We start from the raw sequence: 104,301 nt of genomic DNA, 5'->3' as shown, positions 1-104,301 counted from the left end.
CTTCTTTTCACTGATAACTGTCTCTGGATCTGTGCCCGGCTCAGTGCTTTGGGACTAGTTTTTATGATCTCTGTGTGCTGAGAGATGTCTGCAGGACCTTGACAGTTCATGGTTTCATTTATTCACGTGTATGTGAGGATGCTATTTTTGCTCTAAAACATGCATACCAGCCATAAACAGGTTATGCACATGCCTGTTCAATATGAAGGAACATTCAGAGGTCTATCCAGCACGACCTGACCTCTACCTGCTTTAATTTTCTGAGAAAAAATTCAGTTGAACCGTGCTGAAGTTAATTTCCACAGATTTAGATCTCTACTCATAAGATGCAGTAACATTTCTAGCCATGTCAGCAGCAGGACACTGTATAAAATAGAGTCAGTTAGTTCACTGCTTTGTGACATACTGAAATATATATATATAAAGACAGATGACACAAAAAAAAAAATCACAAAATATTCCATAAAGTTAGAGTTAAATGTGACTGGCATGCCTTCATACCGAAAATATAAAGAAGCTTTGCAGATGTCGACTTTTATTCTCTTACACTGCTCTGTTTAAAAACTGGAGAAAGGTAAAAATAATTTTCCTTTTTCTATTGATCATTTTGCTGACAGATACAGCAGCGGGGGAAGGCCCCAGCCCTAAGCTTCTATTTCTGCCATCTATCCCGGAAGCCGGCTCGATGGACCGTCAGATGGCGTGTGAATGGAGCTCTGAGACAGCCTTGAGAGCCGAGAGAGTCCTCAGCGCTGTGCCCCTCAACGCAAAGAGACAGCTCTTGTATGGGGATGCCTGTTGATGTTATTGCACAGCTCAGGAAGGCAGGAGTGAGTTCCCGACCTTGAATTCATCTAGAGGAGCTGGTTGCTCACACAAAGTAATGAAGACTGACTCACTCTGTTGCCATTCAGCCGCTGACAACACGTACATTGTACTGTGCAACCTGGGTGAGAACTTGCATCATATTTGTGTTGCTTGTGCTTTGATGGACGGCCATAAATAACAGATTGTTACAGTGCTGGTAGTAAAATCTGGTGAATGTTTAATTTGTTTATCAAACAACGCCGGGGTGAGCCATCATAGAGATGTTTCCCCTCCTGGTGACTGTAAAACATCTCTCAGGAGCAGCATTTCCGTATTCCAGAGAGAGGCCATCTCGTTAGTACTGTGTATCAGAGGGCGTTAAATCAACCGGTCAAGTCATGTGGCCGGAGAATGTCCTGTTGCCTGAGCAGGGAGTGTGTGTGTGTGTGTGTTTATACTGTGTGTGTATGTGTGTCTAAAGGGTGGTTGGGTGGAGGGTGGAGTCTTGCCGTTACCATGGCAACAGCCTCAGTTATGTAACATCATATGGTGCGGTGTAAACAAAGCATCCAGCAATGTGTACACCCTGCCTTTTATCAGTGCTGTGGAGAATATGAGGAAACAGATATTTTTCTTAAACCGGTGCATAGCAGTTAAATTTAAAACTGCAGTCTATCTCTGCACCCGTGTTGCACTGATAATAAAAAAAAAAAACATCCTTTATAGATACAAATTACACTGAAAGCAGGAGACATTATAGCCTCATAATTTACCTTTTACAACCGTGCGTGGCACCTCTAATTGAAAATCCTGAAATATAGTTTGTTAGGGAGGCAAGTGGCTGTTTGTGCTCTGCCCCTGGTTTCTGTGATGGTGTTCAAATGGAAAACTGTCTTGTGTGATATGTGTATAAGGTAGAGCTTATCTGCACAGGACAGCTTGTGTGCCAAGACCATTGTAACGTATTTATATATGGTTTTTTTCATGGCTGGTTCCTTGCATATCAGCAGCAAGAGGAAGTGAATGGCAAAACAAACAAACAAACAAAAAAGGGATGAAAGGACGCCACCCTATAAATACTTCAGCAACATCAGTCTTTATCCAAACGCCTCACTGTGTGCCAAGAGAAATAGGACACTCAAGGCATTCCCTTATGAATACTCTCTTTCTTTGCAAGGTCGCGTTCAATAAATATCTATTTTTGATATGAAGGGAAACAAATATAGAAAAACAGCACAAGAACCCCCATGAACATCGGTTACAGAGAGACACAAACAGCCGTGCCTTCCCTTCACATAAGAGGCCATTGTTCAGGAGGACAGTTCTGCTGGGCAGCTGTGGTTATTTTCTCTATCCACTCCAGGATATTAATAGCCCTGCTGCCTTTTACTAACACTGCTATGGGGGCAGTTGAGGAAGTCCCCTTCTTTTAATATGACCAAACTGTGATTATTATTGCTGCACTGACAAAGGTTTCACTGACATGGCAGAGTGCGGGAATGTCAGGGGATCTAAACGGTGGCTTTTTTTTTTGGCTCAAAAAAAAAAATCCCTCAAGATACTCAGAGAGACAAGAATTAGACAGAAAAGGAGAACATTTGACCTTCAGACCACTCCTGAGGCGGAAAGCTAATATGTTAGAGCATGAGGGGCCAAGTCACGTCCTGTAGCTTTTATTTATACGGCCCAAAATCAGCAATCACCTTGAGAAGTTTTACAATCTGTTCAAAATGAGACACTCACAAAGAGGAAGAAACCTCAGGAGGAGCAACAGAAGAAGGATCCTGCTTCATGAAACAGATGGAATATGTTCAGAAGTAATGATGGTAAAAACAAACTATGGAGAAACAGAATAACACAGAGTGAAAACATGGAGGAACACAAGATTTACTGTCACTTTATCAAATGGTGTCTATGTAGAACAGACACTATGACCAGCACCTGTTTTTTTCAGAGTTAAACCATGACTCCAAACGGCGATTGTCCAATCAGAGTAACTAAAGCTGCAACTCGGTCAATTAGGAAGCAGGAAGCTATGTGACGCCCAGTTTTTCCCAGCGACCAAGGAACCCTCTAATTTATTAGTATGGGTGTGATCATCTGCCTTTATGAGGTATACAGCTGAGCATCATCAAGGCAGCAGTGGAAATTAATTCAATGACTGAACACAATTTATCCAAGAGGTGAATTATTCAGAGAGAAAGCAGCGGCTGAATAACAGAGAACTGAGGGCCCCTAAATTTCATTACTCCAAATCTACAAACACGTCTAGAGCAATGCCACATTTGTGCTGAACCTTGAAGACACAGATGGCTCCAGTCCAGCTCCAACCACAGAAAACTCTGATTTGATCTGCACTCACATTGACTTCGGCTAACGGGGTTGGCAGCTGAGGGCTCAATTAATAAACAATTGTTCTGCTCTTGGCATTGCATTAGCTCAAACCAAACAAGCTGTCTTCTCAGGAAAAATGTGGTTATGTAAAAAGGTTTTCACCACACACACACACACACACACTTCCTCTCCTTTTTCTTCCTGCACTGAAAAACCAAAAAACATCAAAATTTTATGTGGGTGTACAGACAGTAGTGAAAAAGTGAGCAAAATGTGAAGTATCAGTGACAACGGTTGCCGTTTTAGAGGATGTTAATTGCCAAAAAAACAAACACCTTGTTGTACATGAAAGAGAGGAACTGAATCAGCCTTAGATGCATCAAGTCTTCTGACACCCCCCAAAATAAAAGCCCCAATCAATGTTCAGATCTCTGGCTGTGAAAAGACAACATCTCGTTCTTGTTCATGCAGAGGAAAAAAAATCTTCCGCTATTCAAATGTGCCATTTAAAGTTTTTGCAGTTGAAACAGGTGAGTCATAAAGCTCGACTGAGCCAGGAGTCCCACTCTGCAGACTGCAGGAAGCCTGTGATATGATGGTGGGCGGCTGTCACACAATCACTTATTAATGGGTAGATTTGCCTCACTGCAGTAAAGTTTCTTTGGATGACAGTGTTTCTCAGAGCTAGTTTTTTTTTTTTGCGCAGCAGCTGCAGCTACTGACTTGATGTGAAAAATCAGAAACTGTTCAGGCTGCAGGCTAGTTTTAAAATCTGGGTAATCTTACACTTAAGATTAAATCCAATACAACTGAGCCTTTTTTTTTTGAAATTGAAAAAGCTTGTCGATCGTGTGCTAATTATACTGTGATTCTTTCTCATGCTTGTTAACATTTATTCATTGCATGTTGCTTTGCTAACACATTTCTCACCAAACAGCTGGTTACTGGATGAAAACTTTAAATTAATTTACACATTTACTGTATCTCAAACTTCTTATTGAGTATATGGCAAAAAATAGGACAACCTTTTTCATTTGTTGATGTGTCATAGGTGAACCAACTCACACTGAAGGTGGCCACAGTTCAAGCAATGCAGGATATAAATAACAACACAGTGTCTCAGCACTCGACACAGCAGTGTACCCAGGCATCCTCCACTGTTTCTTCGGCTGCAGTTAATACAAACATGGCCACAAACAAAAAAACTAAATACAATCAAATAACAATAGGCTATTTCAAAGTAAATTATTTTGCAGTGCAGACTTTTCTTTTTAATTGAGTGGGCTGTGAGGGCACGCTGCAGTATGGGGTGGCCTTGCCTTGTCACATGTTCTTTGAAAGAAAAGGAGAAACTGAGCAAGAAATAAAATTTCCCTTCGTGTTCATAGGTTTCTTGTCTTTAGCTTTAAGGCTCAACAGCTTTTTGACAACAGCTACTGTGGAAAATATGAGTTAAAGCTGGGGAAACACAAGTGAAAAAAAAAAGCGAGTGTGAGTTCACAACGTTACCTAACACATTACCAAACGTTTCACTCTGTACTGTCTTTTCAAACATAGATTTTGACTTGAGTGTGTAGATTTGTGTATTTTGTGTGGTTTCAACTTATTAACAGACAAAAGTACATAGATTCATTTTACAAATATTGTTCATGTCAGCCTTAAGGTGCAAACAAAGGTGTAGTGAGGGGGATGGTGGAACTGCAGCAGAGAGTTTGCTTTTATCTCATGAAATTGTGTATATATATAAATTATATATTATATAGTGAACTCTGAAGCATTCATGTCATTTTAAAATGTAAAATCAGGCAACCAAAAGAGAAAAGACAGGAAGGAGAAAGAAAACAAGCACAAAGAAAGCTACTGCGGAAAATTTATTTCATGACAAAGGTCAGAGAGCTCAACGAGCTCGCAACTGAATCAACATAAGTTAACAGACTGTAATATTGTAACCTGGGAAGCCGAAACCCACCTGAGCATATCCGGGTATGTGCAAGTCCCTCACATGTATTACAGAGACTTAAATTTCATTTCCAAAGGTCTTAAATACATGTTCTATCCTGCAGTTGGCAGTAATGTTAGTGATAAAATGTTTTTCCTATGTGCTTCTAAAAAAAAATACTGGTTGGAAAATCCCCAGTATTATTGTTTTTAGACCTATGACCTTACCCATGATTCATATTTGACCTTTTAATTAATACCTTCCTTTTTAATTTGTTAATGTATTTTGCCCATTCGTCCATTTTCTGCTGCTTACCCAGGTCCAGGTCGTGTTTAGTGATCAACCGATGATCTTATTATTTATTATTGTCACGTCCTGCAGGAAGCGCTGGCTCAAAAGTGAAATATACACCAGTAAACACATGCATTTGGTAAATAGTCCTGGGTTATACCACACCCCTGAAAGCTTTAGCCGGTATTACTGGGCAACAGGTATTGAATTGCATTTGTATGTGGCGCTGAAAATGTCTTTAAAATTCTTCACTTTAACTCGGTGAAACCCTGGAAATTTACAGGTCGAGCACGTGGTTATTTGGGAAGACAAATCCCATTAAAAAAAAAAAATTAACCGTGCTTTGGGAGAACTATTGAGTTGCAGTTATACGAGTGGTTATTTGACACCAGCGGAGGCCACAGTTCACCCGTCTTTGTTATTAACAATCGCGGGCCGCGGTCCCGGCGCAGAAAGACCTACTGTTACGTCCCCGCTGCGGGTTTGTGCATGGGAAAGCCCGGTCGGTAGTGGCGGAGGGGCACAACGTGACCTGACAACAAGGAACCTCCGGGAAAACCGTCAGTCCTAAACTATGTGCAGAGGAGAGGGGGGGGGGGGGTCCGGCCGGAGGGGGGTCACGACAAACGACACGAACTACGGCTCCTCATTAGCGGACTAGAAACGGCTCTCAGAGGTGGCGGCGGAGGAGGACGTGTAGTCGGACTAATACGACGGAAGACGAAGGGTGAAATTTTCGGCTCCGGTGTCAGGACGAGGAGTCATTGGGGGCCGGTGGCGGCGGAGCGGCCGTCGGGAATCCCCCGCTGGCCGCAGAGGACACCCCATGGCTGGGAGGCGGAGACGGGACCCCCGTTGACGTCAGTGGGCCTGTCTGTTTCCTGCAATAGAAAGTGAGCGACAAGGTGAAGGGAGAAAATATAGAGCTGAACCCCCCCCCCCCCCTCCATTACACTCAAAGGTGTGTTACAACCCTGACAATAGCCAAAACTACACCTGTGAGTATGAATAAATTCAGTTCGGCTGCGCTTGTTTCGCTTTTTTCCTGCGTGTGTTTCAGGCTGGAGCCGCTGCCGGAGCGGGTTTCTGTCACTGTGATATAGGTCGCTGTCGGTAGCTGCAGCCTCACAGAGTCGGACATGCTTTTTATCGCTGTCCGCCGTGTGCCTCTCTCGTCCGGTTTCGGCTCGCCGTGAACTTTGAGAGGGTATCTTAAGTCAACTTTGAAAGCAGTAGGGGAGAGGCGGGGGGTGAGGGGAGCCGGCCGTTTTTGTTTTTTTTTTTTTTTTTGGCGCAGTGTTTTTTTTTTTTTTCGTTTTTTTTTTGGGAGCTGTGAGGACTTCTGCAGCAAACCGTGCTCTTTGGGAGCCAACTTGAGCTCTCCCCGGTGCGCTCTTTGTTGCTCTTTTGCTCCGTAGGTAAGCCCCACGCCGTTTGTGTCACCTCGACTGTGTTCGCCGTCGCTGCTTGTGTTGTGATAAATTGTGCATGTGTGCAGGCTGGAGCTTTGGGTTTTGTTTTTTTTTTTTTTTGCTGGATCCGGGGAAGCGTCCCAGTCGAGCGCTGTTGCAGAGACAGCGAAGGGGTTTTCCCTGGCTCCTCCCTCACTTACAGGGCGTTCACGTGTTGCAATGGGCACAAAATACGCTATTCCCACGCATTGTTTTTGCTGACTTCATTGCATGCAGTTAAATCCCAATTAAATCTGTCAATCTGCTGCGTTTATCATAATCGCCAGCGATGATCTTGGCGCTAACCTCCCGTGCAGCGTGGGCAGAAATATGTTTTAAAAAACCTGTTCTGCACCGCTGTATATTTATATTTTCTGGTATTTAAACAGTCTTATTAATTATGTCACACACTCTCAGACACCGTCCGTGCGTGACTGTGCGTGCACTGACCGCCGCCGCCGCTGCTCTGCTTTTACATAATGCTTTAAGGCTGATCCTCAGGTGTAAGCGGAAATCATTAGTCACCTGCAAGTGCATTCCAGCCCGACGGGGCTGAACACATAGCGTTACAGCGCAGAATCACCGCTCTCCTGTCAGTATCAGGGTGTTTCCTCAAATATCTGTGCACACACGTAGACAAGCAGACGGGCTGGCACAGACTGACTGACTGACAGACAGACGGACGGACGGACGCACGCACGCACGCCGGAGAAAATGTGCACGTCTCCATCGCCAGCCTCACCCGCGCCGTCGAACCTGTGCTGAGACAAAACGCCGCGCGCCGCTGCAGGAGCCAGGTGAGGGTCTCTTCGTGTTTCTGTCGCGTGACTTCAGGTCGACCTGGATGTGTTTTGATGCGACCTGGTGCAGGCGCCGCGCGCCGTGAGTCTAATACCGAAATCCACCGTGAGATGATGTCATTGCTCTAGCGCCACATGTACCAAGTGTTTGGAGAGAGAGAGAGAGGGAAAAAAAACCCATCATCATCCAGTTGTAGTAAGTGTTATGTAATATTGGTGAGGGGAAACAAAGGCTGATTCCTGAAGCACTGCTGCTCACTGCAGCGGGCATTGCTCCAGCAGGGTTAGAGGTGTTGTGGGGACATGGTGGAGATGATGCAAGGGCGGGAAAACCTAAAAAAATATGATTTAGAAGAGATATTTATTCATGATTTCCTGTCTGTGCAGAGGTGAGCTTTTTCTTCTGTGGTTCTCGGCCCGTATCAGGCATCTCACAAAAGCTCCTGCAGCTCTGTGGGTTTGACATCTTGGTAACATTTAACTTGCAGCACCCACCTTTTTGCCTCATGTTGCCGCTGCCAAACCAGAATTTGCATGAAACCTGTATTAAGCTTCCAGGCTTTCATTTCTAATGAAAGGTCATCAAAATACCTCAGGCTGAAAACAATTCCCCTGTGAAGGTGGGTTCAGTCACGGCTCTCCTTTTATGTTTTGACTTTCTGCAGTGATCTAACTTCAGCTGGGAGGTTTCTCTGTTCGCAGCTTCTGCGTGGTCGCCCTGCAGCCCCCGGGCGTTCATCACGGGCACACACAGGACCTCCCTGTTTGCATCATTCGTCATCTGCGCTGACGTTTGTCACAGCGAAGAGAAGGCGTTCTGTATCAGCCGCTGACATGTCAGTCAGTCGTTTCCCATAAACAACAGCCGAGCCTCCACCTCTCTGTCTTTTGTTTGAGATCAGAGTGGCAGATAGCAGCTGCTGCAGAGGTTATATTGATAGGGGGGAGAACATATTTTCACCTCCTCCCACTGACAGCAGACAGGAGCCTGAGTCCGCACTGCACATTATTACAGAGCAGCTCAGAGAGGAGAGGGCCTGAAATGAAAAGTCTGGCCGGGGCACCTGTTTGAGGAATAAACTCAATCAGCGGCTCTGTCCTGGACTCCCAGACAGCTGCCAAGTGAGAGCAGAGGGAGACTACACACTGCAAGGCCGACATAGTGCCTTATTGATCTGTGGAGTTCATGTTTAGCTGGTTCTCACTCCATATGTGTGTGCCTTTTTTTTTCTCCCCTGCAGATGTACCCAGACTGTGGTTCAGGAGTCGGCTCATCTCAAGGTCCAGCGTTTGAATCCACTTTCTCCAAGATGCACCTGTGAACCGAGGCGGAAAGATGCCGCGCACCAAGCAGAACAACCCGAAAAATTTAAAAGGTGAGTTTGCAACGCCGGAACTTTCTCTGCAGTGCTTTCTGAAACTGTACTTCTTGTCAGCTGATGAACTTGTTGGTTTGGATGTTGGTCTCAGCTGCCTCTTTTGACCACAAAGCAGTTAGATCACTGCATATATTTGTCTTAAAACAGTGTCATTATTTCCTTCTGGTGTGTCATGAAATGCTGTCACAGAAAGATTTAAGGTAGACTGAGACAGACAGTGTTTTGGATGAGAGGAGCAGGTGGTCTCCTGTGGCTACGCTGTGGTACATTCTCATGGTTTCTCTAGCTCCTGATACTAATTTAGGTGCTTCGGCATCAAGATTGGTTGTGTTGCGCCCATTTGCTGTTGCCGTCTTTTCACACAGGCCTTTTTCGGCCTATTGTATCAGCTGTGTGTTCAAAGAAAGCTTCACTCTGAACGTCACGTAGCTCTGTGAAAACAGGTTGTGCCAAACAAGCTGAGATAGAACTTTGAGCGGGTGAATGTAATGCTGCTGCTGAGGTGCTGAGTTTGGCAAAATCTTTTGACCGAGATGTGAGTTTTCCACACAGTTTTGTTGTTGTTGATCTAATGTGAACATATTAGATTGCGATACGTCATCCTCACCTTGGTACAAATTATATTTTTCTCTGTAAATTAGGTTTTTAAAAGTTGTTGTCATCTTATACTTAAGATCTAAACAATGTGTTTAGATCTTAAGACATCAGATATTTCAGGTCCGTTTATGGTGAGTCTTTCAGAGTTAGTCCACCTTAAAAGTGGCTGGTTATCACAGTTTAACCTGCAGGATTTTCTGAAGCATCGTGTAACGTGTTTTGCTGCCACAGAGGAAGTGAATTCATGTCGACTGAAAACGTGCCCCCGCCATCTTTGCTGCAGAAACGAGTGAGGCATCGATCGCCATCATCTCAGTTAAGTTAAAGCGTGGAGATGGTGCAGCTGAACAGAGTGTGGAGTTCGGCGTGAAGCTAGCTAGCTACAGCGCGGCAGTTAGTGATGATTTTACTCTCAAACTTAGGATCAAACTTACATTCAGCTGGTTGCTACAGGCCCCTGACCTGCTACAACCAAAGCACTTTGACACCATCATAGTTGACCCTCCCCCACCTGTTCAACATGGAGTTAGCAGTGATGTAACTTTCACTTTCATCCACGCGTCATGCTGCTGTTTATTTACTGAAGAAAATGCATGAACACTGCACAAAAACTTCTAACACTTTAAAACTTTTATCATGAACAATAACACGCCACAGATCCCATCATATCCCAGCATCTTTCTGGTTTCTGGTTCAATGATTTAGCTTTTCTCCTGAGATCACGGATGAACACAGGCTGTTCTAGTTTTTATTTGTCTTTGTAAATGCATCTGTTAGCGCACAGCAGGGGCTGTGGCCGAATGGTTTGTCACTGATCTCCCTCGGCGGCTATAATGTGGCCATACAGTGGCTGTGGTCTCCCATCTGATAAGGCCAAGGTTTCGAGTGCAGACGCTGATTTCGAGCAATATTTGGTGTTAACACCAGTAAGAAAACAGGCTAATCTGAGACAAAAGAGGCGAATCTTAAATGAACCTCCTGCGGCAGCAAACGCAGGGAACTGATCGGCTATAACAGCACATTGAAGCATATTGAAGTTACAGCATCTTTCCATGCTAATACAGAACACCAATTGGCTTGAGGGATTTCGTGTTATGTTGAAAATTGACAGATTTACGTGTCAACAGACGTTTGCAGTTCACAGATCTCTGAATTTGCAGCGTTACATGCTGGGTGTGAAAATGTGCATCACTGCCATTCCCCAGCAGTCGATCCACAGAGCAGATTTCCTCATGTCTGCGAGCAGCAAGCCAGAGTCCCTCTGTTTATTTATCATATAAACACTTCCTGTGCGCTGTTTTTTTTTTTCATTCAGCTTACTTGGCCAAACAACATAAATAATTAAGTTTTAGAACAGTACATTACATCACCCAACGGAGGACGAGAGAAACCGCGGCCAAATGATCCTTGATTCTATTTTTGATGGTGACTGTTCCCTTGTTTCTCGAGGTGCAGACAGCCCTGCAGCTGCTGCAGCAGTGTTCTGGGACTTCTTTTATTTGAGGGCAAAAGAAATGGATTTGAGAAGAGTGTTTTGATTGCAGTAATTTGATTGGGATGGACGATTCTTAAGTCAGGAGGAGAGACTTTTGAATGTACTCGTTTTGTGTCTCTTTTGTCGTTGTTTTGCATCTTTTTGCAGTTGTTTTGCGTCACTTTGTAATCGATTTGTGGCTTTTGCTGCTCTTTGTCATGCTTCTGCATCTCTTTGTGTTTGTTTTGCAGCACTCTGTACCTATGCTTGATGCTGTTTTGCGTCTCTTTGTGGTCGTTTTGCATCTGTCTGTCATTTTCAAGTCTCTTTCTACTTGACGTTAGATCGACTTGAACTTGATGCGACTTGCCATCCCCAGTTCTGGTGAAATTTCTCAATATGTTTTGAGGAGTGCTCACCCCGCTTCATGGTCTTCTGATACACTGTTGAGACATTTGTTTGGCATCTTGTTGTGCCTTTTGACCCAGTTTAGCACCTCTCCTCCCGGGCACGCACTCAAGGCGTTTCCTTCATCAGACAGGAAATGCTAATTGCATGGCATGATATCACATGCTTAAACTCAGCTCTGCTGTGGAGAATGTCTTTTCCTGGAAACTCAAAGAACCCTCCTCACACTGCACTAAAGCTATCACATGATGATGCTTAATGCCCAAGACTAGCTTTAAAAACACTCTGCTTGAAGCTAAACAAGCCTTTAACACAGTATTTTATCTGCTTAATAACACAGAAATAATTAATCTTAGCACAGACTCAAAGGGGATATTTGATTTAATTTACAGTCTTCTGAGTTTTTGCTGGATGATGGGAAGCTTCTTCTCTGCCTCGGAGGTTTGGCAGTGGTCTGACTCTGGTATAAAAAAGAAGCCACACAAACATTTTCCCTCCCGTTCGTCTGAAATGGGACTTGACACACTCGGTCCTGTCGGGGGACACAAAGAATGAATTGTTTTACAGACACCAGCCCGACCTGGCAGCACTGCTGACAACTATCAGATGAATTTAATGCAGCACGTTGTTGTTGCTGGTGACTGTGTGAGAGGGGAAAGGGAGCGTGGAGGAGGGTACGAGTACAAACTTGCAGCAGGAGTTCTACATCAAACCTTCAGTGAGCGACGATAAGAAATGATCTTTACTTATATTAAATATTTCATATGCAATTATGCATTTTTTCCAAGAGAAACCCCACTGTGAACTTTACTGAAAACAAAAAGTAATTATAATCTACTTCTATTTTACACAACAGCCCTGCAATGTATCTTTACTTTATGAGGCTGATATTGAGCAACTGTAAAAGAAAAGTAATAATCGCTCCTTCATAGATATATATATTTTTTTAAATGGTTAAATTGTGTTTTAAATGCTGGTCTTTCGTTGAGTTTAGGCCCATTGCACAACATGGACCATCACCCAGCCCCAATGAGAAAAACATCTAGAAACACCTGGATGGTTGTAGATTGCACAAGTGTGTCTAAATAAACCGGTAATTCAGTGTGTAACTGAAGGAATGAGAAACAAGTGAGCAGATCAAAACAAACGGCCGAGAGGAAAGAACTGCGAGTCTGTTTTGTTTTTGATGAATCCTTTGGTCTACTGCTGGATTGCATTCCTGGTTGTGTTTTAATCTGAATCATAATAAACCGTCACATACTGTAAACAGAACAACAGAGGAATCGTCCACTGTTTTAAGCCGCATACTTTGTTATTTTCTGATCCTCTTTTTTGTTTCTTTTCTTTTTTTTCCTCCTGAGACTTAAGGAAAGAAAACCCTGCTCTCAGGTGCTCAATGAATCATTTACCCTCGAGGGACAGTTGTGAGATTCATTCACGAAACTTGACAGCTCATTAAAATAAAGGTGAACGGGGTAAAAAGCTTCAGTCAAGCCTTGATTTCACAAACATTTTATCAACGTTTAAGGCCGTTTTTTGCAGCAGGCTCCAGATACTTTCTAACCCAGCTTCGTCAGTGTATAGTTAAAGTGCTGCAGTATGTATCTATGTGTGTGTGTCTGTGTGTGTCTGTGTTTGTGTGCACCATGAGGAATGATCTGATGACGCAGGTTGTGGGTAACAATGCAGGAAGTTAGGAACTCCTGTCCCCTTCCTCTGAGTCTTTATTTACTTTTCTCAAACAGCTGGTCTCTAAGCAGCTCTGGAGGGACACACAGTGTTTTTCCCCTTCACACACACACTCTCAGTCTCTGTGGACATCAGCAGAAACACATAATAAGATAATGCTCACGGCAAAGGCCCTGTCACCAAGGGGAGGCAGTGGGGTGCCATGAGGGCGCTGCAGCAACCCCACGTCCACGTGGCTGAGTTGTATAACTATTGTTATTATTATTATTTCTTTTCTCTCCTGGTCCATGTCCTCCACAATATCTGTATCCTTTTCCCAGGTGGTTTCCTTTACCCTGTGCAGCGTCCTGTAGTTATTTGTCTGTGGGCCGATCGATCTGTTGTGTCAGAGGGTCTGGATCAGGTTCAGACAGCTCTCGACCAACAGCAGCGCTTAAAAAGTCTGGTTTTGTCACGAACTTCGACGCCGTGCCGCCCTCTCGATTTTGTCCTAACTGTGCCGTGTTTATTCTGTCTTATATTGTTTCGCTGATATAACGTCACAGTGCTGTCGAGATGTGGTTTACTGTTGTAGGGGCATCGTGAAAGGTTTTTTTGTTTGCATAAAAATATAACTGTAACTGTAATGCTGTGGTTTCATTGCAAATACACCGTAAGTGTGGGTTTAGCAAGAAAGTCATCTCAGATAAATATAATGAATCTTACTAGGATCATAATGCAGCAGCCTCTCACATAAATTGAATGAAAAAAAAAATCTTCAAACTATCCCTGAATTCTTTTGTTGTGAACTCCAGTATTTCCAGTATTTCACATCATCATTTTTTAAATGATCTGAACACTCAAAAAATGAATAAATAAATAAATAAATAAATAAATAAATAAATAAATAAATAAATAAATAAATAAATAGGATAAATGCCCCTCCTAATATGTACAGCAGGAAAAGGTAGTTTCACTCAAATTAAACAGTATAATCTCACCAACTTTGTTTTCTGTGTCATGAAAGTTTCTCAGTGATTAAAAGTGAGATTAACTGTGTGATGCATTCAGGGACCCATGCATTCAAACCAACCAACTTACCAGACATACATTACACCTATGCAAACCCACACAGCTTTTCACCAACTTGTTTTTTTTTTTTACCCCAGGGGGGTTTCCATCGAAGCAGAAAAAAAGACCTGTGGTTCATGTACCTTTAAAACATTTAACATTTTGTTCCACATATAAATTACACCTGCTTCTATATCAGCTTTAAAACCTAAGTTTTCAGACTGTACAGTTTTAACTTGTTAAGGAAGCCATCACTGTTGGACTACCTAAGTCCTGCTATAAAAGTGTAAAAAAAAAAAAAAAAAAGCACCTTTTAAATACAGCGATTTACTCCAGAAATGAAAGTTCACCTCCGATTTTGATGTATTTAATATTATTATTATTTTTAAGTCTGTAGCTGTAAGATCTTTAGAGCATTTGTTTCCATTGACGCGGAAAAAGGCGAAAGAAAAGTGTGAAATCACCTTTTGAAAATTCCATCTTTCCGTGCCACCGAAGACCCTGAGCGACAAAAAGGTAAGAGATATTTATCTTTTTGTTTTTTTTGGCTTTTTTTGACATCTGCATCTAGAACATCTACAATAATATAGAAAAAAAAACCACACGATAGAGAAGAGGGACCCTCATGCTCTAACATTAATAAGCAGAACACAGGAGGTTAAAACATCAATATTCACCGACTGTGACTAGAAAAACAAAACAAACTCTTTTTTAATGCTTTTTTCTTTGATAAATTCCTTCTTAACCAAAAAACTGCATGTACACCTCCATTAAAATCCACATCACATTACATTATGCAAGTTATTTGGACTTTGAAATACATCAAGTTTAACTTCACTTTTCTGATTTCCTTCAGAATAAAATAACCACAAGTCGTCCACATCCAGAGTGCGGTACAGACAATGTGGACCAACGTCAGTGTGGACACCAGCATGATGTAGTTCACCCTGGGTGCAATGGCGTCACAGCGATGAAGGACGACCTCCTCTCTGATCTTCAGCATCTTCAACACAATCGTTTTCTTAGCTGCCTTCACTCCAACACAGGTGAAGGCAGGTGTAAATCAGTCAGATAGTCCAGGCAGACAAGGATCTGGTCTATCTCTGGACTTTGTTTTAGGTCTTATCTGTTTATCTGTCAGCATGATTTCTTAAAAAACCTGATTTCAGTTACAATTTGTTGTTAGTTTTTGGGGTGGATAAATAAATGTCTTTTCTCTTTGTAAGATTTTTTAAAAGCTTTGGTATTTTCTCATAAACTCCTGTACTTACTGAAATAAAAACAAACTGACTGGTGTATCTCGTGATTTTTTGTCTCTGCGTTTATTCTGACACTGATCTGCGTTCAGGAAACTGATTATAAATATCGAAGCTTTTTCTTTTGTAAGACGAGATAAACTTTGTTCAAAAAGCGTCACAGCCGCATAAGTTCAGTAACAGGTGCACAGTATAAATTAAATCTCCTGACATAGGCTGTGTTGGACTTTTGAGGCTCATAATAATAACAGAAGTTTGAAAAGTTGAACATGTAATGATGACGCTGTGAATTACCACAAACCTAATTTTCTGCATTACAGTCTGTGTTTTCAGCCAACGCACACGCCGACACCGATACACCTGCAAAAAGCTGATACCTTTATCTCTAACACTGTAGATAATAACTTACATTATGAACTCTATAAAAGCGAAGCATGTATTATACACCAGCATAGGTGGCAATAAAATGTAGTGAGATGAGGAATTTGTGTGTTTTTATGAATAATAAATACTAAAATGTTGGTTACCATTTGTGTGGAGTTAAAACCTGCCGATTAAGAAATGATTGTAGTTTATTAAACTTTCTGAGCCGCTTTCACTCTCACTCTCTTCGTCTTGCGTTCAGTGTCTGCGGTCAGTTTTCCTCTCTCCTCCTGCTGGAGGCGACTTCATCCAGACAATGCCTTTGCTGGCGTCCGTCTGTGTGGCGTTTGGTTTTTCTCTCCCGCTCCTCAAAGTGCCCCTGAAAATGCCCAGACTTGTTAGCGACACCAGTGTTTATAGAACTGACTCTGCATTCCTCTTGTCTTATAAAAGGCTCCTTGCACCGGAGCCCAACAGGTCTGGTTAGCAGAGAACATGCTGCGTGATAAATGGTGAACAACTGCAGTGAAAGGGGTAGGGGGAGGTGGGGGTGGGCATTTAACAAGGTGGAAAATGTTTACCCTATAAAGCCGATGCAGGGAGACTGAGACGGAGTTTCCCATCCCTCCAACATCCCTCACTGTGCTGACACGGATGTTTACGCACAGAAACAAAGTTTGCGTTTCTTATTACGTTAACCTGATGGCTGATTAATGTTCAGAAGTCTAATGTGCCTCTTACGCTTTAAGCAGGTGCAGAATTGTTTTTTTTTTTTAGGAGCCAAAATCTGGTAGCATGAAGACAGTCGAGGTCTTGTGTTGTTTCTCGCCGCCTCAGTGATTTGCAACAAACCGACAGCAGTTTCCTGCTAATGATCAACCGTGCATATTTAACCACAGTGCTGACTGTGGATAAACATGCACTAACCTCAGAAACGGCCCCACACTGGACACACAGTGGTTTGCTTTGCTTTAATGCTGCAGACAAGCTTTTATGGCCTTGAGTGGATTTGTTTTGAAGAGAACTGAGGCCTCAGAAGTGTCTCATAATGAAGGTCAGAGAGGTTTCAGAGGCCTCTTCTGTCAGCTCTTTGCCTTGTGAGTCATGTCGGAGCTGCTGTGAAGCTCCTCTCCAAATCCCTTTCAATGCCACAGTCAGACCATGGTTGGGGTCTCCTGTACCACACCACTGCCTCAGCGTCTGTTTGCGTTGCACAGATCTGAGTGTAAATGATGAAAATCTGTCGAGAAGCTTCGGGGCTTTTGCTGTGTGCCGTTTGCATGTTCTCCCCGTGCTTGCGTGGGTTCCCTCCGGCGACTCTAAATTGTCCATAGGTGTGAATATGAGCGTGAATGGTTGCTTGTTTCTATGTGTGAGCCCTGTGATAGACTGGCGACCTGTTCCGGGTGTAACCTGCCTCTTGCCCAAAGTCGGCTGTGATTGGCTCTAGCCCCGCCCGTGACCCTTAAGATGGTAAGCGCTATAGGAAATAGATGGATGGGTGGGAAATTAGTGTTTCAGTCTCAGTGGGTGGGAGTGTTTGGTTCTGACGATGGCTGTGCTGTTCATACTGCACATAATGTGCATACTGGATTATAATTATTTAAATGGTGCAGCTGGTAAAGTTTGGGCTGGTTTAACTTCTCAACCTCAACTTGGTTCTTTTGTCGTGCTGTGACATTTTGACCTGCAAAGGTTTGAGACGCGTTAAATAAACAATGACATTTCAACATTTTTTTCAGTGAACTCCTTTATCTAAACATCTAACCATGTGAAGCGAGTGGCTGGTTAGAACGGCTTTAAAGTTTGAAGGCTGCAGTTTTAGTCGTTAGCATAGTTAAAAATGTCAAAGTGATTTTGAATGAAGTTTCGAGTTCCAGTTTCACTTTGGCTGTCGATGCAAATTTAACAGCACAGCAGGTCTTCCCAAATGTTGAATGTTATGAACAGACAGATGTCATGAAAACACTGCATACAGTAACGAATGCTTTGAGAAAAAGAGAACTAAATGTCATTTGTAGGTTTTTTCCTCTTTTGAAAAATGGAGTGTATACAGATTATACTTTATATTTCCATACACAGAAAGTAGGAAGAATTTACATTTCAGTTCGATTTTAAATGTGCTGTAAGGTGATGAGCGAGCACTGCTGTGATTTAGACTGTTAATTAAAAAAACATTTTGCTTATGTAAATGCCTTGAGAGGTGCAGAGAAAGAGTTAACATCCTTGCCTCAGCGAATGGATTTTTACATGTTGTGTCATGCTTAGGCGGCCAGACCAGTGTTTCCGTACAGTCCCTTCAAATTACAGTGTGTGAATGCAGCAAGATTCACACAAAGGGAACTTCTCTCCCAGAGGCAGGAATAAACCGGGGTTTTAGCAACAGTAACTACAACAGACAGGCTGAAACTAGTTCAGGGATGTCTGTTTAACTTGGTGGTAACCTCAGAGAAGCTTTCACTTTGACAGAGAGGCAGAGCTGGGACAGGGAGGGACCGGGGACGGAGGGAGGGAGGAATTTTTATGGCCATATTTTGTGTGAATGAAATTGAATATGGTGCAAAAAAAAGGCTCACTTTGCCATCCTGAAATGTGGGTTAATGTCTATTCCTTCTTTTTAACGGAGGAATAAAAGCATATACTTCAGTGCTTTTTCACTGTGTGCTGGCTTTAATGGCAGGCACATCAGCTCATAGTTCAGACACGGCTAAATAAATTTTTGACGATGGAAAATGTGATTATCAGAGCCAGGAACTTGCACCCTTTTTCCATTTTCCGTGAACTCTGATTGTGAGGAGAATCTCACAGATGGCAATGTTTTTAAATCACCTTGGCCTTTGGCTAAGTGGAGGGCGGTCACTCCCTTCACGAGTCAGCCCTCAGGGTAGCTACATCATGGTGGCGAAGACGGGAACCTCCCTAACACCTGGTAACATCTGGTTCTGGGGAAACCAATTTGTCAGTGGGCTAATTTGTCAGGATTTCAAATGGATGTAATTATTATTTTATTATTATTTTTTTTTATGTCAACTCTTTTAGTAATCGATTGATTGTTCAAAGTCTATTTTTACGCAGAAATAGAAAAAAAACATTTGATTGTTCCATTGTCTCAAATTGGCTGCTACTAACCACTCATCGATTATTAAAATAATTTCTAATTATGTTTCAGCTCTGTTCAAAACTGCTCACAAAGACGGTGTTATATCAGGTCCGTGTTTTAACTTTAGCTTTTCTTTCTCCCACCTCACCTAAAACCATTTTCTGTTCACACTCTCAGTTTGAATGTCTGTCAAACTCTGTCTCTGTTTATGAGACACTGGTGACTAATACCGCAGCTAACACCACCCGCCTGCTTGTGCAGCAAAGGTCTTGCGTGTGCACGTACGTCTGTGCTTGTGTGTGTCTTCATTCGTTAAGTCGTGCACCTTCTCGTCTGTGCTGCGAGCGTCGCTCTGTGGAGGCAGCGATGTACTTTCTTGTGAGACAAAATGTTCTACAAATGATCAAGGCATCATTCATTTTTTTTTTTTATACCTCAGGCAGATGTGTGCGTGTGTGTGTCTGTTACCGTCATCCCACCACCCACTCTGCCATTTACGTACAACCCCCCTGAGGAGCAGATGACCTGCCTGTTTGCAGCCTCGTGTGTTTGTGTCCTGGGGTCAGTAACGAGGGCTTCTGCCCAATCAGTCAAATTATTGGGCTTAAACTTTTCAAACGGAGGCAGTAATGAAGGGCTCAGGCGGGCCGAGTTAAATTGGAGCTAACGAACGGTGACCAACTCGCACACACAAACACCTTTCTCCTCCACAGGTGCGCTTTTGCAGCCTGCAGAGCCACTTCCTGGAAACTTGGTTGAGCAGCATTGATGTTGGCAACTCAGAGAGGTGAGCGTTGGCGTTGGAGCGGGAATGATGAGTGGTCGTGGTGGTGGTGGTGGTGGGGGGACAGGGCGGGGGGCCGGCAGGATTTGCCTCTGCTCACGTCAGCACAGGGACCCAGAATAGTGGAAGAAATTCTCCCCGCGGTGGAGAAACAGGACCGATGCTGGAGCTGGATGTCACATTATTCGAAGATGTGCTCATGACACATCGAGGGGGCGGAGAGCTCCTATGTACAGTGACTGAGGATATATGTCATCTGCAGAGAAATGCCCCAACAAAACCTGCCTCTGTTAGACGGGGGCTGCTCGTTCCCAGGGGGTCCTTTTTTTTTTATGATTGTGGGGAAAATGTGACGCCAGTTAAGCTGCTGCAGTTAGAGGTTAAAATAAATAAATAAATAAACCTTTGGAAAAACTGCTCAAATTAAAAAAAAAAAGAAGAAGCTAACGTTGGCCAGCCGGAAACACTTAAAAGGGTGGTTGTGTGGGGGCGCTTTGCTGTGTGTGTAAGTATGTGTGCAGCTGCGTGTGTGTGTCTATGCAGAGCTGGCATTGCTTAATGGTTTGCACAAGCAAAGCCCAATGTAGGGGTTGCCAGGGAAACAGAGCAGCATGAGTCTCGGTCTGCAGGTGCTGTGCCTTGTGTCCTACTGCTGGAACCTCCTACGAATGTGGAGGGAGGGGAGAGAGGGGTAACAAGACGATGGAGGGCAGAAAAGGATTCTGGGGGGGGGAAAGAAAGCTCAGGGAAAACTGGTAAAAGCGGAGTAACAATCGAGGAAAGTTAGGATTATTACAGATAGGAATGTGAGTCTCACTTTGGTCTCTTTCCTTATTGAGCTGCAGTGAAGAGGAAATGGTATACTAATAAACCTCTGACACACACCCACTCGATTAAACTAATCTGGATGTATAAAGCCTTGCATTAGCTTCATATAAACTTTTGAATATAGTTTGGTTTAAAATAAACAGCTGGTAGTGCTAATTCTCCAGTCAGGTGCCATTAAACCACAGCAGAAGAAGAGTATGTCAAACCTCAAACGAAGGAAAACAGTGTAGAAAGCTTGGAAGTATAACGTTTATGTTTGTTCCACGTATTTAGCTCCACACAGATCTGATGTTTATGTGTCTTCAGCCGACAGTCAGTCGAGTTATAGATACACACGTTTTTCCACCGCAGTCAAGTGTAGAAACTTTTCTGCAATATTTTTATGCAATTTATTTCAATTTCCAGTGTTTTTGATCTGGTTTGTTTTAAGCTCAGATTGTAAATGCACCAAAAAAAAAAACAGGTGGATGGAAACACACTTTGTGAAGCCATAGAAAAGACACCTGTTTCTGAGTGACAAAACGCCGTCACTTCAGCAGCTTGCTGAAGCAATGCTACGTGTTCCCACGTCTGAAAAGGACTGAAGTGGAGGACCTCGCCAGCCTCGCAGCAGGTGACCTTAACCAGAGTCACACTCGTGCTGTCAGAGGAGGGTGGAGGGGAAAAAAAGACGAAACAGCTCTGAGAGCAGGGGGGAAAGCAACAATACTGTCAATTCAACCCCGAGTATCTGGCAGGGTGCGGAGCAGTGAGGTTTGACTGAGAAACGGGCGGAGGTGGCTGCATAACATCGCCGATTGTGTGGATGTCAGTTTAGATCTGGTGGGGAAAGCCGCTGTTTCCCCTTCTGTCCCATGAGTGACAAGCCCGGAGGTACATTCAGACATTTGTAGCTGGTTAAAAAGAAGAAGAGGAAAAAAAAAAAAACACTGCACTGCGATTCCCTCGCTCTCCTCATCATCATTTCTCAGAGAGTCAGAGTTCGTCTGGTCCAGTCGGGCTGTGCTCAGATCATGCATTGATTCATAAGGCTGTTTGAAGAGCTGCTGACTCTGACTCCTCTTTCTACATGTTCATGGACACACCCACTCTGCTGTTAGTATTAATGGGAGCAGTTTGCTGCAGCGACATAGTAGCTCTGTGTGTAATTAATTCATTGTCAGCGTCTTCATTCTGCAGGCTCAGACGTGCATGCATCTGGGACAGCGCTGCGTTTTCTTCAGCGATTATGCGCATTATGGTGAATTTAAGATCATGAATTGCATTAAAGTCTCTGCTCAGCCTTCAGGAGACCTTGTCCTTGACTCAAAGCGACAGGCCCTCTGCTGCTGTGCCCACCAGATGTTGAGGTGGAGGAGAGAGCAGGTGGGCAGACGGATGAGAAGGCAGAGGTTGCCTGTGTGGCTTCCTTAAGGTCAGGCCGTGGGCTGTATTTATCAACACTGACACTTGCTGTTTCTCTGCTGCGTGGGACGTCTGCCATCATCACTGCTGCACACCGGCCAATCAGAGCGCAGCTGTGTGGTTGTGCTTCTTGAGATTCACATGCATCAGGCAGGGGAATGACTAACTCCCAGGCCCCGTGGGAACGGTGGTTTGCTTACAGGCGACACATCGAAGACCCCGTCAGAAGAAATGTCAGTTTGCTTTCTTAAAAATCTCCACACAACAATTCTCTGCTCCATTAGAGATGATCCCATCGCCTCGCCTCACTGGGCCTTTCAGGCTGCTTTTTGTCCTCCCTCCCCTGAACACTCAGCGATGTGTGGAAAGTGAAGAAGCTCAGAGGGGAAATTTTAAGGAGGCTGTGCATTTAGCAGCACAACAAGCAATTTGAAAGGATCAGAGAAAAGTGCAGCAGACCTTTTTGTGTTGTGCGGCGAAGGATATTCTGCTGTGTGTTTGTTGACACAGCACAGCTGAGACAATAGTTGCTGATGGCAGTGCTAGCAAAACATCTTGTCTGCTTCTGCTCAAATGTTACACGTTGGGCCAAAAACAAGGCATCTGAGGTTTAGAGATGTTTGTCTGTCACTGTGGGCACAACATGGCTAGCTGCCCCCTCCCCCCTTTATGCTAAGCTAAGATAACCACATCATGGCTCCAGCTCCGGACTAAACCTTCAAATTAAGTCTGCGTTTACTTAAAAAAACAAACCCAAAAAACACGTCTTTTGTCGGCTGAGGCTGCAACGGTTTCTCACATTATCATATAATCTGCCCGCTGTTTTCTCGATTAATCGCTTGGTCCTCTCAATCTGTTAAAAAAATGCCTGCAGATTAATTTTGTGATTGTTTCATCAACTAATTGTTGATAAGCTCTAATGTGCGCATTTTCAAATAGAAGCCAAAGTTTTCAAGTGTTAAATGTCGTTGAGCAGCTCTACCAGAGGTTTGCCTAAAAAAAAAAAGTCTAAATTTATCTAATTTATCTAAATTTTTTTATAATCTGTGCCAGTTTTTGCTCATTACAGGACCAGCCTTGAGCCTGGGCCGTGGCCTCGTTTTCTGGGTCTGTGAGTTATGCATACATTCATGTAAAGGTTCAGTCAGAGTCTGGGGACACGCAGGCTTCAGTAGTCAGTCAGCAGAAAGCAGGATGCTGAATAATGGAGCTGAAAGCAATATAACTCCAGACTGAGGGCGTTTTACGGGAATCAGTGGACCCTTTGCATGTCAGCAAACAAGTTCCTTCTGTAGGGCCTCTTAAAAAAAAAAAAAAAAAAAAACACACAGGGGCCCCACCTCACATCACGAAGCCCTGCCTGTTCATTCATAAACTCGGCTCTTTGTTTTGATCGTTTCCTCACTGCTTGTGCAGGCCAGTTGCCGTCGGCAGGAAATATGTTGTTTCATCTGTGCAGTTTGTGTGTGTTTGTAAGGTATTGACTGAGTGAGGAGGCGGAGGAGGAGTGGGAGGAAGTCAGTGCTGTGTGCCCTGAAGTGTCTGTCAGTATCAGGGGAGGAGGAGTGTGGGGGTGAGGAAGGCGGCGGGGGTGGGGGGAGGCTGGTGGGTGTTCTTGGCTGGCCGGACCCAGTGGATTCCAGCGGGTCGATGGTGAAAGATTGAAAGCCCCCAAACAGTGAGTGAGTCATGAGGAAGGTTGAGCAGGGTCAGCGAGGCCAGGTCAATATTTTAAAGACGTACACACTGGCTGACGGACAATGCTGTACGCACACTCGTATTTATAGCGGAGGTCAGGAGGTTGTCGGCCATACTCGGCTCTGTGCTGGAGCGAGGACAGCAGTGACAGGTGGCAGTCAGGTGTGAGAACTGGAAGCCCAGTGCAGGGTAATCTGCAGGTCTTAGAGTCAAGTTGGAAATGTCTCATATTTCTTTTATTAGTTATGAAATGTTTCCGTATCTGATCGCGATCGGTGTTACGACCGCATCGGCTAAAATAAAGCCAATCAAAATCCGACCCTGCTCGTGTTGCAGCACGACTTCCGGGCTCTACGGGTTCTGCAGTTCCGTCACCTGGGTCGATGTTGTCCCTACAACAGCCACATTGGTTTTAAAACAGGTATTAACTTTCATCCTGTGTGGTATTGAAAATGCCTCACAGAGTCTTGACCTTAGCTTCATGAACCCTGCAGAAACCAAGACTGTCTGAGTTTGCGAAACTTGTGCTCTGCTCCCCTCCGAGGGGTCAAGCGGTCACATCAGACCTCCATCATGCGATTGTGTCAAGCTGAGTATCAGGTCAGAAGAAATAGCTTGGGTTTTTCTTTTTTTTTTGTTTCTAAATGGGAAGCTGGTCAGCCGTGCAGCAGCAGCAGCAGCACAGTGTTTCTACAGGCACCGAAAATGAAAACGGGGCAAAGCTGCAGTCAAGGATGGAGAAGGAGGCAAGTGGGGATGTGGATGGCAGAGAGCCAGAGCTGAAGGTGTGAAAGAGAGCGTGAAAGAATGATTTCAGGTTAAGAGAGCGATGGGGACAAACGTAAGGAGGGTTAATAGGGAGGCTGTGAAAATATGTGCAAGAGGGAGGAGTAGGAGGAGTAGGAGGAGGAGAAGAGGGGTGCCTGCCAGTTGGCAAAGCTACATCCTCTTGCGTAACGCGGGCCATCTCTTCCTTTAGCCGCTGTTGCCATGGGGAGAGATGGGGGGTTTCTGAGCTCCCGATGCCTCACGGGTGGGAGAGACTCTGGGGGAATTCTGAGCTGCGACGATTCCCAACTACCCTCCTCTAACAGCTCAGCGCTCGCTGAGGGAGATGGGTGACTGGTTATATTTTTAAACCTCAAAGCACTGCCCCTCCCCCCCCCACCACCCCAAACACATTTTAAATAAAAATAAAGAAGCTGCTGCCATGTGAATCTGTGCGAGAGAGTCATAAGTTGTTTGTGGGAACCTGCAGGGCGTCGGTGTGTGACTCAGGCTCTGGTTCAGGTGTGCCTTGTAAAATGAAATCCAGGCATTGTTTGGAACTCTGGCTTTATTTTCCATGTGCATGGCATGACTAACAGTGAGGCTCAGCAGAGTGTGCAGGTGTTGCTGCAGTTCGGTCGCTGTGTGTCTGATGGTGCGTGTGGGTGTTATGATCAGTGAAGATGGGGAACAGCCTTGGTCGGCGAGCGAGCGATGAAAGTTTTCAGACCCCTTCAGTTTTCTCCACACTTCATGTTGTAGATTTAACTTTAAATGCATGAAACCACCATCGTTGCCCATTAATCTAGACCCAACAACTTGTAGACCACAACTTGTATTCAGACCTTTAGCTGTGGCCGAGCAGGTTGAAAATTAAATATTCGTGAATAAATATTTGTCTATGAGAGCATCAGACCATTAGAAATAATTTGCCTTGTTGTCAATAATCCTTCAGTAAACTAAACTAACAAGTTAAAACTCGTCTGGCCTCCTTCTTCTCCTCACCACACTCCTCTGGAGATAAAAAGATTTATAGGCTACTTAAGAAGAGGTCGCAGTGTTGTATTTTCCCAGCATAGGGGAAAATATATAGATTGTACTGAGGATAAGAGCATTAATTAACACGTTTAATCCGCAGCCGAACAAAAATATAAAAACAACAGCTCCATAATGTGTTTGTGTGATATCAATTTTAATCACCAAAATGTTGAACTTTTCCTTTAATTGTTTGTTACTATTAAAGTAAATTTTATTCTTCTTTCTTCCAAATGATCAATTAATCGACTAATTGTTTCAGCTCTAATTTATTTAGTCTGTTGATTATCCAAACCCGGACTTTTGCAGCTGTATCACTGAACAGTGAACGTTTTCATGATATAAATATCACAACATATATCATGACAGATATTCTCCATATCATCCACTCCTGTAAAACCATCATGGTTTGCAGTCGTACTCGGCAGCTGATGTGGAGGCGGAGCTGCGTTCAGGTCCAGGTTAACCCCGCACGTCACACACAGTCCTCTGTCTCTCTCTCTCTGTCTGACTCTACACAGCGTTTGTCTTTCAGTGTCTTCTCCTATTAGCGCCTTCATTAGTCTCACCGTTGTGTGCTGCCTGCTTGCCCTGCACAGATAGGATCAATGCACAGAACGGATAGATGAGTATTTATAGCCTCTGCGGGGGAGTGGGAGGTTGTGCGCCACAAGTAGGTTAGCGGCTAATCTGATGTTGACAGTGTGTATGTGAGGGAGTTACGCGTATGGAGGAATTAGGGACCTGAGCCTCCATCCTGCTTTGTTTTGCTTTTCTTTTTTTTTTTTTTGTGGAAAGAGAGAGCACTGCTACTCAGCTGGGGGAAGTCAGAGCTCAGGCAGGGAGGGCTTTCCCTGAATTAGAGTAGGGATTAAAAAAAAAGAGGAGGAGAGAGAAGAGAGGAGAGGAGAGGAGGGGGGAGAGAAGGAACACGAAGGCAGGGAGGAGAAAGAAGCGTGGTTGCTGCACTGACAGTGGAGAAACCCGGGAGAAGTGAGAAGTGAAAGCACAGAGACACAGCTGTGTTGAGGACAGACGGCAGCCAGACGCTCGGCTTTCCGCTCTGCATTGGCATTTCACTTTTCTCCTCTTATTTTCCTTTTTTGTTTTTTCTTTTTTTGTTTTGTTTTGTTTTGTTTTGTTTTGTGGGAGACAGAGAGAGAGAAAGAGAGAGAGAGAGAGGCAGAGGAATGTCAGCGGTTATTGGTTGGTGTCTGGGTCGGGAATGTCAGGTGTTCCCCCATAAGCGTGTCTGAATCCAGGAGGGGGAAAAGCCAGCCAGCCAGCAGCCAGCTACTCTCAGAGAAAGTGTCGACTTTCTTTGGTTCACTTCTCCCTCCTAACAGGTATTGTGCAGCGCTGCGAGAGCTCGTCTTTGTGCTGATCAGTTTGTGTTTTATTCCTCGCTGCAGGCTTGTGTGTGTGTGTGTGTGTGTGTGTGTGTGTGTGTGTGTGTGTGTGTGTGTGTGGGCTTAGTTTCATTGTCTGTTTCCCAGTTGTTGTTTTTTTTTTTCTGTGCATCTCTTCTTCCTCATTTTCTCTTATGCTACATTACATCATATCCCTTCTCTTCATTTTGCTGAAGTTTGTAATCGTTCCCCCGCCTGCCTCTTTGTTTTCACTGGAGAAATGTATTTAAATTGATTATTTTTATTATTTTCTTTAGTAGCCACTACAGATTATTTTAATTATTGATCCTTCTGTAAATTATTTTCCCAATTATCTGGTGTGTGAAGTCAGATAGTGGTAAGAAAATGTCCACCACCATCTGCAAGAGCCCAAGGTGACGTCTTCTTATTGCTTTTTTTTTTTTTCTTGTTGTTAGAACCAGAGGTGCAGAACCTAAGCTGTGCAAGGCAAGTTTATATGTTTACATGTTTCAACAGGAGCTGTAAGCATTAAGATGTAAAGGAAACACAAGCCAGTTTTACTAAGACATAAATTTGAGCTTGCAAAAGCAGAAAACATTCACACTTCAGAAGCTGCAACCATGAAGTGTTTGGCATTAACCCAAACGATTAATCGATTACGAAAATAGCCACACATTTAATTTCCTGTGGCACGACTAATCAATTAATCAACTAACTGTCTCAGCTGAACTCATTTTACATTTTGAATTCAACAGAAAAGAGGCTGAATGTCATAAAGTAAATGAGCTTCTATCGTTAAATTATAATTATTTCATTATTATATTTCACACGAGCCGACAGTTTCCCACTGCTCGTCCATCTTCATTCCCACTTCTCTGAATATCAACAATGTCGGTCAGGGGGTTAACAGCTCCGGCGACTCACTAACCCCCCCTCCTGCCCCCCAGCACAAACCCGGCTCAGCGTCTCCTGTGCTCGTCAGCGGCGGCGTGTTCGTTCCTCTTCCTCTTCGTCCAGGCGGCTGCAGCAGCTGACACACCGCATGAGCGGGAGGACAGGATAAGCCTGTGTACTGCAGCCGGGGATGAGCTGGACGTGTTACGCAACAGCTCGGTCCAGAGATAGAGCAGAGCTGAACTTAGACACTTCTGACTTCTTCTTCCACACAACATGAGCTCATCAGGCTCACTTAGCTCCACTCCCTCTCCCCTACTGGGCGGCTTCATGTAAGAATAGATGCACCTATTATGGAGGAGCAGCGTTATGAGGTCAGCAACGAGCACTGGTGCATGCACTGTCTGTTTATTTGCACCGTCCTTTAGTTAACTGCTTTCCTTTTGTCTTTTCTGATGTAGTTTCTTTACGCTCTTTTGAATGCATCGTTTTTTTTAGCTCTCCTGGAAAAATCCGCCTCATCTGTGGCCTCAGCTAATCCTCCACAGTCGCAGGATTTCCTCTTTGCCACATTTACTCATTAAGGATGTTTCCACTCACCTGTTTTTATGCACATTTTCAATCTCCACAAACAATTAGAAAAAAAAAAAAAAAAAAAAAAGCCAGAGTGGAAACACCAGTGATTAAAAACTCGGCTGAGGTGGAAAAGTTGGTGTGACAAAAAAATGAAAGTGCAGTGGAAACAGACTGAGTGAATAAGTCATGACGCACATGAAGCATGTGACTTAAACGCTGACTCTTCAGCTCCAGAGGTGAAAAACATGGCAGATGTAAACAACAATAACGAGCTCAAAGGTGTGGAGTGATGCGGAAACTGCGCATTAATACATCAATCAAACTTTAAACAGTATGTTTTCCACGTCAGCCTCACAAACTGTTAAACTACTGTTCACATTTGTGGACGGAAACGCGCATTGATTCAGTTTCCTTTTCCCCGACTTCCTGAAATTTTTCGTTTAAACTGGAATGGAAACTTGGCTGTTGACTTGGAGGAAAACAATATTGGTAGTAGAGCTGCAGCAATAACTGGATTAATTAGTTTATTAAATGGATTAAATCTTCAACTATTTTGATAATTGATTGATAATTGAGTCGTTGTGAAGTGTCATATGTCAAGATGTGGATGTTCCAACGTCCTGAAGGTGAGAGTTCGTTGGTTGTTTGTCTTAAACTAAACCAAAAATCTTTGTTATTCAGCAGACAAAGTGATGGACAGGCAGAGGGAACCTCGCTGCCATCGAATGTAACTATCTTCACAACCGTCTGTACTTTGACATTCGGCTTCTTTTTTGTTAAATTGAAAAAGTCGACTGACAGAATATTAAATCTGCAACTATTTTGACAATCGATTAGTTTTTATTGTTATTTTTTCGATCAAAAATGCCAAAAGTTTGATGGTTCCAGCTTCTCGAATGTGACAGTTTGCTGCTTTTGTTCGTCTCACATTGATGGAAATTGAATAGGTTTTATCTTGAGCTCTAGAAAGTTGTGATGGACGTTTTTCACTGTTTTCTGATGTTTTATTGGCCAAACAATGAAGTGATAAAGAAAATAATTGTTAGTTGCAGCCCTAATTGGCACTGACACCAGCGTTGTGAGCATAACAGTTTGGTTTCATAAGACTCAGACATGATGTTGGCTACCACGTCCTCGTACTGTTTTTAAACTCTGATGTGATAGAAACGGAGGAGAGAGGAGTGGGCAGTGGAGGGATGGAGGCAGGGAAGGGGGAGGGAGGGATTGAGGGTGATAGAAATGGGAAAATGGGGGAGTAGAAGAAGGTGATGAAGATGGAAGGACACGGAAAAGAGGGAGGAGAACGGGAAGACAAGGTGGGGAAATTGAGGATTGAGAAAATATAAGGACGGGGGAGGAGGAGGAAGATAAAAAGACAGTGAGGGAACGCCATGTCTCTCGCGCTCAGCGTAGTTATGTAACGTTACCTCCTGCCTACTGCTGATGGCAGAGGAAAGCATGGAGTAACAGCACTGAATGGCTTGTAGGTGGGTGGCAACAACAACACCACAGAGGAAGAAGCGGTGGTGGCAGCGTCCATCATATCAAGGGCCAAAAAAAAAGATACGTGTAATTCCCAGAATTCAGCCTGCTGCAGCGTGATGGTCGGCGTCGTTCGCCAGACTGTCGAAACCTGCAACATCTCAAGAAACAGGGACAACATACCTAAAATAAGATGTCAGGGATTAAGGAGATAAGATCAGTAGATCTATATTGAAAATAATTGCCAGTTACAGCCCTAATTTGTCATCTGGCAGCCAGTTTGCAGGGTAATGAGAGTCTATTCACTTTAGGTGGTAACTGTAATATGATAATCTTTAAATGCCTTACATACACTTTTTGGACCATGCTGGTCACCATACAGTCCCTGAGGCCTGTTTCTGTAAAAAGAAAAGTGGACGTTTAGAGCTTGTATTTTTTTTCACAGTTTAATTCGCTCAGAAGGTTAATTCCTGACACCCTTGCTCACGCTCCACTGGCTGACACACACGGGGCTGTCTGTTGTGGCCATCGTCGAGACATGTCCCTCTGTGTTTACATGCAGGACCAGTCATGTATACGCGAGAGCGTGTATGTGCTAAATGAGCTATAAAAGCAGATGGCTGTCTGGCGGCATCCACTGAGAGAGAAACCAGAGAGAGCCTCAGAGCAGCTGCAGGAAAGCCCTGTGGGAGTCTACAGAGCCGGCCACCGGTCTCTCCGGGGCGAGCCGACGGCGCGCTGTAACAACACACTGTATGACAGAAACACACAGCTATGTACGTGAAAAGCTCCCAGTGTGTATCCATGTTGGATTACATCACTGAATAACTTCCATGAAATTCAACCTGTGAAAGCTTCTTTTGTGAGGAATCTTTACGACGTCTCATTTCATGGTTTCAGTGATGCTGTTGCACAGATTGGCTCGTGCTCGGGATGTTCTTCTTCTGTCGATTTGAAACCACGCCGCCAGCAGTAGCACGAATCCTATCACTTCACAGCAGTTTCATGTAGTGAGCACAGCTCGTCTTGTGGAAACGGTTGTGTAATGTTTGTGAGTGTGTGTGAGTTTGAAAGACATGCACCATGGCTGGGTTAATGAAAAATGCTGCACAGCTGCATTATTGGAAATGTTGGAGGGAAGCACTGAATGTCAGGCTATCTCACCCCCCCCCCTCCAAAAGTTTTTCTGAATCTCAACTGTCGTACATTCAGGTGTGCAAAGACTTCTATTTTTGAGAATAATGGTTTTATTGTACAATAATACAAACATTAGCTGCTTCTAGCTTCTCAGCTGTGAGCTGCAGCTCATACTGGTGGAGCTCTTGATTAATTTCTTGATTAATTGATTTAGTTTTGTTCATAAAATGTCAGAAAATAACAAAAAAAAAAAAAATACCCGTCAAAAGTTCCCAGAACCAAATGTTCTGTTTACAGTTCTATACAACAGAGGAAAAAACAGCAAATCCTAACATTTGAAAAGTGGAACAAACAAATGTTTGACATTGTTCCTTAAAAAAAAGTGTTTACAGCTCGAAATAAGAACTGTGCCTTCACTCCTCAGTTACGATAAGAAAAAAGGATTTGTTTGAATTTAATCATCATGTGTTTCATGTCGTTAACATGCCTCACATGTTTCCATGCACAACGCCTCGCATACACTGTTCCAGCGATCACAACAGCCTTCATTAACATCTCAGCTCCTCCCCTGAGGGAGAGCAGTGGGAGGCGGCGGACGGTGGAGAGTGATGGTTGAGAGATCGGCCTTGTTTTGCAATCAACACAGCAAAAAAAAGAGGGGAGAGGAAAGGGGGGAGAGAAAAGGGGGAAGGAGAAAGAGAATAGGTGAGAGCCAGCCGAGAATCCGAGGCTGAGTCTGAGCAGGATCTGACTGCTGTTTTGTAAGATGATCAACAACCTCGTGCTCCTTCAGATCCTGGTTTCCTGTACAGACTCGCTGCCTTTTGTTTCACTTGTCCTCATAAGCTCCAGATCTACTTAAAAGTTGTCTCTTTTCCTAGAAGGCTCGGCGGTTGTCCTAGTCTCTCGTCCTCCGTAGCGAGGATGGCGCTGCGATTAGATTCAGGGATACGAAAGCAACATCTGTCAGGCGGATGAAACTTCCTGGCCGGCATCGTGTTAGATTCCTCTGATTGGGCTTCTCTGGAATTTCTGAACATTTCCCCAAAAATGGGCCTCGACAGCTGGCAGGCGGTGGAACAAATGTTCAGATCCTTTACCGAACTAAAAAGCACCAATACATTAATATAAACATGCTCCATTACTAGAAAAGTCCTACAGTAAATGTATGTAAAGTATCAAAGTAAAGATACTTCATCTGCAGTAAAATGTCCCCTGTGACTGATATATTATTAGACATGACATTAACACATGATTAATACTGATGCATCAGTTTGTAAGCAACATTTTTCTGTTTTAGTTGTTCAAAGTGGAGGGAGTTTACCTACTTTATATATAGTTCAGTCCAGTGTTTTCCAAACTTAGGGGTGAGGCCCTTACAGAGGGTCACCAGATAAATCTGAGGGGTCGTGAAGTGAATGATGGGAGAAGAAAGAGGAACAAACAAAGTTCTACGGCACAAATCTGTTTTCTTTTTTCTGGCTTCTGCTCTAGTCTTTGCCTTTTGGTGAAACATTGGATAATTTGAACTTTGAACATTTAAATGAAACCATGTGAGAAGAGACGTCTGAAAAGTGACAACCGGGCCCCGAGCAGACACAGCTTTTTTTTTTGTAAGCAGTCACAAACCAAACACTTTTAATTTTTAACAGCGTGTTATGTTCTGTGACTATCTTTTGAAGTTTAATATGATGAGTAACCAGTTACAGATACATGTAGTGGAGTAAAAATCACTATATTTACCTCTGAAGTGTTGTAGAGCAGAAGTGTAAAGTTTCATAAAATGAAAATACTCGGTGCAAGTGGCTTCAGATCGGCCGTCAGTGACAGTGCTGGTCTCAGGCCTCGGCTCGACACTTTGCTTCTGATAAAAGTCGAGCAGAATCGTTCTCATTTCAGAGGGAACAGAAGAGCGTCTGTATGTGGCCGGTGTCTGCGTCTGAACGCATTTTTCTGATCATGACCGTATGCATCATTAAGGAGGCCAAGTGAGAAGAAGGTCACGATGGGAGCCCTCTGAATAGAGAGAGGGATGCGTCTAACTCTGCGGCCGAGTTTTGTTATTCATCAGCCCTCCCCGTGCGGTTTTGGATTGGTTTCAGTTTGGTATTCAGAGTATGACGGGGTCAGCGTGGGCGGCTGCTTGTATGCAGAGAGGACAGGAAATTTTTGGCAACAAATGCAATTCAGTTCATGGCTGTTCTGTTGCTGAATGGCTGAGGACGTGTGCATGTGTGTCTGATTCCGCTCATGTGTGTGTTTGTAGACATCTTTAACCTAATGGACACCCGGCGCACCGAGGGCAGGGTATTAGAGGTTACTAGCTGGATTACTTCATTCAGGCTCTGTTGCATTATCACCAGCTCAGCTGTCATTAACTCAGATGTTCCCACAGGGATGAGGCAGTGTGTCCTCCACTGCTCTCCTCACTTTCTGCAAACACACACACTGACATGGGGCAGTGTCTGCAGAGTGATCCCTCTTCAGGTCATTTTTAAGAACAGTAGAGGTTCAGCACCAACCCGTGTGAGTGAGTCAGTGCTTATTTTTGTTTTCAGCCCACTAACACCAACTTTACGCTGTTGCTCTGGCCGGCCTAATTACAGAGTACGATGTTGATCCTGGAGTTTTTGCCTGTGAAGTATTTATCTTCTGTACCCCGGCGGTGACACTGCAGAAAGTGCCTGGTCATGGTGTTTGTTGTCCCTGGCCTACGTAAATATTATCTGATTTTCTGAACCTCTTTTTGCGGTCAAGCTGCAAAACCGTCAGAATTCCCCATAATGACCAATCTGAAAATAAACCAGAGGGAGCTTCCCCTTTTTTTTTCCCCCAGGCCTCAGCACAGTACAGTGAGTTTAAAGGAACAAGCGAGCATCACTCAGGGAGATGCTTTTGTCATTTAACACCCGGTTAGTCATGTTTATGTAACACAGCAGGCTGAGCGTTGGTTGTCTGCCCTGAGCGGGGTGAATCCCCTCCTTAAAATATCGACCCCGGTCCTTTTAAAAGCTCACAGTGAGCCCTCCCCACTGACCCTGCAGCTTTATCTCGGCCTGTCAGTGTCAACACCGTCCTGTCAGTCAGTCACCGTTTTACCAGGCGGCTCTGCTACTCTTTTAAGAGCTTCAGCTGAGAGGTACAATTTAATATTGACTTGAAAAAAAAAAAAAACCTTTCACAAGATCCTGCAGTTTTCCCAGCCACTTCCAGACTCTTGGTTTTGCGCCCACACACAGCCTTTTTTGGAGTTAAAAAGAAAAACAATATTGCTGCTGGGTGTCTCCGTTTTCCATGGATTCCCTCAGTTAAAATAAAGAACAGCAGTGGTTTGCTGTTTTTTAAGACAAAGCAAAGGAAACGTTTATTTATTTATTCTGGATATTAAAAAGGGCTTCACATTAAATCAAGTCAAATTCAGATCAAACCAAATTTAACTTTATTATCTACAGAAGGAAATCCACGTTAGAGGTCCAAAAAAAAAAGAAGAAAAAGCAAGCAACAGGAAAGAAAAGGAGAAAAAAAAAAATGCTACAATTAAAAACCCAAAAATGTGTTTTGCTTATTGTTACCACTCTTCCAGTGGTAATCCAGAGCCCAAAAATATTCAGTTTACTGTCAGTAGCAATACCAGAGCCACCTGACTGGTTGGCAATGGCAAACAACGCCTCAGCGTAATCAGTCTGTTAATTTTGAGGAAATTATGCTCATAACATGTAACGAGTAACGGCATAAATTGTAGAAATGTAGTGAAGTAGAAAGTACAGATAATTGCTGCAAAATGTAATGGAGTAAAATCAAAAGTATGCATTATTATTTTTTACTTAAAGTACAGAAGTACTTAAGTACAGTAACGAAGTACAAATACTTTGTTACATTCCACCACTGGTTATGACAAAGAAAAAGCATCAAATCCTCACATTCAGTATTTTTACTCACAAAAAACTGAAATGATTAGTCGTCAAAATGGCTGCAGATTCAGTTTTGTTCAGTGGACTAATCAGTTAATTGACTGATTGTACTTTTCAGTAAAGTGGGAACTTTTTATCCAGTAGTTAAACATCTGAAACAAAAAAATATGTGTATAGATTCGTGCGTTTTCATGCGTCTTACAACATGTCAGAAGGGGATCTGTCTTAGCAAGTGAAACTATACAACTGCCAACACGCAACCTCACTCTTGAAAAGGAACTGAAAGACGAGCTGTAGGGTCAGAGTTGGAGGTGTTTACCAGGCTTTATTTTTTAACCTCCGAGTCTTTCTCACCAGGCGAGTGAACTGTTTGGTTGCCCAACATTTAGCACGGGCACGTTAACTTCCTCCCCTTCAAGCACAAACAGAAAGGAGACTGAGAGCAGGATCCCCTTGAGGGTGCCAAAACCGGTTTAAGTGACGTCACCCGGCCCGCTCTGTTTGGGCAGGCTCCCCCCCCCCCCCCCCCCCCCCTCCACCTCCCTTCCTCCCCTCTCTTCTCTCTTTCTGGGCCTTACAGGAATTCCCCTCCTCGTCACATTATTCTGAGGAAACCGCTGGTTACGCCCCACGTCGCTGCAGAGCCACAGCTGATAGGGTAGGGTGGAAACACAGACTTGTGACTGCTTGTGTTGACACAGTAGTATGTGTGCACTTGTTGTTCTTTCTCAAGTTGCCTTTTGTTCCTGAACAAAAGGAGTCGCTGAGTGTTTGTTCCATGAAACATCAGCAGAGTCCCGGGTAAGAAGTGAACATTTTGTCCTATAGATGATTGTAAAGCATTTGCCAACAAGCACACAGAGATATGTTGCATTATTTTCTGTTGTAAAGTGACTGTTTGCCCTGAGCTGAGTGGGACTTTGAGGTCAGAGGTGTGTCTGTGTGTGTGTGTGTGTGGTTTTTTTTTTTTTTTTTTGAGTCTGGGCTGGGAAGATCCGAGCGCTTCTGAAAGCCACCGTAACGTCCACGGTAACGTCTCTGCTGTCGTCAGGCTGACTGAGACAGCTCTCGTCAGCGTGAACAACACAGACAGGAAGCAGTCAGCGTGCTGTCACTCAGCCGTGGCGCCACGGTAACCAACAACAAAGTGGGCAGTGGGACAGTTGAGTCTGAGGATCCACGCTGTGTTCTGAAAGTGTTTCTCTTCCGCTGTCGTTCGTGCAGTTCAGTAGAAAGCGGCGCTGCTTTCTGTTTTGATTTGACAGGCCCTGCGGGACGCCAGGCAGCTCTATAGAAAACAGACTGATGTGTAAGTCCTGAGTTTAATCTGTCTTCAAGTTTGACTTGTTAATTATTACCTTAAAGCTCTCTGTCTCAGTGGCTGCATGACCTACAAACTTCTCTTAAAGAAATGTTTTTCTACCAGGTGCTTAACTTTTGTGCATAGGAACAAGTAAAACCTTTACAGATTATTTGTTAATTAACATTCAGGCTGCAACTAACAGTTATTTTAATTATCGTTTAAAATGGAAAGTATTTTCTCAATTACTCAGTTATTTATTACAAATGTAGTTTTGTTGAACGAGTGTCAGTGTAATTCAGACATGAAGTTAATTCTTGATCTTAAAAACAGAAGCTGGCAACACAGTCTCACCACAGGGTCCATTGAGCAGCTTTTGATCACATTACATGATCCTCATCAGCAGGTGATAGTCGCCCAGCTGTCATAGAATTTACTTTTTCGTTAAATCTCATCAAATCTCCATTATCCTCATTGTTCATTTTATACCTGCAGTGTTTATCTTATTGTTGTTGTCCTCATTGTACAGATGATGGATTATTCAGAACAAATGACAAATCAGAATCAGAATCAGAAAAACTTTATTAATCCCCGTAAGGAAATTCTTTTGTTACTTACAAACTCCCAATTGAAAATGAAGAAAAGACGAAAATTGCTCATAGACTGTCTAGTAAGAGAAAAATGTTTCTAAAATAAATAAGTGAAGTGAAACAAAAAATAAAAGAATAGTATAATGAAAATCAATTAAAAATCAAGTAAAAATATTGCAATAAATAATGAAAATCAAGTAAAAATATTGCAATAAATAATGAAAATCAAGCAAAAATTTTGCAAAATGAACTTTAACTGTAGCTTAACAAGTCATATTAAGTATGTTCAAGTATCCAAGTCACAATTTAAAAAAAAGTAGAATCACAAAAATAAATGTGTTAACAATGTTAAACAAAAAAAATAACAAAATAAAAAACAGATTCTAATGTTTCTGAGCACTTTTACAGAGTCCTCATTCGTGTTGGCTGCAACTGAAAACTTCAGAAAAGCTACTGAATGTATGTTGTGGTGAGATATTACAAAAAATATTCAGTTTACTATCAGGTTCACATGTAAGAGGCTGAAAGCAGCTTTTCTGTCAGTGTATCGTGGATTAGTCGACTGCGTCATGATGATCACAAAACACATGAAAGGTCATTTTACAGTTTGAACTGCAGATGACAACCCCCCCTCACCACCACCGCCACCACTGACACAAATGAAACGTGCTTCCTGTCTCATGAGGCCCGTTGAAGCGTCACTTGACGACACATCGGCATCCGTGTTGTTACTTCTGTGTCAGGGCCCTCACAACCCGGGGGGGTGGTGGAGTGTGTGCATGTGGATGCAGTTTGGCGTGCAGCTTGTTGTAGTTACAGATTTTTTTTTTTTTTTTAGCCTCCGCACAGAAAGAGGTGGGTGTTTGTGTACAGTCGAGGGCTCGCTGCTGAAGTTCAATGACTGTTTCACGTCTTATCTGAAACAGTTTGGCTCAAACTCTGACACAAACCAAAAGTGAAAAGTTGCTCAGAGTTCAGTTAGACTTCTTTTTATAGAACGCTCAGTGGAGACGATTAGTCAACAACTTTTATCAAAAAAAGGCCAAACTTTCTCTAGTTCCACTTTCTTAAAAGTCAGTTCATTTACTTGGTTAGTACTCTACGTGTACTGTACTACTAATTGTTCTGTAGTAAAATTTTTTCAGGTACTTGTTCTGTACTGGAGTGTTTGCATTTCATGCCACTTTCTACTTCTGCTTCACGACATTTCAGAGGAACGTGTTACTTTTTACAGTGGTTTCTGGTTTGTTCATAAATTAAGGTTTTACAAACAAAATGTATGAAGAGTTTTTAAAATATGATGCACTGTCAGAGGTTAAACTACTCAGCTGTATATAAAATTAGAGCTGAAACCCTCAGTTGATAATTGATTAGTAAATTGCAACTCTTTTGATAACTGATTACTTGTTTTTTTCGTGAATAACTTACAAACATTTAATTTCTTCAGCTTCTCAAACGTGACTGTTATTAACTTTGAGCTCTAGGTATTTGTAATGAGTATTTCTCTCCTGCTGATCAAGGAAACAATCAGCAGATTTATCCATAATAAAAATAATCATAATAATCTAATGATCATTTATAATAGTATAACACTGACAGGGGCTATTTAATGTATACATGATATGTACATTTCGTAAAATACTTTTACTTTTGATCCCCAGATTGTGAAGTACTGAGGTAAACAATTTGTAGATTAGGCAGAAACAAAAAAAGAGTGAAGAGATTAATCAATGATGAGAATAATCATCAGCTGCAGATTTTACTCTTGTGATGTATTTAATTACATCCTACGCACACAAGACAGGCTTCTCACCTTCCATGCTTTGCCACTGTGAGGGAAGGAAATCATTACTTGCCGTTGCTTGTCTCTGCGTTTCTGTGTTGTGTTTGGAAGTCTGGCTCTGCCTCGTCTATTTTTGTGCAGGCAGATTTTAGGGGAAGGTTAAATGCGTGCCTGGTCTGAAAAAGATGGAAGAGGTAACATTCACATTCACGTTCATCTCCGCCTGCGCTATTAAGCCACCCCCCTGCACACACACAAACACACACACGCACACAGTATTCTACCCACCCAGTAGATTTCTCGTTATATCAGTTTTTTTCACAAGGGTGCCCACGCAGTCCCAATAATCAGTGGCCTCCAGTCTGCTGCTTCTTCCACCTACAGCTTCCTGCGGGGGCAGCAGTACTGTACAGATACCGCACCAAACCACTGTCTTTGTCTGTGTGTGTGTGTGTGTGTGTGTGCAGGAGGGCGAGTGTGATCAATATTTCATTTGTCGACTGGGCGTTTGCAGCTTCGTCACGAATTATTGGGAGGATGGAGTAATAACTTCTCCTCTAATTGCAGTTATTATAGAAAATGGGACAGGTAACTCGGACAGGTAAATCCTCATCTCCACATTGTTCATCTTGTATGTGTGTGTGAGTGTGGGTGCTTGTTGCTCTGTGTATAAGATCTGCATCTCTCCCCCTTTATAGCCATACATTATTAAAAGGTGCCTGCCCGAAGCTCCAGTTAATGCTGTGTTTTTTTTTTAAACTCATACCTGCCCTGGCTCTGTCATTTCCATTCAGCTGTGTCTTGCCGCATATAAACAATCCAACCACCCAGTGGAGGGTGAAGCTCAACTGCTGCCTCCCTCCATTGTGGGATGTTTAGAAGTCAGCGGCTGATCTCCAGGCTGCAGAGAGAGCAGGACTCACTTCAGTGCTTTGTTTTATGCCGAGTGTTTTTAAAACCTCCTGCTCCACCTGTCTCTCTCTATCTGCACTGAGGGCTGTGCGTCTGCTTTAAAAATTTCTCATTCTGGTGCAGAGACATGATTCCTGATTCATTAAAATACAGTCTGATATTGGCAAAATTCTGATTCAGTGATAGAAGAATAAAACGAGATAACCAATCTGACAGTCAGCGTTACAAACTTTTATTGAATGGCATATAACTAATCCTCATTTATTCTGATAATTGATTAATAGTTTCCATCATAAACAATTTGCTGTTTCCAGCCTCTTCAATATGAGGATTTGCTGCATTTTTTTGTTTTGTCTTTGTAAACTGAATATTTTTTTTTTTTTTTTTTTTTTTTAGAGTGTCAGGCAAAGTAAATCATTTGAAGACATCATCTTGGGCTTCAGGAAAATATAATGAACATTTTTAATTATTTTTAGACACTTGATAAATCAAACAATTAAATGAGAAAACTGTCAGCACATTAATAAATAGACGATGATAGTGAAAATAATTATTTTACCAAAACTCTTAAATGTTAAATGTTGTCGACACACAGGCAGGTGCACTAACACTTCAATTAAAAACTAAAATTGTCAGAAATTGATTTAAATCAGGAACTCAGTTTACAGAATAAATAAAACAGGATTACAAATCTGTCATTCAGCACCAGCTTCTGATGCTTGACAGTTGTCAATGCTTGTTACAGACTGGGTTGCCACTGATTATTTTTTTAATTAACTGAGTAGTAGTTTAGTCAATAAAATATTGAAAAACACTCATCAAGTTCCCAGAGTTCTAAGGGAACCAACACTCCAAACCCCCGAGGACATTTCATTTACAGTGATACAAAACAGTGAAAGGAGGCTAAAACCACCAAATGTTTGGATTTTTTCTTTCATCAAATTTAATTATCACAATTGTTGACGCTTTCTTTACTGTCTAATGATTAATTGTGTGAGCACTACTCGATAGCCAGCTCTATCTGTATCTCCTCTCGCTGTTTCCATCTTTCATCCCTCTATCTCTGCACCTTTATGCCGAGTAGACTTGACAGAGCGAACCACTCGGGAGAGGGAAGGGAGGGAAGTCACGTTAGCTGGCTGATGATGATGGACTGCAGGGTAATGGGGTACACTCAGTATGGCGGGGGATTCCTGTGCTCTGCATCATCATCGGTCCACGATCACTGAGGGAGAAATAAGTGTACTTCCTGTAGCACTCGCTCTCTTTTGTGGGTCCTTCGGTCTCAGCTCAGACTAGCTCATCTCCCTCGAGGCCGCTGGGTGTCTCTTTGTACGGGCATGGCCTGGAAGATAAAGAATGTGTCAGATGCTGACAGTAACCCCTATGGCCACTTATTGCATGGGTCAGCTGCTGAGGGCTGCGAAAACACCACGTCTCCTCCACAGGCTGTAGGAAGTAAGCGGAGATAAGATCAACAGCAGGGGCGGGCTGGCCATCAGGAGGTTCGGGAAGTTTCACTAACGGCCGGTCTGTTCCCGGCCTGTGGTCGGAACGTTTTTTTGCCCTATAAAATACAGCATCAGTATACCGCAGCAGCGTGTCCTCGTAGCCGCAGGTGGCACAGAGTGGAACGTAACCAAGAGGGGAGTGGGAGGTTTCAGCAGTGAGGATCACTTCCACGTTCACGTTTCACGGCTGCCGCTGGGGGCTGGCTCCAGAAGTGAACAATTCTCCACTGACCCCTATATTAAAATAGCCAACTTTACAGCCTAAAAACACATATTTACAGCGTGGTACATTTTTTTGTTTTTGGCCTCTATTGATCAGGGTTGGGCTGGGGTTGAAATTCAGCACAGGAGCTTGGTTTGGAGAGGCCTTTTAACTGATCGCACGACGGACGCACATGGAACTGTGATTTTAACATGCTTAAAATTCTTAGGAACGCTGTTGCGGTGTGTTCCGTGCTCTCAGACCCGTTTGTTGCAGGAATACTAGGCTACAATTTTATTTCGTAAATTTTTTCTGTTTCAGAAGTCCGACATTGCATAGACATAGCAGCTCCGTCAGTAAGCAGCTGCTGTTGTTTGTGTGATGCTGTAACTGTAAGTGGATAGTGGATAGAGGCAACGGTGAAAAAATTATAAATATTTTAGTAAGACCTCAAAATGTCATGAAAAGTGTCATACGACAGTAAGACGTCAAAATCGGCCAAAAAAAGTCAAAAAAATTTTTCACCTCAAAATGTCATAAAAAACGCCATACGGCCGTAAGGCATCAAAATCAGCCAAAAAATGTCAAAAAATTTTTTCACTTCAAAAAGTCAAAAAACGTCATAGTATAGTAAGGCGTTTTTTTCAGGCAAAAAAAGTCAAAATTTTTTTCGACCTCAAAATGTCATAAAAAACGTCATAGTATAGTAAGGCGTTTTTTTCGGGCAAAAAAAGTCAAAAATTTTTTGACCTCAAAATGTCATAAAAAACGTCATAGTATAGTAAGGCGTTTTTTTCGACCTCAAAATGTCATAAAAAACGTCATAGTATAGTAAGGCGTTTTTTTCGGGCAAAAAAAGTCAAAAAATTTTTTGACCTCAAAATGTCATAAAAAACGTCATAGTATAGTAAGGCGTTTTTTTCGGCCAAAAAAAGTCAAAAAATTTTTGACCTCAAAATGTCATAAAAAACGTCATAGTATAGTAAGGCGTTTTTTTCGGCCAAAAAAAGTCAAAAAAATTTTTGACCTCAAAATGTCATAAAAAACGTCATAGTATAGTAAGGCGTTTTTTTCGGGCAAAAAAAGTCAAAAATTTTTTTGACCTCAAAATGTCATAGTATAGTAAGGCGTCAAAATCGGCAAAAAAAAGTCAAATTTTTTTTTCACCTCAAAATGTCATAAAAAACGTCATAGTATAGTAAGGCATCAAAATCGGCCAAAAAAAGTCACAATTTTTTTTACCTCAAAATGTCATAAAAAACGTCATAGTATAGTAAGGCGTTTTTTTTCGGGCAAAAAAAGTCAAAAATTTTTTTGACCTCAAAATGTCATAAAAAACGTCATAGTATAGTAAGGCGTTTTTTTCGGCCAAAAAAAGTCAAAAAATTTTTTGACCTCAAAATGTCATAAAAAACATCATAGTATAGTAAGGCGTTTTTTTCGGCCAAAAAAAGTCAACATTTTTTTTCGACCTCAAAACTTCATAAAAAACGTCATAGTATAGTAAGGCGTTTTTTTCCGGCAAAAAAAGTCAAAAAATTTTTTGACCTCAAAATGTCATAAAAAATGTCATAGTATAGTAAGGCGTTTTTTTCGGACAAAAAAAGTCAAAAAAATTTTTGACCTCAAAATGTCATAAAAAACGTCATAGTATAGTAAGGCGTTTTTTTCGGCCAAAAAAAGTCAACATTTTTTTCGACCTCAAAATGTCATAAAAAACGTCATAGTATAGTAAGGCGTTTTTTTCGGCCAAAAAAAGTCAACATTTTTTTTCGACCTCAAAACTTCATAAAAAACGTCATAGTATAGTAAGGCGTTTTTTTCCGGCAAAAAAAGTCAAAAAATTTTTTGACCTCAAAATGTCATAAAAAACGTCATAGTATAGTAAGGCGTTTTTTTCGGGCAAAAAAAGTCAAAAAATTTTTTGACCTCAAAATGTCATAAAAAACGTCATAGTATAGTAAGGCGTTTTTTTCGGCCAAAAAAAGTCAAATTTTTTTTCGACCTCAAAATGTCATAAAAAAACGTCATAGTATAGTAAGGCGTCAAAATCGGCCAAAAAAAGTCAAAATTTTTTTGACCTCAAAATGTCATAAAAAACGTCATAGTATAGTAAGGCGTTTTTTTCGGCCAAAAAAAGTCAAAAATTTTTTTGACCTCAAAATGTCATAAAAAACGTCATAGTATAGTAAGGCGTCAAAATCGGCCAAAAAAAGTCAACATTTTTTTGACCTCAAAATGTCATAAAAAACGTCATAGTATAGTAAGGCGTTTTTTTCGGGCAAAAAAAGTCAAAAATTTTTTTGACCTCAAAATGTCATAAAAAACGTCATAGTATAGTAAGGCGTCAAAATCGGCCAAAAAAAGTCAAAAAAATTTTCGACCTCAAAATGTCATAAAAAACGTCATAGTATAGTAAGGCGTTTTTTTCGGCCAAAAAAAGTCAAGTTTTTTTTCACCTCAAAATGTCATAAAAAACGTCATAGTATAGTAAGGCGTCAAAATCGGCCAAAAAAAGTCAAACTTTTTTTTGACCTCAAAATGTCATAAAAAACGTCATAGTATAGTAAGGCGTCAAAATCGGCCAAAAAAAGTAAAAAAATTTTTTGACCTCAAAATGTCATAAAAAACATCATAGTATAGTAAGGCGTCAAAATCGGCCAAAAAAAGTCAAATTTTTTTTTCACCTCAAAATGTCATAAAAAACGTCATAGTATAGTAAGGCGTTTTTTTCGGCCAAAAAAAGTCAAATTTTTTTTCGACCTCAAAATGTCATAAAAAACGTCATAGTATAGTAAGGCGTTTTTTTCGGCCAAAAAAAGTCAAAAAATTTTTTCGACCTCAAAATGTCATAAAAAACGTCATAGTATAGTAAGGCGTCAAAATCGGCCAAAAAAAGTCAAAATTTTTTTTGACCTCAAAATGTCATAAAAAACGTCATAGTATAGTAAGGCGTTTTTTTCGGCCAAAAAAAGTCAAAAATTTTTTTGACCTCAAAATGTCATAAAAAACGTCATAGTATAGTAAGGCGTCAAAATCGGCCAAAAAAAGTCAACATTTTTTTGACCTCAAAATGTCATAAAAAACGTCATAGTATAGTAAGGCGTTTTTTTCGGCCAAAAAAAGTCAAGTTTTTTTTCAACTCAAAATGTCATAAAAAACGTCATAGTATAGTAAGGCGTCAAAATCGGCCAAAAAAAGTCAAACTTTTTTTTGACCTCAAAATGTCATAAAAAACGTCATAGTATAGTAAGGCGTCAAAATCGGCCAAAAAAAGTAAAAAAAATTTTTGACCTCAAAATGTCATAAAAAACATCATAGTATAGTAAGGCGTCAAAATCGGCCAAAAAAAGTCAAAAAAATTTTTGACCTCAAAATGTCATAAAAAACGTCATAGTATAGTAAGGCGTTTTTTTCGGCCAAAAAAAGTCAACATTTTTTTCGACCTCAAAATGTCATAAAAAACGTCATAGTATAGTAAGGCGTTTTTTTCGGCCAAAAAAAGTCAAAAATTTTTTGACCTCAAAATGTCATAAAAAACGTCATAGTATAGTAAGGCGTTTTTTTCGGCCAAAAAAAGTCAAAAAAAATTTTGACCTCAAAATGTCATAAAAAACGTCATAGTATAGTAAGGCGTTTTTTTCGGCCAAAAAAAGTCAAAAAATTTTTTGACCTCAAAATGTCATAAAAAACGTCATAGTATAGTAAGGCGTCTTTTTCCGGCAAAAAAAGTCAAAAAAATTTTCGACCTCAAAATGTCATAAAAAACGTCATAGTATAGTAAGGCGTTTTTTTCGGCCAAAAAAAGTCAAATTTTTTTTTTACCTCAAAATGTCATAAAAAACGTCATAGTATAGTAAGGCGTCAAAATCGGCCAAAAAAAGTCAAAAAATTTTTTGACCTCAAAATGTCATAAAAAACGTCATAGTATAGTAAGGTGTTTTTTTCGGGCAAAAAAAGTCAAATTTTTTTTCGACCTCAAAATGTCATAAAAAACGTCATAGTATAGTATGGCTTCAAAATCGGCCAAAAAAAGTCAAAATTTTTTTTGACCTCAAAATGTCATAAAAAACGTCATAGTATAGTAAGGCGTTTTTTCGGGCAAAAAATGAAAAAATTTTTCGACCTCAAAATGTCATAAAAAACGTCATAGTATAGTAAGGCGTTTTTTTCGGCCAAAAAAAGTCAAAAATTTTTTGACCTCAAAATGTCATAAAAAACGTCATAGTATAGTAAGGCGTTTTTTTCGGCCAAAAAAAGTCAAAAAATTTTTTGACCTCAAAATGTCATGAAAAACGTCATAGTATAGTAAGGCGTCAAAATCGGCCAAAAAAAGTCAACATTTTTTTTGACCTCAAAATGTCATAAAAAAAAAGTCATAGTATAGTAAGGCGTTTTTTTCCGGCAAAAAAAGTCAAAAAATTTTTTGACCTCAAAATGTCATAAAAAACGTCACAGTATAGTAAGGCGTTTTTTTCGGCCAAAAAAAGTCAAAAAAATTTTTGACCTCAAAATGTCATAAAAAACGTTATAGTATAGTAAGGCGTTTTTTTCGGCCAAAAAAAGTCAAAAAAATTTTTGACCTCAAAATGTCATAAAAAACGTCATAGTATAGTAAGGTGTCAAAATCGGCCAAAAAAAGTCAAAAAAAATTTTGACCTCAAAATGTCATAAAAAACGTCATAGTATAGTAAGGCGTCAAAATCGGCCAAAAAAAGTCAACATTTTTTTTTGACCTCAAAATGTCATAAAAAAAAGTCATAGTATAGTAAGGCGTTTTTTTCCGGGAAAAAAAGTCAAAAAATTTTTTGACCTCAAAATGTCATAAAAAACGTCACAGTATAGTAAGGCGTTTTTTTCGGCCAAAAAAAGTCAAAAAATTTTTTGACCTCAAAATGTCATAAAAAACGTCATAGTATAGTAAGGCGTTTTTTTCGGCCAAAAAAAGTCAACATTTTTTTTCGACCTCAAAACTTCATAAAAAACGTCATAGTATAGTAAGGCGTTTTTTTCCGGCAAAAAAAGTCAAAAAATTTTTTGACCTCAAAATGTCATAAAAAATGTCATAGTATAGTAAGGCGTTTTTTTCGGCCAAAAAAAGTCAAAAAATTTTTTGACCTCAAAATGTCATAAAAAACGTCATAGTATAGTAAGGCGTTTTTTTCGGCCAAAAAAAGTCAAAAATTTTTTTGACCTCAAAATGTCATAAAAAACGTCATAGTATAGTAAAGCGTCAAAATCGGCCAAAAAAAGTCAACATTTTTTTTGACCTCAAAATGTCATAAAAAAAAAGTCATAGTATAGTAAGGCGTTTTTTTCCGGCAAAAAAAGTCAAAAAATTTTTTGACCTCAAAATGTCATAAAAAACGTCACAGTATAGTAAGGCGTTTTTTTCGGCCAAAAAAAGTCAAAAAAATTTTTGACCTCAAAATGTCATAAAAAACGTCATAGTATAGTAAGGCGTTTTTTTCGGCCAAAAAAAGTCAAAAAAATTTTTGACCTCAAAATGTCATAAAAAATGTCATAGTATAGTAAGGCGTTTTTTTTGGGCAAAAAAAGTCAAAAATTTTTTTGACCTCAAAATGTCATAAAAAACGTCATAGTATAGTAAGGTGTCAAAATCGGCCAAAAAAAGTCAAAAAAATTTTTGACCTCAAAATGTCATAAAAAACGTCATAGTATAGTAAGGCGTTTTTTTCGGCCAAAAAAAGTCAAAAAAATTTTTGACCTCAAAATGTCATAAAAAACGTCATAGTATAGTAAGGCATCAAAATCGGCCAAAAAAAGTCACAATTTTTTTTGACCTCAAAATGTCATAAAAAACGTCATAGTATAGTAAGGCGTCAAAATCGGCCAAAAAGAATCAAAAAATTTTTTGACCTCAAAATGTATTAAAAAATGTCATAGTATAGTAAGGCGTTTTTTTTGGGCAAAAAAAGTCAAAAAATTTTTTGACCTCAAAATGTCATAAAAAACGTCATAGTATAGTAAGGCATTTTTTTCGGCCAAAAAAAGTCAAAAAAATTTTTGACCTCAAAATGTCATAAAAAATGTCATAGTATAGTAAGGCGTTTTTTTTGGGCAAAAAAAGTCAAAAATTTTTTTGACCTCAAAATGTCATAAAAAACGTCATAGTATAGTAAGGCGTCAAAATCGGCCAAAAAAAGTCAAAAAATTTTTGACCTCAAAATGTCATAAAAAACGTCATAGTATAGTAAGGCGTCAAAATCGGCCAAAAAAAACCAAAATTTTTTTTGACCTCAAAATGTCATAAAAAACGTCATAGTATAGTAAGGCGTCAAAATCGGCCAAAAAGAATCAAAAAATTTTTTGACCTCAAAATGTCATAAAAAACGTCATAGTATAGTAAGGCATTTTTTTCGGGCAAAAAAAGTCAAAAAATTTTTTGACCTCAAAATGTCATAAAAAACGTCATAGTATAGTAAGGCGTCAAAATCGGCCAAAAAAAGTCCAAAATTTTTTTGACCTCAAAATATCATAAAAAACGTCATAGTATAGTAAGGCGTTTTTTTCGGCCAAAAAAAGTCAAAAAATTTTTTGACCTCAAAATGTCATAAAAAACGTCATAGTATAGTAAGGCATTTTTTTCGGGCAAAAAAAGTCAAAAAATTTTTTGACCTCAAAATGTCATAAAAAACGTCATAGTATAGTAAGGCGTTTTTTTCGGGCAAAAAAAGTCAAAAATTTTTTTGACCTCAAAATGTCATAAAAAACGTCATAGTATAGTAAGGCGTCAAAATCGGCCAAAAAGAATCAAAAAATTTTTTGACCTCAAAATGTCATAAAAAACGTCCTAGTATAGTAAGGCGTTTTTTTCGGCCAAAAAAAGTCAAAAAAAATTTTGACCTCAAAATGTCATAAAAAACGTCATAGTATAGTAAGGCGTCAAAATCGGCCAAAAAAAGTCAAAAATTTTTTTGACCTCAAAATGTCATAAAAAACGTCATAGTATAGTAAGGCGTTTTTTTCGGGCAAAAAAAGTCAAACATTTTTTTGACCTCAAAATGTCATAAAAAACGTCATAGTATAGTAAGGCGTTTTTTTCGGCCAAAAAAAGTCAAAAATTTTTTTGACCTCAAAATGTCATAAAAAACGTCATAGTATAGTAAGGCGTCAAAATCGGCCAAAAAAAGTCAAAAAATTTTTTGACCTCAAAATGTCATAAAAAACGTCATAGTATAGTAAGGCGTTTTTTTCGGCCAAAAAAAGTCAAAAAATTTTTTGACCTCAAAATGTCATAAAAAACGTCATAGTATAGTAAGGCATTTTTTTCGGGCAAAAAAAGTCAAAAATTTTTTTGACCTCAAAATGTCATAAAAAACGTCATAGTATAGTAAGGCGTTTTTTTCGGGCAAAAAAAGTCAAAAATTTTTTTGACCTCAAAATGTCATAAAAAACGTCATAGTATAGTAAGGCGTCAAAATCGGCCAAAAAAAGTCAACATTTTTTTTGACCTCAAAATGTCATAAAAATCGTCATAGTAAGGCGTCAAAATCGGCCAAAAAAAGTCAAAAATTTTTTTGACCTCAAAATGTCATAAAAAACGTCATAGTATAGTAAGGCGTTTTTTTCGGGCAAAAAAAGTCAAAAAATTTTTTGACCTCAAAATGTCATAAAAAACGTCATAGTATAGTAAGGCGTTTTTTTCGGCCAAAAAAAGTCAAATTTTTTTTCGACCTCAAAATGTCATAAAAAAACGTCATAGTATAGTAAGGCGTCAAAATCGGCCAAAAAAAGTCAAAATTTTTTTGACCTCAAAATGTCATAAAAAACGTCATAGTATAGTAAGGCGTTTTTTTCGGCCAAAAAAAGTCAAAAATTTTTTTGACCTCAAAATGTCATAAAAAACGTCATAGTATAGTAAGGCGTCAAAATCGGCCAAAAAAAGTCAACATTTTTTTGACCTCAAAATGTCATAAAAAACGTCATAGTATAGTAAGGCGTTTTTTTCGGGCAAAAAAAGTCAAAAATTTTTTTGACCTCAAAATGTCATAAAAAACGTCATAGTATAGTAAGGCGTCAAAATCGGCCAAAAAAAGTCAAAAAAATTTTCGACCTCAAAATGTCATAAAAAACGTCATAGTATAGTAAGGCGTTTTTTTCGGCCAAAAAAAGTCAAGTTTTTTTTCACCTCAAAATGTCATAAAAAACGTCATAGTATAGTAAGGCGTCAAAATCGGCCAAAAAAAGTCAAACTTTTTTTTGACCTCAAAATGTCATAAAAAACGTCATAGTATAGTAAGGCGTCAAAATCGGCCAAAAAAAGTAAAAAAATTTTTTGACCTCAAAATGTCATAAAAAACATCATAGTATAGTAAGGCGTCAAAATCGGCCAAAAAAAGTCAAATTTTTTTTTCACCTCAAAATGTCATAAAAAACGTCATAGTATAGTAAGGCGTTTTTTTCGGCCAAAAAAAGTCAAATTTTTTTTCGACCTCAAAATGTCATAAAAAACGTCATAGTATAGTAAGGCGTTTTTTTCGGCCAAAAAAAGTCAAAAAATTTTTTCGACCTCAAAATGTCATAAAAAACGTCATAGTATAGTAAGGCGTCAAAATCGGCCAAAAAAAGTCAAAATTTTTTTTGACCTCAAAATGTCATAAAAAACGTCATAGTATAGTAAGGCGTTTTTTTCGGCCAAAAAAAGTCAAAAATTTTTTTGACCTCAAAATGTCATAAAAAACGTCATAGTATAGTAAGGCGTCAAAATCGGCCAAAAAAAGTCAACATTTTTTTGACCTCAAAATGTCATAAAAAACGTCATAGTATAGTAAGGCGTTTTTTTCGGCCAAAAAAAGTCAAGTTTTTTTTCAACTCAAAATGTCATAAAAAACGTCATAGTATAGTAAGGCGTCAAAATCGGCCAAAAAAAGTCAAACTTTTTTTTGACCTCAAAATGTCATAAAAAACGTCATAGTATAGTAAGGCGTCAAAATCGGCCAAAAAAAGTAAAAAAAATTTTTGACCTCAAAATGTCATAAAAAACATCATAGTATAGTAAGGCGTCAAAATCGGCCAAAAAAAGTCAAAAAAATTTTTGACCTCAAAATGTCATAAAAAACGTCATAGTATAGTAAGGCGTTTTTTTCGGCCAAAAAAAGTCAACATTTTTTTCGACCTCAAAATGTCATAAAAAACGTCATAGTATAGTAAGGCGTTTTTTTCGGCCAAAAAAAGTCAAAAATTTTTTGACCTCAAAATGTCATAAAAAACGTCATAGTATAGTAAGGCGTTTTTTTCGGCCAAAAAAAGTCAAAAAAAATTTTGACCTCAAAATGTCATAAAAAACGTCATAGTATAGTAAGGCGTTTTTTTCGGCCAAAAAAAGTCAAAAAATTTTTTGACCTCAAAATGTCATAAAAAACGTCATAGTATAGTAAGGCGTCTTTTTCCGGCAAAAAAAGTCAAAAAAATTTTCGACCTCAAAATGTCATAAAAAACGTCATAGTATAGTAAGGCGTTTTTTTCGGCCAAAAAAAGTCAAATTTTTTTTTTACCTCAAAATGTCATAAAAAACGTCATAGTATAGTAAGGCGTCAAAATCGGCCAAAAAAAGTCAAAAAATTTTTTGACCTCAAAATGTCATAAAAAACGTCATAGTATAGTAAGGTGTTTTTTTCGGGCAAAAAAAGTCAAATTTTTTTTCGACCTCAAAATGTCATAAAAAACGTCATAGTATAGTATGGCTTCAAAATCGGCCAAAAAAAGTCAAAATTTTTTTTGACCTCAAAATGTCATAAAAAACGTCATAGTATAGTAAGGCGTTTTTTCGGGCAAAAAATGAAAAAATTTTTCGACCTCAAAATGTCATAAAAAACGTCATAGTATAGTAAGGCGTTTTTTTCGGCCAAAAAAAGTCAAAAATTTTTTGACCTCAAAATGTCATAAAAAACGTCATAGTATAGTAAGGCGTTTTTTTCGGCCAAAAAAAGTCAAAAAATTTTTTGACCTCAAAATGTCATGAAAAACGTCATAGTATAGTAAGGCGTCAAAATCGGCCAAAAAAAGTCAACATTTTTTTTGACCTCAAAATGTCATAAAAAAAAAGTCATAGTATAGTAAGGCGTTTTTTTTCCGGCAAAAAAAGTCAAAAAATTTTTTGACCTCAAAATGTCATAAAAAACGTCACAGTATAGTAAGGCGTTTTTTTCGGCCAAAAAAAGTCAAAAAAATTTTTGACCTCAAAATGTCATAAAAAACGTTATAGTATAGTAAGGCGTTTTTTTCGGCCAAAAAAAGTCAAAAAAATTTTTGACCTCAAAATGTCATAAAAAACGTCATAGTATAGTAAGGTGTCAAAATCGGCCAAAAAAAGTCAAAAAAAATTTTGACCTCAAAATGTCATAAAAAACGTCATAGTATAGTAAGGCGTCAAAATCGGCCAAAAAAAGTCAACATTTTTTTTTGACCTCAAAATGTCATAAAAAAAAGTCATAGTATAGTAAGGCGTTTTTTTCCGGGAAAAAAAGTCAAAAAATTTTTTGACCTCAAAATGTCATAAAAAACGTCACAGTATAGTAAGGCGTTTTTTTCGGCCAAAAAAAGTCAAAAAATTTTTTGACCTCAAAATGTCATAAAAAACGTCATAGTATAGTAAGGCGTTTTTTTCGGCCAAAAAAAGTCAACATTTTTTTTCGACCTCAAAATGTCATAAAAAACGTCATAGTATAGTAAGGCGTCAAAATCGGCCAAAAAAAACCAAAATTTTTTTTGACCTCAAAATGTCATAAAAAACGTCATAGTATAGTAAGGCGTCAAAATCGGCCAAAAAGAATCAAAAAATTTTTTGACCTCAAAATGTCATAAAAAACGTCATAGTATAGTAAGGCATTTTTTTCGGGCAAAAAAAGTCAAAAAATTTTTTGACCTCAAAATGTCATAAAAAACGTCATAGTATAGTAAGGCGTCAAAATCGGCCAAAAAAAGTCCAAAATTTTTTTGACCTCAAAATATCATAAAAAACGTCATAGTATAGTAAGGCGTTTTTTTCGGCCAAAAAAAGTCAAAAAATTTTTTGACCTCAAAATGTCATAAAAAACGTCATAGTATAGTAAGGCATTTTTTTCGGGCAAAAAAAGTCAAAAAATTTTTTGACCTCAAAATGTCATAAAAAACGTCATAGTATAGTAAGGCGTTTTTTTCGGGCAAAAAAAGTCAAAAATTTTTTTGACCTCAAAATGTCATAAAAAACGTCATAGTATAGTAAGGCGTCAAAATCGGCCAAAAAGAATCAAAAAATTTTTTGACCTCAAAATGTCATAAAAAACGTCCTAGTATAGTAAGGCGTTTTTTTCGGCCAAAAAAAGTCAAAAAAAATTTTGACCTCAAAATGTCATAAAAAACGTCATAGTATAGTAAGGCGTCAAAATCGGCCAAAAAAAGTCAAAAATTTTTTTGACCTCAAAATGTCATAAAAAACGTCATAGTATAGTAAGGCGTTTTTTTCGGGCAAAAAAAGTCAAACATTTTTTTGACCTCAAAATGTCATAAAAAACGTCATAGTATAGTAAGGCGTTTTTTTCGGCCAAAAAAAGTCAAAAATTTTTTTGACCTCAAAATGTCATAAAAAACGTCATAGTATAGTAAGGCGTCAAAATCGGCCAAAAAAAGTCAAAAAATTTTTTGACCTCAAAATGTCATAAAAAACGTCATAGTATAGTAAGGCGTTTTTTTCGGCCAAAAAAAGTCAAAAAATTTTTTGACCTCAAAATGTCATAAAAAACGTCATAGTATAGTAAGGCATTTTTTTCGGGCAAAAAAAGTCAAAAATTTTTTTGACCTCAAAATGTCATAAAAAACGTCATAGTATAGTAAGGCGTTTTTTTCGGGCAAAAAAAGTCAAAAATTTTTTTGACCTCAAAATGTCATAAAAAACGTCATAGTATAGTAAGGCGTCAAAATCGGCCAAAAAAAGTCAACATTTTTTTTGACCTCAAAATGTCATAAAAATCGTCATAGTAAGGCGTCAAAATCGGCCAAAAAAAGTCAAAAATTTTTTTGACCTCAAAATGTCATAAAAAACGTCATAGTATAGTAAGGCGTCAAAATCGGCCAAAAAAAGTCAAAAATTTTTTTGACCTCAAAATATCATAAAAAACGTCATAGTATAGTAAGGCGTTTTTTTCGGCCAAAAAAAGTCAAAAAAATTTTTGACCTCAAAATGTCATAAAAAACGTCATAGTATAGTAAGGCATTTTTTTCGGGCAAAAAAAGTCAAAAATTTTTTTGACCTCAAAATGTCATAAAAAACGTCATAGTATAGTAAGGCGTTTTTTTCGGGCAAAAAAAGTCAAAAATTTTTTTGACCTCAAAATGTCATAAAAAACGTCATAGTATAGTAAGGCGTCAAAATCGGCCAAAAAGAATCAAAAAATTTTTTGACCTCAAAATGTCATAAAAAACGTCATAGTATAGTAAGGCGTTTTTTTCGGCCAAAAAAAGTCAAAAAAATTTTTGACCTCAAAATGTCATAAAAAACGTCATAGTATAGTAAGGCGTCAAAATCGGCCAAAAAAAGTCAACATTTTTTTTGACCTCAAAATGTCATAAAAAACGTCATAGTATAGTAAGGCGTCAAAATCGGCCAAAAAAAGTCAAAAATTTTTTTGACCTCAAAATGTCATAAAAAACGTCATAGTATAGTAAGGCGTTTTTTTCGGCCAAAAAAAGTCAAAATTTTTTTTGACCTCAAAATGTCATAAAAAACGTCATAGTATAGTAAGGCGTCAAAATTGGCCAAAAAGAATCAAAAAATTTTTTGACCTCAAAATGTCATAAAAAACGTCATAGTATAGTAAGGCATTTTTTTCGGGCAAAAAAAGTCAAAAATTTTTTTGACCTCAAAATGTCATAAAAAACGTCATAGTATAGTAAGGCGTTTTTTTCGGCCAAAAAAAGTCAAAAATTTTTTTGACCTCAAAATGTCATAAAAAACGTCATAGTATAGTAAGGCGTCAAAATCGGCCAAAAAGAATCAAAAAATTTTTTGACCTCAAAATGTCATAAAAAACGTCATAGTATAGTAAGGCGTTTTTTTCGGCCAAAAAAAGTCAAAAAAATTTTTGACCTCAAAATGTCATAAAAAACGTCATAGTATAGTAAGGCGTCAAAATCGGCCAAAAAAAGTCAACATTTTTTTTGACCTCAAAATGTCATAAAAAACGTCATAGTATAGTAAGGCGTTTTTTTCGGGCAAAAAAAGTCAAACATTTTTTTGACCTCAAAATGTCATAAAAAACGTCATAGTATAGTAAGGCGTCAAAATCGGCCAAAAAAAGTCAAAAAATTTTTGACCTCAAAATGTCATAAAAAACGTCATAGTATAGTAAGGCGTCAAAATCGGCCAAAAAAAACCAAAATTTTTTTTGACCTCAAAATGTCATAAAAAACGTCATAGTATAGTAAGGCGTCAAAATCGGCCAAAAAAAGTCCAAAATTTTTTTGACCTCAAAATATCATAAAAAACGTCATAGTATAGTAAGACGTTTTTTTCGGCCAAAAAAAGTCAAAAAATTTTTTGACCTCAAAATGTCATAAAAAACGTCATAGTATAGTAAGGCATTTTTTTCGGGCAAAAAAAGTCAAAAAATTTTTTGACCTCAAAATGTCATAAAAAACGTCATAGTATAGTAAGGCGTTTTTTTCGGCCAAAAAAAGTCAAAAATTTTTTTGACCTCAAAATGTCATAAAAAACGTCATAGTATAGTAAGGCGTCAAAATCGGCCAAAAAGAATCAAAAAATTTTTTGACCTCAAAATGTCATAAAAAACGTCCTAGTATAGTAAGGCGTTTTTTTCGGCCAAAAAAAGTCAAAAAAAATTTTGACCTCAAAATGTCATAAAAAACGTCATAGTATAGTAAGGCGTCAAAATCGGCCAAAAAAAGTCAAAAATTTTTTTGACCTCAAAATGTCATAAAAAACGTCATAGTATAGTAAGGCGTTTTTTTCGGGCAAAAAAAGTCAAACATTTTTTTGACCTCAAAATGTCATAAAAAACGTCATAGTATAGTAAGGCGTTTTTTTCGGCCAAAAAAAGTCAAAAAATTTTTTGACCTCAAAATGTCATAAAAAACGTCATAGTATAGTAAGGCGTCAAAATCGGCCAAAAAAAGTCAAAAAATTTTTTGACCTCAAAATGTCATAAAAAACGTCATAGTATAGTAAGGCGTTTTTTTCGGCCAAAAAAAGTCAAAAAATTTTTTGACCTCAAAATGTCATAAAAAACGTCATAGTATAGTAAGGCATTTTTTTCGGGCAAAAAAAGTCAAAAATTTTTTTGACCTCAAAATGTCATAAAAAACGTCATAGTATAGTAAGGCGTTTTTTTCGGGCAAAAAAAGTCAAAAATTTTTTTGACCTCAAAATGTCATAAAAAACGTCATAGTATAGTAAGGCGTCAAAATCGGCCAAAAAAAGTCAACATTTTTTTTGACCTCAAAATGTCATAAAAATCGTCATAGTAAGGCGTCAAAATCGGCCAAAAAAAGTCAAAAATTTTTTTGACCTCAAAATGTCATAAAAAACGTCATAGTATAGTAAGGCGTCAAAATCGGCCAAAAAAAGTCAAAAATTTTTTTGACCTCAAAATATCATAAAAAACGTCATAGTATAGTAAGGCGTTTTTTTCGGCCAAAAAAAGTCAAAAAATTTTTTGACCTCAAAATGTCATAAAAAACGTCATAGTATAGTAAGGCATTTTTTTCGGGCAAAAAAAGTCAAAAATTTTTTTGACCTCAAAATGTCATAAAAAACGTCATAGTATAGTAAGGCGTTTTTTTCGGGCAAAAAAAGTCAAAAATTTTTTTGACCTCAAAATGTCATAAAAAACGTCATAGTATAGTAAGGCGTCAAAATCGGCCAAAAAGAATCAAAAAATTTTTTGACCTCAAAATGTCATAAAAAACGTCATAGTATAGTAAGGCGTTTTTTTCGGCCAAAAAAAGTCAAAAAAATTTTTGACCTCAAAATGTCATAAAAAACGTCATAGTATAGTAAGGCGTCAAAATCGGCCAAAAAAAGTCAACATTTTTTTTGACCTCAAAATGTCATAAAAAACGTCATAGTATAGTAAGGCGTCAAAATCGGCCAAAAAAAGTCAAAAATTTTTTTGACCTCAAAATGTCATAAAAAACGTCATAGTATAGTAAAGCGTTTTTTTCGGCCAAAAAAAGTCAAAATTTTTTTTGACCTCAAAATGTCATAAAAAACGTCATAGTATAGTAAGGCGTCAAAATTGGCCAAAAAGAATCAAAAAATTTTTTGACCTCAAAATGTCATAAAAAACGTCATAGTATAGTAAGGCATTTTTTTCGGGCAAAAAAAGTCAAAAATTTTTTTGACCTCAAAATGTCATAAAAAACGTCATAGTATAGTAAGGCGTTTTTTTCGGCCAAAAAAAGTCAAAAATTTTTTTGACCTCAAAATGTCATAAAAAATGTCATAGTATAGTAAGGCGTCAAAATCGGCCAAAAAGAATCAAAAAATTTTTTGACCTCAAAATGTCATAAAAAACGTCATAGTATAGTAAGGCGTTTTTTTCGGCCAAAAAAAGTCAAAAAAATTTTTGACCTCAAAATGTCATAAAAAACGTCATAGTATAGTAAGGCGTCAAAATCGGCCAAAAAAAGTCAACATTTTTTTTGACCTCAAAATGTCATAAAAAACGTCATAGTATAGTAAGGCGTTTTTTTCGGGCAAAAAAAGTCAAACATTTTTTTGACCTCAAAATGTCATAAAAAACGTCATAGTATAGTAAGGCGTTTTTTTCGGCCAAAAAAAGTCAAAATTTTTTTTGACCTCAAAATGTCATAAAAAACGTCATAGTATAGTAAGGCGTCAAAATCGGCCAAAAAAAGTCAAAAAATTTTTTGACCTCAAAATGTCATAAAAAACGTCATAGTGTAGTAAGGCGTTTTTTTCGGCCAAAAAAAGTCAAAAAATTTTTTGACCTCAAAATGTCATAAAAAACGTCATAGTATAGTAAGGCGTTTTTTTCGGCCAAAAAAAGTCAAAAAAATTTTTGACCTCAAAATGTCATAAAAAACGTCATAGTATAGTAAGGCGTCAAAATCGGCCAAAAAAAGTCAACATTTTTTTTGACCTCAAAATGTCATAAAAATCGTCATAGTAAGGCGTCAAAATCGGCCAAAAAAAGTCAAAAATTTTTTTGACCTCAAAATGTCATAAAAAACGTCATAGTATAGTAAGGCGTCAAAATCGGCCAAAAAAAGTCAAAAATTTTTTTGACCTCAAAATATCATAAAAAACGTCATAGTATAGTAAGGCGTTTTTTTCGGCCAAAAAAAGTCAAAAAATTTTTTTGACCTCAAAATGTCATAAAAAACGTCATAGTATAGTAAGGCATTTTTTTCGGGCAAAAAAAGTCAAAAATTTTTTTGACCTCAAAATGTCATAAAAAACGTCATAGTATAGTAAGGCGTTTTTTTCGGGCAAAAAAAGTCAAAAATTTTTTTGACCTCAAAATGTCATAAAAAACGTCATAGTATAGTAAGGCGTCAAAATCGGCCAAAAAGAATCAAAAAATTTTTTGACCTCAAAATGTCATAAAAAACGTCATAGTATAGTAAGGCGTTTTTTTCGGCCAAAAAAAGTCAAAAAAATTTTTGACCTCAAAATGTCATAAAAAACGTCATAGTATAGTAAGGCGTCAAAATCGGCCAAAAAAAGTCAACATTTTTTTTTACCTCAAAATGTCATAAAACACGTCATAGTATAGTAAGGCGTCAAAATCGGCCAAAAAAAGTCAAAAATTTTTTTGACCTCAAAATGTCATAAAAAACGTCATAGTATAGTAAGGCGTTTTTTTCGGCCAAAAAAAGTCAAAAAAATTTTTGACCTCAAAATGTCATAAAAAACGTCATAGTATAGTAAGGCGTTTTTTTTGGGCAAAAAAAGTCAAACATTTTTTTGACCTCAAAATGTCATAAAAAACGTCATAGTATAGTAAGGCGTTTTTTTCGACCAAAAAAAGTCAAAAAAATTTTTGACCTCAAAATGTCATAAAAAACGTCATAGTATAGTAAGGCGTCAAAATCGGCCAAAAAAAGTCAAAAATTTTTTTGACCTCAAAATGTCATAAAAAACGTCATAGTATAGTAAGGCGTCAAAATCGGCCAAAAAAAGTCAAAAATTTTTTTGACCTCAAAATGTCATAAAAAACGTCATAGTATAGTAAGGCGTCAAAATCGGCCAAAAAAAGTCAAAAAATTTTTGACCTCAAAATGTCATAAAAAACGTCATAGTATAGTAAGGCGTCAAAATCGGCCAAAAAAAACCAAAATTTTTTTTTACCTCAAAATGTCATAAAAAACGTCATAGTATAGTAAGGCGTCAAAATCGGCCAAAAAGAATCAAAAAATTTTTTGACCTCAAAATGTCATAAAAAACGTCATAGTATAGTAAGGCGTTTTTTTCGGCCAAAAAAAGTCAAAAAAATTTTTGACCTCAAAATGTCATAAAAAACGTCATAGTATAGTAAGGCGTCAAAATCGGCCAAAAAAAGTCAACATTTTTTTTGACCTCAAAATGTCATAAAAAACGTCATAGTATAGTAAGGCGTCAAAATCGGCCAAAAAAAGTCAAAAATTTTTTTGACCTCAAAATGTCATAAAAAACGTCATAGTATAGTAAGGCGTTTTTTTCGGGCAAAAAAAGTCAAACATTTTTTTGACCTCAAAATGTCATAAAAAACGTCATAGTATAGTAAGGCGTTTTTTTCGGCCAAAAAAAGTCAAAATTTTTTTTGACCTCAAAATGTCATAAAAAACGTCATAGTATAGTAAGGCGTCAAAATTGGCCAAAAAGAATCAAAAAATTTTTTGACCTCAAAATGTCATAAAAAACGTCATAGTATAGTAAGGCATTTTTTTCGGGCAAAAAAAGTCAAAAATTTTTTTGACCTCAAAATGTCATAAAAAACATCATAGTATAGTAAGGCGTTTTTTTCGGGCAAAAAAAGTCAAAAATTTTTTTGACCTCAAAATGTCATAAAAAACGTCATAGTATAGTAAGGCGTCAAAATCGGCCAAAAAGAATCAAAAAATTTTTTGACCTCAAAATGTCATAAAAATCGTCATAGTAAGGCGTCAAAATCGGCCAAAAAAAGTCAAAAATTTTTTTGACCTCAAAATGTCATAAAAAACGTCATAGTATAGTAAGGCGTCAAAATCGGCCAAAAAAAGTCAAAAAATTTTTTGACCTCAAAATATCATAAAAAACGTCATAGTATAGTAAGGCGTTTTTTTCGGCCAAAAAAAGTCAAAAAATTTTTTGACCTCAAAATGTCATAAAAAACGTCATAGTATAGTAAGGCATTTTTTTCGGGCAAAAAAAGTCAAAAATTTTTTTGACCTCAAAATGTCATAAAAAACGTCATAGTATAGTAAGGCGTTTTTTTCGGGCAAAAAAAGTCAAAAATTTTTTTGACCTCAAAATGTCATAAAAAACGTCATAGTATAGTAAGGCGTCAAAATCGGCCAAAAAGAATCAAAAAATTTTTTGACCTCAAAATGTCATAAAAAACGTCATAGTATAGTAAGGCGTCAAAATCGGCCAAAAAAAGTCAACATTTTTTTTGACCTCAAAATGTCATAAAAAACGTCATAGTATAGTAAGGCGTCAAAATCGGCCAAAAAAAGTCAAAAATTTTTTTGACCTCAAAATGTCATAAAAAACGTCATAGTATAGTAAGGCGTTTTTTTCGGGCAAAAAAAGTCAAACATTTTTTTGACCTCAAAATGTCATAAAAAACGTCATAGTATAGTAAGGCGTTTTTTTCGGCCAAAAAAAGTCAAAATTTTTTTTGACCTCAAAATGTCATAAAAAACGTCATAGTATAGTAAGGCGTCAAAATTGGCCAAAAAGAATCAAAAAATTTTTTGACCTCAAAATGTCATAAAAAACGTCATAGTATAGTAAGGCATTTTTTTCGGGCAAAAAAAGTCAAAAATTTTTTTGACCTCAAAATGTCATAAAAAACATCATAGTATAGTAAGGCGTTTTTTTCGGGCAAAAAAAGTCAAAAATTTTTTTGACCTCAAAATGTCATAAAAAACGTCATAGTATAGTAAGGCGTCAAAATCGGCCAAAAAGAATCAAAAAATTTTTTGACCTCAAAATGTCATAAAAAACGTCATAGTATAGTAAGGCGTTTTTTTCGGCCAAAAAAAGTCAAAAAAATTTTTGACCTCAAAATGTCATAAAAAACGTCATAGTATAGTAAGGCGTCAAAATCGGCCAAAAAAAGTCAAAATTTTTTTTGACCTCAAAATGTCATAAAAAACATCAAGGATCAAGGATCAAGGAACTTTATTGTCATACCAGGACATTTACATGTTATTGTACGAAATTAGTACTCATGTACCAGTTTAAGCCATTCAGAGCAAGACGTGAACAAGAATGAAATCTAAACATAAGGGCAATAATATAAACATTAGAGTAGAAAATATAAGAGTAGAAAATATAAATATATAAACATTAGAGTAGAGAAATAAATATAACATTAGAGAAAATAAAAATAAACATTAGAGCAGAAATATATAAACACTGTGAAACTTAAACAATTAACAATTAAATAAAGTGAAAATAAGGTAAGGAAGCCGAAGTTAGCACGTGCATAAGTAGGAGGTAGTGGTAGTGCAGATGTAGTCCGTGTATTGCACTTAGTGAGACAGATAAAGTGTTGTAGTGCAGGACTGTCAGTGTGTGGTGGTGGGGGGAGGTCGGTCTACAGGGCAGGGCTAGAGTTGAGTAGTCTTACAGCTTCAGGGAAGAAGCTGTTCCTGAGCCTGGTGGTTCTGCTCCGGATGCTCCTCAGCCGCCTGCCTGAGGGGAGGGGTTGGAAAAGATTGTGTGTGGGATGGGTGGAGTCCTTCATGATGCGGAGAGCCCTCCCTCTGCATCGTGCTTTGTAGAGGTCTGAGGTGGTGGGCAGGCTGTTCCCCACAGTCCTCTGTGCAGCCTTTACCACCCTCTGCAGAGCCTTCCTCTCAGCAGCAGTGCAGCTGCCATGCCACTCAGTGATGCAGGTGCAGAGGACACTCTCCACCGCACAGTGGTAGAAGCTCCTCAGGACTGAGCCTCCAAGTCCAGCTCGCCGCAGCTTCCTGAGGAAGTAGAGGCGCTGGTGGGCCTTCCTGACCAGATAGGATGTGTTGGTGTTCCAGGTAAGGTCCTCGGTGATGTGCACACCCAGGTACCTGAAGCTGGAGACCACCTCCACAGCTGCTCCTCCGATGTGCAGGGGGGGGAGAGGGCGCCTGTCTCTTATGAAATCCACCACCATCTCCTTGGTCTTTTTCACATTGATGCAGAGGTTGTTGTTTCTGCACCACTGCTCCAGATGTTCCACCTCCTCTCTGTACTCTGACTCATCGTTGTCGGTGAAGCGTCCCACTACTGCTGTATCGTCTGCGAACTTCACTATATGACAGCTGGGGTGTCTCGCCGAGCAGTCATATGTCAGCAGGGTGAACAGGAGGGGGCTCAGCAAAATCGGCCAAAAAAAGTCAAAAATTTTTTTGACCTCAAAATGTCATAAAAAACGTCATAGTATAGTAAGGCGTTTTTTTCGGGCAAAAAAAGTCAAAATTTTTTTTGACCTCAAAATGTCATAAAAAACATCATAGTATAGTAAGGCGTTTTTTTCGGCCAAAAAAAGTCAAAAAATTTTTTGACCTCAAAATGTCATAAAAAACGTCATAGTATAGTAAGGCGTCAAAATCGGCCAAAAAAAGTAAAAAAATTTTTTGACCTCAAAATGTCATAAAAAACGTCATAGTATAGTAAGGCGTCAAAATCGGCCAAAAAAAGTCAACATTTTTTTTGACCTCAAAATGTCATAAAAATAGTCATAGTATAGTAAGGCGTTTTTTTCTGGCAAAAAAAGTCAAAAATTTTTTTGACCTCAAAATGTCATAAAAAACGTCATAGTATAGTAAGGCGTCAAAATCGGCCAAAAAAGTCAAAAAAAAATTTCGACCTCAAAATGTCATAAAAAACGTCCTAGTATAGTAAGGCGTTTTTTTCGGCCAAAAAAAGTCAAAAATTTTTTTGACCTCAAAATGTCATAAAAACGTCATAGTATAGTAAGGCGTTTTTTTCGGCCAAAAAAAGTCAACATTTTTTTTGACCTCAAAATGTCATAAAAAACGTCATAGTATAGTAAGGCGTTTTTTTCGGGCAAAAAAAGTCAAAAAAATTTTTGACCTCAAAATGTCATAAAAAACGTCATAGTATAGTAAGGCGTTTTTTTCGGCCAAAAAAAGTCAAAATTTTTTTTGACCTCAAAATGTCATAAAAAACGTCATAGTATAGTAAGGCGTTTTTTTCGGGCAAAAAAAGTCAAAAATTTTTTTGACCTCAAAATGTCATGAAAAATGTCATAGTATAGTAAAGCGTCAAAATCGGCCAAAAAAAGTCAAAAATTTTTTTGACCTCAAAATGTCATAAAAAATGTCATAGTATAGTAAGGCGTTTTTTTTGGCCAAAAAAAGTCAAAAAAATTTTTGACCTCAAAATGTCATAAAAAACGTCATAGTATAGTAAGGCGTTTTTTTTCGGCCAAAAAAAGTCAAAAAATTTTTTCGACCTCAAAATGTCATAAAAAACGTCATAGTATAGTAAGGCGTTTTTTTCGGGCAAAAAAAGTCAAAAATTTTTTTGACCTCACAATGTCATAAAAAACGTCATAGTATAGTAAGGCGTTTTTTTCGGCCAAAAAAAGTCAAAAAAAATTTTGACTTCAAAATGTCATAAAAAACGTCATAGTATAGTAAGGCGTTTTTTTCGGCCAAAAAAAGTCAAAAAATTTTTTGACCTCAAAATGTCATAAAAAACGTCATAGTATAGTAAGGCGTTTTTTTCGGGCAAAAAAAGTCAAAATTTTTTTTGACCTCAAAATGTCATAAAAAACGTCATAGTATAGTAAGGCATCAAAATCGGCCAAAAAAAGTCACAATTTTTTTTGACCTCAAAATGTCATAAAAAACGTCATAGTATAGTAAGGCGTCAAAATCGGACAAAGAAAGTCATAATTTTTTTTGACCTCAAAATGTCATAAAAAACGTCCTAGTATAGTAAGGCGTTTTTTTCGGCCAAAAAAAGTCAAAATTTTTTTTGACCTCAAAATGTCATAAAAAACGTCATAGTATAGTCAGGCGTCAAAATCGGCCAAAGAAAGTCAAAAATTTTTTTGACCTCAAAATGTCATAAAAAACGTCATAGTATAGTAAGGCGTTTTTTTCGGGCAAAAAAAGTCAAAAAAAATTTTTGACCTCAAAATGTCATAAAAAACGTCATAGGATAGTAAGGCGTTTTTTTCGGGCAAAAAAAGTCAAAAAATTTTTTGACCTCAAAATGTCATAAAAAACGTCATAGTATAGTAAGGCGTTTTTTTCGGCCAAAAAAAGTCAACATTTTTTTTCGACCTCAAAACTTCATAAAAAACGTCATAGTATAGTAAGGCGTCAAAATCGGACAAAGAAAGTCATAATTTTTTTTGACCTCAAAATGTCATAAAAAACGTCCTAGTATAGTAAGGCGTTTTTTTCGGCCAAAAAAAGTCAAAATTTTTTTTGACCTCAAAATGTCATAAAAAACGTCATAGTATAGTAAGGCGTCAAAATCGGCCAAAGAAAGTCAAAATTTTTTTGACCTCAAAATGTCATAAAAAACGTCCTAGTATAGTAAGGCGTTTTTTTCGGCCAAAAAAAGTCAAAAATTTTTTTGACCTCAAAATGTCATAAAAAACGTCATAGTATAGTAAGGCGTTTTTTTCGGCCAAAAAAAGTCAAAAAAATTTTTGACCTCAAAATGTCATAAAAAACGTCCTAGTATAGTAAGGCGTTTTTTTCGGCCAAAAAAAGTCAAAATTTTTTTTGACCTCAAAATGTCATAAAAAACGTCATAGTATAGTAAGGCGTTTTTTTCGGGCAAAAAAAGTCAAAAAATTTTTTGACCTCAAAATGTCATAAAAAACGTCATAGTATAGTAAGGCGTCAAAATCGGCCAAAAAAAGTCACAATTTTTTTTGACCTCAAAATGTCATAAAAAACGTCATAGTATAGTAAGGCGTCAAAATCGGCCAAAGAAAGTCAAAATTTTTTTTGACCTCAAAATGTCATAAAAAACGTCCTAGTATAGTAAGGCGTTTTTTTTCGGCCAAAAAAAGTCAAAATTTTTTTTGACCTCAAAATGTCATAAAAAACGTCATAGTATAGTCAGGCGTCAAAATCGGCCAAAGAAAGTCAAAAATTTTTTTGACCTCAAAATGTCATAAAAAACGTCATAGTATAGTAAGGCGTTTTTTTCGGCCAAAAAAAGTCAACATTTTTTTTGACCTCAAAATGTCATAAGAAACGTCATAGTATAGTAAGGCATCAAAATCGGCCAAAAAAAGTCACAATTTTTTTTTACCTCAAAATGTCATAAAAAACGTCATAGTATAGTAAGGCGTTTTTTTCGGCCAAAAAAAGTCAAAAAATTTTTTGACCTCAAAATGTCATAAAAAACGTCATAGTATAGTAAGGCGTTTTTTTTGGCCAAAAAAAGTCAAAAAATTTTTTGACCTCAAAATGTCATGAAAAACGTCATAGTATAGTAAGGCGTTTTTTTCGGCCAAAAAAAGTCAAAAATTTTTTTGACCTCAAAATGTCATAAAAAACGTCCTAGTATAGTAAGGCGTCAAAATCGGCAAAAAAAAGTCAAATTTTTTTTTCACCTCAAAATGTCATAAAAAACGTCATAGTATAGTAAGGCATCAAAATCGGCCAAAAAAAGTCAAAGTTTTTTTTGACCTCAAAATGTCATAAAAAACGTCATAGTATAGTAAGGCGTCAAAATCGGCCAAAAAAAGTCAAAAATTTTTTTGACCTCAAAATGTCATAAAAAACGTCATAGTATAGTAAGGCGTTTTTTTCGGCCAAAAAAAGTCAAAAAAATTTTTGACCTCAAAATGTCATAAAAAACGTCCTAGTATAGTAAGGCGTTTTTTTCGGCCAAAAAAAGTCAAAATTTTTTTTGACCTCAAAATGTCATAAAAAACGTCATAGTATAGTAAGGCGTTTTTTTCGGGCAAAAAAAGTCAAAAAATTTTTTGACCTCAAAATGTCATAAAAAACGTCATAGTATAGTAAGGCGTCAAAATCGGCCAAAAAAAGTCACAATTTTTTTTGACCTCAAAATGTCATAAAAAACGTCATAGTATAGTAAGGCGTCAAAATCGGCCAAAGAAAGTCAAAATTTTTTTTGACCTCAAAATGTCATAAAAAACGTCCTAGTATAGTAAGGCGTTTTTTTCGGCCAAAAAAAGTCAAAATTTTTTTTGACCTCAAAATGTCATAAAAAACGTCATAGTATAGTCAGGCGTCAAAATCGGCCAAAGAAAGTCAAAAAATTTTTTGACCTCAAAATGTCATAAAAAACGTCCTAGTATAGTAAGGCGTCAAAATCGGCAAAAAAAAGTCAAATTTTTTTTTCACCTCAAAATGTCATAAAAAACGTCATAGTATAGTAAGGCATCAAAATCGGCCAAAAAAAGTCAAAGTTTTTTTTGACCTCAAAATGTCATAAAAAACGTCATAGTATAGTAAGGCGTCAAAATCGGCCAAAAAAAGTCAAAAATTTTTTTGACCTCAAAATGTCATAAAAAACGTCATAGTATAGTAAGGCGTTTTTTTTTGGCCAAAAAAAGTCAAAAAAATTTTTGACCTCAAAATGTCATAAAAAACGTCATAGTATAATAAGGCGTTTTTTTCGGCCAAAAAAAGTCAAAAAAATTTTTGACCTCAAAATGTCATAAAAAACGTCATAGTATAGTAAGGCGTTTTTTTTGGCCAAAAAAAGTCAAAAATTTTTTTGACCTCAAAATGTCATGAAAAACGTCATAGTATAGTAAGGCGTTTTTTTCGGCCAAAAAAAGTCAAAAATTTTTTTGACCTCAAAATGTCATAAAAATCGTCCTAGTATAGTAAGGCGTCAAAATCGGCAAAAAAAAGTCAAATTTTTTTTTCACCTCAAAATGTCATAAAAAACGTCATAGTATAGTAAGGCATTAAAATCGGCCAAAAAAAGTCAAAGTTTTTTTTGACCTCAAAATGTCATAAAAAACGTCATAGTATAGTAAGGCGTTTTTTTCGGGCAAAAAAAGTCAAAAATTTTTTTGACCTCAAAATGTCATAAAAAACGTCATAGTATAGTAAGGCGTTTTTTTCGGGCAAAAAAAGTCAAAAATTTTTTTGACCTCACAATGTCATAAAAAAACGTCATAGTATAGTAAGGCGTTTTTTTCGGGCAAAAAAAGTCAAAAAAATTTTTGACCTCAAAATGTCATAAAAAACGTCATAGTATAGTAAGGCGTTTTTTTCGGGCAAAAAAAGTCAAAAAATTTTTTGACCTCAAAATGTCATAAAAAACGTCATAGTATAGTAAGGCGTTTTTTTCGGGCAAAAAAAGTCAACATTTTTTTTGACCTCAAAATGTCATAAAAAACGTCATAGTATAGTAAGGCATCAAAATCGGCCAAAAAAAGTCACAATTTTTTTTTACCTCAAAATGTCATAAAAAACGTCATAGTATAGTAAGGCGTCAAAATCGGCCAAAGAAAGTCAAAATTTTTTTGACCTCAAAATGTCATAAAAAACGTCCTAGTATAGTAAGGCGTTTTTTTCGGCCAAAAAAAGTCAAAATTTTTTTTGACCTCAAAATGTCATAAAAAACTTCATAGTATAGTAAGGCGTTTTTTTCGGCCAAAAAAAGTCAACAATTTTTTTGACCTCAAAATGTCATAAAAAACGTCATAGTATAGTCAGGCGTCAAAATCGGCCAAAGAAAGTCAAAAAATTTTTTGACCTCAAAATGTCATAAAAAACGTCATAGTATAGTAAGGCGTTTTTTTCGGGCAAAAAAAGTCAACATTTTTTTTGACCTCACAATGTCATAAAAAACGTCATAGTATAGTAAGGCATCAAAATCGGCCAAAAAAAGTCACAATTTTTTTTGACCTCAAAATGTCATAAAAAACGTCATAGTATAGTAAGGCGTCAAAATCGGCCAAAGAAAGTCAAAATTTTTTTTTACCTCAAAATGTCATAAAAAACGTCTTAGTATAGTAAGGCGTTTTTTTCGGCCAAAAAAAGTCAAAATTTTTTTTGACCTCAAAATGTCATAAAAAACGTCATAGTATAGTCAGGCGTCAAAATCGGCCAAAGAAAGTCAAAAATTTTTTTGACCTCAAAATGTCATAAAATACGTCATAGTATAGTAAGGCGTTTTTTTCGGCCAAAAAAAGTCAAAAAATTTTTTGACCTCAAAATGTCATAAAAAAAACGTCATAGTATAGTAAGGCGTTTTTTTCGGCCAAAAAAAGTCAAAAAAATTTTTGACCTCAAAATGTCATAAAAAACGTCATAGTATAGTAAGGCGTTTTTTTCGGCCAAAAAAAGTCAAAAAATTTTTTGACCTCAAAATGTCATAAAAAACGTCATAGTATAGTAAGGCGTTTTTTTTGGCCAAAAAAAGTCAAAAATTTTTTTGACCTCAAAATGTCATGAAAAACGTCATAGTATAGTAAGGCGTTTTTTTCGGCCAAAAAAAGTCAAAAATTTTTTTGACCTCAAAATGTCATAAAAAACGTCATAGTATAGTAAGGCATCAAAATCGGCCAAAAAAAGTCAAAGTTTTTTTTGACCTCAAAATGTCATAAAAAACGTCATAGTATAGTAAGGCGTCAAAATCGGCCAAAAAAAGTCAAAAAAATTTTTGACCTCAAAATGTCATAAAAAACGTCATAGTATAGTAAGGCGTTTTTTTCGGGCAAAAAAAGTCAAAAATTTTTTTGACCTCAAAATGTCATGAAAAATGTCATAGTATAGTAAAGCGTCAAAATCGGCCAAAAAAAGTCAAAAATTTTTTTGACCTCAAAATGTCATAAAAAATGTCATAGTATAGTAAGGCGTTTTTTTTGGCCAAAAAAAGTCAAAAAAATTTTTGACCTCAAAATGTCATAAAAAAACGTCATAGTATAGTAAGGCGTTTTTTTCGGCCAAAAAAAGTCAAAAAATTTTTTCGACCTCAAAATGTCATAAAAAACGTCATAGTATAGTAAGGCGTTTTTTTCGGGCAAAAAAAGTCAAAAAAATTTTTGACCTCAAAATGTCATAAAAAACGTCATAGTATAGTAAGGCGTTTTTTTCGGGCAAAAAAAGTCAACATTTTTTTGACCTCAAAATGTCATAAAAAACGTCATAGTATAGTAAGGCATCAAAATCGGCCAAAAAAAGTCACAATTTTTTTTTACCTCAAAATGTCATAAAAAACGTCATAGTATAGTAAGGCGTCAAAATCGGCCAAAGAAAGTCAAAATTTTTTTGACCTCAAAATGTCATAAAAAACGTCCTAGTATAGTAAGGCGTTTTTTTCGGCCAAAAAAAGTCAAAAATTTTTTTGACCTCAAAATGTCATAAAAAACGTCATAGTATAGTCAGGCGTCAAAATCGGCCAAAGAAAGTCAAAAATTTTTTTGACCTCAAAATGTCATAAAAAACGTCATAGTATAGTAAGGCGTTTTTTTCGGCCAAAAAAAGTCAAAAAAATTTTTGACCTCAAAATGTCATAAAAAACGTCATAGTATAGTAAGGCGTTTTTTTTCGGCCAAAAAAAGTCAAAATTTTTTTTGACCTCAAAATGTCATAAAAAACGTCATAGTATAGTAAGGCGTTTTTTTCGGGCAAAAAAAGTCAACATTTTTTTTGACCTCAAAATGTCATAAAAAACGTCATAGTATAGTAAGGCGTTTTTTTTCGGGCAAAAAAAGTCAAATTTTTTTTTACCTCAAAATGTCATAAAAAACGTCATAGTATAGTAAGGCATCAAAATCGGCCAAAAAAAGTCACAATTTTTTTGACCTCAAAATGTCATAAAAAACGTCATAGTATAGTAAGGCGTCAAAATCGGCCAAAGAAAGTCAAAAATTTTTTTTACCTCAAAATGTCATAAAAAACGTCCTAGTATAGTAAGGCGTTTTTTTCGGCCAAAAAAAGTCAAAATTTTTTTTGACCTCAAAATGTCATAAAAAACGTCATAGTATAGTCAGGCGTCAAAATCGGCCAAAGAAAGTCAAAAATTTTTTTGACCTCAAAATGTCATAAAAAACGTCATAGTATAGTAAGGCGTTTTTTTCGGCCAAAAAAAGTCAAAAAATTTTTTGACCTCAAAATGTCATAAAAAACGTCATAGTATAGTAAGGCGTTTTTTTCGGCCAAAAAAAGTCAACATTTTTTTTTACCTCAAAATGTCATAAAAAACGTCATAGTATAGTAAGGCATCAAAATCGGCCAAAAAAAGTCACAATTTTTTTTTACCTCAAAATGTCATAAAAAACGTCATGGTATAGTAAGGCGTCAAAATCGGACAAAGAAAGTCAAAAATTTTTTTGACCTCAAAATGTCATAAAAAACGTCCTAGTATAGTAAGGCGTTTTTTTCGGCCAAAAAAAGTCAAAATTTTTTTTGACCTCAAAATGTCATAAAAAACGTCATAGTATAGTCAGGCGTCAAAATCGGCCAAAGAAAGTCAAAAATTTTTTTGACCTCAAAATGTCATAAAAAACGTCATAGTATAGTAAGGCGTTTTTTTCGGCCAAAAAAAGTCAAAATTTTTTTTGACCTCAAAATGTCATAAAAAACGTCATAGTATAGTAAGGCGTTTTTTTCGGCCAAAAAAAGTCAAAAAATTTTTTGACCTCAAAATGTCATAAAAAACGTCATAGTATAGTAAGGCGTTTTTTTTGGCCAAAAAAAGTCAAAAATTTTTTTGACCTCAAAATGTCATGAAAAACGTCATAGTATAGTAAGGCGTTTTTTTCGGCCAAAAAAAGTCAAAAATTTTTTTGACCTCAAAATGTCATAAAAAACGTCATAGTATAGTAAGGCATCAAAATCGGCAAAAAAAAGTCAAATTTTTTTTCACCTCAAAATGTCATAAAAAACGTCATAGTATAGTAAGGCGTCAAAATCGGCCAAAAAAAGTCAAAAATTTTTTTTACCTCAAAATGTCATAAAAAACGTCATAGTATAGTAAGGCGTTTTTTTCGGCCAAAAAAAGTCAACTTTTTTTTTTTAACCTCAAAATGTCATAAAAAACGTCATAGTATAGTAAGGCGACAAAATCGGCCAAAGAAAGTCAAAAAATTTTTTGACCTCAAAATGTCATAAAAAAACGTCCTAGTATAGTAAGGCGTCAAAATCGGCCAAAAAAAGTCAAAAAATTTTTTGACCTCAAAATGTCATAAAAAACGTCATAGTATAGTAAGGCGTTTTTTTCGGCCAAAAAAAGTCAAACATTTTTTTGACCTCAAAATGTCATAAAAAACGTCATAGTATAGTAAGGCGTTTTTTTCGGCCAAAAAAAGTCAAACATTTTTTTGACCTCAAAATGTCATAAAAAACGTCATAGTATAGTAAGGCGTCAAAATCGGCCAAAAAAAGTCAAAAATTTTTTTGACCTCAAAATGTCATAAAAAACGTCCTAGTATAGTAAGGCGTTTTTTTCGGCCAAAAAAAGTCAAATTTTTTTTTCACCTCAAAATGTCATAAAAAACGTCATAGTATAGTAAGGCGTCAAAATCGGCCAAAAAAAGTCAAAAATTTTTTTGACCTCAAAATGTCATAAAAAACGTCCTAGTATAGTAAGGCATCAAAATCGGCCAAAAAAAGTCACAATTTTTTTTGACCTCAAAATGTCATAAAAAACGTCATAGTATAGTAAGGCGTCAAAATCGGCCAAAGAAAGTCAAAATTTTTTTTGACCTCAAAATGTCATAAAAAACGTCCTAGTATAGTAAGGCGTTTTTTTCGGCCAAAAAAAGTCAAAATTTTTTTTGACCTCAAAATGTCATAAAAAACGTCATAGTATAGTAAGGCGTCAAAATCGGCCAAAGAAAGTCAAAAAATTTTTTGACCTCAAAATGTCATAAAAAACGTCATAGTATAGTAAGGCATCAAAATCGGCCAAAAAAAGTCAAATTTTTTTTTCACCTCAAAATGTCATAAAAAACGTCATAGTATAGTAAGATGTTTTTTTCGGCCAAAAAAAGTCAAAAAATTTTTTGACCTCAAAATGTCATAAAAAACGTCATAGTATAGTAAGGCGTCAAAATCGGCCAAAAAAAGTCAAAAAAATTTTTTGACCTCAAAATGTCATAAAAAACGTCATAGTATAGTAAGGCGTCAAAATCGGCCAAAAAAAGTCAAAAATTTTTTTGACCTCAAAATGTCATAAAAAACGTCATAGTATAGTAAGGCGTCAAAATCGGCCAAAAAAAGTCAAAAAAAATTTTCACCTCAAAATGTCATAAAAAACGTCATAGTATAGTAAGGCATCAAAAACAAGAAAGAAAAGCAGGGTAAATTCAGAAAGTCGACGATCGGTTAAAAGGCCTCTCCAAACCAAGCTCCTGGGCTGAATTTCAACCCCACCTGATCAACAGACGTCCTTTAAAAGGTGACAGGGAATTCTGCAGAACTCATTCATCTCCCAGCTGTGGTTCTCACTATCAGAGGAGAAGATGTGCTTGTTTAATAATATTCTCTCATATGAAACCTGACTGCAGTTTTTCAGTGAGTGACTTGGATTCACTGTCAAAGAAAAAAATATTATTGCCTTCACATCTGTTATATAAAAATGTAATTACATGAAAGAACAAATTGGGTGTTTATCAAAGTTAACACAGCTCAGGATTTGGCTACAAACTGCCTTCTTTCCTGCAGCTGGTCTAGCTGGCAAACTCTCAGCCTTTCTGTCTGTTTTATCCTCCTCTGATGTGAGTTACCGAATTTAAAACACTGCTGGGAAAAGCCAGTCAGAGAAAATCTGGAACTAACAATTGTTTTTATTAATCTGCCAATGGCCTCGTCAATTAATCAATTTATTTGGTCTATAAAATGTGAGAAAATGTTTTACTAGCAAATAAAACGAATTAAAGAAGAATATTCATATTTTAGAGGCTAAACAAGCAGATTTTTGTTTGAAAAAACTCATATTAATCATCATATCAAAATTGGTGCAGATGAATTTTCTGCCAGTCAAATAACCAATTACCTAATTAACAGTTTCAGGCCTAATACAGAATATAGTCCTACCAACATCTTTTAAGTGTCCAACTACCCCAAGGTGAAATTGTAGATTAATACAGTAATATTTAGTAAGACACAATTGAGACACTGGAGTGAGGGGATGTGTGGTGTTTTTGCTTTAAAAAAATTATTTATACAATTAATAAACTTTAGTTACTGATTAATTTTCTGTTGATCGACTAACAGATTAATCGACTAATCGTTTCAGCTTTGAGTTCATGTTTCCGTCTGCATTTGTTGAGTTGGAAAATGTTCTCCTTAGTGACATCAGCCAGTGTGAGGGTGTGTTTGATGCGTGTGTTTGCTCACAGCCGGGTGGGTACAGAAGGCTGGTGGAGGTGCTCGAGTTACATAATCTCCATCTCCCTCCTGCACAGTGAAAGGGAAGAAGGGGGCAGCTGCCGACTCCCATCTCATCATCTTCAGCCTGCTGAGGCATCTCTCGCCGTCCTCTCTTCTCCCTGGTCATCGCCTTCCTCTCCTTTCTTCTCTTCTCCTATTTTCTTTCCCTCTCTCTTCTTTCTCCTTCGCATCCAACCATCAAATCCATCTGAACAGTTGTATCAGCGAGGTTCATCAAAACAGAGTGTGAACTGGCTCTACATTAATGGGAAATTGACTTTAACAATTGACAACATTGTTGTCTGTCCTAATACATTAAATATGATAAAGTGATGAGGCAACTCACCGTCCACTGATCTACTGCAGCTCTGGTATCCTTCTTGCTGGTGGACGCCCATCTGCCCGCACACTGTGGTCCACTGGCATTGTTCAGGCTTGTTGCTGGTGTACTGGCATTGTGTCGCGCATACTGATGACACCTCAGCCCTCACAGATGCTGTTTTTCCAAAACAACCAATCCTTTCCCCCCCTAAGCACACATCTTTGATGCTCGCGGGAAAAGCTGAAGCCAAGCCGCCGGGGCCATCTGAAACACGTGAACGCCGTGCATATGGCTGCCATGAAAAGCTGCCACTATGCTGTTGATGGCCGCCATTTGGCATGGTGAGGCCCAGCAGGGCAGGCTGTTGAGCAAAATATGAATGTGTTACAAGCTGGCAGTGAGGGGAGGAGGGTGTGTGGAGGCTGGTGGTTATTTGTTGGCCAACAGGCAGAGGGGGCTCTCAGGGGGAATCCAGTGCCAGGAAGATGCAGTTGAGCTGCTGCTCAATGTGGACTGAAGTTGCCGCTTTCCTGTAATGTCATTTTGTTATTCATTAAACAGGCAGGGATCCACTTACATACACACGTTTGGTTTATTAGGTCCATTTTCCAGAGGCGACTTGGTGCTGCTCATTAGCATGTGTTTGGATCTGCAGCTATTTGCTGATTATTATCTGTCAAAGGCCTTAATGAAGCTTGGATGGGCTTCCCCTCCCACTGTGCAACCCCGTGGCCATAGCTGATGGGTTGTAAACTCACATCAGGTGGGCGTTGGGATTCAAAAGCGCACGTTTCCTGTGCAGTGATGTCACTTTTGGCCCTTGGGGCACAAGTAATCACATTTCCCACTCAACCTAGATGGTGCAGAGAGAGGAGTGGGCAGGAAGTTTTTTTGGGGGGGGGGGGGAGGAGTAGTGCACTAATGATTCATGGTTGTCATGACAGCGAACGGTGAGGAGACTGACTCCCTCGCCCACAAACTCCTGCCTAATTGACATGCGCCCGCCCACTCTGGCCCCTCCCAGCCTGATCCTCACATATCCTTAGATATCACGTTGCATAGATCATAGATCACGAGTCGGCCACCTTGAGACTGAGGGCGAACCGTGATCTGCATTTCACTGCCATCCTGTTGTCTTTGTCTGCTTGGGGTTGGGGGGGTTCAGGTAGCTAAAGAGGGAAAGATAACGAAACAAGACAAGTAATCTTGTCTCTTTAACAGCTTGTAATAGTTGTCAGATGTGGATCTGAGTAAGATGTAATAGAGCTACCACATGTTTAAGTAACATTAGCAGAGTGTATTGATTGATATTTCACTAAATTATTAAAGCTAATCGGATGCTGCACACGCTTTTCACTTCAGCTAGTAGCCCAATGTGCTTTTCAGAGCCTTGGTAATTTTTTGTGTTATTTATTGGTTGGAAGGAGCTTTAACTCTGGCAAACAGAGTTAGAGTGTGACTTGTCTGCAGTTTGTACATCTTAGGTAGGAGTTTGAACATCCGACAAATGATGAGTTTCCTCTGTTTTGTCTAAAACCACACTTGTAAACAGTTTAGTTATTACTGGAACCTCGTGAGTTTAACTGTTTTCTCTCCCTGCCGTCGAATTTTGTGGTCATGTTCCACAACGTGCTCTGGTTTTCATCACCAGCAACATGCAACATTTGTGTACATTCCTTTTATTGTTTTCCTGTGGTTATGGGGCTGTTGCACAGATTTCAGATGGCATGATGAACTTCCCGAAGCCTCATGGTGAAACATGTAGCAATCGCCCAGACCACCACGGCAACCCCAATAGCCATAATGAGGGAAATATGAACGACCCTGTAATCGTTCCCTGCTGTCTTAATAACTCAGGCACTGTGGATGGAATATTTTTTTGGCCTTTTTGAGGGTAACGCCGCCTTGTCCTTTTCCACTCATTTGGGCTGGTGTTTCCTGTTCTTTTTCCATGCTTCAGAGCTTGACTTCATGGGTGTCATTCAGCACAAGGGGTCTTGTTTGTGGCTTGTTATGTAAGAAAAGCAATCTGATCTATAGTAGCCTACGCTCTGGTCTCCTACCATACACAGCCACTAATAAGATTTTTGTTGGGGAGTAATCACTTATGCCTCGGTTTGCCAGTGCGGTCTAATACAAGACATATGTATCAAGCTGTGCAAACAATGAAGCAGACACAAGCGAAAATCTACCTCCAAGTCTTCTTACCACTAAAACAAGCATTTATTATCTAAAATTGGTCTGCAGAAACATAGCCATTTACTGGAGGAAGCCGCAAGGTTGAGCCGTGGTAACTAGGACTCTGGGGGAAGCTTCGGGATCCTCTCTGTTTGGAGAAAACACTGTGCCAGTGTTGTTGCCAGGAAAACGCAGCCTACCTGATTCCTTTGGCGGACGGCGAGGGCGTTCACATGGTCATTTATATGTAAACAGACCAGAGACAGAACCACACGCCTCTCTCTTCCCTCTCTGTCTACCTCTCTGTCAAAGACCTGCACATAAACAAACACTTTGCCCTCTCCTCATGTGCCTCGGTTGCTGTGTTTCTGCTGGCAGGGTGCCTTTGTTTTGCTCCACGGCAGCGCAGGGGTGGGGACGCATTATGTAACCTGTGGCGTGTGCCTAGGATGTAGAGAAACACAGAGAGGGAGAGATGGAGAAGGGTGTGACTATAGTAACACACACACAGATGATGACATAATCTACTGACCTCCTCTGTGCACCCCCACCCCCCATGCTTACCACCCCCTCCTCTGAGTATTCCCGGCATCGCACTCTAATTTTGGGAACCACAGAAGAACATCCTCTTTCACCCTCGATTAACGTTTGTGCAATCTAGGACAAAATTGTTACCACTGGTCCTCGAGGACTCTTCTTGCACTCTAATGTCATGTGCAGGGCAGGGAAGCTGCAGCGCGTTTTTCCATCTAGTTTCCATGGTCATGGGAGGCAGAAACATGCTGCAGTAGTGCCAGGCTTTTCTAGTAATCACCCATTTTCCTCTGTGGTTAATGTGATCATGCTGCATGTGCACTTGTAGTTATATATGCAGAAAGCTTAAAGTAGTCAGGGTTTTTTTTAAGAGGTATGGATTGGTTTAACTCATTTTCACACCGATTTTATGTCTCACCACAACCATACATTTCTGTTTCCTGCTACAAGAAGAAGCGGATTGTTGTAGTTCACAGTAAACAACTGTTGCTCTAACACTTTTTGTTATGCGTCTGTATGATATGAATTTATTTCCAAATAATCTCCTAAGAAGCACAACCCTGAAACTTTTATTCAGACTACAGGACGTGTCAAGTTTAAACTGACTGACACTGATTTAAAAAAAAAAAAAAAAAGAATAAAATGAGTCCAGAAGATGTAATTAAACATTCACAACGCTTCCTCCCTCCCACAGAACTGCAGTAGTGACCCTGCAGGAGCAGGAAAACAGAGGGTTTACCTCCTCTCTCTCTCTGCCTCTATTCCTCTGTGTGTAACCCATTCACGCCACGCTGAGCCCGTGTATATAATTAATATTGATTACAGTAACACACAGTCAGCACTGTGTCACCTCCCACACATCCATATGGTTCATACAGAAACAGGTTCTTCACCTGCTGGATTGTGGGTGATGATTGTGACTTATAGAGGGTCTGAGTGGAATGAATTCGTCCTCCCTGAGGGGTGCAAATGGCATTTGAATATGCAAATTGATCTGTGGGTTAGATCTTGCTGTGATAATGAGAATGAACCCACCATACTGACTTGTTTGCAAACTTAACCTGTATATCACACATGCTCCTGTTCTTACTTCTATAAGTGGGTGTGCTTGTGTGGTTGTGTTATTGTGTGCACACAGGCTCGCCCCCTTGACGATTACACCAGTTTCCATAATGGAATAGAGCACTCTCTGGGCACTGGAAGAATGTCTGTTTCTCATTTGAAAGACCATCATCCTGCTGCAGCCGTGTGGGAAGCATCCCCAGTATCATTAGTTACATTCTGCACTGCCTTCACTGTGGAGCAGGAGAGTGTGTGTGTGTATGTGTGTGTCTGAGCAGTGCTGTTCCCTGTACTGAAAATGGTTTCTGTTATTGTGTTACAGATAAAATCGAAGAGGCACAGAAAGAGCTCAAAGACCCCAAAGGCTCACAGAAAGGTAAGAGATACTTTACCAAGACTTTGGATTTAATGTAAGGAGTTGCTTTTATTGTTAAAAGAAGAAATGTGATGAATGTTTCCTCTTACATTTTAAGTTTGTAAGAGAATTTTGGTTTCTTTATTTACCACAAGAAAATAAGTGTGTACAATGGGGCACGAAATAGAAAGAGTATAAATAAGAAACATCTAAACCCCCCCTCTCAAAGTACATCTAACCATCTTTAAAAAGAAGTTCACTGCACAAAGCTGTTTATTTTGTTTTAAAAATTATATGTTCATACAGTCATGCAAAAACTATGTAATTTTAAATGTGTGATCATTCGCAGGGAAAGAAAATAATATCAATCTCAGCTACTAGTTGGGGGTATTTGCAGATTAGATTAACTGTATTTTTTTTTATCCAAAAATAGCCTAAATAGCTTTTCTGACAATAAAGGTTACAGCTGGAGATTGACACTGACAAATGCTGTTTGTTTATAAAGCACTTTTTATGATGGAAAACTTGTGGTGAAGTCATGGAATCTCTTTTGCAGACTTGTCCGAGCAGTGGGTAGGAAGAACTAATCCTTTTCCCATGTCTTTCAACGTCTTAGCAGAATGGATTATTTTAGGAAATTCAGAGGGTTTGTTTAGAGAGCATGCTATATTTGTTGTGCGCCACTTTAAAGGCTCACTGGTTGCATGTTTGCGTGAAGAATGGATTAACCTATGTAAAGACAAGGCGTTCCTCAATCTAATTATGCAAGAGGCCTTGAAAGAACCCTGACCTCATCTTGGGAAAGACCCACACAAGCCAGGAAACTGTGACAGGGCACTGCTAATCTAATGCAACATGTCCTTTAAAAACACTTGCCTGAATCATTATTGCAGGACTGACACGACGAATGACGGAATGCCACAGTATGGGTGCGGCTTCAGTTTCTCTTAACTGTCTTAGCTTTGGTTGTCACATTTTCTGATCAGCCAAGCCTTCGTAATTCCACACAACTGCAAAGCAAAGAAAGAAAAAAAAGTTATAAAAAAAGTATACTTATGTAAGTAATGAAGCATGGCCCTCTGTGGTATTAGTCACACAAATACACAAATAAATAAAAAGGAAGGGTAGGAGTGTCTAAATTATAGAAAATATCATCCATCTTCCATATTGATAAAACCAATGAAAATACAGGGTAAAAGGCTTTTAGCTTTAGAGAGTTTTGGAAAGTAAATGTGGAAGGTCATGCTCTTTAGGTTTAAGTCACAACAGTTTAATAGCCGTTGAGCTCAAGATTGTGTTATATAATGAGTGAATGTTACATATCAATTATGTAATCACATGGCACTATAATTAAACTGTTACAGTTACACACATGGTCTGTGTACTGATGTTTAAATGACAGTTTTTTAATTGAGTAGTCAAAGAAAGTGTTGCGTTGGGTATTACTGGATTCTTTCTTATCCACCATGTTACCAATTTGGAAACAGGCACTCTATTTTAAAACAAAACAACTAAATGGTCTCTAAATCAAACACAACATGGCAGAATTATCTGAACTCTCTAAATTTTAATTTTAGTCCTATTAGTGTTATAAGCCCATAACAAAATTTCAACTGTTCAGCAGACAAAATAATTAATTTTCTCAGCAGGGACTCTGGCGCTCACTCTGCCCATAAGGTAGAGTGGTGGAAAAAGTTTGTGAAAAGATAGTGTTGTTCAGTTCCAGTTCTTCCTTTCCTTGTTTCCTTGTTTCTCATTGTTGTCTCTTTCTCCACAGGGATATCTGAAAGCAGTCGCAGAAATGCAGATAACATAAAAGGCCTGAAGAGGAAAAAGGTTGTTGCAGAGAATCAGCTCAAGAAAATTCCTAAATCTCCAGTGAAGAAGCCCCTGCAGTTGAAAACATCTGAAATTGTGCTCCACGGAGCATCGTCCAAGGAAACTACACCTTCTTGCTCTTCTTCCTCAAACAGTCCTTCCCACAATCCTTCAACATCACCCAGTGGGAAAAGAGACCCACAATATGCCCCACCAGTCGGCGCATCCCCTGACAAGGGGTCATCTTCAACTGATGTTGAAGGGTTGAAGCAGGAAGAAACATCTTCTAGGCAGCCATCACTTGAGCCCACCGATGGTAAGGAGGGCTCTTTGATTAGTGCCAAAGTGTCTCAGCCTAAAGATATCAAGAGCCAAGACCCTAGCTTCGAGGGAGGTCCCTACCACAGCAGTGCTCCACTTGATGTCCTACTTAAGGCCATGGAGCCTGACTTCAGTACACTGGCTGAGAGGAAAAACTCCTTGCAAGTAACAAGCATTGGAAAACCAGATTCCACCCTTCATGCTCAATCCAGTGGTGAATTAACAACAATGCCAGCTGTCAATGTTGGTCTCCAGACCCAACCTTCCCATATGCAGACTTATTATATTGACAAACAAGGCAATTTTATTGGCATTGCAGCACCGCTACAGGGAAGTGTGCAGACATCTACACAAGGCACCCCCATGCAGTCCTCTCCGCTCGCTGCTCCGCATTTTATGCCCATTGCTTCAAATCCTGAAAAGCCTAGCCTGCACATGAGCTTTAATACTGGACCATCCACTATTACTCATGCACCTGTTCCCTCAGGCTCTAATGCTTTGCCACAAAGCCAACCACCCATTGTGCACACATGCCAGTCCCTCTCAGCAAGTGTTCCCAGCACCATTCAGGTCCCAGTTACACCTGGCAGCAACCAAGTTCAGATGACCACTGTAATGAACTTTGGTGGTGAACAGGTTTCCAAGGACCAAAAGCCTAAGAAGCAAGGAAAGTATGTTTGTGAATACTGCAACAGGGCATGTGCAAAACCCAGTGTGCTGCTCAAACACATCAGGTCTCACACAGGAGAAAGACCCTACCCCTGTGTTACTTGTGGCTTCTCGTTCAAAACCAAGAGCAACTTGTACAAGCACAAGAAATCACATGCTCATGCTATAAAACTGGGTCTCATTGCACGCTCTGAATCTGGAGGTGGATCACTATCTCAAGAATCTGATAAAGCCCTCGGGACTCATTCAGAGGCGGAGGAGAGCGGGGACAGCGATGAAGAGGGTAGCACTGCAGACTTGGACCCTGACTCATCGCAGAGCAGTGTGGCGGCTTTGTCTGAAAACAGTTTACAGAATGCAGGTACAACTCAAGCAAGCCATGGGGAAACGGACCCATCAGCTGTGTTTGAGTCAATCAAACCAGCACATGGCCAGAGGGCTCATGAGCCCAAAGTGACAGCTGCACTTCCAAAAGTTGTTGTATACCCAGTTAATGTCTCCCCTCTGAGGGCAGATAGCCCAAGAGTTACAGGTGCAGCACCTGAGCAAGCTGCTGCACAACGGCAACGAGACTTCCAGACAGCCAATCTGAGATCAAGCATCACAGTCCTGTCATCTCTGAAAGAGGTGGATGGTACAAATCCCTCACTGGATACTGTGAGTGAAGATGAAGACCAGCAGTGCAAGTCTCCACTGTTAGGTGGACATGCTCAGCTTCAGAGGCAACAAGCTACAGACTTCTCTCAACAGCAACAGGCTAAGTGTCTTCTTAGTCCCCGCAGTTTGGGAAGTACAGATTCTGGCTACTTCTCACGCTCTGAAAGTGCTGACCAGGCCATGAGTCCACCCAGTCCTTTTGTAAAGATAACTCCACCAGTAGATATCGACATTGCCAAGAGTACTCTTCCAAATGTCCCTGCTGTGGTTGCCACAGTGATGCATGTAGCAGCTGAGCAAAAGCCACGGGCCACAGAGGGACAGATGCGTCCACCATTAGAAGCCAAAGCACTCTCTCTGGAGGAACGGATTTCAAAGTTGATATCTGATAATGAGGCAGTGGTTGACAACAAGCAGCTGGACAGTGTAAAGCCAAGGAGGACATCTCTCTCAAGGAGAGGGAGCATAGACTCCCCTAAATCATACATATTTAAAGACTCATTTCAGTTTGATCTTAAACCAATGGGAAGGAGGTCAAGTTCCAGCTCAGACATCCCCAAGTCCCCGTTCACTCCCACGGATAAATCTAAGCCAGTATTTCTTCTGTCTGTACCTTCTCAATACCCTCCAATGGATTGTTTGCCAATTACAAGGAGTAACTCTATGCCTACCACACCTGGACACTCTGCTCTTCCCCTTAACGTTGCCCCCCTCCCCCACCCTTTGCGAATTTGTCAGTCATTTGATGACAAAATTAGTACGTTGAATGATGATGTATTTTCATCTGCCCCGTCAACCCCAAATCCAGCAATACATTCTCGTACATTAGTCAGACAAGCAGCAGTGGAAGACTTTTCTACAAGTGAGGGGCATGGCCTCCCTACTGTTCGCTCCATGGATGAGGGCTACCACGGTCCAAGCAGTTCCTCTGAACTGATGCAAAGAAGCAGATCTTTTGAGAACAGTCAGGACAGAAACAGAAAGCCTCTGCAGAATAAAGGCACAATGTATGAGTGTGAAACCTGTCGTAACCGGTACAGAAAGTTAGAGAATTTTGAAACTCACAAGAAATTCTATTGCTCTGAGCTTCATGGTCCAAAAAATAAGCCAATCCCTGTTAAAGAAACTGATCAAGATGTTTTTCACGTTAACATACAGCAGCCCATAGTTCCTAGATCAACTGGTGGGTCGGGAATACTTGATCATCAGACATCAATCAGGAAGAGACGGAAAATGAAAAGTGTTGGCGATGAGGATGATCAATCTCCAACTGACACCACTCCACCTTGTTCTGTTAGCTTTGAGCTACCAACAGCTCTGGCAAGTCGGACTTTTTCACAGCATGCTGTAATAGTAGACATACAGCCCAAAAACAACCAGTCAAAGCTACCTCAGATTCAGCTCGTAGCAAGAGGTATAAATACTTCAGATTCCAGACTGTCGCCAATACGAGAGACCCAGATCAGCACTTCAACTAAAGTAGACATGCAAAGACAAGGCAGTGGTACATCAGTCATTAGACACACCAACTCTCTCAGCAGACCCAATTCATTTGAGACAGAATCTATTGACAGGGCCTCTCCTGTTGATAGTATGGAAAAGGATTCCCTGCACAAGCCAAAAACAGATGCAATAGCAAATGTATCAGCTGAAAACTTCCATGAAAAAATATCCAAACCCAAGAGTGCTGACTATGGAAAAGAGAGGAAGGAACAATGCACTGATTGCACAGTAGCAGCAGTTGGTGAAAACTCCACTCCTGTCCACCAGTCTCGTCTGGTTCGTCAAAATAACATTCAAGTTCCTGAGATCCTTGTCACAGAGGAGCCCGACCGAGAGCATGACATACAAAGTAATGAGCCAGCAGATAAACCCGCAGATCAGTTCAGCTGGCCTCAGAGAAGTGAGAGTTTGTCAAAGTTACCAGCAGAGAAACTTCCGCCTAAAAAGAAGAGAATTCGTCTTGCTCAAATGGACCACTCCTCAGGTGAATCCAGCTTTGAGTCCAGCCTCTCACGCAGCCTCAGCCGGGACAGTAGTCTTTCTCGTTGTTCCAGCATCTCAGCCTCTTTTGACAGAGATGAGCCATCCAGGTCAGAGAGTCCTTCAAGAGGGGAGTGTGTCAGCAAAATTCCAGAGCCTCATGGTTTGCCAACAGCCTTCAACACCCTTGGTGTTCCTGGAATGATGAGGCGTGCCGCATCTGAACAGATCACTTGCACTCAACCCTCTGTGGAGATTTCATGCGACTACCGTAGCAAGTCTTTTGACTGTGGCAATGTATCTCCCAGTAGATCTCTATCACCTGTCGGCCAGCCAAAAGGTGGACAGGTTGCCCAGGTGCCGCTTATTGAAAGGAGGCGGGGGCCATTAGTTCGCCAGATGTCTTTAAAGATAGGCCCAGAGAGTCAGCAACCTGTTCGGAAAGCAGTCGTACCTCTAGATAAACCTCCCATTACAAATGTTAGCTCTTTAACTCAGAATAGATCCCAGCAGATTCACATTGCCAACAGGCGCCCCACAGCTCAGCCTTTTATCCTGCATAGTGGTGAACCACCCTTGCAAAAGAATGAGCAAATGGTGCAAAGCATTAATTTGGGAAGCCCAACTCTGCAGCCTCAAGTTCATGGCCTTCCACACCCTTGGCATCAAACATCAAGGGTTCAAATATGCCAAAAGATACAACAACCGCTGAGTCAGATCTTAGTTTGCCGTGAGAATGCCCCAAACAAACCAGCTGACTCTGAAGAAAAGACATGTTTTGTGCCCAAATACCAACTGCAGTGTCCCGCTCTGAGAGCTAGCCAAACATTTTCATTCTCCAGCACACAGGGAACTCAGATAGCCTTGCCAGTTTTAACAATACCTATTGCCAATCCGATTTTGAACATTTCAAAATCTTCAGATGTAATCCAGAACGTGTATGTTGCTCAACCCAATCAACAGGCCTCTGAGATCAAGACGCAGACAGTGGTTTTGTCAGGTGAACAGCAAAGAGACCCATTTGATCAGACCCAAGCAGGTGCTATACCACTGCCACAGATCCTCATAACTCATGAGCAGATGCACCCTACTCCCTCTGTGTCCAATAAAAATAGTCTCTCATCTTCTCAGAGCGTTGATAACGATACTCATGCTGTACCAACTGCAAAGAAGGATAGGACTCAATCAGTTAACGCCCCTAACCATATTGGAGAACGAGCACCTTCTCTTGGGTCTTTACACTGCACACAGAAACTGGCATCAGTCACTCTGTGCCCACAGCAAGAACCCACTGCTTCAAGTAAACGAATGCTGTCGCCTGCCAACAGCTTGGACATCTACATGGAAAAGCACCAAAAACGGGCTAAGGATGAGCATGGTGTGGCCTGTCTCACTGACGGCAGGTCAGTCAATTATCTCAATTCCAAGATGTCAGAGGTAACCCGACAGCGGAAGCTAACACTTGTTAGGCAGGTTTGCACAACTGAACCAGTGGACAGTCCCATTGAAACTGAGGCTCCACCCCTGCCCCAGATCAAAGCAGGTGGGGAGAAGGACTCTGAGGCTACTGATGATGTGAAGCCTATGTCACCTGACAGTGCCAAGCTGGAAAAAGACACACGTACTGTTATTCATGAGGAGGCAGGTCCTGCCCTGCATACTACAACTGGTAGCCAGGGCACCTCCATATCAGCTAATAACACTCTGAGAACCCAAGAGAAAGCTGAGGAACAGAGGTGGACCCCTGCTAAATCCCCTATTAGGCCTTCCAGTTTCCATGGGGGCCAGGTAAAACTGACCACATCGGTGTCTGTGGTTAACACCAAAGACAGTCACCGACTGTCCTTCCCCAGCCTGAAGACTGCCACCACTTTCACATGGTGTTTCTTGATGAAGAGGAAACCTCTTCATGTTCCACAGACTGACCTGAAGACTTCAGCATATGCTGCCTGGACAGTCAGCCCCAACAACCCTAACCCACTTGGGCTGCCTACCAAGGTGGTCATGTCTCTGTTTGACTCCAAGCAAAGCTCCAAGAAAATACACTACACCTCGGCCATAAGAACTAGCGGAAAATCTGACTTCTTGTCTTACTCAGGCAAGCTGAAGGATGTCATGCCCAGGGTAAGAACTATCTAAAAAGTTTTATAAAGTTATTTATAATGCTGCCTTATTTCTTGATAAGGTTGATTCTTACATCAATACATCATGCATGACTTCTTCTTTCTACAGATGCCACTAACCCAGAGGTCTGTGTCAGTTGAAACCAGAGGTAAAGTGCAACCAGAAAATCAAGCCAGCAACGATTCAGACAAGGACTTGGTATCTAAAACGGAGCCGAGGCGAGTCAAAATATTTGATGGCGGGTATGTTGTACACAACTGATAAATTGGTTCATTAACTGATTTTCCATTATATTACTATTACAAATCTTATTTGGTTAATTTTATATGTCTGTCTTCTATCTTATGTGTCCCTCAACGCAACCCAACAGATACAAATCTAATGAAGAGTATGTTTACGTACGTGGGCGTGGACGTGGTAAATACATCTGTGAGGAATGTGGAATCCGCTGTAAGAAGCCCAGCATGCTGCGCAAACACATCCGCACCCACTCTGATGTCCGGCCATACCACTGTGTGCACTGCAACTTCTCCTTCAAGACAAAAGGTTAGAGCTCAGTACATGACCAGTGGTCACAGCTTTATATATATATATATATATATATATATATATATATATATATATACACACACACAAATGCTATACACCATGATGAATATAATACCACAGTAAAATAGTAAAATAAAATTATATTTGCAGGCACTGATCTGAACATGCAATTTGTTTTTGCCATGATTTACATTTGAGATTTTATATTATTAATAGACTTGAGCTGCTGCACTTCACTTTATCCTTTTAGAAGTTATGAAATTAAATATGTTGTTTCACCATCTCTCTTAAACCAAGACAGTATGATTCACCATTCTTCATCGAACTTGCCTACCCACGCGACACTGCAGAACAGTACTTGGTGTCAGAGCAACCCACGTTCATTTAAAAATGTCTTTATCAGTTACTCACCCTTTACATACAGCTTGCCCAAAGACCACATTCTCTTACATAAACTCCTTCTGTGCTATTGTTCAAGCTCTACCCACCCGTAAGACCTTGCTTGCCTCTCTTCTTGCAGGAAATCTGACCAAGCACATGAAATCCAAGGCCCACAGTAAGAAGTGCATGGAGATGGGGGTGGATGAGGGTCTCATTGATGATCAGGATGCAGAGGACTCTGGTACAGTGCTTCACTGCTCAGATTTGCCTAGAGGGAAAGAGGGATCATTGTGTGCTTCAAAGCCATCGCTTATCATACAAAAGAAGCAATTTCCTGTAAATTTTAGTACAGTAAATTGTTGCATATTTGATAGTGACTTAATACACATAGATCTTGTTTAGCCCATTTGATTTGGTTTCAAACAACAGAACTTCCCTTCTTTAAATAGTTTTCCTGTTAATGGCATGAGATATAAAACCCAGATTGTCCCTGCTTGTGCTCTGTTGCTATGCTGATCAATAGCTTTGCCATGGTCTAATTAGAAATTCTAAATGCAGCTTCTTCCTCTGTTAACTCGAAGCGCATGTGGGCAGCATTCACAGCATTTAGAAAGAGGAAATTGCTGCGTCTAATTTTAGAAAAAAAAAAAGAGAGAGAGAGAGAGAAGCTGCCTGAAAGCATTCTATGGTCCCAGTCTCTAAGAGCATATTTGTTTTTCCTCCTCTGTCTGTGATGGAGCTCCGGGCTGTGTGGTAGTCGAGGGTGTGAAACGCTGTTGCTGCTGCAGCACAAAACTTTACTGAATTAGTGGTGGATTTTCTCACTGTATGTAAAAATCTAGATGATAGAGGTGGATCTTTAATGAATGAAAGTGGCTAAGAGTCTATCTTCTTTTTCAAGCTAACTCTGGTGACTCATATGCTTCTTTCTGACTTATTCTCTCATCTACAGGAGACCGCAGTCAGGTGAGCAGCGCTGACCGTCAGGATTCAGATGGTGATGATTCTGATGGTCCCGATGATGAGGAGAATGATGACAACGAGGAGGAAGAGGAGGACAGCCAGGCAGAGTCTGGCCTGTCTACCAACCCTTCTGTCTCCGCCAGCCCGCAGCATATTCCTTCCAAAGAGGCTGAAGTCCCTCCTAGCGCCCTCCTAGCCCAGATGTCAATCAGCTCTGTCTCCCTCCCTGTGTCCCAGCCTCCAGCTCCTGAATCCTACACATCAGACTCTGAATCTGTCCCCATGATGAGCCCTGTGTCCCTGAGCAAGCAGATATCCATCTCTGGGTCCTGCTGCAGCCCACTGCCCCTCCCTAACTCACCTCCACCTATTGCCACCACATCAGAGTCCTACATCTCAGACACAGAGTCAGTGCACATGATGAGCCCAGTGTCACCATGCAGGCAGATGTCCATCGACTACCCTGACTTTGATGTGCCCCCTAGTCCCCCAGTGCCAGGGAAGGGCTCCAAGATAGGCCAGGTGAGACCCATGTATTCTCATTGTGTGTCTCTCCACCCCTCTCTGCCTGCCTCCCTTCTTTCCTATCCATACCCTTCCTTTGAATCCTGCATGCGAGGCACTTCCACAAAGCTCCTGTGAATACTCTGAAACAAGGTGAATAGTCTTAGTAGTTCTAATTGGGCTTGGTGGATTGATCCAAATACTATTTCATCTTAGCCTCTTCACATCTTTTAGGATTGTGTCTCAGTTCAGTAAAGAAATAAGACTGAATATTCATTTCTTCTCTTTTCACAGGACACCTCCACTACCCCTTCTGCTGTGGCGACCAGTGATTCGGGCATACCAGTGGACCGGAGCACTCAGACTTCTTCCTATGCTTCTCAAGGTCCCATTCACTTTCCCCCACAGGGTCTATCCCAAACACCAGGAACAGAGACCCAGACCCACCTGTTCAGTCACCTGCCCCTGCACTCCCAGCAGCCATCTCGCTCTTCATACAGCATGGTCCCAGTAGGGGGGATCCAGCTGGTGCCCGCTGGCCTGGCAGCTTACTCCACCTTTGTACCAATTCAGGCTGGCCCTGTCCAGCTCACCATCCCAGCAGTGAGTGTCATTCACAGAAACACAAGCCCATTACCAGCTCCAAACACTCCACCCCAACCAGAGGGCTTGCAGACCCAGCCACTTGTGGTCCAGGAACCAATCAGCAGTGTTGTTCCCTGCTTCCCCATAGGGCAGGTCGCTGGCCTGCAGGCTCAAACGATACAACCAGTGGGTCTGGAGACACTAAACCTCATGGGGCTGACCAACACTGGCCTGGGGTCCACCCAGCTGCTGCCCCAACAAGGGCTCACCCTCAATGCCACCCTCGGGCTGCAGGTTTTAGCTGCCAACCCCACCTCACAAAGCAGCACCGGCCCCCAGACACATGTCCCAGGCCTGCAGATAGTTAACATCGCCCTGCCTGCCATCATTCCCTCTCTAAGCCCTCTCTCCACTCTCAGTCCTCTCCCTGGGTCCGCTCCCGCTGAGAGGCAGGGCAGCCCTGAAGCACCGGGAGCACAGCCATCTCAGAATGAACATGGGCTTGGTTCTTCGCGGAGCTGCATGCCTGCTTCACCGCCCGCCCCGCTGAAGGTCAGCAGCTCTCCAGAACAGACCACAGGAAGCAGGGCTAGCCCCGGAGGCTGTGGCGGAACAGAGCTCACACACACTGTTGAGAGGAAAGAAAGGGAAAAATCCCCACAGCTGCATCCGTCACCAGCTCCTGAGAGCCGACCATACAGTACCAAGGAGTCACCAGTTGAGGGAGCTAGTGATCCTGCACCTCCAAGGCCATCACCACTGACCAGCTGGCCGAAGGTAAATGATGACTATAATGAGGTGTCCAGTGATGATGAAGACAGACTGGTCATTGCCACCTGAAAACCCCCAGTGGAAAGCTCTTCTTGTTCTCTTTTTGTAATTCTCGTCACTTTGTAAGACTGAAAACACTTTTCAGGGGTTTGTTTCTTTACAAATCACCTTTCAAAGCACAGATGCTGACATTCATATTGTATGTGCAATCATATGATAATTATAATGACGACCAATCATTTTATTTTTATGTTTTTTTTTGTCAGCTCCAGACATTTTCTTTTTTTGTACATGTTGTATAGACAATTGTGCCTTTATGGAGTTTCTTGTTTAGGAACCTGTACATAATTCCTTATAAATTCAGTAGTTGCTTGTGTTTATTTCAGAAAAATAGAAGTAAAGAAAGGCATAACAATGGAGAATATCAATTTTATTTTGGAGGATTTGTCATTCGTAAATTTATGGAACTATAAATGTTGTACTGGTATATGTACATTTCTATGGATTATGGGGCAATGTTTCTGTGTACAGATGTTGTGTTCAACTATTTATTATAATCCATCTAGTGCCCATTATGATTCATAAGTCCATAGGTATGTGCATTATAGTAGCTTTACATTTCTGTATCAATATTCTTAACTGTATCAGTAAAAATTTGTTTACAAACATTAAAGATGTGTCACTGTGTTTTGTCAGTTACACACTAGACACATACTGTCACTGCGCATTTTAAGATGGACAAATGACAGGTATTTATTCACACTAAGGCTCAGACAAGTATGAGTTTGGTTAAAGTAAATTAATTCTGTTTGATATAAACATTTACATTTATGATCTACTTTCCTATTGATTATTTTTGGCATTTAATATTGTAGATAGCATATTTCTCATTTCAAAATATAAAGAATTATACCTGAAATGATCAACTGATCAACTGACAATTTTAATTATCAATTTATCATCAAAAAGGTATTTTTTTCAAGCCAAAATGCTCCGCTTTCACATTCTAAAATATGATATTTCCTGGTTGTCCTACTATGCTATTATAATACACAAAATATTTGGGGGTTTTGGCACGTTGGTCAAACAAACCAAGGTTGGTCAAAAAAAACATTGTCTTACCTGATAAGATTTCAGCTCCTTTACCATTTTGTATATGTCCGCTTCTGCACTGCTATCCTCTTTCTATGGACCTGAGCAGAGGAAAGATATCACTTGATATCATTGGTTTGTTTCATACAATGACAAAATAATGCAAGGATTTCGTGCAGCATACAGGCAAACAATTCAATCTCCTTCAACTTCTCATTTAGCAGAAGTGGTGGCAGATTGTATCGCAAAGATCATTTCTGTTTGGTCCTCAGGAAACAACCTCACACTCCTCTCATCACCGCAACGATACCACTCAATTAAAAAAAAATCACCATTTGCCAACCAAATGAGTGGCACTTTAAAAAATTACGTTTGTTTCATTTTGCACCTACTAGAAAAGTCACGGTAAAGAGCTCTCAGGGGACCAGGACCAAATACAGCAATCTGGCCTCAATGAGGGGAAACTTCTTTCTCATCTCGAGAGGCTTTACAGTGATAACCTCCTTGTTCCACCACATTCAGAAGGTGACTCATCCATCTACAGTACAGATCCCACCATCCTCCCCCCTCCTCCTACTCCCTCAAGGCTGGCTGCAGGGGAGGGCAATGCAAAGCAAACAGAGACCCCTAGAGGTCAATATGTGCAAGTGCTGAGAGGACAAATGCAGACTGACGAAGGCAAGAGATAGATCGATGACTAAAGCGTGCTCAGAACAAATCTCTAATCTGAGATGACATAACAGCAGCTGCGTGGTCTCACCAGCTAAACAGGAGTGTTCAAATTCTAAACAAAACATAACAAAGCTGCCTCTAATGCTCCTCTACAGGGTTGCTTCTGTATTAAGAAAGGCCACATATACAGTGCAGTACTCCTCCTTCCAGTAGCACAAGCTGTTCCCCTGGCCAGTGGAAACTCTTACAGCTGGCCTCTGATTAGGGGCCTCAGTGCTACAACATGTCAGGACACTTTACCATAAGACTTTTCCACTTTGAGCATGCACACACACACAAACACACACACACACAAACCTGGTCAATTTTCCACCGCTGCCTAAAGCACAGTGTCTCTGAATATGTGATTTAGGGAAATGAAGTGCCCCTCCGTTTCCACAGTTTATTACAACTGATGGTGGAGAGAAACAATTAGATTAACAGTGACTTTGGAGCCTGTTTATACTTTCAGTAAACATTCATCAATTAATAAAAGACAGCAGCTGTGGAGCACAAGGTACACGGCCAACAGGACCTTGAATTCATTGCAAGGGGATGATGTAAGGCAATGCACAATCAGGATGACAAATTACCTCACAGGTTTTACATACTGATTTTATATATACATTTGCATTTCAAGCAGAATTGATGATGTGTTAATGAGACACATCGTCCAGCTCAAGCTTCTTAATTATCTGCTGAAATGTTTAATCTCCAGCAAGAATCTTATCCAAAAAGGACTGCAGATTAAGATGTTTGCGCTGGTTATGTAATGATGGGCGTACCACTGTAAGTTTTAACCCTATAATACGACATTCTACACAATACAACAAATGAGCTGCATTGACCTTTGATTTTTCATTCCAACGCATGTCTCCAGTCCAGATCATGCAACGGGCAAAACCCCCTCCTACCAGCCAACTTCTCTGTCTGCAGCAGTGTAGGGCAGAAAAAGACTGAATATCTAATTAGAAGTACTTCTGACAATTCAGAAGATTTACAGTGTAGTTGCACTTCTTCAGTACACTCAAGAAAGAGAGATCAGATTAATAGAAGACACTTTTTTCATGATGTCATGGTCCAAAATTTTCAGTTTGGTTTGGACCCTTCTTATCACATAAGAAAACCTAGGTAACTCTTCATTTTAGGTCCCTCTAGTTAACATTTATAAGCAGTATACAAACATTTTTACTTTTTAAATATGTATCTATTGCCTGCTTGAAGAATATTTAAGTCAAGTAGCAGTACTTAATCTTCATACCTCTGCAGTCTTTATGTGCACAGCTCACCATGAAAACTGGTTAGTGTGAAATCCTGTGGCTTGGCTGCCACCTGCTGTCTGATAAGTGGAACACCACGTCTATAGTCCAACAAAAGCACGGCACAGGTCGCATTCAAAAAGCCGGCGTCTCTCCCATCTCCTAAGTCCAACCAAGGCATCTCAAAGTCCTCAGCGTGGCCTGCACGGCTGCTTATCAGCGACCGACTTCTAACAAACATCAGTGTCTGGGTGCGAGCCAAAGGACAAAACTGTACGACGCTGCAGGAGGAGGAGGGGAGGTGGGGAGCACTTGTATAAAGTCAAAGGGCTGCACATGTGGGGCCACACTGCCAAAGAGACTCCAGTCTGACGCCTCTGCGCTGCTGCGCGAATCTCCGAGGACAATCGCTGAACAGCATTTTGCGAAGGAGGGATAAACTGGATGGTTATTTTTCCACTTCTGGGGGATTATTAATTTTCTAGAGCAAACTTTTGCTAAAGAAGAAGCTGTAAAAAAATGGATATATACATTTTGATTTCCGTGTTATCAGTGATGTACTCCTGGATTATGTGCACAGGTAACTTTTGAGTGATTCGTCCAACAGACATTAAACAAATTTTAACCATTCAATCTAAGCATAAACAATAATTATAAGTAAATTATCTAAGTAATGATAGATTTACATTTATCATTAAGCAGTTTAGATTTTAACCCTACCTCTTTCTGCATGATTACAAAACATAATCTTGCTGCAATTACGCTCATTACAAAAGCACCTTCCAGTCATAAAACGTTAGGTTAATAGCTTGTACGCAGTGTTTTGATAACGATGATTTAATTACAGCACTATCAGCGCCTGCTGGAGAGACACCCACTGCCTCCACCGTCACCCAGGGGCGCCATGTGCGGACCAAACGCTGCTCCTGCGCCACTTTCCTGGACAAGGAGTGCGTCTACTTTTGCCACCTGGACATCATATGGGTCAACACACCTGAGTAAGTTTTTCGACACTAGAGTTAGTTAAGATACAGTATCGCTTTTAAGAGATATATACTTTTTTTTCCGGCGATGAAACAAGTTAATTACAAATTGGAAATAGATACAGGCTGAAATAACTACTTTAGTCTACAATTTGACAAACGTGCAGTTAAAGCCTGCCTCATCAGACTGATAAATTTGACTTTTGTTCAGAAAAGTGAAAAAAAAAGTTTAAACTTAGACGCATTTAACCGTCATACGCGATATAATTTTAAGCAATATTATTCAGGTTTTTCGACCGTTAATTTCAGTTGACTGATTCGAACCCTGTCAACGTTCTATCCAGGCGCGTGGTCTCCTATGGTCTGGGCGACGCTCCCAGGGCGAAGCGCGCGGTGGTGGACTCCATGGCAACAGGCAGCGGGCCTCGCTGCCGGTGTCAACGGGAAAACGACAACACATGCAGGAACTTCTGCCGGCTGGAAAACCACCGCAGGTGTGTAATTTGCACTTTATCACAGCTTCGAGACATCTCTTAAAACAGGCAACAGCAACAATAAGCCGAACGTTTATCACGCTCACTGTCAGCGATACTAGAAATCGCCTCAGTCTGTTATTTCTGTGTTTGTTTCCATCGCGTGTCAGGACACGTTTCGATTCTTTTAAATGCCCTTAAATGTGTCGAAACTGCGGGATGAATAATTGAAAGGTGATCCGGCTCTCATCGTGTGTTTTTCTGTGCGCTCTCGCTCGCAGGTATGAGACATCGCCCGACACGGTGATCCGCTCTGCCGAGGGCGATGGTTGTGCTGAGACGCAGTGCAAACACAAGCTGGCAGCCGACACGGGCAAGATTAAGAGGTAAAACAACCCGCTCTGACTGAAGCGGGCTGAATACCCCAAAGTCTATTTGCAAAATAAATGGACATGGTAATTATAGCCTCACCCAACACTGAGGTCTTTCGTAGGGCAAAACATCTCAGGGCACTTTTTTTTGCACGCGTAAAACCCGGTGAGCCCGAGAGATAAAAACATTCAGCACGTGTTTTAGAGGCAGAAATTTCGAGATTAAACCTCAAGCAAGGAATTCCGTGTAAATTACGGTGACTGAGCACCACTGTGAATTCCATAAAACCTATAAGACTGCAAGGAATTTACCTAAAGTAGGCCTATGCTGATTAACTTTCCCTCACTGAGTTATTTGGGCAATAGAGCTCCTCTCTGCCTCAGCTGCACTCATGTACCATCATGTTTCAAGCTCACACCTCTCAAAGTTTGCGGCGCCACGTCTGCACTTTCTGACACATTAATAATTGGAAACATAAACTTCAATCTGCTCAAACCACTCAAAAGTGTGTTATGCATGACATTTGGCATACTTACCGGTGTGGCTGACAGCTCGAACCCACCCAGCTACAGGTTTACCTTTTACATAACCAGGCAGATCAATGGTTCAGATGTCTGATTGCTTTCCATCTTTGTCTACAGGATGAAAAACAACAACAAGAAACAAGTGTCGCCTCTAGCTCTCAGGGTTCCCTTGAAAACCCGCCTGCTGATTGAGAAGTGGAGGGTGAGACAGCGCCACAGGGCGAGAGCATGGGAGGGCGAGAGTGCGGCCTCCTAAAGACGAGAGATAACCTCCACCCCATGTAATACAGAGGGGGAAAGGGTTTCATAACTGTGGGCCTTTCTCTAAAGCCATCTGCAAGTGGGGAGCCCTGTGCAGCCGCCCCTCAGGAAGGCACTGTTGAATGCACCATGTTGACTTCGTGGCTGCTGTGTCATGAGGTGTCTGGAGCAGAGCATTTACAACTCCACTTGGTTGCACTTCATCAGACAGATGAACAAGGTCAGAGACGATACTGGGAGTTCAGGTGAAAGGAGATAAGCTGAACAGAGGACTTGACCACAGTCTGCAGAATCAAGGACATTCACTGATCTTTTCAGATGTCACGGTCGGACTCAGTTACTCCTTTGGACTCAAAAAAAAAAAAAAAAAAAAAGAAACCATAAAAAACCAAATTGCATTTCAAAAACTTGACTTTACTAGAAGGATTTAATATAAATCCCTCCCACAAAATAAATTCACTGCCATATATGATAAGGCTGTTCTACTTATTATATTTCAGAATGCCTTTATTTTTCTCACAGAAAGCTGCAAAAACCAATTGTCCAGCCTCCATGTAGTAGAAGGGATTTTGTGCCTTGTGTCATTGCTTTAGACAAGACATTTTTTTCACTGACTGAAACATTTTACTGCTTTTTACGTAACAGGTCACCTCCTGTATGTCAGGGCACAGGTTACTGTAGCTATGCAGTAAAGTAGCTGCTGGGAGTTTTTCTCACTGATATTATCTTTGCATTTATCATAATTTATGAATTCACTAAATATGTTATATGTATGTTTTTGCTATGTTTTATTTATTTATTCTTTTTACATGTTGTAATTTGATGGCCTTGTTGGTCCATCACAGCTGGTTTGTCATTTCCGTGAAATGCGCTGTCACCAAGGTGCCATTTTGTGGCCAAATTTTAATAAAGTTTTACACACTTATTTAAAAACAACTGACAAACTCCTTCATTATGTGCAAAGGATTAGATCTTTGAAGCTGAAATAAATCACTTCCAGAAGAAGAGTATTGTTTCAACAGTTAGATAATTAATGTGTAAAAGAGGAAGCAACAGACCAAAACACTCAAAATGTTCTGTGAACACTGAGTTTCATACATCAGAGAACCAACAAAAGCAGCACGGGTTCAATATTAGAGGGTTTGAAGTTGGTAAATAAAACACAAAAAGCAAAAGTGAAAGAAAACCAAGTGAGACAGAGTGTGAGAGAAAGAGAGAGACAGACTCAGATGTGTTAACAAGAAAGCGTTGATGTGGAGGACAACAAGGCAAAGAGCAATAAAACCCCACTAACCCTGCCCTTTCATCTCTGTGCCAAACCAGTGTATACGCTGCAATTTCAAAATCAGCTGAAAGCAGATTTAGGGTTTCTTTCAGCAGCTCGGATTTCAAAGATGCATCCAGCACATTGCTTATTTTCAGCCCTGTAATGATCTTCTTTGTTTTAAAACACTTTTAGATATCTATCACCTTCCAGCCAGAGCTCTTCCAAGTTTGTCTGACAAGTGAGTCAGCCAAATTCAACAAAGCCTGAGTCACTGTTATGTTACATGTTATATGTCTCTTATCTACCTGCCCTCAGCTCTCCGCTCACCTCCAACAATTATTGCTGATAAAGAACATTATTTACAGCTGCTGTCCCTTAACTACCCTTTACCACTTCTCCTCCAGCAGCCTTTCATCTGTTTTTCTCCCCAAATGAACCCAAACCCTCTGGCATTTCCGTGGATACATTTAATTTCACCTCAGCTCATAAATCAGCTTCATTTCATTTCAGTGAATCACTCGTCAAGTTAATATCACTACCATCAAAAGAAAAACCCTGTATCACGAAAATGCAAAGCTTACAGGAACTAGGAGAAGAGCGTTTTTGAGATGAATCAGCTTTAAAATAGGTTTTAGCCCATGATGGAGATGATGTATCGATCAGCATTCGGTCCTTCTTCAAAGACAAAACTTCCCATTAGTGCATGTATTAATTGTTTTAGGTAAGTAAAAGTTGTTTCTACCACAACAAGCTTTTTTTAAAACAAAGTTTACTAATCCAAGATTAAAGCATCATGAACGTGCTGCATCAGTCCATCCTTGGCATCTCACTTGTGCATATGACAAATCTCATACAAGCAGTACTTCAATTCAAACACTGGCGTGTCCAAAACTTGCTCCCATCACTCATCAGAGAGCTGCTTGAACTGGCAGCGGAGAACAATCCAATGCAAATTGGCTGAAAAGTCTTATCTGTCCAGCCCATTTAGCAAACACATCTGTGCCTCAGGCTTATTGTAAGAAATGCTGTTGTGTCCTCCTGCGTGCAGAGTCCAATCATAATAATACTGATGTCATATTTTCCAGACAGACAGACATACTCTTTGTTTGCAAAACAATTTTAAGACATGTCTGCTGCAGGAGACAGCCAGGACTGCAGATATAGACTAAAGACAATAGAGAGAAAGTTTAGATGACACGCAAGAAAGCTGGATTTAATCCCACCACACAGGTGCGGTGTGCACTGGTCTGTGCAGCCAAACAAACCTCTAAAATCTGAATCTGCAACGTAACTAGAAATGTCAAAAAAATGTACTGGAGTAAAAAAGAAAACTGGAATGTGTGGAAGGATAACGTGGTATTAAATGAAAATATTCAAGTACCAGGACTGCTTACTTGAGTAAATGCACTTCATTACTTTCTACCATTGATAATATTATTCTACCACATTTTCACTGAAAAACCATATCAGCCCTTTTAACACACTGACTCCATAGCCTGTTATCTGATTACCTTTATCAACACGACTGCTGCATGTTAGCTTCTATAACATGGTGTTTTCACCCTTATCTTTACAATCATTACATGCCCTCAACGTCATGAGTCAGCCGTGGCTTTATTAAGCCTTCAGTTACGCAGAAGCATTGCTAAAAAGGAGATGCCTCCATGTACCCACACACTGAAGAGGTTAACGGCATGCCGACAGGCCCGGGACCCAACACAATGGCACTTACCCTTTGAGCTATGCAGCTCTATGCAAGGAACTCCCCTGAGACATTAGCTTTTGGCATAACTCATTAGTCTATTGAATAGAGCGAACGCTAACATAATAGCCCATTACACAGCAAGAAATCTCGACAGGAATTCTCGAGCTCAGGAGCCAAACAATAGGACTGTGTACGAGGAACGTCTGGGCGGGGCAGACTGGCCTCGATTTCTGACGTCTGACCAACACCCTGCTCTACCTCCACACGCCTTGTTTTCCAACTAACACTCTCAGCTGTGCCAAAGTGTCTCACGAAACCTTTCTGCAACCCAACCAGAGGGGATTAATTACCCTGGATGAGTCAAACTCAGGATTTGGCTGGAAAGGTCACCAGGACTCAGCTGGCTGACTGAACAGCACAAGAAACCTGTCAAGGAGGTTTATTTGAGGAGTGGGGGAGGAAGATGTTGCCCCTTTAGTGTCAGCTTTTTGCAAGAGAAAGTCAGACTGGCAACTGGCAGCCTTGAGTGATTCTCTTCTGTGGCTGAATCTGATTTGTCATCACATCTGGGCGAGCGGGGTTGACACACATCTCATAGAGCTGATTATGGGAATCTGTGCAGGTATCTCTCAGCACTCTGTCTGCTTGTAATCCTGCTCTCAGTCCTAACCAGCCCAGCTACTCCCTCCGTCGCTGCCAGCAGCACAACAAATGCTGAAAAGCATTACAGGAATATCCCTGAGATATTCAAAAAATGCTTTGCTGACAGACGCGAATGTGTGGATGAGTCGTGTCTGCAGTTGTGCCTCTGCTCTTCGCTGGCTTTATTTAACTTTACTCTAGTTTGAAAGCGAGTGGGGGGCCCTGACGCCCTTTACGTATATACGTAAATTTGGAGAGAATGTTCAGAATGCAAACAATTATACACCAAGTTTCAGAAACCAGTCACAGTTTCAACTTTGTTTGTCCAAAATTAACTCAGGGATGATGAAAAACCCATATTCCATAGATTCTAAATATACACGTTATATAACACGTATATACACTTGGCGCATGGAGAAAATAGATGCGCTGAAAAATAAGCATTTATTTGGCACTTGAAGTAATTATTTACATTTCTGCTGGAAGTGTTAGTCTTGCAGCATTCCAGATGTAGTTATTCACCCTGTCAAACTTCAACATCGTCTCACAAGAAAAAAAAAAACAGGCACTGCCGGCCTATTGGTTGGTCCACCAATTTGGTCCAAACTGAAAGGCCTGCATTGCTTGTGTCCAGATGTTCAGGCTCCCCACAGGATGAATACTAGCGTGTTATATAGCATGTCGACAGTTTTGGTTGTTATTGTAATATCTCGACAACCCCTGGATTGATTTCTGTAAAATTCTGTGAAACACGTCAGCATCGTGATTGTGAGCATGTTACTGTGGTTTGCTGATGATAGCATTTAGCTCAAAGCACCACTGCGCCTGCACAGTCTCACAGAAGTGGCTGCAAACTCCAAATATTGTTTTCCCGAGGTTTGGTTTTCTACAGAATTAAACTGGTTCTGGTTTATCTTGCTCTAATAACAATGTGCCACTGATAGGAATATCCCTTTTGGCTTGAGCATTCTGACCCATTTTTAACTCCCTGCTATAAATGTCAACACTAAGAGCTGAGATATTTGACCTAGAATAAACATTACACTATCTGAGAAAACACTGAACTAAGCCAACACTGCAAACAGGCAGATATCAATTTGATTTGGGTTTCCAAAGATAATTTCAAAGAAAAATACATCAAGAAAATGGGGACACTAACTTACAGTAGCAAGCATGATAACATGTTATTAGGAGTGTTTGTGTTGCTGCTTGTTTTGCTCTCCTTTGTCATTGCGTTTGTTTACACTGCTAGGCAGATGGAGATGAAGCTCTTAATCTGTCATTCTTTTTTTTTTTTCTTGCTCATTCTCTGTCAACACATGATGCAAATCCCTTGTGAAGGGTGCATGACATAAATGTTGATAGACACTCACGGTGTGTATACAGCAGTGACGGCTTTTCCTTTTGTAAGTCAGTTCAAAAAGACATTTCATCAGAGATCAATGTCATTTTCTCAGCTTTCATTTCTTAATGCATGTAAAATTTCAAAGTCATGCCTCAGTCTTTAGAATATGTTTTATAAGACATTTGACCGTCTGAGACATTACCATAAATTCCATAGGTTACTGTGTAACTTAATCACTGCATAAAGCAGTTTTTGTACATGTTGGGACTTGTACAAATTTTACAATTTCTAGTCTTTAAGCTAAGTTAGCTGTCTTCTGACTCTAGCTTCGTATTTAATGGACAGACATGAGGGTAGTATCAATCTCCTCATCTAACAGAGAATAAGCATATTTTCAAAATGTCAAACTATTCCTTTAAGTACAAAGCCGGAGTTGGGACGTGTTTAGCCGAGCTTAGAATGCTATAAGACTTGAAGCAGGGTGAAACAGCTAGCCCGGGTCTGTTTAAAGAAATACGCCTACCATCACCTTTAAAGTTCCCTAATTAACATGCTGATTCTTGTTTGTTTAATCCGTTCGAAAACAGAACCATTTCCTCTGTATGCAAACTAGGCTAAACATGTCCTGACTCCAGCTCTATACTTAAAGTACAGACACTGATGTAACTGTATCTCCCAAAACGTTGAATTGTTCCTTCAACTACAGCAAATACACACCCGCTCTCCTCATGTGGCTCACACTGACCCTAAACAAACCTAACCCAGGCAGTTATAAGAGGTGAATGACCTGAGTGGGTCTTCAGAGAGCCTCTGCCATCTGCTGCCAGTGACAGCCAACCTGGGCTGGGACAACAGCACCAAGAGCTGGGTTGTTGTTTTGACAGGACGGCTGCCAAGTGATAAACTCCTGGGTTAGACTCATTGTGTTAGGTCTTTTTATATACTCTATCTTCAGCTCAGCTTTTCATTGTATACGGACCTGCCAAGATGATTGTTCATGTCGGGGCTTGGAATTCTGCATTCCCGTCTATTGTCAACAAAAAAGAATTTTAAAAAAATTGCGGTTGGATCTGACAGTAGTCTCAGCCAAAACAACATGTCACTGTCCATTAAGATTAACCTCTGCACTATTATTCCTAATATAACAGGACATATTTTTGTAGCCTCAAAGACTCAGTTGGATTTTGCACATATTTGTTAATGCAGTCCCTGAAAATCATTTGAAAAGGAAAAAAAATCATCATTTAATCATTTGTCAAAGAATGACTGATAATCCTGAGTCAATCAGATTATGTAACACGCTGACATTGTTGCTTGTAATTAACGTTGCTTCAAACACAGAGAACTTCATCCAAGCCTTTGTTGCAACAAGTAGCACAATATCATCCTGTCGTCAAGCAAGTTTGATGTAACGTTTGAAGTAGAATTAACAGAACAAATTAGCTGGTTGCTGCAGCTTTGAACATGGATCCAGTTTCTTTGATGTGTTAAGCTGGACTGATGCAGTTCAGTGGAAGTTCATAGATTTAATCCCATCCTGAGGCGGGAAATACGGGAGCAACAACAATACGGGACGAGCTGCAGAATGTGTTCTATAAATACGGGATCTCACGGGAATGAGAAGACTGTCGGCATGTGAGCACTGGTACAACATGGATGTAACCTGGCATGTAAACATCCAAACTGTTTGAAGTGAGGAGCAGCGCAGGCCAACGGGTCTGTGCAAAATGCATTCACAGAAATGAGCCAGGGCGTTAGCAGGGCCACTGCTGTGATTTTAACTGGCTAAAATCTAATTGTTTCCAGAGTGACCTGCAGTGCATTGTGGGCTTCTGAGCTCGAAAAATACCAATATGGGGAATGATAAGAGTAATATGTGGGGAGGTTTCCCACAGGTTATAAGGTAACGTTATCATCGGTCTGTGGAGCAGTACAACCAAAAACTGAGTTTCTTTAAAGGAACAGATCCTAAATTTGGGAAATTGCACTTATTAACTTCTACTAGCACCTCTAAAGCTCACTAATTTACAAATTATTCCTTGTTTGTATAGTTTCAAAGTACTTCTTCTTTGGAATAAAAAAATGAATAAACTTCCCTCTTAAATAACTCTAACACTTTGTAATCAATCTCACATGGAACTGCATTATATAGGAGTCATGACCCATAACCTTGACTCCAGTGAGTTTAAGTAAATTACTGAACTCAATTACGGTACATACCATCAACGTGGATTACATCCACAACCGGACTAATATCCTTGAAAATTATCTACAAGGCTAAGAGGTTAAACACTTACATCACTGATAGACTGGAAGATTACTGTAACTGTTAACCCTCATTTGGTTTAGTTATGAAAGTTTCTTTCCCTTTCTCTGTTTCACATTCCAGACATATTTTCTGCAAGACTTTGTCCCATTTCCCAAAGCGTCTGTCAGTCTGCACCGAGGCCCCACACATCCAGCAACACTCACTACCACACTCACAGCTCCAGCGGAACTATGGACAGTGCAGAGGGTGCAGCTGCACTGGAGGCCAGTGGTCTGGCAGGTCCTGCAGTCCCTTCACGTGAGACACTAAGGATCACATAGAGATATGATTATGGTATGATGTGGTAGAAGAGCAATTACAGAAAAGGCAGAAACATAAAGGCCTATTTCTAGCTGCAAACTCTTTGATCAAATTTAAGGAAAACCAAGCGAGATCTAAAAATAAACGAAACAAACAATAAACAAACCACAAAAGACATTTTAGAATGGCGACTCACACCACCAAGTGAAAGAAATGTCAGAATGTTTTAAGTTACTCTGGAGTTGAAAATTCACTGCATCAGTATTTCCCCTGGCCACAAAACAGTGAAGTAACAAAGTCAAAGTCAAAGCTTCAGCATCGCAGTGATGCTTTTCTCAGTTTAGGAAATAATCCTTAAGATTTCCATGAAATAAGATCACACTGTTGATCCTATTTATGGCTGCCATTTTATTAGTAATAGCCATTTGATGTATATACATTTAGTAATTACCACTCTGCTGCCTGAGACAAGCTGCACTATCTACACAATGCACAGCATGAAATCCAAACGTGGTTGCTCATGGTATAATAAAAAAAAGGCTAATTACTGACTCACTTCTTTAATAAATCAATCAGAGTTTGTTTGGCTTTACCGTAAACAGACCTGCGAAATATCAAACCACACATGTTGTCACGAAATCAACCACAACTACAACATCAAGAATTATAGCTCCAAGGGAAGTCGAGTTAGATCTAAAATTAAATGCGCTGTGCCACAGAAAAAGTCTGAGCTTATTCTCATCACTTGATAGAAACATCATTATTTTTTGCTGAAGTGAATCTGGAGATGAGAATCACTTAACCAGTGGAGCTTCAATTTAGTAGACTGCAAATTCATTGCACAACACTTTCCCCTGGCACTTTGGGTCACAGTCTGTCAAAGCTGGAACAGTGGAACAATCTTCTTCTGAAAAAAATAATCTAAGCTACTGACAGAGTAGAGAGCATGAAGCACTGAGGTTATCTTGAGATGATCCTGTATCCCGGTTTGATGTTCATACTGTATATACTCATGCAATCTTGATAATATAACTATATGCACTAAGCTACTGTTTGCCCTGGTTAGATGCTAAATTGTATTTTTGCTGCACTGATGCAATGACACTAAATCAAATCAAATCAAATATAATAGAACAACATTGTTGAAAATTATGTATAATTCAAAGTGTTTAAATAGATATTTAAATAGTTTTTTAAAAGGACATTTTTTGGATTTACAGAGCAGGTTTTTAGGAAACGTGGGCAAAACCACAGGACAAAACATAAGCAGTGGTATGGGTATTCATTTTGTGCTGTTGTGAAAAAGCCTGCACCTTGTGCAGTTTTGTGGTCTGAGGTGCTGAGCTGTTCTTCCATCACTCAACCATGAGTGGTATAAACTTAGGTAAACATCCATTCCAGTCAGCTAATTTGATTACGTGACTGTCTGTCTGCATAAAACTGTGCACTGTGTACATGCTAGTTTGTATTCTTGTGCATGTGTATTTCGAGGAGAGAGGAGCCCACTAAAAAAACCTTTCCCTGTGGACTGCCCTCAGGAGAGGCAGCCACTGACGTCCAGTTAAACTCGCACACAACTTGAGAAACAGACACAAAAGGAAAGTGTTTACACATCCTGCTATCACTCCTGGCTCTCAGCTGTGAGTGAGCTACTACAGTCTGTCCAGCTCTGATAATGTCACTTTGACCCGTCACTGAATAATACACCCGCTCCCTCACCGCTTTGTTGCTATCTCCCAGAAACGAAACAAGGCTGTGTGCACCTGCATCATGTTGAGGGAGCCGTTCCCAAACAAAGCGCAAACTCTGTCAACAGCGGGTGAGTCAGCTGACAACCAACACACCCTCAGACACCTCAAACCCAAACAGCAGGAACATCACAACCCAGAGTATCCCAGAAAGGTGTGCCATTTGGAATAACAGCAGATTAGTGAAATGGAAGGTAAGACAGCTGCATTACTGACTTATTTTTAGCCTGATTTAAAAAGTTAGCTGCTCCACCCCCCAGGCTACCTCACATCTAAAACTCTCTTAAAAATTAATCAATCCGACAAAGAAAACAATGAATGTGAAGAGGAAAACATGGCTCTTAATTTGTGGTTTGCTAAGAATTTGTAGGGCAAGTGTATATACAGTGCTGTGCAAAGGCACTTTAGATGTTTACATTCTCATCCATCATGCTGCACCATCAGGGAGCCCAAACATACAGCCAGAGTCATAAACAACTACCTTCAGAGACAAGAAGAACAAGAAGTCCTGCAACAGATGGTCTGACCCCCATGGAGACCTGTTCTGAACATCATGGAGTCAGTCTGAGATTACATGAACAGACAGAAGACTGAGAAAGACTAAATCCACAGAACTGTGGGAAGATGCTTGGAACAACCTATCTGCCAAGTACTTTGAAAAACTGTGTGCAAGAGTAGGAAGAATTGGTGCTGTTTTACAGGCAAAAGGCAGCGTAATTCTCACCAATTACTAATTTAATTTAGGTTAATTCCTGTTTACTGCACTTTGCCGAAAGTGCCAAAAAACTTCTGCACAGTACTTCATGCGTCGTTGATTTTCTTTTGTAAATCATTCCTTGAACTGTTAAAAATTAATCTACATGGCACCAGTTTCCTGCTGCAGTGAAGTGAGATTTACTGGTTGCCAAAATTCTTGTGACCCCTGTAACAGATCGTTCA

At 39.5% G+C, this 104,301-nt stretch overlaps 2 protein-coding genes across 7 annotated transcripts; both read left to right on the top strand.

Annotated features, from left to right (window-relative positions):
* The first annotated feature begins 6,249 nt into the window (after nucleotides 1–6,249).
* hivep1 (HIVEP zinc finger 1) lies at nucleotides 6,250–89,077 on the top strand. 6 transcript variants are annotated; one of them, XM_041053330.1, is made up of 9 exons: nucleotides 6,250–6,369; nucleotides 8,864–8,998; nucleotides 77,054–77,107; nucleotides 78,864–84,658; nucleotides 84,767–84,876; nucleotides 85,029–85,204; nucleotides 85,728–85,829; nucleotides 86,541–87,073; nucleotides 87,350–89,077. In XM_041053330.1, the coding sequence occupies exons 2-9, from the start codon at nucleotides 8,959–8,961 to the stop codon at nucleotides 88,478–88,480; spliced, it is 7,941 nt and encodes a 2,646-aa protein (XP_040909264.1). In that variant the 5' UTR covers nucleotides 6,250–6,369; nucleotides 8,864–8,958; the 3' UTR covers nucleotides 88,481–89,077. The 6 variants fall into 6 exon arrangements, with proteins under 6 accessions (XP_040909264.1, XP_040909259.1, XP_040909260.1 ...); XM_041053325.1 differs by having other exon boundaries at nucleotides 84,767–84,900; XM_041053326.1 differs by lacking the exon at nucleotides 6,250–6,369 and adding an exon at nucleotides 6,701–6,789 and having other exon boundaries at nucleotides 84,767–84,900.
* Nucleotides 89,078–91,809: 2,732 nt separating this feature from the next.
* Nucleotides 91,810–95,008, top strand: edn1 (endothelin 1). Its single transcript, XM_041053332.1, has 5 exons — nucleotides 91,810–92,053; nucleotides 92,321–92,471; nucleotides 92,801–92,950; nucleotides 93,211–93,315; nucleotides 93,943–95,008. Exons 1-5 carry the CDS (start codon nucleotides 91,993–91,995, stop codon nucleotides 94,079–94,081), a joined length of 606 nt encoding a protein of 201 aa, XP_040909266.1. The 5' UTR covers nucleotides 91,810–91,992; the 3' UTR covers nucleotides 94,082–95,008.
* The last annotated feature ends 9,293 nt before the right edge of the window (nucleotides 95,009–104,301 follow it).

Source organism: Toxotes jaculatrix, chromosome 13 (genome assembly GCF_017976425.1).
Source record: "Toxotes jaculatrix isolate fToxJac2 chromosome 13, fToxJac2.pri, whole genome shotgun sequence".
Taxonomy (NCBI): Eukaryota; Metazoa; Chordata; class Actinopteri; family Toxotidae; genus Toxotes; species Toxotes jaculatrix.
Note: the sequence above shows the minus strand (reverse complement) of the source record. Positions and strands in the feature narration are given on the sequence as shown.

Coding starts and splice junctions, on each gene's coding strand:
- hivep1 (XM_041053325.1), top strand. CDS start 8,959: ATGCCGCGCACCAAGCAGAACAACCCGAAAAATTTAAAAG. Junction 84,659..84,766: donor TGAAGGATGTCATGCCCAGG/GTAAGAACTATC, acceptor TTCTTTCTACAG/ATGCCACTAACCCAGAGGTC. Junction 85,205..85,727: donor CTTCTCCTTCAAGACAAAAG/GTTAGAGCTCAG, acceptor CTCTTCTTGCAG/GAAATCTGACCAAGCACATG.
- edn1 (XM_041053332.1), top strand. CDS start 91,993: ATGGATATATACATTTTGATTTCCGTGTTATCAGTGATGTACTCCTGG. Junction 92,472..92,800: donor ATATGGGTCAACACACCTGA/GTAAGTTTTTCG, acceptor CGTTCTATCCAG/GCGCGTGGTCTCCTATGGTC. Junction 93,316..93,942: donor GACACGGGCAAGATTAAGAG/GTAAAACAACCC, acceptor CTTTGTCTACAG/GATGAAAAACAACAACAAGA.